Source organism: Phyllostomus discolor, chromosome 9, assembly GCF_004126475.2.
Source record: "Phyllostomus discolor isolate MPI-MPIP mPhyDis1 chromosome 9, mPhyDis1.pri.v3, whole genome shotgun sequence".
NCBI lineage: Eukaryota > Metazoa > Chordata > Mammalia > Chiroptera > Phyllostomidae > Phyllostomus > Phyllostomus discolor.
Window position 1 is genome coordinate 49,238,857 of NC_040911.2, and position 144,179 is coordinate 49,383,035.

At 38.2% G+C, this 144,179-nt stretch overlaps 1 protein-coding gene and 3 long non-coding RNA genes across 5 annotated transcripts; 3 read left to right on the forward strand and 1 right to left on the reverse strand.

Annotated features, from left to right (window-relative positions):
• Nucleotides 1-12,425: 12,425 nt before the first annotated feature.
• Nucleotides 12,426-28,458, reverse strand: LOC118496729. The gene is made up of 3 exons (XR_004899286.1): nt 28,449-28,458; nt 26,753-26,759; nt 12,426-13,466 (listed from the first exon to the last, which is right to left on the reverse strand). It is a non-coding gene; the product is annotated as an uncharacterized LOC118496729 (long non-coding RNA).
• On the forward strand, nt 13,543-61,320 carry VAPA (VAMP associated protein A). 2 transcript variants are annotated; one of them, XM_028525022.2, is made up of 7 exons: nt 13,543-14,114; nt 36,195-36,347; nt 39,473-39,576; nt 40,036-40,116; nt 52,728-52,862; nt 57,088-57,261; nt 60,558-61,320. In XM_028525022.2, exons 1-7 carry the CDS (start codon nt 14,036-14,038, stop codon nt 60,714-60,716), a joined length of 885 nt encoding a protein of 294 aa, XP_028380823.1. In that variant the 5' UTR covers nt 13,543-14,035; the 3' UTR covers nt 60,717-61,320. The 2 variants fall into 2 exon arrangements, with proteins under 2 accessions (XP_028380823.1, XP_028380824.1); XM_028525023.2 differs by lacking the exon at nt 52,728-52,862 and having other exon boundaries at nt 13,797-14,114.
• On the forward strand, nt 52,903-55,472 carry LOC118496728. The gene is made up of 2 exons (XR_004899285.1): nt 52,903-54,778; nt 54,809-55,472. It is a non-coding gene; the product is annotated as an uncharacterized LOC118496728 (long non-coding RNA).
• A 21,067-nt stretch (nt 61,321-82,387) lies between the features above and the next one.
• On the forward strand, nt 82,388-105,843 carry LOC118496730. The gene is made up of 3 exons (XR_004899287.1): nt 82,388-84,452; nt 94,878-94,880; nt 105,771-105,843. It is a non-coding gene; the product is annotated as an uncharacterized LOC118496730 (long non-coding RNA).
• Nucleotides 105,844-144,179: the final 38,336 nt, after the last annotated feature.

Sequence of the window (144,179 nt, forward strand, 5' to 3'; positions counted from 1 at the left end):
TATGTGGTGCAAGGTGAAAATGGGTGGGTGGTTGTATTACAACCACATTTACCCCACTGCAAGGCTTTGTGGTGAGCAAAGACAGATAAGAAAAATTGCAGGGAAAGGAGATGAAGGGAGCTAGTAATGTGGTCAAATGTTGATCTAAAGCCACTGCCAAAAAGACTAAGTCCTTTCTAAGTCTGAAACTAATAAAATAGTATGTGGAGTTTAGAATATGGACAAGAAATCTAAAATATGCTTGTTTTGATGGGGTAGTCTTTGAAACACATAGCTCTGTTGGAGAAAAAACAAATCAAAATGGAAGAGAATTTATCAATAATTAAAACTACCTATATAGTTACCTTTTGGCCTAAAAATCCCACTGTTAAGAATCTATCCTGTACATACACCTCCAACAATGTGAAAATACATATGTACAAAGTTATTCATTGAAGCATTAGTTAGTTCTTGCAAAATATTGGAAACGACCTAAATGCTCACACATAGGAAAGTACAGTTGACCCTTGAACAACAGGAGTTTGCACTGAGAAGGTCCACTTATATGCATATTTTAAAATATATTTGTAAAGGTACTGTCTGTTCTTTTCATCATGATTTTCTTAATAAAACTTTCTTTTCTCTAGCTTACTTTATTATAAGAATACAGTGTATAATACATATACCATATAAAATGTGCGTTAATCGACTGTTATTGGTTAGGCTTCCAGTCAACAGTGGGCGACTGGTAGTTAAGTTTTGGGGGAGTCAAAAGCTATACATGGATTTTTGGCTGTGCAAGGGGCTGGTACCCTTAACTCTTGCATTATTCAAGGGTCAACTGTAGTTAAATAACATCACATGGTGTAGTACTATACAACTGTAAAAAAGAATGAGGAAATGGTCTGTGAACTGATATAAAGTGATTTCCAGCATATACCAAGTGAAAAAAAGCAGAAAGAAAAAAATTACATCCTACCCTTCAAGTAAAAATGAGGTTTGATAGAAATATATATCTGCTCATTTGAGCCAAAGGAAACAATGTGTATTTTTAATGATTAAAATCATGTTAATGCTTCCCATACTGCTCAAATAATTAATTAAAACAAAGGAGAAGGGCAAAATAATTTTACAGACGATAAAAATGATTTGAATTGTATTACAAGTGAATAATATACCTGCAGTGAAGGGGCTGGAGAACAAAAACACTAACCTAAGTAACTTTGGAAACCAGTATTTTGATTGTATACTATAAAGTTAAAGACAAAATGAACTGTTCACAAATGTTGTATTCTAGTCACTAAATCTGTTTTTCAAGGATGTGGGTTAGAAATTTTGAGATTACTTTATATGCATTATATGTATTTCCCAGCTTTGTCCACTGAAAGGGCCTAGAGGTGATAACACTCCAGCAGCATGAGCACATCTAGTGGCCAATCTTGGATTATAAATACCATTATTATATTAAAGAACCAGGGCTGTCTTTAACCTGGCAAATAAAATGTAGATGGTCCTGAAACATCTTGTGATACCTAAAGTAAGGATGTACTCAAAAAATTATGTGGAGGTACTTTGAAAGAACGCAGGAGCCAACATGAAGGAGCTCCCAATGGTCAAGTGAAATACAAAGTGAGCAACAATAAAGCTAATGATACTGGAATATAATAAAATAAATTTCCATGAGTCCATACTTAGGTGAAAAATAAATGGGGGAGAAGTAACAACTGTCTTTTTTAAACCATAGATTCCAATGAATAAATGTAAGGAAATGATGGAAATAGACAATCACTGTTAGGCAAACACCTCTGTAATTGTTACAGGCAAGAATCATTGATGGATGATAAAATGAGTGAGTGAAAGTCTGATTAGAAATAGTATTTTCACAGTCTTGAAGTATCTTGTCACAAGGTACTTATTACAAAGATAAAAATGTTAACTTTACATTGGAGAAAACTGGCAGACACCACTTAACCACATGAGCAGTTATCATGGTCAGTAATAAATTAACCTCACATATTAACACATCTCATAGGATGCACTGAGGAAGGCCAGACATCACTCCTACAGTGTCCTTGCTAAAAATGTGTAATGCCAATCAAGTCAGGAGAAAACATCAGATAAACTCCAAATGAGAGGCATTGTACAAAATAACTGGCTAATATCCTTTAAAAATATCAAGGTCATGAAAACCAAAACAGACTGAGGAGCTGTCACAGGTTGGAGGAGACTAAGGAGACATGGCAACTAATGCAAGGTGGGATCCTGGATTGTATTCTGGGCAAATCAAAGGACATTAGCGGAAAAACTGGAGAAATTCTAAGAAGGTGTATGGGTTAGTTAATAATGTTGAATCAGCATTATTTTCCTGTTTTTCAATAAAAGTTATATGGCTTATAAAAAATAAAAAGGGGGACTATCAGGGCAACTGTAATAGCATAATCAATAAAATATAATTTTAAAAAATTGTATGGTTATGTAAGATGTTAAATTACAGCAAGGGAAGCAGGGGTGCCCAAACTTTTGGCATCCCCAGGCCACACTAGGAGAAGAAGAGTTGTCTTGGGCCACACATTAAATACACAACACTAACAAAAACTGATGAGCAAAAAAAAAAGGTTTTAAGCAAATTTACAATTTTGTATTGCACCACATTCATAGCCATCCTGTGGCCCATGGGCTGCGGGTTGGACACCCCTGGAACTCAACTTCTTTTGCAACTTTTTTGTAAGTCTAAAAATTATTTAAAAATAAAAATTAGAAAACAATAAATATATATTAAAGACCTACTGTATCCCAGGGCCTGTTCTAGACCCTGGAGATATAGCAGTGAAAAACATGAGGTCCCTACTGTCAAGGGTTTATATTATAGCCTCATGTTAATCACTGAACATTTGTAATAAAGATAATAAAAATGTGATTCTTTAGGTACTTCAGTGACACTCGGCTTCCATCTCAATGGTTTCATAAAAGAGAATATACCAATCAGGGACCAAGCATTGTTTACTACATTGCCAAACAGTTCTGTAATTTATATACTCATTTCCAAAACTGCATAGTTACTAAGTCTTCTTGATAAGCACAGTCTAATTTCAGTTTATGCATTTTTTCTGATAGTGAACTTTATTGGCAAGATTGATTCTTGTTAAAGCACACATTATCTGGATTGCACTTTTTATGTAACTATAGAAACTTAACAATTAATACATATTAAATCTATGGCTTGCATCTGAATTGTGATTTCATTTCCATTTTTTTAATTTTTAAAAATATTTTATTTATTTTAGACAGAAGGGAAAGGGAGAAAGTGAGGGATAGAAGCATCAATGTGTGGTTGCTTCTCACGTGCCCCCTACTAGGGACCTAGCTTGCAACCCAGGCATGTGACCTGGATGCAAATTGAACTGGCAACCCTTTGGTTCGCATGCCGGTACTCAATCCACTGAGCCACACCAGCCAGGGCTCATTTCCATTCTTTAGCTTTACAATGATTCGAAATCTATGATCTCATTGCTCTCCAGCAAGATTTAAAATGGGAATGATTATATCTTGGTTGCCAAGTGCTCAATTTATTTGTCTGAGTTGTGTCAAATCACCCTCTCTTAATGAGGAAACAGTCCTAATGCTGACTTTTGTCCCTGACCAGAGTGCAATTACAGGTGTATTAGAAGAAAACTAGAAGGTGGAACCAGCCAGAGGAGGGGATTTATGCTATAACTCTGGAGTTGGACCTTGATGTTTGCGTGACTTTTCTTTGCTAGCATGCTACAGCGTTGGTGGATGAGTCTTTTAAAGTGAGATGAGGGGAGATAAATAGAATATTAAAAAAAGGCAATGCGTCTGTATTTTCAAGGGTTCAAGTATTTTCATCCTATCTATAAGGAAGTAAAAACTTGCATCTGGCTTATTTTATGCAGCATAAGACCTTCAAGATTCATTCATATTGTAGCCGGTGTCTGAATTTTCTTTTTAAAGATGAATAATATTCTGTTGTATGTATAAACCACATTTTTCTTTCTATGCATCTGTAAATGGACACCTGGGTTGTTTCCAGCTTTTGGCTATTGTGAATAATGTTGCTGGGAACATCAAATATTTTTGTACTTAACCAAACCAAACCAAACAAAAATTCCTCTAGGGAAATAACAAAATGTTCCAGTAGTAAATCTTTGAGAGGCAAATGGATGTGTGTGTGTGTGTGTGTGTGTGTGCACGCGCATGCATGTGCACACACACCTGGCCATAAAAAAATGCCATGATCTTGAAATGGTCAGATATCTACAGAGCATTTCCCAGCTCCCTTGAAATTAATCACTCTTGTTTCTGCAAGTCTTCCATAAGTCTTCAGCTGCTTCTTTTAAGCACATCATGCTTTGAAATATGCTTGTTTAAATCCATTTAGACCATTAGCTTCTTCAGGACTGAAATTAGGTGTTAGACTTCTTTGTGTCTGCCCTAGCCTGTACCATAGGATTTGGGTCAAAAAAGTTATCAACCAACAACTGGAAAAAAAACAAACACAAAAAACCCAATCCTTATTTTAAGGAAACCTTAGAAAATTATCTTCTGTTTACAAAGAATCTCATTAAGATATTTAAGTGTCTATAAATTTACACATAAATGGCTTGTATTTAAAGATATGAAATTTTGTGATATCATTTTTAAAAGCTTACTATTTGTCAAAAAGTATGCTAAGTACTTTATTCACACTATATCATTTAGTACTTGTATAGCAATATCAAATACACGCTGTATTGTTGTCATTTTATAGGTAAAGCTGTATAGAGTTTAACTGCACAACAGGGCAAAAAGTGATGGAGCCTGGAGTTCAGCCTGTATTGGAGGTGTGTTAGAGAAAAACTAGAAGGTGAAACCAGCCAGAACAGGGGATTGATGCTATAATTCTGGAGGTAGACCTTGATATTTGGGTGACTTTTCTTTGCCAGCATGCTACAACATTGGCGGATAAGTCTTTTAAAGTGAGATAAAGGGAGATAAAATCTGTGCTTTTCACCCTCATCTACTCTAGGTTTTCTTAGGGCTATACAAAGAAGCCTGTGTGTTCAGAAACTATGAGAAGTCAGTTAAGGTGTCAAAAGTGGATTTAGTGTCCATAGACATCTTTAGATCTCTTCTTGTTTTGTTTCCTTTAAGAATAACTGTATTTGTGAGAAAAACACATTATTAAGCACAGAGAACCTGGTTGCTTAGTGCTCTAATCTTGTCAATCAAGGGAAGGAAAATGGAATGATTAAAAGAGATGGATTCAATAAAAATGTACAGTTTTGGAGGCCAAGTTTATTGACCCAAACAATTTAAGGATACTTCTATATGGCCCTTCTGCTGTTGGTATGGGGTGGGATCTACACTTGGTGAGAACAGGGGAGATGGACACCCTTACACATTCCTGATAGAAGTGTGAACTGCAACACTCCTTTGGATAAACGCAATATGTCTTGAAATGGGAAATAACTTTTAAAAATATGTTTATTGATTTTAGACAGAGAAGAAGGAAGAGAGAGAGAAACATCTGTGTGAAGAGAAGCATCAATTGGTTACCTCCCATACATGCCCGGACCAGGGATTGAACTTGCAACCTAGGTATGTGCCCAGGATGATACTCCAACCAACTGAGCCATACCAACCAGGGTGATAGGGGAAATATCTTTGATTTACTGGCTCTACCACTGGGAATATCCATGTGGAAATAAACGCATCCTATGATAAGGAAAAGGTAAGAATGTTTGTTGCAGTGCTGTTAGTTGCGATAAAAGCCTAGATCAATTTACACATTCATCAATATAAAACAAATGGTACCATAGAAGGATTCAGCTATTAGAAGACTGAGTTAGATCTATGCCAATTGACCTGGTCAGTTATCCACAATATACAGTTGGTGAATAAAGCAATTGCATAGTAATATGAGAGTTCTTGGGAAAAAAAGCCCAAAACAAACTAGCTATAGTTTTATAAGAATGGATAAAGTTAGGGAGTGATGCAAAACCCAGGCAGTTAACATTGGTTACCCTCATTGGGAAGTATAGAAGGAAACTTATTACTTTGCTTTTGGAATGTGTCATTTGTTACAATAACCACATGTTCTTTTTACAATATAAAAGATTGAGAAAGCACATTCAAATTATTTTTCATATACGAAGACAATTAGTTTATAGTCTTAACTACTTTAAGTGGCCATAAAAACAAACCACCCCAGGGTGTATTTTTCTGACTCTTCTTATTCCAGACTTGATTTTATCTGGTGAAGCTTCCATCTGCCTTCTCTTGGAATCTATATTTCTCACAGAAGTCTGACAACTGTGCTAGAATAAGCACAACGAACATAACCACATTGATATAAGCATTGCATTCTTGTGATACTTGCTGACCTTGTACATATTTCAGTTGGTTATCACCCTCTAACATGTTTAAATCTTTTAGAAAGAGCTCTGTGTGATTGTTTCTATTACCATATGTTTTGTCCCAGCATCCAATTACTGTGTCAGGTGAAAGGTTTCCTTCCAGTCCTCATCTTACAGTATAATTCAACAGATTTCTACACCATTGACCTCCTTCTTGATCCACTCCCTCTTGGCTTCCCTGACACCTGACTCTTGGTAGCACCCTAATATCAGAAGCAGGAAGCAACACAATAAAGGAAATTAAGTGCTTATAAAATTTTGGGGAGGGGTGGAATAGCAGGCTCTAAATGAGGTTTTCCAGGAATGACTCCTAGGACAAGTCTGAACTGTGCCATCAGGGCAGCTGCTACCTTTGAGGCTGCACCTTTTACTTCTGACCCAGGGAACAGGAAACTAGAATCAAAAAAGAGCCAGCCACTGCTTCTGCTGATTTTGTAATAACTGTCTCTTGATACCCAGGAAGCTAGTACACAGATACTAGAATACTGGGCAGAAAACCTCAAGACTCTGTGCTCCTGCCTCTGCAGAAAAACAGCCAGAAGGCACAGAAAACTGGCCTCTTCCATCTCATTTATAACTTTCCAATATTACATGAATGTAACTGACTAGTTGAACTTATTTCAAGAAGGGATGGAATCCTAGCTGCACAGGAACATTCATATTTGTCTTTCCTGCTTGAATGTAAGCTTGTAAGGGCTGAAACCATGTCTACTGGCTCACCACTATATCACCTGCCATTGTGCTGGGCACATTGTAGTAATTTAACATTTAATGTTTGTTAATAAGATAACAGTCATGGAACTAGGCACTATTGTAAGCTCTTCCTGTGTGTTAACTCATTTAATTCTCATAACAAATCTTGGATGTAGATATTATCCTGCCCAGTTGACAGGCATAGAACGGGTATAGAGCAGTGAAGTCAGTTCCCTGTAGTAGAGAACAAGATTTGAACCCAGCAGTTTAGAACCAAAGCTCGTACTCCTTTACTGCATCAATATTTACGGAAAATATGCTTCTTTAAATATTTACTAAATTGAATTATGCAGAGAATTGATCATAAACACATTCATAATTATAGAGAACCTCAACAACAAAGTTTAAAATGTGTAACTATGGAGAAGAAGACGGTATACTTTGTTACCAAGTATACTGGAAACTAATGGTGTTTTTCTTTTTTTATCCTTGCCAAACACGTAACAGATAACATGTCCAGAGTTGAATATTATTAGTAATTCAAGTAGGTCAAAGTAATATTCAAGGCATTCCTACCTTTTAGACTTAGGAAAACTTGGAAGCTGGAGAAATATGCTTGAGTATATATGTATTTTTGCTAATACCTCAAGAGACCTCTGTATGCTGCAATAATCAATGTAAAAAGAGCAATGGACATTAGCCCTCATATTTCTATAGTCTTAGCCTAACTGTTAAACAATGTAGAGAAGTCAATTACATTGTAAATTGTTGCCTTAATCATGTTTGGTTGTCATTGTATTGTGGCTTAGGGAAGAGCAAAATGCACAGAATGAAAAATTGGATAACTTTCTCCCCATAGATTAGCTCTACTACTGACATGAGATGCTCTCACCAATGTTTTCATTTTCATACTTAACAATAAAAGTAACATGGACTTCAAGTCAAGATGGTGGTATAGGTAAATCTGGCTTACCTCCTCATACAATCATGTCAAAATTACAACTAAAATATAGAACAACCATCACCCAGAACTGTCAGAAATCAAGTTAAATGGAAGTTTGACAACAAGGTAATTGAAGAAACCACATCCATCCAGATTGGTGGGAGGCACAGAGACATGGAATGGGCTGGTCCCACAACCATGTGTGGTAGACAAAAATTCAGGAGGGGTATGTCAGGAGTTAGGAGTCCCAGCCCTACACTAGAACCCCTAGCCCAGGTTTCCAGTGCCAGGAAGATAAGTCCTCATAATATCTGGCTGCAAAACCAGTGGGGATTGAGTTTGGTGGTAGAAACTTCAGGAGTCCCAAGCGGTTCCCCTTAAAGAACCCACACATGCCCATCAGTAAATGAATGGATCAAAAAACTATGGTACAGTTACACAATGGAATTCTATGCAGCAGCAAGAAAGAAGGAGCTCCTACCCTTTGCAATAGCATGGATGGAGCTGGAAAGCATTATGCTAAGCTGGAAAGCATTATGCTGGGTTTCACAAGCCAGGCAGTGAAAGACAAATACCATATGATCTCACCTTTAACAGGAACCTAAACAACAAAACAAAGAAACAAGCAAAATATAACCAAAGACACTGAAATAGGGGACAGACTGACAGTGACCAGAGGGGAGAGAAGAGGGAATTTCAGGGGAGAATGGGAAGGGTTTACAGGAACAAATTTAAAGGACACATGGTCAAAAGCTAGGGGGAGGGTGGTAATGGGAGGGAAGTGGGAAGGGATGGGTGGGTGGGCTGGAATGGGAGTAAAAGGGAGAAAACTGTACTTGAACAAAGATTAAAATAAAAAAAAGAACAAACAAAAAAGAACCCGTACATGGACTTACTCAGATTCACTCCCTCTGTGTTCCAGCACCCAGCTTTCAGCTTGAAAGGCACTATGTATAGGAGGAATTGAAGGAGGAACTGAAAGGTCTGGCAAGCTGGGACTGGGAGACAACCTTTTCCCAGACAGAATGGTGGGCAGAGGCCATTGTCCCCTTTCTAACTCACCCACAGAGCCACAGAGCTAGCAGGAGGATGCCATATCTGAGACTCCAACCTGGCTAACACTGTTTGTCCCACACTGGATATCCCCTGAGACTCCTCCCACCCAGTTTACAGGCCCATCTGTAAACCATGTTAACCATGACTTTTCCATATGAATGGCTGGTCTTGGTTCATGCTTCACAACTTCCTAAATCCTATCAAACAAGCAACAGCTGGCCTCAGTGAGCCCCCAACCCCCAGCCCCCAAACCCCTTAAGTGGCCCCAGGCCTGACACTAGCAGCAGCCTTCCTAGATTCACAGTTTGGTGTTGCCAGGCAATCTCCAAGCCCAGCACAAGTAGCAGCCATCTCAGGATGCTCTACAGCTCATGCAGGGTGCCCCTGGGCAGAACACCAGTAGGGGCTGACCTTGGCCTGCACCACCGAGGAAACCCCAGACCATGTGCACCCAGTGGACAGCTACAGATCATGTTGGAGCTCCACCACTCTGCCCCTACACAGCCAATCCTCTACAGAGGGTGGAGGTTGGTAGTCTGTGATCAGAGCCACTCTTTGCAGCTGACTGGCCTGGATAAATCCCTCCGATTGACCTGCCAACAGCAACCTAGTCTCAACAACAAGAGGAGGATATACTCAGCCCACATGAAGGATGAACCTTGAGTACCCAGCTTGGGTGGTAGGGAAGGCTGTGCCACTGAACCCTACAGGACACCTACTATATTAGGCGACACTACCAAGACACGGAGTCAAAGCAGTTCTATCTAACACATAGAAACAAACACAGGGAGGCTGCCAAAATGACAAAACAAAGAAACATGGCCCAAATGAAAGAACAGATCAAAACTCCACAAAAAGAACTAAACAATGGAGATAAGCAATCTATCAGATGCAGAGTTCAAAACACTTGCTCAAGGAACTTAGTGAGTACCTCAATAGCATAAAAAAGATCCAGTCAGAAATGAAGGATACACTAATTGAAATAAAGAACAATTTACAAGGAAACAACAGTATAGGACATGATGCCAAGAATCAAATCAATGATTTGGAATACAAGCAAGCAAAAAACAATGAACCAGAACAACGAGAAGAAAGAATCCAAAACAATAATGACAGTATAAGCAGCCTCTGGAACAACTTCAAGTGTGCCAACATTCACATCACAGTGATGCCACAAGAAGAGAAAGAGCAAGAAATTGGAAATCTATGTGGAAAAATGGTGAAAGAAAACTTCCCTAATTTGGTGAAGGAAATAGGCATGGAGGTCCAGGAAGCACAGAGAGTCCCACAATTATGATGGATGCAAAGAGGCCCACTCCAAGACACATCATAATTAAAATGCTGAAGGTTAAAGACAGAGAGAATCTTAAAGTAGCAAGAGAAAAAAAGTTAGTTACCTACAGGGGAGTTCCAATAAGACTTATCAGCTGATTTCTCAAAAGAAACTTTGCAGGCTAGAAAGGATTGGCAAGAAATGTCCAAAGTCATGAAGAGCAAGGACCTACAGCCAAAGACTGCTCTACCCAGCAAAGTGCTCATTTACAGTGGAAGGGCAGATAAAGAGCTTCCCAGACAAGAAAAAGCTAATGGAGTTCCTTATCAGCAAACCATTATTACATGAACTGTTACAGGGATTTCTTTAAGAAAAAGATTACAACTATTAACAATAAAATGGCAGAAAATATATTTATCAACAACGGAATCTAAAAAACAAACTAAGCAAACAAGAAGAACAGAGATAGAAACATGGATAAAGAGAACTTTGTGATGATTGCCAGATGGGAGGCGGGGGGTGAGGGAAATGGATGAAGAGGTTAGGGGATTAAGAAGTACAAACAGGTAATTGCAGAGTAGCCATGGGGATGTAAAGTACAGTATAGGAAATGGAGTAGCCAAAGAACTTATATGCATGACCCATGGACATGAACAAAGGTGTGAGGATTGCTTGAAGGAACGGGGGCTACTGGGTGGAGGGGGGCAAAGAGGGAAAATTGGGACAACTGTATAGCATAATCAATAAAACATAATTACAAAAACAAAAGTAACACTTGCTGTTACAATGTTATTTTGAGTAGCACATGATGATGTTTATAAAGTTCTTTGAACTGTTATTCGGAAAGTCTTAATAAATACTGAAGCACAAACCACTGAAATAGAGCACTATTTAATGATGGGTAGATGATTCAGGAGGGCTCTGAGTCATTATAAATTCAATGCTCTAAAACTGATTAGGAGAATTATTCCAAAGACATTTCATGTATTCTTAGACTACTACGTATTTAAATTTATATAGATATTAGGATTCTATCTATATGATTTTTTTAAGATTTTATTTATTTATTTTTAGAGAGGGAAGGGAGAGAGAGAGAGAGAGAGAGAGAGCGAGAAACATTAATGTGCGGTTGCTGGGGGTTATGGCCTGCAACCCAGGAATGTACCCTGGCTGGGAATCAAACCTGGGACACTTTGGTTCCCAGCCCGTGCTCAATCCACTGAGCTACGCCAGCCAGGGGGAGATTCTATCTATATGATTTTTGAAGCAATATTGAGAAGAGAAAAAGTTGATTCCAAAGATGATGACGTACATGAGCAGAGGTTTCTTCATGATAGACTGGGAAACTCGAATACATCCAATTTCACCTTCATATTGAACTCAGGGTGAATGGGCAGCCATTGTCCCCTAGAGTGACTGGTGACTTTCTGAGAATGCTGTACCTGCTAATTGGCTGTTTGCAGACTGGGGATTCCTTTATGCTTCTGGTAAGAGAAGTGTCCATTTAGCTGTGGAGGAGCCAGTTCAGCCAAGGCTAACTTGCCCATGGATAAGATTTGTTAGGCAAGGGGAAAAAAGGGAGTTTGTGTCAGTTTTAGGCTTGTCAGTTTACAAATAAGTATATGTGGGACACCATCCTGTGGCATGAATGTCAACCTCAACTTGATTGAGCAAAAAGGAAAAAGTCCTCATGGACATGGACCACAGTGTGGTAGTTGCAGGAGGGAGAGGGCATAAAGGGGATAAATTGTAATGTAAAAAATACAACTAACACAATAGTGGTAACCAAATTTGAGATTATTGTATTTTGGCCATGTATAATGCTCATCCACATTTTTGTGCGCATCATACATGGGATTATTATACCCATGGCATGTAATCATTACACACATGAATAATGCGCATCCTTATTTTTCCCTAAAATATTTGGGCAAAAGTATGAATTATACGTGGTGAATAACAGTAACTCTAAACATGAAAAATCTTGTTCCTTTTTTATAAATATGCAATTTTTATTGATTTTAATAATTGAAATTTCAAAAGAAATTTTGTGAATAAAAAGAAATCAAAGTAAAAGTAAATTTGGAATATGCTTTTCACGTTATTTAAGCACTCTTGTCCTCTGAGGTTTTTCATGGCTGAAGATACATTCATCAGTCTTGTATAGCAAGCACAATCTTCTGTGGATGCTAGGCTAGCTATTCCCAGATGGGTTCTAACACCTGGATTGCATATGAAATCCTGGACTTTGTGTCCACGCCTAGGTTACTGTTTCATTTGTCTCATCTATTTTCTGGACAAAGCGGGCTGCTCCTCAATGGCAGCAGCACCAACTTGTGCTTTGTTTCGTGCCGCTTCTAGGGATTTAAATTCAGATAGTACTATAAAGGTTTATCTACAGCACATTCCTTTATTTCATTTAATGTTCCTGTGTCCGAGAATCTTGGCAATTGGTTAAAGACTTGTCAGCAACTTCGCTGCTGCGATTTTTCTCATTTGACATTTTTCTCATTTGACTTAGTTTGAGTTTGACTACATGCTACTGTAAGTGATGCAGATGGAATTAATTTGGAATATGTGAACCTGGCAACTGTTTTGGTTTGGGTCTTTCACTAACCAGAACTCAGAATAGACTACAACTGAACGCTGTAGATTTTGACTTTTATTTCTAGGTTGATACGAATGTTTTGTCAGATGTCCCCAACGACACGTTTGCTTCTCAAACAAGGTGTGTTTCCTCATCAGCTTTTGTATCACTAGAGAAAATTCAGGAAGCAGGGCAGGTAAGATTGGAATACGCTAGAGAATTTATCTCTACCAGTAGAGGAACAGATAGAATTAGAGAGCAAATAGAAAAATCCCGGCATGTTTTCTACATTTTCTATTTTTTTTTTTTTTTTTTTAGCGCAAACGAGACGCTCAGAGAGTCTGCAAGCCTCACCCGAAATACCACCAAGAGACCTCATTCTCATCCCCCTCCCACAAACACTACTACAATTCCCAGCAATCATCGCGCAGTGCCGCAAATAGACCAAGCCCTGGGCGGAGCCTCCGCCCTGTACGGAGCACGCCGGGAATTGTTGTGAATGAGTGGGACTACTCCTTCCTTTTATTCGGCATTCCCCTTTGGAAGATGGCGATGCACGGCCATAACTTGTTCTCCAGTTTCGTACTATTAGCCTCTAAGACGTGATCGGTGATTGTGCCCTTTTGCCCTGCGGTGCGCGCGCAAGGGTCCCAAGGGGCTTAACTTCGCCCCCACGTCCACGCTCATCCACTTGACAGCTAGCTGTACTCCCAGGGGCGGTGAGGCCAAAGAGCGCGCAGGCGCACTAGCCGGCTTCGCGTAGAGCGGAATTCTAGGGCGGGAGGAGCGCTGGGGGCTCCCGGCTGTAGGGGCGCGCACGTAGGCACGCAGAAGTCATCACGTGGGGCGCCGTGGATCGCAGTGCGCGTGGCCGCGGTGGTTGGTGTGGGGTTGAGTCAGTTGAGACCCGGAGCTGCTGACCTAGCAGGCGTCTCACCAGCCCCGCGCCTTAACTGCAGGCATTTGTGTGCTGGAGCCTTGAAGTGTCCGGGTCACAGAGTTTGCGGGGGCCGTCGCTGCTGTCTTCCCTCGTCCCCAGCCAGCAAACCGCCGCAGCGGGCGCGCCCCCGCTCTGCGCTGTCTCTCCGATGGCGTCCACCTCTGGGGCCATGGCGAAGCACGAGCAGATCCTGGTCCTCGACCCTCCCACAGACCTCAAATTCAAAGGTAGGCCGGAAGAAGGCAGTGCCTGATTGGGATGGGACGGGCGGAGGGCTCGATTTAGAGTGGATGACGGGTGTGGAGGGAATGTCTGCACCTGGGGCCTGAGTGAGTGTCCCCTCCCCCACACCCCAGCACTTTCCTTCTTGGGCGGCCGCCTGCTCTTCGGCCCTTGGAAGGCCTGCCCAGCGCCGGGCCTTTTTTCTTCTTCTGCCGGCCTGCGCCTTGGTGAGCGCACTGGCCTGGCCGCGGCGGCGGCAGGGCCGGGGCCCTCCGCCGCCGCCGCCGCCATCTTGCGGTCTCGCGGGGGCGCCTCCTGGTGCTGTCCGCGTTATTGCCGGTTCTACTGCCTGCTCCTGGCGCTTGTCCTTGGTCCCCGAAGGCCGACGGGCGTTGTCTGGGAGGGCGTGGGTGCAACGTAACCTTAGAGAGTGTGCTCTGGTCTGTGTTAGAAATGGGGGCTCTGAGACTTGGCGCTAGTGCGTCCAGCGCCCTCGCCGGCTGTCAGAAGCGGTGGGATGCGAGAAGAGGCGAGCAGCGTCGCGAAGGTCCTTGGACGCGGTTCGGCGAGACGTCTACTCTCCCAGCCTGCACCCTCCGGCCTCCGAGGAAGGAGTGGGTGGAGCCCGCCCCCGGTCCTCTCCCTGGGTGTTGCTACCTATCTTTTTGTCCGGTTTGTTGGTCGCTGTCAGTACTTCAAGAGGTAGGGAGGCGGAGAAGTCCATGAAGTCTCCTAGTTGTGACTTACCCGGTTGTGTTTGCTGAGACCCCAGCGCGCGGGCAGGAAAGCTCTGCGTCAGTTCCAGAATTGATAGTGGTAGGTTAATAGGAGACGTCTCCCTGGCCCTCCGATACATTTCAGCTTACCTTCCGGGAAGGGCAGAACTAGTGTTTCTTAGCTCTTGTTTAGCCCTTGAATTTAGCTGTTTTGCCGCGAAATCTTCAGTGTTTATGGCTTCTGCCTTTACTTCTGTGGTTTCCCAACAAATCTCGGGAAAAGCTGGTGAGATGTCACTCAGCTCTGGAGCAGCGTTAATGTATTTTGCAACAATACCTGTGATAACTTACCTGACTGGTGATCCTGAGGCATCCCAGGGTTCTTCGGTTCATTTGCATTGCAATATGTAGGGTTCTTTAGGGAAGAGAATTAACTGGACAGGTTTCTTTTTAGGAGTAATGAAGGCGTATGGAGATTCTAAATACAAAGTAAATTTCTTATAATCAGTTAAGTGTAAAGCGAATCCCTATTTGGAGGATTCGGTATTGCGTATTTCAGTTTCAGTGTCTATGATGAGAATAATTTTTGTGAAACGTGTAACTATTCCAGTGCTTAAAAAAATTAAAATTTTTATTGTTGAACAAGAGCGAGTCCAAAAGAAAAAGTATTAATTTGTTTTACATAGGAAAAGTTTTAAATAGCTTTAAGCATTTAAATATTGTGTTCTGGTATTATGAGAGAGTAATATATAACTCCTTTATTTTGTAAGCTTTTTAGCGCATTTACATATCTCTGGAAATGTATGTGAGTGAGCTGCTGGTTAGGTGAGGATTTGGTTTGAAGACTAGGAAATGTTTTGAGGGATACTAAGTGCATTTTATTGTATTAAGTTTATGTATGGCATGATTTTACACAGTTTTAGCTGAAAGAAAAAAAAGTCTTTGGGAAATCATTAAATTCTTCCCAGAGTTTAATTATTTTGCTTTTACTTTTTGACCTGCTGAATTCACAGAGGAAATTTCCTCTACTGGGTAACCATGTGTGTATTGCTATTAGGGACTTAAAAGCCTTTAAATCTAGTTTTAGGCCAGGAAATTTCCAGTTTGAAGCTTTCTCCCTAGAGAAGTTGTAATATTGCTATAGTAAGAGACTAGTAATAGCAGAGAGGCATGTTAAACAACCCAAAGCCCTCCGCAATGACTTATTCCATGTATTTCACTTATTTCAGGTATTGAAGAATTACTAGCTATGATTATAGGACTGGTCGTTCTAGTGTTATAGATGAAAGTAATTCACAAGGGGCATTTTTAAAAGTTTGGACATCAACCACTACCATTCAAAATTGACTTAGAAAAGTGATTGAAAAGTTCAGTTGGGTCATTTATTTAGTGAACAGTTACTGAAAGCTTTGTGCTGTCCCTGTATTGTAAGAGTATTAAACAATGAGCAATTCATTCAACAGGTATCAGCTTATTTTTGGGATTCAGTGCTAAGCAAGTTGGAGAAAAGATTCATAGTTTGTTGTTTAATGGAGAAAGCATACAGTTAAACAACAGTAAAATGCAATAGGTTGTATCTTTGCCCTTGAAAAACCCTGAGGCCAGTGAGGGAGACAGAAGCCATATAGATGGAGGCAAAACGAGTAGGAGGAAAGGAGGCCCTTTCTCTCCCCCCTTCATTTAGGAAGTTTTCTGGGAAGAAGCTAGTTTTCAGTTGAGGGGTGGTGTAGGGGGTTGGTCAAGGGGTGATGGTTTGCTTTCCCACTGATATGAGAAAATGTATGGCTTATACTTAGATACCCAGTGGTTTACTGTGTGCTTCTGTTTAAAGATGTGGTAGTGGGAGGATTGGGGACCTGGAGGGGTAGGATGAATTAGGAGGTGACATTTGGTTTCATTTGATTTCTTCCTCCTCAATGTTATTCTTTTAGTCAAAGGTACAATAGTTTGCTTTGGTGGATTTCTCAGTATTCTAATGCACAGTTCAACAAGTGAGGAGATTCCTTTAGAACCAACAATCTCCTTATGCTTAGTATGATGATATAAAAAGTAATTTCACTCAGACTTGGCCTAAGTCACCTATAATTTTTAATTAAGTAAAAGTCTGTTTTAAAGGATAGTTTTGCAGAATGTCATCTCCATTTTGAATTATTTTGACTCTACATTTCAGTGATAGAGTATCTCCAGCAGTGACTTATTTAATCATTCTGACATTGGGAAGCGAATTTTTTTTCCTGTTATATGCATAACATAATAATGATGATGTGAATTATCAGCACTTAGTACAATTGTGGAGAAGCAGATACTGGTTTAATTCATTTTCTGCATACCTCAATATTGTGTTACTCAAACAAATTTATTGATTTATATAATTTATCATTAATATGTGAAAGTGCTTTTATAACAAGGTAATGAATTGTGAAGTATCTTTTTGTTACATTAGTAAAGAAACAGTAGATATTTTCAAATTCTATTATTTAAATCCTGACAGTCATTTGACCTTGAATTCAGATTGGAAATTTATTATTACACATGAGAGACTATTTTTGTCCCTAAAATTTTTACTGTTGTAAAATTTCTTTTGTATTACATAATGTTTTATTTTTCCTACCAATTCATAGTTTTGGAGGAAAGTGTGAAGAATGGAAAATGCTAGAATAAATTGCTAATATATTCTTTTCCTTAATGATCAGAGGAAGAGGAATATAGACCAAAACCATTGTTTTGAGGGTGGCCCATAACAATAACAAATCAGTAAAGAAAAGTAATCTGTGTGAGGAACCAGGGGACCTGTGATGTGTCAGCCAGATCATCTTTGAATAGCTGCGTATCACTGAGAGAAAGGACAAGTGAAGATGCAGAGTACTTCTACTCTTGGATACCTGGCACGTTTTTAGGTGTTTCAGGTTAGCTTCTTTTTCACAATGGCTACTTCAACCCTCTGGTGATTGCCCCTGTTCTCCTAATAGACATCATCTTATTACTCTGTTCCTTTAAAGCTTTCAAATACAGTACCATATTTTGCTGTGTATAATGTGCTTCTGTGTATACGGCACACCCATGTTTTTGGCTGAAACTTTCAGGAAAAAAATCTTTCATTTTAATTTTTTAATTCACTTTTTCATTCATTTATATTTAGATACATGTTTTTTTGTATTATAAAATAATTTTGGCATTTATTTTGAAAAATATCATGGTACAAGAAATTTTATGTAACAAATAATTACAAAAGGCAAGAACTGATTCAAGGTATCTCATATACTACCCATGTAGAATGTGCATCTTTATTTTTTCTCAAAAATTTAGGCAAAAATTATGCATTATACATGGCAAAATAGAGTAGTTCTAGATTGCCCACTGAATAAAAGCCTAATTTTTTTACTATGCCATATAAGGCCTTCCATGATGTGCTGTTGCCATTTGTAACACCTGTTTATTTGTACATCTGTATTTTCTTCCCTGAGAAAGAAAAACCCTTCTCATATTCAAGTTTGTTAATTTACTATTTTTTTGCTGATTAGGGTAAGAACCTTTATGATTTATATTTAGATGATGTTCAATCAGATATTTTCTCACTCTTCAACCATTGGCTTCTTCCTTTAAACATGTGAATACACCTAAGTCTTTTGCTTTACAGGCAAACAAAATACTTCTTTGACCCCCAACTCCTCCTGGTACAATACATGTTCTTCCCTGATCTTCATTTTCTTTGCAGTCAGGCTTCTTGGAAAAATAGTCCACATTCACTGTGTCTCCAGATCCTCTCACTTCCTGTTCACTCTAGTACTGTCTCCATACTACTTACTGATTGTTAACTGCACGGATCATTTCCAATTTTTATCTCACTTGCCTGTCTTTGGCACTTGACATTATTGGTAGTCCTTTTTAAAATTTCAATTCTTTTGACTTCTAAGATAAAGTTGTCTTCTAATTTTCTTCTTTGTTTCCTGTATTGTCTCATTTTGGCCTTTTAAAAAAATGCTAATGTTTCTGAGGTTCTGATTTGGTTTAAATTCTATCTCTGTGAGCTTTGCTTTAGTCTCATTGTTTTGAAGGCTACTCTTTTTCTTCCTGTGGTAGGAAGAAACATGTTATTACACACTCTAATCAGTATCTTAATTCAGACTTTACACCCAGTTTTGGAATACATACTAATTATTCATCGACTATTTGGACTGAATGTTATTTAGACATCTCACACTCATCGTGTACCAGGCTGGTTTTTTATTGCCCAAGCCTACCCGACCCCCTTCCTTTTTTATTTTTTAGGGGCATCATAATACTCAGACCAAAAATTCTCCACACGTCTAATAATTAAAATCTTTATTTCTGCACCCCAGAGATAACTCTTAAACCTGTCTCCAGTTTTAAATTTGTTTTTAATTCACTTGTACAATAAAGATTTGAATTTTTGCTGTATGTAATGTGTGGTGAAGATATGTTGGAACCACAGTTTTGAGTAAAATAAAATATTTTTTCATGAGCTAGTTCTAATGGGAGAGGTAGACACTAATCAGATAATTAGAAAAAGGAAATGTAGCCATGAAGAGATATGTAGTGAGCCATGAAGAGATATGTAGTGCTATGAGAACATAAAATAGTGGACTTTGATCTGGTCGGGGAAGACTGTCACAACTGGACTAAGATTTCCTGAGAATGACTAGAAGTCATCTGGGTGAGGTAAAAAGGAAAGTGTTGTAGAAAGAGCCCATGGCAGGAGGGAGCATTACACTATTACATGTTATTTAACATAAAATTTAACATGTTAAATAACATCTCATGTTATTGGTGTTTACAAGGTTGAAAGCGTCAGTGTGAAGGAGCGGAAAAATCAAGCTGAGTGTGGTGTTGGTTTAGTAGGTTAAGTAAGAAGTTCTGTTTTTATCCTAACCTAGGAAAGATTTTAAGTGGGCTGAATGGTAGAGGTAAAGGGGATGGAGTGATATCACTTTTGTATTTAAACACACATATGATTCTGGTAGCAATATGAAGTAATTTTAGAGGGGGAAATAGAGATGAATTAGGCATTGCTGCAGTCCAGGCAGGAGGTGGCAGCCTGGACTGAGAGAATGGTGTTGGAGATAATGAAAAGTTAAAAAGGTACAAACCAGTGAGACTTGGCAGTCTATTAGATTTGTGCACTGAGAGTAGAAAGTCTCTTAGATCTGACTTACTAAGATTTTGGAGACTGAGCTTTCTGAGGTAACTGGACGAATGGTGGTGGTATGCACTGAGTGAAGAAACGTTATGTCTGGATGAGGACCAAATTCATTCCTTTTATTTGGGGGTGTGTTGGAGAGTGTGTATTAGGAGGAAGATCATGATCTCATTAGATATGTTTAGGTCCTTTCAAAATATTAGTGGATTGGCTAGTAGGCATTTGGTTATAGGAAGAGATCTGGGCTTTGGATAATTTATGTCAAATGATTATCTTTTTTCTTTTCTCTACTAGTCACCGAACTGGTCTCTTTTGTCTCTAGTGTTCCTCTCTTCCACGCTGTTGCTAGACTACCTGTTGAAAAATGAAAACCTGTTAATGTTGTTCCCTTGGGTAAAGAACCTGCAATAATTTCCCACTATGTGGTTGACTTTTTTTTTTACATTTTTTAATTTTAATTGTTCAAGTACAGTTTTCTGCCTTTTACTCCCATCCCAGCCCACCCCAGCCCTTCCCACCTCCCTCCCATTTCCACCCCCCCTTTGTTTTTGTTCATGTGTCCTTTATACTTGTTCCTGCAAACCCTTCCCCTGAAATTCCCTCCCCTCTCCCTGTGCTTGACATTTTTAAGTCCAAAATCCACTCCTTACCTCTCCATTTCTCTTCTGTCCATAGCTTTGGTTATATGAAACTATTTTCCCCAAAATTTAAGCTATTGGAATACTTTGCGCATGTTCTGTTCAGAATATTGTTCTTCCTCACATCTGTCAGGCAGTTTCCAGTTTAAGCCTCATTTGTGAAATGTTTGATTTTCCCAGTCTGAGTTGGTCACTGCCTTCTTTCATGCCACTGTGGAAGCTTGTTTACCTGTAATGACAGCACTTAACCACATTACATAGTACTTATGCTTACATATTTTTATCTTCCCAAACTACTGTAAACTATTTGAGGATATACTCATTTATTTTAAGTCTGTAGTAACAAGATCTGGCATGGGATTATTGCCCAATGAACATTGATTGCATCAGATGATTTCTCTTGTAATTCCCATTTTTAGTCTTGGATGTCTTCTAGTAGAGTTTTTCATGTGCTTTTGTAGGTAGAAAGGGATAGATAGTAGGGCATTTTGTTAAGAGCTGACTAGCCGTAGAAGAACTGTTTTTTTGTGCTTCACTTTTTTCATTGTTCATTTTTAAAGTGAGCAGGTAATACTAGGTGATATGTTGGGTGTTGTTTTGGTCCTAAAGGTCTATGAATATATACGACAGGTGAGTATAAAAAGAAAACAATTTTTCTTTGAAGTGGAAAAATATCATGAAGAATTGGGGAACCTTGATTAAGTTCTTTAAAGTTTGATATTTTGTTATTGTTATGTGTTTATAATTTTGTTGTTGGTTTACTGTATTGAGGTATCTTTTAAATTTCCTTTAGGGAAGGCCTTCCTTAACCATGCAGAGATGGTCTTTGAAGAAAGTCTAGTCTGTTTGACCCCTTATTTTCTCAGAGGCACTTCCCGACCTCTCTTTTTCTTGTTGCTTTTGTATCTTATCTTGACTGACCATTCAGTGAAGTCTTATCTGACTTTCAGAGGTGATAGTAGTTAATCTAGGATATATCTTGATTTCCTTCAGAGAAAGTTGTTTTAAAATAAAATTAAATGTTTTCTGGTTTATTGTAGTATACAGACAGCAAAATGTAGTATTATTTTGTGTAACTATTAAAGAAAAATCCTTGTAAAACATTAAATGTAAGAGGGGGCTTTTATTTGCAAATGCTCGTTTTATTGGGTGTATTTTAACTGAAATGACTCAAATTACCAGATAAAAAATTTAAAACTTCTTATGAAAACTTTAAAACATTCATAAAAACATTGTAATGAACCTCTATACACTTAATGTAACAACTTTATATATGTAATGTTAACATTAGCATTTTAGCATATTTGCTTTTTTCTTTTTTAAGGAGAAGGGAGGGAAACATCAGTGTGTCCTTGCCTCTCACATGGCCCCCCGCTGGGGACCTGGCCTGAAACCCAGGCATGTGTCCTGACTGGAAATCAACCAGTGACCTTTCAGTTTGCAGCCCGTGCTCAATCCACTGAGCTATACCACCCAGGGCCATATTTGCTTTTTTTTGCTACAGTATTTTAAGACGAATTCTGGCTATCATAATATTACAAGCCCAAATACTTGAGCTTGCATTTCTGATAAAAAAGGGACGTTAAAAAATATAATCAAGAGACCATTATCACTTAATAAAACCAAAAACAATTCTTTAATATCTAACATTTACTCTATTGAAAATGTTCTATTGTACTCCTTCCTGTTCTTTTGTTGGCTTGTTCAATCGGTGCATTATATCCAAGGCTTCTTAATCTTAAGCAGTGCCTTGCTCTATCTCTTTTTTTTTTTATCATATCATTTACTTAGTGAAAAGAGATGAGGTTATAGTCCAGGAGAATGTCCCGTATTACTGATATTTCTGATAATGTGAATGTATTTCTTGTAAATTTGGAGTTATATTTAAGGGCTTGATTTCATTCAGGTTTCAAGCTTTTTTTTTTTTTTTTTTTTTTGCAAAAATGCTTTATAGGTAGGATTATGTTACATCAGGTATGGATAATGTCAGGTCTCACTTTTAGTGATATTAAGTTGATTGGTGGTGATAGCCTTGTTCCTCCATTGAAAAATTGCATAAGTATGAGCCCATTTATGATAATATGTGCAAGGAAAAATTGAAAAGAAAATAATATTAGCAACATTACCTCCATTTAGGATTTGGGTATCTTTTGTTTTTATATTTTTACTTTTATGTGTTTTCCAAGATTTTTACAACAAACATAAACATTCAGTGTTTTTTGTAATAAGAAAAAAAATATTTTGCTATTACACTTGATGCCTTTGATTTCATTTGTCATTCCTGTACTAATTTGTTTTTCGTTAATAACTTAGCCCCTTACACAGTCTGAAGTCTTTCTTAATAATGGAAAATATAAGCCCTGGCTGGCATAGCTCAGTGGATTGAGCGCGGGCTGGGAACCAAAGTGTCCCAGGTTCGATTCCCAGCCAGGGTACATTCCTGGGTTGCAGGCTAGAACCCCCAGCAACCGCACGTTGATGTTTCTTTCTTTCTCTCTCTCTCTCTCCCTCTCCCTCTCTCTCTCTCCCTCCCTCCCTCCCTCCCTTTCCTCTCCACAAATAAATAAATAAATAAAATTTAAAAAAGGTTTAAAAAATATAAAAAAAAAGAAAATATATAAATGTAAATAGAAAACAAGTCTAATGTTCAGAACCACATATTAACAGTTCACAAATCAAGGCCTATGAAGGTAGAAACATGGTAGAAAACTATGTTTATCTGAAAGTAAATCTAATTTATAATTTTTCTGTAACAGTTCACAAATCCTAACTACATACACATTATGTTTCATTGAGCTCTTATTGTTGGCCACTTGTGAGAAGTATGGTAGATTTATTTGGGAGTGTTTTTCTGAGAATGGACCCTGCCCATAGACTTTTAAAGGGGTCAGTAGGTCTAAGCAGCAGACATTTATAGGACCCTTACTCTCCCAGACATTGTTGATTGGCTCAGTGTTAGGCATGTAACCCAGGGCCAGCCAATATATATGTTGATAACTGACCAGTCAACATTCTGATGTCACCCCTTCAAGCACAACTATAGTTGGATATGATAGGCTTTAGACTTTTAAGGTTACATAGACTTGGAGACAGTGATTGATTTGTGCAAACAGAAGCAAATTAGTTGAGAGAGAAGAGGGAGAGAAAATCAGGCAAGAGATCTTGTGGTCCTAGGAATTGGTTTCCCTCCATGCAGTTTCTTCTAGTGAGGCCATACTTCATTTCCTGTGTCATTGAGAGTGCTTATGTCTTTGCACTCTCTTAAGTATGATTTTATTCTTCCTTGCTTCAACAAGGTTGGACTTCATGGCTTGTGAAGCAGTGTTCATGACTGTAGCACATAATTTCACTTAATGAAAATAATCTAGACCATGTCTTAAATTTTTATAGAAGAAATACCCACACCATCTTTTGATGACTAATGTGCTTTTCTCTGGCATTTGGAATGTTCTCTATAGCCAGAGTGATTATGAAAATTTGATACTATTTTCAAAATTTATATTTAAATGAATGAGAAGTTTAAGCTATGTGTATTACAGTTTTTTAAGGACATGATTTGATTCAGTTACTGTTTTTAAAAACAGAGACATCAGTTTAAAAAGAATCATTAGAGATGGCTTTAAAATATAAGTTTGCAATATAATAAGAGTTTGGACTTACATTTTTCACTGACTTTTATTTTGTAGCTATATATGCCCATATATCCCTCCATATGTATTTATACCATGCATATTTATATTTACATGTATATTTTTATTCTAGTACTTGGGTAATATGACATGAATTGCAGTGAATGCTGTACCTTTAAAGGTATAGAGTACCTTGACATCATAGAGTATTTTTTGTTTATTTTCTCTATGACAAAATTTTACTAATTCTTATAACTTACAGGGGAAGATGAGTTGTTTGGTCTTGTTCTGAATTCTGTTCCCACTGCTAGAAACCTGTTGAACAACATCCTTGGAAGATACTGGGTTGGCCAAAATTCTGTATGGGTTTTTCTGTAAAATAAAAGACATAGTTTTCATTTTCACCAATAACTTTATTGATTTGGATATTTTGAATATATTGACTATCTCCCACTATTGGCTTCTAGTGGGTAGTGGCCAGGGGTGTTGCTAAACATCTTGCATAATGCATACAACAGCCCCATAGCAAAGAATTACTTGGGCAAAATGTCAGTAGAACCAAGCAAATCATTTTTGACACATTTGATCAGTCACAGCACCTTCTCCATATACTGCACAAATCTGTTTTTCGAGCTTCAGTTGCATTTTTACCTTTCTCGAAGCAATAAAGATAATATGTTAAAAATGTATATTTTCTTTCATCTTAAGTATTACAATGGCTGTACAAAAATTCACCAATTCTGATGTTTTTAAAATAGTGACAATTGTGACAGTACAGTCTAACAAAATTGTTTTGAATGAAATTAAAGACAACTAAGCACTACTAGGACCCTTGTATGGAAAAAACTGAATGAACTCTTTGGCCAACCCAGTACATTTTTCCAAATCTTTTCTGTTTTTTCCCCCTAGGACTTCACCACTAAAAGATTTTATGAACAGATTAAGCTAGTATGTATATACATTTAAAAGTCCCTCCTGATTATAAAAATAATACTTAATGTTTACCTACCACTGACCTATCACTGTTAACATTCACTATAGTTTTTAGATATTTTCTGTGTATAATAACTCTGAATACTTATATCCTGTAATTTCTTACATTTTTTCACATTATAAATATTGCTTCTAATCTAACAAGAGTTTTAGATCTTCAAGTGGTGCTAAAATGTTTATTTCAAGTTCTCCCAATTTCTCTTTTAATCTCTTTCATCGTATCTATCTAGATTTTAAAAAGTAATCTAGAGTCTGAGATTTCAGTGTCTTTGAAAATATCATAGAAAAGGTAAGTAAATTAAGGTGACTTCATTTTTAAAATTTGTATTGAAAATGTTTTAGGGCTTTCTTCAATGTAAACATACACAGTATGTTCATAGTTTTTGATACTCGTTTTGGGAAAAATTAATTGTTGACCTTTGGGACCAAGGGAAATACACTATTTAAAAATCCTTTTTCTGTTGCTAATTTGTCTGCAGTTTCATGCTTTAATGTAGCAGCAATCTATCTGGACTGCTTGTGAATTAGGAACTAAGTATACCTAGGTATTTGGGTAAAATACACACAGAACTTTTTTTTTTTAAAGATTTTATTTATTTAGTTTTAGAGAGGGAAGGGAGGGAGAAAGAGAGAGAAACAATCAATGAGAAACAATCGATGTGCGGTTGCTGGGGACCGTGGCCTGCAACCCAGGCATGTGCCCTGACTGGGAATCGAACCTGCAACACTTTGGTTCGAAGCCGTGCTCAATCCACTGAGCTACGCCAGCCAGGCGCACAGAATTTTTGAGAGTTCAGGCTCAGGAGTCAGGCCTAGTTGACTTCCTATTTTCATTGTTTTGTGGTTTATGACCTTGAACAAGTGTTTTAACTTCTGTGATGAGTTTGACTTATCTGTAAAATAGGGATAATACATAACACAAATCTCCATTTATAGGCTTGTTATGAGGGAGTTAAATGTCTTAATTCATGCAGTTATTTGTACATGGTGAGTACCCAATAAAAACTAGCTATTGTAAAACCTTGTTATCACTATTTTTAAATATTACTGCTGCTGTCATGGTACTATTACTGTGGAAATTCTTAGTAGATATTCTGTATATTTCATATGCAGAATTTTAAGTTAACATGATACCATTTAGCAACATAACTTTATGTAACTGGAAAACTTTTAATCAGTGATTCAGCTGTTGATTTACTAAAACTTGTGGAAACAATGAAGTAGTCATCATCTGCATTGCTATAGCTATGTTATTTGTATATTTGAGTTGAGCATCTAGCTTTCCTCATTAGGATTTTTATATATTGCATTTCAGTTATGGTAGGGTAAAGGAGTAAACACATTATGTTGGAATAAATGATTTATGAAAACCTAGGGCCTTTGAGTTTGAGCAAAATACGTGTGCTTCTGATATTTCTTGTTGTTGTTGATTGGTTAAAAAGAATTCATATGACTATTCAACTGTTTTTCCAGTGTGTATTCTCACTCAACAAATGTGTTAGCAGTTACTTTAGGCCTGTGTTAATTACTCCAGTTCATTCAGGGATGAATTGAACATTTCTTCACAAGGGGCTTATAGTTTAGTTGGGTGAGGTAAGACTTGTACATAAATAGTAAAAGCAAGAAGTACCATGAAAGAGGTGTAGATTATGTACTATGTGAACTGTATAGGCGGCCATGTTTCTCTTCAAAGATTTGATGCTTTGCTGCATTGTACCTGTTGGTATTAATTATCCAGAGGTCACTAACTCAGTCTGTATCTCATAACCAAGAACTCAGAAAGACCTTGTCAAGAACTGAAGGATTTGCCCTGATGATCATTGTGGTTCAGTTGGTTGGGCATTGTTCTGCCAAAGCAAAAGTTTGCCACTTCGATTCTGATCAGGGTGCTGTGTTGCAGGCTTGGTTGCAACCGATCAATGTTTCTCTCTCACATTGATGTTTCTCTCCTTATCTCTCCCTCCCTTCCCCTCTCTCTAAAAATAAATACATAAAATTAAAAAAAGAATTGAAGGATCTGAAAATTTAACCTGCTACAATTTTATGGGTGTTTGTAGAACACATGAGACTCCTCCTGGGTTTAGAGACAAAGGAAGTTATTATTCATGGCCCTGCAAGTAGCATGAGCTTCATAGTTGTGTTGGTTTCCTTTGTGCCCATGGTTTGGGTGGATTCTATCCATGGGGTTGGGTTTTCATCCTAGGTGAGAAACTTTGAGTGTAAGGAATCAGAATCTTTCATAATGGGCTGCATGGAAACCTGCCTGACCTTCCTCCCTACCCATCCAGGAAGCTTATCTTTGATACTGGACAGTAAACAAACTTACCCTTTCAGGAGAAAGACGACCTCTTCCAAGACTGTTCACTATTTAATACACCCTTGAAAAAGATAGTCTGGATAAAAGCTCCCAGTGCCTCCTTTTAAAAAACATTCAGAAATGCTACAGACCCGTGGAGACTTCTCTCCCAACAGGTCTCTGAGTAGCTAGCCTAAATGGGTGTCATAGAGTTCATGAATTAAATGTTCATGTGGCATTGCCTGTTTATTCTTAAACTGCATCTCAGACAACTTTTCTGTTTCTGAAATGCTGCATGCATGCTATGTACCACTTTTTATCCTGAATTAAAATTTGATTCTCTTCACAGTAAGCAAATACTGAGCTCAAGTTGATGTGTCTGCTGAGATTTTTAGGAGTGAGTGTCCTGATGTCTTCATCTTAGTTTAGAATGCATCAAATATAAGATGGAAAGATGAACAGACAGATGGATATGTTATGTCTCAAAGTAATTAGATAAAAATATTTTAGAATTTGGGTAAGTGGATGTGTGATTATTCACTGTACAATTATTTCAGTTTCTCTATATGAGATTTTTCAAAATATTGGGAGAAAAGCCAACTGGTCTCTTTCCTTCTGTGTCTCAGGTCAGTTTTCTTTGCAGCTAAACTCAGCTTGGCTTTTCAGGAAAACTTTAATGGTAATTCACATCAAAATAGGGATGGATGATAACCATTTACAAATTATTTATTCACAGCGGTTCTATTTAGTTGAATGTGATTCCTTTACGATGGGAACTTTGGACAATAAATGTCCCACCATTAGTAGGAAGTCACTGCTCTAAATGCTTGAATTTTTGGTATACAGACAGCTTGCATATAAAGGGCACTTTATGCCAGAAATATGTTTTCAGGCAAAGGAGGCAAGTACAGTCCCACTTAGGACATCCCTTCTAGGTGAGTTACACTTACTAACCTTTTGTTACCTTTTTGAAATTTCTGGTGCCAAGTTTTTTCAAACCTATGTCCAAACCTTTTTATACAGAAGGCATCTTTGTGTACGTTAACATTGTTGTCTGATTGTTAGAATTTGGGACCAGGAGTAGGATTTTGACTTATTGTCAGTGACAACTGTAGTGAAGTTAGGACAGAGCACTTGGTGACAGGAAATGTTATGACCCTTTAAAAGGTAGACTAAAGGAGGACACCCATCTAATTAAAAGGCAGAATTATTTGGAGTGTAGAGTTTTTTTCTCCCAGTGAAGGAGTGCAAATAGATGTAACTTTAATTATGTGGAATTTTCTTGTGTTTTATGGACTAATATATATAAACAATAAAATTTCATCTATAACATAGGAAGTATATGTATTAGGTGGTACTTGTGATTGGTGACTATTATACTAGCAAGTAATCTTAAAATGAATTATTGCATTTATTGTTTAATGTTAAGCTAAACATTTATATTGGACAAATGACAGGATCTTCTTTATAGGGATTGAGTTTTAGAAATCCTGAAAACATGAGTATTTATTGTCTATGTAAGTTGCTTCAAATGCTCACATTCTCATCAAAGCTACTTTTTTTTTCTTTTATGTTTTTTATTGTTTATGTTAGTACAGTTGTCTCAGTTTTCCCCTCTATGCCTATATCCAACCAGACCCCTTCCTCTCCTTCAGGCAATCCCCACACTACTTTCAATGGGTCATGTGTGTATGTTTTTTGGGTACAGTATCCCCTATGATGCACTTTACATCCTCACGACTATCTTGTAACTACCAATTTGTACTTCTTAATCCCCTCACCTTTTTTGCCCATCTCCCAAACTCCCCTGTCATCTGGAAACCATCAAAAATGTTCTCTTATCAATGATTCTATTTCTGTTCTGCTTGTTTATTTTGTTTGTTACATCAGGGGTCCCCAATCTCCAGCCTGCAGACTGGTACTGGTCTGTGGCTAGGTGCCAGGTCTGTGGTCTGTTAGGAACTGGGGGCACAGCAGAAGGTGAGCAGTGGGCAAGCCAGTGAAACTTCCCTTGCATTGCCACCTGAGCTGATCTCCAGCCTCCAATCTCACCCCTCCATCTGTGGAAAAAATGTCTTCCATGAAATCTGTCCCTGGTGCCAAAAAGGTTGGGAACTGCTATTTTAGATCCAGTTGTTGATACTTATTTATTGCCATTTTATTGTTCATATTTTTTATCTTTTTCCTTCAGAAGACCCAACATTTTATGTAATATTGAATTGATGGTGATGAACACCTTTAGCTTTTCTTGTCTGGGAAGATCCTCATATGTCCTTTGATTGTTAATGATACCTTTGCTGGGTAGAGTATTTGTTGTAGGTTCTTGCTTTTCATGACTTTGAATATTTCTGCCAATCCCTTCTAGCCTGCAAAGCTTCTTTTGAGAAATCAGCTGACAGTCTTAGGGGAGCTCCCTTGTAGGTAATTGCTTTTCTCTTGCTGCTTTTAAGATTCTTTCTTTGTCTTTCACCTTTGGCATTTTAATTATGATTGTTTTGGTTTGGGCCTGTATGGGTTGATCTTGATTGAGACTCCGCGCTTCCTGGACTTGCATGTCTACTTCCTTCACCAAGTCAGGGAAGTTTTCTTTCATTATTTTTTCAAATAGATTTCCATTTCTTGCTCTCTTCTCTTCTCTCCTCTCCTCTCTCCCCTCTCTTCCTCTTCCTCTTTCAGCAACCCTATGATGTGAGTGTTGGTATGCTTGAAGTTGTCCCAGAGGCTCCTTACACTATCCTCATTTTTTTTGATTCTTTGTCCTTCTTGCTCTTCTGATTGGTTGTTTTCTTTTTGCTTCCTTATATTCCAAATTGTTGATGTGATTCTTGGCTTCATCCACTCTACTGTTGATTCCCCATAAATTGTTCTTTATTTCAATTAGTGTATCCTTCATTTCTGACTGGATCTTTTTCATGCTGTTGAAGTTGTCACCCAGTTCATTGAGTATCCTTATAACCAGTGTTTTAAACTCTGTATTTAGTAAATTGCTTGTCTCCATTTTGTTTAGTTCTTTTCTTGAAGTTTTGTTCTCTTCTTTCATTTAGGCCATATATCTTTGTCTCCTCATTTTGGCAGTCTCCCTGTGTTTATTTCTATGTATTAGGTGGGGCTGCTACATTTCCCAGGCTTGGTAGTGTGGCCTACTCTAGTAGGTGTCCTGTAGGTCCAGTGACACAGCCTGCCCTATCACCCAAGCTGGGTGGGGTCTGTACAGGCTCCTGTTGTAGTTGAGTCTTGACTGCTGATGGCACATCCAAGGTCAGCCATTGCCTGCATTGTGTGTGTGTGTGTGTGTGTGTGTGTGTGTGTGTGTGTTAGGGTCACACAGCATAAACTACAGAGCATAAGCTACAAAGTGATCTGCAGATGGTTGCTCCTTATACTGGGCTTGGAGGTGCCCAGGAGAGGCCAAGCTGAACGAAGGCTGGCTGATGCTAGTGCCTGGACTAGGGCAATTTAGTGAGAGGTACAGGGCTCACTGAAGCCTGATGCTGCTGCTTTGAGTGAATTTAGGTAAATCTAAAACATGGGCCAAAACAAGTCATTGTTATGGAAAAGCCACTGGAAACAGCTTGTTTGGGCTCAAAAGCTGGGTGGGGCAGAGTCTGAGGGAATCATCAGGGTGGAGCAAACAGAGATAGCCAGGTTGATGGAGTCTCAGTTATGATGCCCGCCTGTCATCTCTGTGGCTGGTGAGGGGAGGGCTCAGAAAAGGAACATTTGCTTCTGCCAGCATATCTGTTTGGAAGAAAGCTGCCCCTTAGCTCTGGCCCTGATGCTGGACAATTCAGTTCCTCCCTGTTTGTCTATGATGCCCTGATGCCTTTCAATATGTGCCCCTGTGCTGGAACTCAAAGGGAGTAAGTCCAAGTAAGTCTGTGTGTGAGCCCTTTAAGAAGAACTGCCTGGGACTCCAGAAGTTCCTGTCTCCCACAGCCTCAATCCCCACTGACTTTTTATAGCCAGAAGTTAGGGAAACTTATTCTTGGCACTGGAACCCTGGGTTGGGGGCACCTGGTATGGGGCTGGGAACCCCTCATGCCTGAGAGATCCCTCCCAATTTTTGTACACCACCAGTCTGTTCCACATCTCTGGCCCTCCTACCAGTCTTGATGTGGTTTCTTCTTTAATTCAATAGTGGGTTTTCCATTCAGCTTGATTTCTGATGGTTATGAATGATGATTGTTCTATAGTTGTAATTTTGATATGGTTGTATGAGGAGGTGAGCTGTGTTTGCCTATGCTTCCATCTTTTTTTTTTAAGATTTTTATTTATTTATTTTTAGAGAGGGGTGGGGAGAGAGAGAGAGAAACAGAAACAATGTGCGGTTGCTGGGGGCTCTGGCCTGCAACCCAGGAATGTACCCTGGCTGGGAATCGAACCTGGGACACTTTGGTTCCCAGCCCGCGCGCTCAATCCACTGAGCTACGCCAGCCAGGGCCCTATGCTTCCATCTTGACTAGAAGTTCCAAACTGCATTTTATTTCAGTAAAACTGGGAAAAAAATTTTCTGCTTTGCACTGTTTTACTTTTAAAATGTTACATTAGGATTACTGTTTCTAGAAAAAAACCCCTTTGTATTAAAAATATGTACAGTTTAAGGAAATATCAAAAGTAATGTTCATGTAATCACTATTCAGGACAAGAAATAGAACTTGGACAGCATTCCAGAACCCTCCTGTACCCTCTCCCAGTTATTCTCTCCTTCTTTCCCTGCTAAGTTAACACTTAATCCTGGTTTTTCATAACTATTAACTTGTTTTTTTTTTAATGGTTTAACCACCTATGCATTGGAGAGGATAAGTATTCAATTAGTAAAGCAAGAGAGTAGTAATATAATGCAGCATTTTTAAACACTATGTGACTCAATATGCCATTTTAATATTTTATATTTTGTAATGTTCTCTTCACCATTCCAAAATGAAATTTCCATGTAAAATTACCTGCTAACATACATAATTCAATTTTTAATATAATTTCCTAACTATAACATAAATGAATAAGTAAATTTGTAATTAAATGTGTTTTTTATTGTGTAAATGTTTGGGCACATACACTAGAAGGTAAAGTAGTCAGATGCTTGTAACCCACTTATACAAAAAGCTTTGCACTTCAGTAAGGCAAGAAAAAGTTAAATCTAAATAGAGGGCTGACAGGTTTTCTTTTACATTTTATTATAAGGGGAAGATACAAATATTTATGTATATAAGTAGCATCATGTGAATGTGTCACCTACAAATGTCTGTTGAGTGATATAGATACGTTGTAGTTACATGATTCAAGTAACATGAGTAATAATTACTGTTGGTAGAATAACTTTTTGTGATGGTAAACTCACCTTTCAAAGTTTTGGAGGAAAGAGAACATTTTTTCTCCCACTTTATACAGTAGATGAATTTTTGAAAAAAGATTTTTCATCAGTATGAATTTTTAGACAAGAATTTAAAAATTTGGTGGGATAAGGACATAATACTTTAGTGAATGGATCTGCCTTGGCATTGCAGAATGCCTAACATCTTGTTCCTCTTTTCCACTGAGTCATAAATGGCAGGCAGAAATACCTGACAGGGACAGTATTACCCTGGGGTTTAGGATCTTTTCATAGCAAGTAAACTACATATTTTTTCTTCTTCTCTGTTTTTGAAGGTTTGTAAAGGTAGATGTTATTAGGTCTTTTTAATCTGCAGGCTTTAAGGGTCCAGGTCTCCCTCCCACCCCCATCTAGTTTCCCTGTCTCACCCTACCCCCAAAAGATTTTGTGTAAAATTGTGAATATTTGTCTAGGTATGTTTTTTCTGGGGCACTGTATAACTTTTGTTAGATTCTCCAAGGGTTCTGTGACCCATAAGAATGGACCAGATAATTTCTTTATTTCCAAGACCTCTTAATAGCTATTAAATCTGGTTATTCTTACATTGATGGTTATCAGTACTTGCTAATTTTCCATTTTAACCCAGAAAATGGCTGAGACTCTGAACTGTCTGCTGTTAGCAACCCTTATTGAGAGGTGTGGTTAGAGAGACACAAAGAAGAAAAAATATCATTCATTTGTTAGATGGGTTTATTATAATTTTACGTTTTACTGATAAGGCTAACATATGCAATTAAGAATTTTGTTTGAAATTGGTGGAGTTTTTTTCTTTGAAGTACTGTCTTCATCCTTAATGTAGTTTGCATTTTTATGACTTGAAGGACAGCAATCTATTACTGAAGATTTATTTATAAGCCCTGCTAGGCAATATGAAGTTTAACCCTCAGGTGGTCGCGTGGATGACAATACTCATCCATGCAAAATAATCATCAGTTTTCGTCCAAAGTCCAACTTTGTCACAGAAGTTACTTAGATTATTACCAATAAAAAATGTTTAAAAAATTTGTTCATTTAAATAGCCACATTTAAGTGGATGACCAATGTTGTCCACATGACCTCTCACACTCCATTTGGAAGCTCGACCACTGCAGGGTTAAGTACTATTCCAGAATTCATATGTTCGATGGAAATTAACACATGTTTATTTCTAAATTAGTTTAAAAAATCAGTTATTTTACCTTATTTTGGATAATTGGTGTTTTTCTTTAAAATTGAGAATTATAAAAATTGAATTTAAAATTTAAAAATTCTTCACATAATTGTTACGAAATAGAGTATTGTTCAAAATTAAAATTTTGTGAAATGTTTGTTCTGTCATGTTAAAGTCTTAGTTGAGATAGTCCTATAAAAATTTACACATTCTTAGTTATCTGTAGTAATTTTTGGACTTGGAGAATGTTAAGAAATGGAATCTATGCCTTTAAGACTCCTCGTTTTATCAGCAATTTAAAGTGCATCAACAGCCAACCATTTTATGAATGTGGCAAAATGGACAGATTGGCATTTTCTCCTTTATTCACATGTGCCTGTTAATCAAATGCTGATTAAAAAAAACGCAAGCATTTGGGATTAAAGAAGAAGCAAAGGGTATAAAATAATATACAAATTGAATGATTAACTTGACTGTATAATTAATTAAAGCAAACTGTTCAAAACATTGTACTTCATTTGTATAGGGCAGGGCAAAAGTAGGCTTACTGTTGTGAATACAGGAAACCCAGTTTTTCTTCTATTTATTAATCGTTGTATTATTTTCCATACAAACAACTTCAAACCTACTTTTCCTCATGTATATTGTATATTTCCCCATGTGTATTTCCCCTGTGTATTGTATATATACTTTTTCCCCCCACAAAAGACATACATACCTGTTGATTTAATTGGCTATTTTCACATTAAATTATTTTCTGTAACTGGTCCTCTGCCTTTATATATTTTCTTCTAATGTTCTCTCATTTCTATCTTCATTTTCTCATCCAGGTTCCAGATCTTTATTTTTTGGAAAATAATTTATAACTCAAACTTCAAATACAGGATATTCATAATTTTGCTTCATAGGATATGAAATAAGTACCTTTTAAAGGGCTTGCATTTGAAATTCCTTTCTTTTCCTCTCATTGCATTAGGCAGATCTGCTTGTTTTATAGTTTTAAAAGATAGGCTTAGTCTTGTTTATTTAAATTAAAAAAGCCTTTATAATTAGTTGTCTTTGATTTCAGTCTTCTGGCTTTTTAAAATGTAACTTAAGATCGATTGTTTAAAAACCATTTAAAATTGTTTTTGGGTTAGTTAGAGGTGTGTGGTTATTGCTCCTCATTGGCACATACTTTTAAGTTTATGCTCTTTCAGTTAAGAGGTATTTGTTTTATTGTCTAATCTGTAAATCTCTTTAGGCTTTTCATTAGCCAAGAGCAAAAATGGCTGTAATCTTTCTTTTCCCCTCCTTTAAAAAAAAAGGTTTAGGATTTATTTAATTCAGGCAGGACTGGATCACCTGTTTGGATGGATTCTTTTGTGTTGCTAGGCTGTAGAACCAAAACTTTAAAACTTTGTATCTAGCTCTGACTGGTGTGTCTCAGAGAGGTGGGTGTCTTTTGAGGAAGCACAATTCCTTGTCAGGACACAGGCCTGTGTTGTGGGCTAGATGTCTGGGTGGGGGAATGGGAGAGGCAGAAACCCATAGATGTTTCTGTCCCTCTCTTCCTCTCTGTCTAAAAGAATAAATAGAATCTTAAAAAAAAATCCCCAACGAACTTTGTATCTAGAGTATTTGGCATAGTGGTCATAAGAAGTACTTAACATATGTGAGTGAAAGAATGAAACAAATCTGAGAGAAGCAAGAGCATTGCTGTCAGATGTAGAGATATTTTACATTTGGCTCATTAAAGTGAATTTGAAGATTGGCACTGGTTTGTACACCATTAGAAAATCCTGTTTTTTTTTTTTTTTTTTTCAGTAATGTGGTACCAGTCTACTATAAGAATATAATTGTAGATTTATATCATAAATTGAAACTTTCAAAATACTTTTATTTGATAGAAATAATACATGCTCATGTAGAAATTTTTAAAAATATGGTAAGGAATGAACAAGAAAATAAAACTCATTTATAACTCTACTACTTGGAGAAAAGTACTTAGTCATTTGGTATATTTATGTACAAAGACTTTAATATATACTTCAAATAAAATTGAGGTTATATACATTTAATTTTGAATTCTGTTCTGTGTGTGAAACAATCCAATTAAAATTTTTTTCCTGTTTTGGGTTTTTGAACTTTACAGGCCCCTTCACAGATGTAGTCACTACAAATCTTAAGTTGCGAAATCCATCGGATAGAAAAGTATGTTTCAAAGTGAAGACTACAGCACCTCGTCGGTACTGTGTGAGACCCAACAGTGGAATTATTGACCCAGGGTCAACTGTGACTGTTTCAGGTAGCATATCTTATCCAGAATTTACACAGTTTTGAGTTTTGACATTTTATGATTATTTTTTATTTGGTTTTAATGAATAGGGTTTTATCTGGTGGGAGAGGAAAGTTTTTGTTATTCTGGCTTTGCCTTTAATGATGTTCTTTTCTCTTACTATATATATATATATATATATATATATATATATATATATATACACACACACACACACACACACACATATATGATATATGCTCAAATTGTTGCACAAAATTTCTCACCCTTATGTGTGATGGGGTGTTATGTGGTCAATTTATAAGCGATTGTCAATTTAAAATTTTGTGTCTTTATTTCTACAGCTCACTACCACATTCCCTGCCCTTACTGTTTTATCTTTGAAATATTACACTATTTTTGTAATTGCTTATTCTTAATTCAGATTGCTAGCTATTGTTACATGTTATGTGCAACTATAGAAGTATTTTAAATCTTTTGCTTAAAATATATAATGCCTCTTTCTGCTGATTATATCAAATTAGATGAGTATTTCTGCTTTTCATTGTAAACAGTGCCCTGCATTTGAAAACGTTATTTTCTATTACTCCCTTTTGTGTTTACTTGTAGTGCAGGGAGTATACTTGGTTCCTTCCATGCATGGATTGCTTATTCTTGCTGTGAAATCTGTGTTGATGCCATAATTAATGCCTTCTATTAAATGTTCCTTTCTTTCCTCAGACTTCCCAAGACAGTAGTTTCTAATGATATCATCCAACATCTGAGAAATAGGAACCCAGTGTGAGACTATTTCTTTCTTATGGGAGAACCTCTTAGGCCTCACAAGAGACCATTTACTCTTATTTTGTAGCAGTAGTTCTTAACTCTTACCATGTGTCATAATAACATAGAGAGCAGGAACACATGCGGACCCTCCTAGATCAGAATCTGTGGGGACATGGCTTGGACATGTGTACTTTAAAAACAAAACAAAACATGGTGTTTTTGATAAGCATACAATAATTCTATATCCGTTTTCTGGTTTTCAAGGCCACAGAGGTTAAAAATAGCAAATTATATATAAAGAGTGAGAACCTAGAGGAGACCCATTGAGAGTATTCAGAAGTAGGACCTGACTCAAAGGCAGTAGAGGACAGACCATAGTCAAAGCTCTTGATGACCCTAAATCCTCCCTCTGTGCTATAGTCAAAAACTCAGAGCAAGGAGGACCTAGAAAAGATGCTTTTAGTGAGTCTTGTGGTATGGTGGCCTAGGAGGAATGCCTTCTTACTTGTTTGTTCAGGCCATCAGTTCCTGGGGAAAATGAATAGGAAATAATATAAAACAATGCATACATACATTCTGGAAGTAGCTCTCTAAATCTTTAAGCTATGTTGGAAGAAAATAGAATTACTTCTATTCATGTGGTTAAAAATAGTTTTTGGCCCTGGCTGGTGTAGCTCAGTGCATTGAGCACGGGCTGCGGACCAAAGCATCACAGGTTCGATTCTCAGTCAGGGCACATGCCTAGGTTGCAGGCCACGGCCCCCAGCAACTGCACATTGATGTTTCTCTCTCTCTCTCTCTTTTTCCCTCCCTTCCCTCTCTAAAAATAAATAAATAATAATAAAAAATAGTTTTTGTTGCAAGCATTTATATCACTAGGAATCTGTAAAACTATTTAGAATGACTTTTTCTTTGAGGGTTCTAGATTGCTGAAATTTTACTATATTAATGTTTTTTAATGTATACTTTTCAAAGTACTTTCTGCCATATAAACCCCTTATACTGAGCACCTGACTTCAGATACACTATTATTTGCATAACATGCCCTCAGATCCCTCTTCTCCAGCTAGAACTTAGCTCTTCCAATTTTTAGTGTAGTGCTTTTCCATGTGAGGAATCACTCAAACTATACTTCCTCCAGCTGCTTTCCCTGATTGACTTTCTGTACTTACATACTCATTTTTTCCCCTCTGCTTTTAGTGTAAGCGTGGACGCTCTCTCTCTATTTTATATATATACATATATATATATATATTTATAATATAAAGATTGTCTTCTTGTTATTTACAGCCTTGTATAACTGCCATATTTGAAAATTTTCTTTTTGCCTAGTTCATAGTGACTAGCCTGTAATGATTGCTTAGTGAACAGTATTAATAGAAACTTATTGTCCTTTTTTTTTTCATTTCGGGTGTTTATCCTGTGCATTTTCTGCTGCTATATATTTGGCCCTTTAAAAAATTTTTTAACGGTTGATAGTAGTTGATGGACTTCTCAAACATAGCTTGGAAATAATACTTTCTTAAATAATTGATGTTTCTCACATTTACTTAATTGCATTTCTCTTTCTGAAAGTGTTGACGTGCAAAGTATATCTTAGAAATAACCTAAATATTAGCATGTAATTGTTGGTTTATTCATTATTAGATTTATATTACATAATTTAACATAACCACATGGAGTCTCTACAAACCCTCTTTTATAGGCTAATGCTTAGAAAAATTTGAATGTAATTATTTGGATGCTAGAAAAGTTCTAGGAATCATGGAGCCATGTGGTTTCCTTGTATATTTTGTTTTCTTAGAGTCATGTTTAAACAAATTGATAAGCTCTTCTAATGGGTGTTTCTTTAAAATCTATTTTTTAAAAATTAGTTATATTAGAACACTAATACATGTAGTTTTTAAGTTACTTAGCATTTCTCCTTTAGATAACCCAGTTGTCTAATTTTAAGAGGGATTATCTCTACTAAAAGAAAGCCTAAATTTATAACTGGTTTTAATAGAAAATTTATTAGTTTTAATCCAAACTTGCAGGCATGAAAATAGTTAATGTTGGCAAAGTTTTGAAAACTTTCCTAAACATAAGTCTAGAAGGGAAAATCGGATTGATACTTACCTTTTTTTAAATACTCATTTGTTTATTTTGTATCTTGTTAAAGAGTTAGCATTTCAGAAAGGTGGAAATATTTAAGATAATTGGAAAATATAAAGTTGTTTCTGAGTCCTTAATGTGAATAAGCCAGTGTTTGGTTTCTTGAACCCTTCCTGGTTTTCTTTGGACTTGCATACTAGTGAATCAGATGATAGAAATAAGAAGAAAACAAATGCAGAATACAGTGTAATGTGTCCTTTTTTTTTCTTATTTAGTAATGCTACAGCCCTTTGACTATGATCCCAATGAAAAGAGTAAACACAAGTTTATGGTACAGACAATTTTTGCCCCACCAAACATTTCAGATATGGAAGCTGTGGTAAGTACAGAAATTGAACAGAATTTGTTTTGAGAAATATTGTTTAAACTGTGGGTTTTGTTTAGTTCTCAACTGAGAAAACTAATTTTTAAAAAATCCATAAATCTATTTATTACAGATAATCTAGAGTGCAAGAATGAAAGAAGTTTGAAATAGTACTTCTTAGAAACAATTTAGAAATGCTATTAAGACAAAAGTCCTGTGATCTCTATAGAGATGTCAGTGTCATTTTAATGGATAGCAATAGTAGCTCTTTTTAGGAGGATTATATAGAAAGTTCTGTGGCATGGCCACATACCTGTGGCAGGGTGATCAAGACAGTGCAATGCAGTGTTGCATCTTGGCTGAGACAAAGACGGCAGCTTTTCTGCTCCTAGCAGCTGTACCAGTTCTTTAGTTGTCCCTTCATGTGAAACTTGTTATATCTTCTGTCTCAAGTTTGGTTTTGTTTGTTTTTAGTGGAAAGAGGCAAAACCCGATGAATTAATGGATTCTAAATTGAGATGTGTTTTTGAAATGCCCAATGAAAATGATAAATTGGTAAGTAGGAAATATAAAAAAAATGGAAGTTGTTAAGAACCTCTCAGTTACTTTGAGATTAATTTTCCTTTTGTTTTGAACTTTGTAGGGTGTGTAATAATGGTATTCCACTTTATAATACTCAGTGCTTAGTTTAAAACAAGACTTAATGTGCACTTTTCATTTTAATAGCATTAGTTCAAGAAAAAAATACAGTGGTATGTTGGTACTCGTTAATTCGTTCTGGAACTCGTGATGTGTGCCAAAACTGATGAGTACTGAACAATGAAGCATTTTCTCTTGCAGGGTGGCACCGTGACTCATACAGTTTCTAGCAAGTATCGATGAGTCGTGAGCAAATGCTGAGTGCTGAAACGTTCGTTCTTGTCAAAAGTGATGAGTACAGGGTTTAAGGAGTTCTGAAGCTGATGAGTGCTGGGGTGTGACTGTACTTTTAGATAGAAGCTATATGGTGGAGAAGAATTATTTAATTCTACCAAATTATTGCCACTTAAGCGATTTCAGGTTCTTTTTTAGAATGATACATTTGTATATATAAATAAAATGAAATTAACAGACGTAAACCATTTTGGTTAATGCCATTTTTTGGCAATTGTATATCAACAGTCTGAGGATAAAAGGTTTAATTTACATGGATAAGCAGTTTATTTCAAATTTGGCTATTCCTGAGTATTTTGCTCGGTATTGATTTTGGTCAAAATCTGATTTCATTCTTTATCTCCTTATTGTAAGTGTTTATTATAAATATCTTGCTGTCTTAATCTGACTTTATTCTTTAGTGAATAGTTTTTGTTTGTTATACTTTTTATTTTTTTAATGTTTTAAAATATATTTTCTTGGTATGCTATTACAGTTGTCCCATTTTCACCCCCTTCACTCCCTGCTGCCCTGCACACCCCCTCCCACCCAAAGTCCCCCCCTTTAGTTCATGTCCATGGGTCATACATGTAAGTTCCCTGGCTTCTACATTTCCTATACTATTCTTACCGTCCCCCTTTTTATTTTCCACCTACCATCTATGCTACTTATTATCTGTACCTTTTCCTCCTCTCTCTCCTCCCACTCCCCTGTTGATAACTCTCCTTGTGATTTTCATTTCTGTGTTTCTGTTCCTGTTCTAGCTGTTTGCTTAGTTTGCTTTTGTTTTTGTTTTAGGTGTGGTTGTTAATGATTGTGAGTTTGCTGTCATTTTACTGCTCATATTTTTTATCTTCTTTTTCTCAGATAAGTCCCTTTAACATTTCATATAATAAGGGCTTGATGATGATGAACTCCTTTAACTTGACCTTTTCTGGAAAACACTTTATCTGCCCTTCCATTCTAAATGAAGGCTTTACTGGATAGAGCAATCTTGGATGTAGGTCCTTGCCTTTCATGACTTTGAATACTTCTTTCCAGCCCCTTCTTGCCTGTAAGGTCTCTTTTGAGAAATCAGCTGACAGTCTGATGGGAACTCCTTTGTAGGCAACTGTCTCCTTATCTCTTGCTGCTTCTAGGATTCTCTCCTTCAGTTTAATCTTGGGTAATGTAATTATGATGTGCCTTGGTGTTATCCTCCTTGTGTCCAACTTCTTTGGGACTCTCTGAGCTTCCTGGACCTCCTGGAAATGTATTTCCTTTGCCAGATTGGGGAAGTTCTCCTTTATTATTTGTTCACATAACTTTTCCACTTGTTGCTCTTCCTCTTCTCCTTCTAGGACCTCTATAATTTGGATGTGGAACATTTAAAGATGTCCTGGATGTTCCTAAGCCTCTCTTCATTTTTTTGAATTCTTGTTTCTTCATTCTTTTCTGGTTGGATGTTTCTTTCTTCCTTCTGGTCCACACCATTGATTTGAGTCCCAGTTTCCTTCCCATCACTATTGGTTCCCTGTACATGTTCCTTTGTTTCATTTAGCGTAGCCTTCATTTCTTCATCTAATTTGCAACCAAATTCAACCAATTCTGTAAGCATCCTGATTACCAGTGTTTTGAACTGTGTACTTGATAGGTTGGCTATCTCTTCATTGCTTAGTTGTATTTTTTCTGGTGTGTGATCTGTTGTTTTGTTTGGGCCATTTTTTTTTTTGTCTTGATGTGTCTGTTATGTAGTGAGGGGTGGAGCCTTCGGTATTCACCCAGGCGGGGTAACCCATATTACTGGGTTGTGACACTATGTAGAGAAGGGGTCTGAGAGGGAACAGTGGTGCTTGCTCCACTCTCTGCCAGATTTCAGTCACTTCCCTTGCTTCCCACAAGCAACTTAGGCCCTTCTGGTGCTGATTCCCGAGTGGGTGGGTTCGTGTGTGTTCTAGGACCCTGTGTGTGTCTCCAGAGAAGTCTCCTGTGAGGTTGGCAGTTTCTCCTGCTGCATCAACCCCAACAGGTGTTTTCAATCAGAGGTTTGAGGCTTTATTTGCCTGCATTGGGGCCCTGGCTTATGCAGTCTGTCTGGCTCCGCAGTTGTTCTCCCGGTTTACCTGTGCACAAATGTGGGACTGCCTGCTCCACCAGCCGCTGCCTCGCCGGTCCGCCCACTGCTGCCTTGCTGGCCAGCTGCAGCCTTGCACGCCCTGCCCTGCTCCCCAGTCTGCCGCCTCACTGGGTCTGCCAGCTACCACCTTGCTGCTAGTCCTCTCTGCCTGTCTCCACCCCTCCTACCGGACTGGATGGATGTGTCTTCTTTAACTCCTTGGTTGTTGGACTTCCATACAGTTCGATTTTCCATCAGTTCTGCTTGATTTTTGTTTTTAAATTGTTGCCTCCTTTTGGTTGTGCGAGGAGGCACAGTGTGTCTACCTATGTCTCCATCTTGGTGGGAAGTCCTAGTAAACAGTTGTTATGTTGCTTCTTGATTAGTGTGAGGTAAACAATTTGGAGGACTGAGGCATATATGTGTGTAATTTAAAAAGTGGTCTTTGAATGTATAGAATGGGTTATGGTCACTTTTGTGTTCTCTTCTGAAATGCAAATTTGAATCTTTAGTTATAGGTGAGGCTTGAAAGGTAAATAGGGTTTTTGGGGGTGACTTAATATATAAAATAATACCAATTAATAGAATTATTTGTCACTATCAGGCTACAAATTGACAGGAATCTCACCTTGATCTGGAGGCTCTTTGCCCTGTTGAAAAGTAAACTTGCAGATTATGTACATGAGCTTAATTATTGTGTTACTCTTTCAGGATAAGCTGAAACAAAAAAAGTCCCGAATGGTAATTAGGTGTTGACCAAATCATTATCATTATTATTTTTTAAGATTTTACTTTATTTATTTATTTTCAGAGAGAGGAGAGGGAAGGGAGAAAGAGTGGAAGATAAACTTCAGTGCACGAGAGAAACATCCATACACTGCCTTTCTCATGCAACTCAGGCATGTGCCTTGACTGGGAATCTAACCAGCAACCGACATTGTCCTGTCGGTGTGCAGGACAATGCCCATACCACTGATCCACACCAGTTAGGGCTTGACCAAATTATTTACTGTGTTTTTAAGTGCATTTTAAAAGGGATTTTGAGAGATTTGCTCAAAACAAAAAAATGTGAATGTATAGGTTCTTACTGGAAAATGAGGGTTAGCATGTGTATGCTTTCCTTTTGGAATTTACTTTTTCTTTGCCTAGGCTGTTAGGAAGCCAAGAGCTTTCAAAGCTGTTACTATTAAAACTGAGAAACGTGACAGCACTTGTCTGGGTTGACTAATTTTATTTTATTTTTCCAGTTTTGAGATACAGTTGACATACAGCACAGGATAAATGTAAGCATAATGATTTGCCTTTGCACAGTGATATTGTGAAGTTATTGCCATAGTAAGCTTAGTTACCATCATCTGATACAAATACAGAAAGGGAAAGAGATTTTTTTCCTTATGATGAGAACTCTTAGAATTTACTTTCTTAACAATTTTCAGGTACCACCATAGTGTTAACTGCAATCATTGTACATTATAGCTCCAATTTTTACTTATAACTGGAAGTTTGTATATCTTTTGACCACTGTCATCCAGTTCCTCTTCCCTGTCTCCCACCTATGGTAACACAAATCTGAACTCTTTTTCTTTGAGTTTTAAGAGTTCACATTAGTGAGATCAGAGAGTATGTCTTTCTGTCTTGACTTGTTTCACTTGGCAAAATGTCCTCATGGTCATCCATATTGTTGCAAATGTGAGATTTACTTCTATTTCTTTGTATGGTTGAATAATATTCTGTTATATATATATGTATGTATCTCACATTTTTTATCCATTCATCTGTCAGCGACTGCTTAGTTTATTTCTGTGTCTTTGCTATTGCAGATAATGCTGTTATTTAAGTATGGGGGTACAGATATCTCTTTGACATAGTATTTTTGTTATCTTCAGCTATATTCAGAAAAGTGGACTTCAGTGGAATAAGGGTTGACTTATTTTAAAAACACGTTTGGATATTTTTTCAGTACTTACATAATTTTTTAACAGTCATTTATCAAACTTAGTTATAGACCTATCTTTCATCTGAGCTTATGTTATGTTCTGGATAGGAGACAATTTGACATTATAGTCTGCAAGGGGCTAGAAGCCAAATATTTAATATTGCTGATCAAGAGTAGTTCTCACTGCTTTGGAAACCAAACCAGAAGTTGATGGAAATGATATATCTATGATAGCTGAGCCTAGCCATTTTACCTTATCATAGAGGAGAGTAGCAGGTATATCTACATGTAGGTGTAGCCGATAGTAATCCAAGAAAGTGGTTTTGGATCTGAAGGGCTTGAACAAATACCAAATGTAGTCCCCAGAGTCCCACACCATGGAACATGAGCAGAAGTAGTTTGGCCCTGGAAAATTTTTAGACCAGGTATTATTAGTAACCTGAAGACTGTTCAGTAATTTCAGAGTACTCCAGAGATTCTCTGATTTTGAGCCTGGATGAACTAGCTGCAGAATGTATTTGTATTAACTGAACTATTTGGATTTGAGGTATAGTATTGACTAGTTGTAGGGAATATGTGCTGAAGATAGTGCTTTTTTCTTAACATTTTATTTTGAAAAACTTCAAGCTCTTAAAAAAGTAGTACCCTGAACCTGACCAGCTTTAACAATTACCAGTTTATGATTAATGAATTTACTAATCTTATTTCACCTAAACCATACTACTTTCCATCTCACATTAAGGCAAATCCACAGTGTGATACAGTTGCTATTTCAGTATGTATCATTCAAATATAAGGACTTTAAGCTTAATATATTGTTGATATCAAACAATCCAGGCAGCATTCAAGTTAATCTTACACATGCATTTAAATTTTTTTTTTGCTATTTGTTGGAATTAAAGTAAAAATAGTCTACATACTGCTATTGGATGATGTTTCTTAAATCTCTCAATCTCTAGACTTCCTGTTTTTCTTTTACAATTTAAAGAAAGTGGGTTTATCCTATGAATTGTTCCAAACCAACTAGATTTTGCTGATTGCATCATTGTGGTGTCATTTAACTTCTGTTTCTATATTTCCCATATTTGGATCTAGAGGCTTGATTTAATTGAGATTTATTTTTGCTGGTAGGAAGAGGCAAGACTGCTTTGTAAGTAGGATATATTCTCTTGAGAAGGCTCATACTGTCTTCTTGTTTTTGTGAAGTTAGCAGCCATTGGTGTGCAGTGTGTAGATAGATGAATGGTTCTTAACGAGGGGTGATTTGCTGCTGTCCACCCCAGGGACATTGTTAATGTCTGGAGACAGTTTTGGTTGTCACAACTAGAGAGGAGGGCTGCAGTAGGCATCTAGTGGGAAGAGGCCAGGGATGCTGCTTAATGTCCTAACAGTACATAGGATAGCTCCTACAACAAAGAATTATCAAGCCAAAATGTTGGGTCAAAATTAATTTAAGGTTGCATAATGGTGACATTCTATCAACCTTGCTTTTTTTATATATATTAATAGAGTACTTGGGAAGAGAGAAACTTGAGCCCATCTAATATTTTATTATTAATTTAGTGGCAAAGTTTATAAAGGCAAGATAAATGCCTAAGTCTTTCTCTTTAGTTATAAGCTTTAAAAAGCGAGTTGGTAATAAATGTCCCTCTGAAATGATGTTCAGTGAGTCAGTCTCCCTCCTTCAAGGCCTTTCTCCCTCTCTCTGTCTTTTCTTCTGTATTATTATAAACTCAATGGCCAAAACATATCAATGTTTCAGTTCCTTGCAGTTATTGTCATTATTGCTCATATTGGCTAGTAGGAACCTCATCAAATTGGTTCCTGAGTCTGTTGACCTTAGTTGTCTCTGTTAATTTTTTAAATTATATTTTATTGATTATGCTATTATAGTTGTCTTGAGTTTTCCCCCTTTTCTCTCTCTCTACCCAGCATCTCCCACTCCTTTAGGCAATGTTCATGTCCACCATTGTTCATGTCCATGGGTCATGCATATAAGTTCTTTGGCTACTCCATTTCCTATACTGTACTTTACATCCCCATGGCTACTCTGCAATTACCTGTTTGTACTTCTTAATCCCCTAACCTCTTCATCCATTTCCCTCACCCCCCGCCTCCCATCTGGCAATCATCACGAAGTTCTCTTTATCCATGTTTCTATCTCTGTTCTTCTTGTTTGCTTAGTTTGTTTTTTAGATTCCGTTGTTGATAAATATATTTTCTGCCATTTTATTGTTAATAGTTGTAATCTTTTTCTTAAAGAAATCCCTGTAACAGTTCATATAATAATGGTTTGCTGATAAGGAACTCCATTAGCTTTTTCTTGTCTGGGAAGCTCTTTACCTGCCCTTCCACTGTAAATGAGCACTTTGCTGGGTAGAGCAGTCTTTGGCTGTAGGTCCTTGCTCTTCATGACTTTGGACATTTCTTGCCAATCCTTTCTAGCCTGCAAAGTTTCTTTTGAGAAATCAGCTGATAAGTCTTATTGGAACTCCCCTGTAGGTAACTAACTTTTTTTCTCTTGCTACTTTAAGATTCTCTCTGTCTTTAACCTTCAGCATTTTAATTATGATGTGTCTTGGAGTGGGCCTCTTTGCATCCATCATAATTGTGGGACTCTCTGTGCTTCCTGGACCTCCATGCCTATTTCCTTCACCAAATTAGGGAAGTTTTCTTTCACCATTTTTCCACATAGATTTCCAATTTCTTGCTCTTTCTCTTCTTGTGGCATCACTGTGATGTGAATGTTGGCACACTTGAAGTTGTTCCAGAGGCTGCTTATACTGTCATTATTGTTTTGGATTCTTTCTTCTCGTTGTTCTGGTTCATTGTTTTTTGCTTGCTTGTATTCAAATCATTGATTTGATTCTTGGCATCATGTCCTATACTGTTGTTTCCTTGTAAATTGTTCTTTATTTCAATTAGTGTATCCTTCATTTCTGACTGGATCTTTTTTATGCTATTGAGGTACTCACTAAGTTCCTTGAGCAAGTGTTTTGAACTCTGCATCTGATAGATTGCTTATCTCCATTGTTTAGTTCTTTTTGTGGAGTTTTGATCTGTTCTTTCATTTGGGCCATGTTTCTTTGTTTTGTCATTTTGGCAGCCTCCCTGTGTTTGTTTCTATGTGTTAGATAGAACTGCTTTGACTCCGTGTCTTGGTAGTGTCGCCTAATATAGTAGGTGTCCTGTAGGGTTCAGTGGCACAGCCTTCCCTACCACCCAAGCTGGGTACTCAAGGTTCATCCTTCATGTGGGCTGAGTATATCCTCCTCTTGTTGTTGAGACTAGGTTGCTGTTGGCAGGTCAATCGGAGGGATTTATCCAGGCCAGTCAGCTGCAAAGAGTGGCTCTGATCACAGACTACCAACCTCCACCCTCTGTAGAGGATTGGCTGTGTAGGGGCAGAGTGGTGGAGCTCCAACATGATCTGTAGCTGTCCACTGGGTGCACATGGTCTGGGGTTTCCTCGGTGGTGCAGGCCAAGGTCAGCCCCTACTGGTGTTCTGCCCAGGGGCACCCTGCATGAGCTGTAGAGCATCCTGAGATGGCTGCTACTTGTGCTGGGCTTGGAGATTGCCTGGCAACGCCAAATTGTGAATCTAGGAAGGCTGCTGCTAGTGTCAGGCCTGGGGCCACTTAAGGGGTTTGGGGGCTGGGGGTTGGGGGCTCACTGAGGCCAGCTGTTGCTTGTTTGATAGGATTTAGGAAGTTGTGAAGCATGAACCAAGACCAGCCATTCATATGGAAAAGTCATGGTTAACAGTTTGGATGGGCCTGTAAGCTGGGTGGGGCAGAGTCTCTGGGGATCTAGGTAGGTCATCCAGTGTTAGCCAGATCAGTGGAGCCTCAGATACAGCACCAGCCTGCTGGATCTGTGTGAGTAGGGTTTAGAAAAGGGACAAGGGCATTTCCTTATCTTGATGTGAGACCCTTTAGTTTCTCCCTGTATACCACTGGTGCTTTTCAAGGTGCTACCCTGGTGCTGAAGCTCAGAGGGTGTTTGCCTGTGTAGGTGAGTCCTTGTGTGGGTTCTTAAGAGGAACTGTTTGGGGCTCCAACAGTTTCTTCCATCAAAACAATCCCCACTGGTTTTTACAGCCAGAAGTTGTGGGAACTTTTCTTCCTGGCCTTGGAACCTTGGGCTAGGGGGCCTGATATATCCCTCCCAAACTTTTATCCACCACACGTGTATGAGGGACCAACCCCTTCAGCATTTGCATCCCTCCTACCAGTCTGGATGGATGTGGTTTCTTTAATTCTGTAGTTGTCAGACTTTCATTTAACTCAATTTGTGCTGGTTCTGAGTGATGGTTGTTCTGTATTTTAGTTGTAATTTTGATGTGGTTGTGTGAAAAGGTGAGCCATCTTGATGGAAGTCTCATACCCTTGGTAGTAGTTTTTTTATGTCTAATATGAGAAGATGTTTCCAAACCTAGACTTGGAATCAGCAATTTCTTCAAGAATCTCTGGCTCCTTTCAGTGGAGATGGTATATCAAGAACCTAATTTGGGCACTGTAATAAGACAATGATTTTTCAGAATTTTTTTCAAACCATTTTATTGGCCATAATTAGATGAAGGCCTTGATTATCATTGGAAGGCACTTCTTCAAATGGTAAAGTTTTAATGGTTAAATCATGTCATGGTCACATAGGAAGATGTATATACTTTTGTTTCTTGTGGTAGTGATGCATTTTGTGGTTGAAATATATTCTTAAAGGTCTTGGATAACTGAAAATGTCTAAAATTCATCACTGGCCCTGAAAAGAATGCACAGGTACTATGTGAACCAGCTGCAGTGCTGTTTGGCTCTATCAGCTCATGTGGCATATTAGCTTTGCTGTTATGATTCTTTATGGATATTTTAAAGTGTGTAGACTTTGCATTTCAAGTTTTTCACATAAGACTTAGTATTTCAGTATATTAGTATTTGAGATTTACATAATTCAAATGTACAAAAAATGGGTCTATATTATATACAGCTAGAAATGGCCTTAATTAATTCATGTTACATATTAAAAAGAAGGGCTGAACCACAGCTGTGTTTCTGTAAGGCAGCATTTCCCTAAGTGTGTTGGGTTGGAAGGGTTCTGTGGTCAAATGAGTTTGGAAAAACACTCCAAATACTAGGTCTTCCAGTAAATAAGCATATTGCATTTATAGGCCCTGAATGAAGAAAGTATTGTTTAACCCAGCATTTCTTTTTTATTTAATATAATGTAAAATCACTTTTGGAAACATTGGTACTGGTTAAGCTCATTCTTTTGTTGCTTGCTACTAACCTGCAGGTTCCATAAGAGATCTTAATTACTGAGAAATGTATTTAAATTGAGTGCACCCTGGCACAGACCCAGTTCTGAGTTGTTCATTATGTGACTTTGTCGAGTCATCAGTTTAATGTTGCAACTCATCCCTTTTAGGAAATATGAAACCTTAACATTGCCAAATCTGGAGTTTACACTAGTAAGAAATACATGATAAGGTTTTTATTTGTTTATTATAATTAAGGATGAAACCTTTTATATATAAAAATGCATATAAACATCTTTTATAATTCATTCATATGGTAATTAGACCCTGTTGATAATTGTGTCTTGCCATTTCCATTCAGTGTTTACGGTTGAAATTGATAAAACTGCTTAAAAACTGTAATATCTTTGACCTACTGGTTTCTTTGTAGTATACAGCTAGAATTTTGTTAGAAATCACCTAGCATTTATCTAGCATAGATCAAATTCCAAAATTACTTAATACCCTTTTTCTGTATATTTATCTTCAGTTTAGTTAAAATTGTCAGTTAAGAAATTAGGGCATTACAGAATAGTCTTTTGTCTAGATAAAGTTTGTTAGTTTCCTGCATATAAATTGATAAAATGTTTTTGATAAAAGCTGAATTCTGATCTGCATAAATTGATTAAAGGTGATACTCCCTTATTCAAGGAAAATGCATTTCTGAATATGCAATATTAACAAAAATGTTAAAAATAGTTTTTTTAGTTTATAGTATGATTGCTGTATTGTGAATTAGTTGAGATCCTTTGATCTTTACTTTTTGTTTTTTTTTCTTAGTACGTTTTAAGAAGTATGTTAATTGAAATAAAATTCAGTTTAGTTTTTGACAACTTCAGGTTTAATATACAAAAAAACTCTCTCAGGATGGTATATTTAAAGAGGCCATTAGAATTCATGATCTTTAGTAGTCAACTTAGAATAATTTAGTATCCAAAGTAGATTGAGAGTAGCAGTCATAGTTGTTGATACTTTCTTCTCAAAGTTGGTGTAGTAGTGAGCAGGTCTTGTACTTTACAGTGTTGTTGTTTATGTTCAGCACCTCAGCCCACTCTGAAACCCCTGCCTATAGCTCCTTGCCCACCCTACTGTGTACTGCTTGCCCCTGTCCCCCCGCCCCACCCCTTCCAACAAGTAGATAAGCATTGAATTTAAATAGAATATGTAAGTATACCTGTTTGAAGGTCTGGATCTAATTAGGTATGCTATTAATTATTGGGCATTTGCATGTTCTAAAAACAGTGGGAAAGGGCATGTTATTTTATTGGTTTCATGAGTTGTTTTAGGACCTTTGATAATACACTGTATATATTAAAAAAAGATTGAAGTTTTGTGGTCAATCTTGTAGGATAAGAAAGTTGACAGCTTTAGAAGTATAGTGGTTGAGTCCATGTTTTTATTGATATTTTTATAGTTTAAAGAAGTCATTTTTTGTGACAAACCAATTTGCCCCACCATTAGAATGTGGGCTTTTTGGGGGGGGAATAGCTGTCTAATTTGGATCATAGAGTGACCCAAGAATCCAGGGACCCTTCTGTTTTAGAATAAAAGGAGGTACTATTAATAATTATTCATAGATAACAGGTATTAACTAATACTGCTGTTAAACACAATAAAATGTGTGGTCTCCCTAGTCCTAGGGAATAGCAGGTCTTTGAGTAGATATACTTCAGTAAATTATGGATATGTTTCATTAAATTAATGGCCCATAAAGTTCAGTTGAATTGTGTCAGTGCTAATACTGAGAGCCATTCTTTATGGTTCTTGGGTTGTTGGACTAAAGCATTGACTATTTTATATTTTACCAAGTGGGGTTTTCTAAATTATTAGTTCTTTTAGTTACTGTCAGCTCTATTAAATCTAATGTCCAGTTAGTAGTAGTGTTTTTTTTTTCTTCCAGGATTGAATGTATTTATAGTTAACTCATTTATCATGTTTATCACTTACTCAATTCTTTGTGTTCAATTACACACCAATTTTTTTTGAGGCCTACAGCTTTACTTGACATTTTCCAAATTTTAAAAATGTATTGGATTTCATTTATGCCCTACATATAATATCTGTTAATAATATATTTTCTAGGAAAAAATAATTTGTCTTAATAAAGGAAGATAGGCTATCAAGAACAGCATTTCAGGGGTCTTAAGTATAAAGACTTTTTATGAGTAAATATACATTTTCTATTGAGACAAAGAACAGATTGGGGACAGTACGTTATTAGTAAGATAGAGTTCTCTTAGTTTTTATATATAATGTATATCAATAAGTATTACTTCAGAGTCAGTTCTAAACTTTTATTGTAATATTTTTATCTATATTAGAGAAATTTGAAAAGATAGGAGAACTATGGAGATAATGGTATATACTAGAATGTTATGTGCATCTGAAATTTGTTCATTGGTCCTGGAAGAGGAGGTATGTGTATATTTCAGGAGGGGGGGTGTTGAGTACTGGAGAAGTTTATACATCACTGTAGTTTCTGAACCTCAAGGGGGGAAAATGTCATTTAAAAATTGTTCAGATTATTATCAAAGGTAAGAAAATATGAAGTGCTGTTTTTCAGATATTGACAAGTATTGATTAATAACAAAAATTTAGCACCACAAAATTAGAAGGTATTCATTTTAAGATAACATAAGGCTAGCATAAATTTAATAAGGTTTATACATTTAAGCTTGTGAACATAATGCAAATTGATCATAGCTAATTTTGTTTGGGAAATGTAAAAAAATTTCAGAAATTTCATACTTTTGGCTTTAACTAACATAGCTATTATTTATTACTGTTATTTCTTATGTATAACACCTTTTTGTAGAATAAAATGGTAATGTTTTAGAGCCTAATGATTTCTGTGTTAGTCATTCCTGATACCATGCAGGGAGAACTCAGAGTTTGGTATGAATCTGAGAATGTGTTTCCCATACCACCTCAGGGTATAACTCCACCAGGGACTGCTCCAGCTGTCACTTCAGTAAGCAACATGAACAACACAGTTGCAACTCCTGCCAGTTATAACATGAAGAATGACCCCAGGGGACTCAATGTGTACAAACAGGAGAAGCAGAAGGTTTGTTTTAGGGAGTTAACAGACATAGGAGTCTACTAGTGTTACTGGTTATGTTAATGTAGTTATCTACCACATGGGTGGTATTGTGAGTATGTTATGTGAAGTAAATAGAATTGAAATTTTCAGTTATGTTTAAAATTACAGAACCACAATTCACTTAAAAATCACGCACACAGACTATTTACTGTCCTAAAACAAAACAAAACAAAACAAATTTAACACTTAAAATCTCAATAGTGGGCAGGACAAATGTAAGTTTGAACATTATTATGAAATTGCTGTAATTTTTCCTGTCACTGAAATTTTGTGAGCATATTCTAAAAAGGGAGTTAGGAGCATATCTAAGTATCCAAATAGACTAGCAGACATAGGGTTCCTGTAGCAGCTGGCACACATTGCTTTCCAGGGAAGTGTGTGTGTGTGTATGATAAGTGAGATTACTATTTTATATTTTATTATCAAATACAAATAATAGTAACCCCTCTTTAACTGTCATTGTTAGTTATTTACAATGCCCCAGGGTAGGAGAATTTGTGGTATAAAGCCTAAAGATCTTAGGTTATATTTGAATTTATTAATGTCTTCGTTTGTGTGTGTGTGTGTATGTGTCGACTTTTAGGTGATATAATGGTTGCTGTATGATTCCCTTTTCCATTTCTTGCTTACTGAAAACTTCAGGAACCCCACAGTGTGAACAATTTTCTTATACTTTGATTTGCCTTTACAGAGACAATGTATACTAAGGCTTAAAAAAACCTGATGCTTTATGTAAATGTCTAGTTAGCTATTGATGATCCTAGAGTAACAGAATAAATTGGTTGTTTAGAGTGAAAATAAATCTTCAGTAATTTTATTATTCAAATACTATCAATATGTTTTCCCAGGATAAGGCCTTAATTATGCCTCCAAACAATTTCATGCCATAGCTCTTGGCTTTAACCTTTATATATTTATACCCCTTACTCATAATAATCACAAGAGTGTAGTCCCATATTTATATCCTTTTGCTTCTCTTTCTTAAGACTTCATTGCAAAAATCTACTTTGCCTTGTATTTTACCTTTCCCTAGTTCCAATTGCTTGCTCTGTCTTTGTCTAATTACCCCCAATAAGAATTAGTTAGAATATTGGAATTAAAATTCTGAAGGATATTAAAAAAGAATACAGAAGTAAATTCAACTCAGATGGAGAGGGATTACTGTAGGTGGACTAGTTAATATAAGACAGTAGAGTAAGTGCAGCATAGGGTATATTTTCTTTATTAATATCATGGCCTTGACCTTATGGTTTATCTAAATTCATCAGTTTCCAAAGACTTGCAGCATGTTGTTGAATCCCTTTAGTTTCCTTTTTTCATGGTTCTCAGAACAACCAGTCTCCACTTTCTGGACCAGTCTGTAGCAACTGTCAAGGAACAAGCTGTTTTCCTGGAGCCAAACCTCACTAATGGAGCTCCTGAATGGAAGTTTATACTTAAAAGTCACGGCAGCCTTAGTGTTTCTCATCAGGCCCTTCAGATTGTTACTAAATGAATGACTTACTCCCTCCACTTCCCTTAACCCCCAACCAAGTTAGGGATATATGATTATAATTTAAATATGCATAAATAAATTAGATTTCTTTGCATCTTCTATGTATGTTGACTGGTTTGTAGGGGGCCTAAAAAGTACATGATATAATTACACTACATGTAACTTGTTTCATGACTTAATTTGGCTCACTTTTGAAATATGTTTAAGCTTCACTTTATCTTTTTGCATTCCTAGTCTTGTGTTTATGCTCCACAAATTGGTTAAAACATTTCCTTTCCTTTTGGTTATAAAAGTGATATAAACACATTAAGGAAAATGTCAATAAAAAAGAAAAATCTAATTCTGCCACTGTAAGAAGATATTCATTGACATGTTAAATCCCAGAGTGGAAATCTACCCATCAAATGTCTAACAGGAATGAAATGCTTTAAGTAATTGTAGTAAGGCATGGAATACAATATCTAATGGCATATTGTGTTATTTAAAATGAAAATAAAAAGATATGCATATAATTGAAGAAAGATTAAAATGTACATGTATGTGTGGAGTTTACAAAATGGGCTTATGAAAAAAATATTGGAAGATAACAAATAATAGTTGTGTTGGATTGATGAAATAATGGGAGATGAATTCCTCATAATTCTAAATTTTCTGGAATTTCAAGAATTTATTTAAAAATAAAAATCCAATTGTGAAGAGTTTGATAATTCCTCATTTTATTTTTTTCTCTCTACTTGTTGGCCTCACCTATTTCCTTCTAATTTTTTAGTCAACTTTTTGGTGTGAGCATGATATTTTTTTTCCCCAATTCTTAACCAAAACCTAAAGATTCCTCAGTTGCCGTATTGTTGACTATTGCCTTCTTTTTTACAGAGGAAGGCAACATGGCACCCTCATTTTCAGAAGTTGGACTTGTTCTAGGTTGGAATTTGAACACACTTGAAAAATCATTTTGAAATATAGTTACTATTAAGTATTAAGGGAAAGAATATTGGTGGAAAGCAAAATGTATCAGGAACTGATTTTTAATAATGGAGATGGGATGGATTGCAGATAGGGAAGGATAGGGTAAAGAATAAGAGAGCAAGAGAAAAAACTCAGATAAGAAAATTAAAGTAGCCATTTTTTAAAGATTTTATTTATTTTTAGAGAGAGGAAGGGAGAAATCGAGAGAGAGATCAACGTGTGGTTGTCTCTCATGGGTCCCCTACTAGGGACCTGGCCCGAAACCCATGCATGTGTCCTGACTGGGAATTGAATCAGTGACCCTTTGGTTCTCAGGCTGGCACTCAGTCCACTGAGCCATTCCAGCCAGGGCTGAAGTAGCCTTCTTAAAACCTTTCACAACTCTGAAGCTTCTAAAGAAAATTAGAAAAATCCAGGTCAAATACTATAAAGTGTTGTACATTAGAATCTCATAACATTAATTTTTAGATGGATTTAGGCATAATAGTAAAATTACCTCCCTTTCATAAGAAAATACTGACTTTGAACAAACAATTTATTTACTCTTAATATAAATTCAGGAGGTAGGATGGTGTGATCGGTATATAATTGGTTTAAAATGTCATCAATGAGTACTGTGAAATGCCATAAAGTTGATTTGGAAGTATTTGTGTTAGAAGTTTATATCTGAATAAAGCAATTTATATCTTTTTATCTAAAATTAAATTTTTAGCAAGTAAAAATTTAATTAAAAAGATGAGTTGTTGCACTAATACTGTTACGTTGTATGTGATGGGATAAATGATGTCAGGACTGAAGGATGTGGAGGCACTTTAGATCAGAGGCTCAGAAGTACTTAAGTGTACTGCCTTAGGTATTTATCTTATGCCTTTGCCACTAGTGTTAAACGGGTGAATGTTGGTGAGAATTAAGATTTTGGGGGCTCATAGATTTAAAACTGGGTACTTTGACTCCATATTGAATTTCATAAATCAAACGGTAATTTGAAGGAATCATTTATGTTTGAGTTTGAGATCATGGAAATAACTCCCTTCCATTCCCTTCTCTCTCTCTTTTTTTTTTTTTTTTTTTTTTTTTTTTTGGTTTATGTTCATTATTTCCCTTTCAAGGTTTATATCCTTTAGTTATTTTTTTCCCCATTAATAGAAGTTAGGTTTTCTTTTAAATGTTTTTCTTAGATAGTCTAATTTTATTGGAATGATTACAATAATATCCCCCCTACCCTCCCAGAACCTCATCTGAATTGCAGAATCAGAGCACTGAAAATCACCTTCGTATTTGGATTTTGGTTGTCGTCAGTTATTCAGCATACTTTCATTAAATAACTACTGTTCGTCAAAGTGCTGGGTTAAGGGGTCAGTACAAAGAGAAATGACTCTTGCTCTCCCAGCCTCTGAAGTATTGTAGGAAAGAACATCAAAAATACATTATTATGATATATGATAAGTGCTTTGGTAGAGGTAAGTGCAAAGGGTTATGGGAGTAGAGGAGGGAGTGGGCCTATTTGCTTTATCTAAACTACTGACATTTACTGATTTAGTCCCTCTAAAATTGTTCACAGGTGACTGTAACATTCACTATCAAAAAAATTCTTACTGAAATTGAAAATTGTCAAACTTTTAAAGTAATTATTTTGAAAAGAAGGATGTGGAGTTTAAATTTTTTCTTGTTTAAAACCTGTAAGGAGATTTAGTCAGTTAAAAAATTTCCTCTGTCTTTGTAACACAGAATGATATGGAACCTAGCAAAGCTGTTCCGCTGAATGCATCTAAACAAGATGGACCCATGCCAAAACCACATAGTGTTTCACTTAATGACACTGAAACAAGGAAACTCATGGAAGAGTGTAAAAGACTTCAGGGAGAAATAATGAAGCTGTCAGAAGAAAATCGACACCTGAGAGTAAGTTATATTTTGAAAATAAGTTGATTTAAATGAAGGTATAGGACATGTGACCATTGTTAGGCCACTTTATCTATCAGTTTTGGGGCAGTTCTTTCTCCTTTTCTTCAGTTTGATTATGTCCTGTCCTTTGCTCTGAATTCCCAGCCTCTTTGAACAGTTTTACCATAGCTTCTCATTGCCTGCAAGTTCTTTTCCTAGGTATTGCTTGCTTGAACTTATTTGAACCCTTCACATTCTGTGCCCTAGTCATACGAATTGCCTAGAATGGTGCTGCTTATAGAGTAGCCAACTGCTAGTCACCTGGGGCTGTTGAGCACTTGAAATGAGGTTACAGTCATTAATTTGTGTAGATTGCTGAAAATGACACATTGACCTCTGTTTCCTCGTGAGAAATGGGTGCCAAGTGGGAAGCAAGCACCAAGTCCTGAAACATTTTTTTCTTGTTAAAATGTGAAGTGTATAGGGTTTGACGAGTTCTGAAAGTAATGATTACTGAGATATGACTGTAGTTTGGATTGAGATGTGCTGTGAGTGTAAAATATACACTGGTTTCTTAGGCATAGTACCAAAAAAACGGTTAAGTATATATTTTTTGTATTATTTGGGATTATATGGGACTGAATACATTATTAAGGCTAATTTTGCCAGTTTCTTTTCACTTTTTTAATATGCCATTAGAAAATTTAAAATTACATATGTGGCTCACATTTGTAAAGTTCATACTATGTTTGTATTGGACAGTGTTGGGCTATAGTTTCCTGAAGAAGCGTCTCTATTTTTACCATCCCTCCTCCCCCTTTTTGCTTTGGCTTAAGTTCTTCCCTTTGACTGGAATGCTTTTGAATTCTTGTCCCTACCCTCACAACACATACGTACATGCACTTTTGTTTCTTGGTACTTGTTTATTGTAATCTTTTCAGTATAACCTTTTATAGGGTGCTCTCCCTCCAAAACCAAAAGAAAAATTCTTTAGGAATGCTGTCTCCTTTGTTTCCACCACGTCTGTTACTTGTTGGATGTGGATGTAGGGTACTCCCTCTAGTGGACAGTATTTTCCTGGGGCAAGGACTGTGTGGAGTCATTTTTGCATTCATAGACATATGTATCATAGTCATTAGTGTATATTCAAATGAATAAATGAATGGATTGGTGAATTGAGTAATTTGAATATGTATGGAGGTTATTATTAATTAGCCTTTGACAAGTAATTATTTCAAGATCTGAGTACCTTTAAAATTTTTTAAGGCTTTGTTTTAGGTTTTTGTATTAAAATATTGCTAGATGATACAAAAATGAGCTAAGTTAGGGAACTTAATCTACATTTTGTTATTCTGTCTGTTAAGTGTACATAAGAACCACCCTGAATCAAAAAGCACTATATTTTGAATTGATCAGTGCTGAAATAATTTTTCTGGTTATCTTCATATTCCTTAGTGCCCCCCAGGGACCCTCTGCCTCCAGCACCTATCTGAATAGTGGAAAAATTATCTCCATTTCACACTCCACATTGTGTAGTTTTGTTAATTTATCTTCTAGGACTTGCACAAGTTGTGTTCTTTGTTGAAAGATGTGTTCCTTAGTATACACAGTGTATTTGTTCCAGAAACCACTGTTTATCTCTTGGCAGAGAGGGGAAAAGTGGAAATGATAGGAATGGTTGGTACAGGCAGGGCAGGGCTGGAAAATAGGAAGAGTGAACCAGGAGATAGGTGAGTGAGACTTAATTTCTGGTTGTAACTCTTAATAGGCTGATGTTCTTCTAGGAGATGTTATTTGAAAAAAACATTCTGCTGTTTAAAAGATAAAAGACCATTGGCTTACAGAATCCATTTCAGGCTTTTTAATATTTTATGCATAAGACCCATCATACTTTGTTGCCATACTAACTTTCTTGAGCATGTCTGATCACTAACCTTTTATATTTCTCTGCCTCTATGGTTCTTAATCCAGACCATATCCTAATCTCCCAGAGAACCATTTAAAAATGTACTTGGCTAGGCCTTGCCCAGACCTAGTGAATCAGAATCACCAGGACCATATTTTAAAGTTCTTGCTGTGATTGAGAATCATTGTTCTCACCACACGGGATTAATTAGCATAAGACCAAAAAGACCCACAAGCCCTCAGAAAATCTAGTAATGGAAATAAAACAGTGTTTTGTCAGGTAGACTCCTGGTACACAGGAGTCAGTATGAGAATGTAAAAATTAGCTTGTAGTGAGGAGATAAAAATGTGCCCTGCCATTCATCTGGTTGAGATGATGGACACAAACAGATAAAGCCAAATGCCTAAGTAACAAATACAGATATTGGTATTTTCCCTAGGGTCATACTGCCACTGATAAAGTGTCATAACAACCTCCCATCTTCAGTGACTACTATTTTTTTTTACTGAGAAACATTGTCCCCTAAAATCATAGATTGCCAGAAACTTTGCTGTGTGAAACCATCATATCAGTAAGAATGAAGCAACCCACTCTTGTCTGGAGCATCAAAGTCAGCTTGGTATAGAAAAGCAGCCTCCCTGTTGAGTCTAGGTACAGAGCTTTGGATGGGTGTGTTGATGTATATAACACTCCACATCTATTGTAATTTCAACTTTCCAAAGAAACTATTCAGTGTTTACAGTTCAGATCCAGTGCTGACCCTTTTACACACAGCTTTCCTGCTTTACTTTGAGCATATCAAAAAACTACATTATTTAAATTTCACCCTGAACTTCCCCTTTCTTTCAAATCCTATAAAGTTCTTCTACCCTTGGTGAGTTACCTGTGCCTCTGCTGTGCTGGTACCCTGGTTGCAGGGAGTAAGTGAACCTGTCAGACTGCAGGTTTGTTTCTGGTCTTTGGCTAATTGGGCTAGGGTAGGTATAAAAAAAACCTATGGGCCACCTTGGAAATACATACATGCACAGAACTCTTTAGTTGTATTAATTTTAATAATGGAATTTTTCATCTATTTAAATACAGCCATATGTGATTTTTCAGATTTTTAGGAGTATATTTCTGAGCTCTAGTTTCTAAAATCCTCATTATTGTGGCATAATTTACACTGTCAGGTCACTCATTGTAAGGGTACAATTTAATGATTTTTAGTAAATTTACAGAATTGTGCAGCCATCACTGGAATCCAGTCTTAGAATGTTTGCATTGCCCTAGAAAGTTTTCTTATTCCAGTTAGCAGTAAATCCTGTTCACACCCCCAGCCTGTTTTTTCTCTGTTGATTTTTACCTTGGTAGTCTTATATGCATATTTGTTTTTAAAACTTTTTTTGTGCGTATATATTTTTTCTAGGATGAAGGCTTAAGGCTCAGAAAGGTAGCACACTCGGATAAACCTGGATCAACCTCAACTGCGTCCTTCAGAGATAATGTCACCAGTCCTCTTCCTTCACTTCTTGTTGTAATTGCAGCCATTTTCATTGGATTCTTTCTAGGGAAATTCATCTTGTAGAGTGAAGCATGCAGAGTGCTATTTCTTTTATTTTCTCTTGACCAGAAAAAGATGTGTTTACCTACCATTTCATTGGTAGTATGGCCTACGGTGACCATTTTTGTGTGTGTGTACAGCGTCATATAGGCTTTGCCTTTAATGATCTCTTACGGTTAGAAAACAGAATAAAAACAAACTGTTTGGCTACTGGACAAATTGTATATTACCAGATCATCACTAGCAGATGTCAGTTGCACATTCAGTCCTTTATGAAATTCATAAATAAAGAGTTGTTCTTTCTTTGTTGTTTTAATAAGAGTTCAAGAATTGTTCAGAGTCTTGTAAATGTTATTTTAATAATCCCTTTAAATTTTATCTGTTGCTGTTACCTCTTGAAATGATTTATTTAGATTGCTAATCCCACTCATTCAGGAAATGCCAAGAGGTATTCTGTGGGGAAATGGTGCCTCTTACAGTGTAAATTTTCTCCTTTACCTTTGCTAATATGGCAGAACTTTTCTTATCCCTTGTGAGGCAGTTGTTGACTGAGTTTTTCATCCTTACAATTCTGTCCCATGGTATTTAACATTAAAACAAATAAAACTATTAACAGATTCTTGCTCAACAGCTTGTGTCTGTCGTGTCATTAGACGGGGATAACAGAAAGTCCACTCCATGATAATTTGAAACTTAAAATGCATAATTTTATTTCACATTGAAAAACCCTTTCAGATTTACAGTATTTGTAAGTAAAAGTTCTCATTCTATTAATGAAAGGAACTGATCAGTTTCACTGTACTTTTCATATTTTGAAAGATAATCAGTTTGTCTTCAAGATAATATAAATTAAGCAAATTTGATGAGAATAAAAGTGCTGTAATTTTTGTCAGTTTATGTGTATGCCTTGTGGCTGTATTGCGTTTACCCCATTCTAAACAGGTCCTTTTAGTATTGTTCCAAGAAAGATTCATTCTTCTTGGTTGTTCTAGTCAAGTGCTTTTTAATGAGCTTATTAATAATTCCTTTTTATAATATTTCATAATAATAGTTAAAAGTAGGTGTTTTTCCTGCCCAATTTGACACTCAAAGTAAATTCCCATTCTGGAAATTTCTTATCACTGAGCAAGCCTTGGGAATCTTTGTGAGAAATGACTTTATTCCTTGCAGTTCTGTTAACCATGTGAAACACATTTTCATTGTAAATGTGCATTATAGGGTTTGAATTTATTTCACGTGTATCAGCATAGAAAATTTTGGAACCATAGAAAATACGTTCTTTTTTTTTTTTTTTTTTTTTTTTTTTTTTTTTTTTTTAACTGAGTACAAGTGAATTTTGATCCTGAAAATAGGTGTTGGTTTTGTAAAAGATACATTTCTATCTGAAAGGGAGATTGGACTTTGGGACTTGATGTGATCAGTGAAGTATGTTAGGCCCATGTCTGTGTATACATTTTATAAATGAGTGAAATGCTCTAAGTATTTTGTTTGACCTTTCATTTTAAGTATATTTTGATTTGTCTAATCACATTTATTGTGTGATTGGCTCTATATGGTATTTTCTACAAAACTTCTTGCTGTTGTGCAAAAGTTACTAAAAACAAGCACAAGTAACACCCATCTCATTACTAGCATGCTACTGCAGGTAATGTTTCCATTGCTGCTGTATGAATTACAGTCATTGTAAAATTTCCTTCCCTTTCTGATAACTGGAAAAGCATGCTAGAAAGAGTCTTGCATTTTTACCCCATAAATGCAGAATCAGTAATTCCTTGGCTTAAAGCTCTGTATAATCTACATTATTGGTGATAAGTATCAAGCTTGATATTTCATGGCTGTCATTTTTTTAAACATTTAAGTTCTCAAAAATTTACCAAAATCCCATTTCATGGGAATGTTCCTTAGATATCATTTTGTTCAACCCCTTTGTTCATAGTTGAGGAAACTAAGGCCTTTATGAGAGAGAGTTAAAGAGAACTTTCCTTGCATCTCATAGATAGGTGAGGCAGGGCTAGACCTAGTAATCTGCTCTCCTGACTTTGGTTTGGTGTATTTTCTGGTCACTTTGTAGGGAAAAAAATGTATTGATTTAGTTCATGACTTGAAATAATGAACCTAAGATGCCATTTAATAAGAGTATGTGGTTTTCTATCGTAGACTTGTATTATACGCCACTACTGTTGAATAGTCTCATGTATATGTTTTCTTTTAGTGTTTAGGCTAGAAATGCTCCCATCCCCTAACATTGGTAATAAACACTATGAAATACAGTGTATTTTTAGATAGGCATTTTGCAAAATGCATTATGCAATGGTTGGATTTTAGATATAGTCTGGGCAGCACCTGCAAAGAAAAGGGTGTGTGGGCTTAACTGCTTTACATATCAGGAAATGCTCTAATTGTATAGGAGATTTTTAATTTGTTCTTTTTAATGAGTGTATGAAGTGTGATCAGATTATTTTATTACCAGTGGTTACTTTAAGAGTTCAGCTGTATTGACTGATAACATAGATTAAATTGTCTTCATTTCTTACATGTTTAGAAAATTTTGTCTGCCTGCTTACTTTTGTATGTAAGCATGAGGGAAATACACTGTTGCTAATACTGAAATCACAATCCAGTAACTAAGGCCTTAAGTTCGTATGTGATGTTAAATGCACTACCTTCCTTCATTCTTTCTATAATTAATGTACCTTAACTCTGCCCATTCTTTTATTTACAAGAAACAAATTTAAGAATTGTACTCTTGAGTGTGTTACCTTTTAAAAAATGGCACTTGGAAAAATGTACTTAATTCAGAAATTCTGGTCAAAGAAAAAATAATATTTCTCCTTCAAGTATCTTGCTCAGAACTTTTGCTAAAATTGATATTATCTGCTGTGGGAATTACTTTTGAATTGTAATCATTCAAAACATGCCACTTCAAAACGAAGTTTTATCAATATGGTAAAAAAGAAGAGTTCTTGTACAGTATGACCCCGAATTGTGATCTTTTGCCACTTTAAAAGCAATCAAGTAATAGTTTTCCTAGAGCTTTGCACATTCCTATTCAGTGATTTGGTGTGTGCATAGATTTTTAAAAATTGACCTTTCTGGGAGTTAGGGAAAGATCAGTGTTTACCGTATGGAAAAACAATAAAAATAAGGTAAATGATCTTTATTTTCTAGCTTTCAGAGGAAATTAAACTGTTACGTGAATAAATAAACTGATTAAAAATCTGGTGAAGTGTCATTTTCCTTTCCAAAAACAAACCAAAAAAAAGTAATGTGATTTCAACAGATTATAATGGTTTATATGTTTGTGTTGTGTCTAGTAATACTAGTCAGTTATTGACTGGGACTTGAGTTCTGATGGCAGGTAAGTCTTTTGCTTAACGACCTAGAAATTAAATGTTTTTTTGTGGGAAATTGGGATCAGCTAGTTTTTTGGTTCCTCATTTGATAGCACACAATGTTGGTAGAAGCCATGCTTCTGAAGAGTGCGGTGCAGGAGCAGTGGCCTCTTGTCAATGCCCAGCCTGTTGGGATTGATGCAAAGGAGTTTGAGCGTTCCTCCTTAAAGAAAATTTTATCTTTCTACATTTCTGATTATAGAAATAATAATGTTTGCATTTTAGAGAATTGGAAAATACATTTTAAAAAACAATGTCAAATCTTGACATCCAGCAGTATCAATTTCTATGGACATTTATTTCCTTACAGTGCTTTTAAAGCATAATCATAAATTACATACAACTTTGTGTCCTGTTTGTTTCATTTCATCATTTCTCTGGTTTATTGAAAACCAAGCATAAGTGACTGCAAAATACTTGGCTTTGTTTTTATGATCACTTTCTTCACTATAAAATTATGGACATTTTATTTATAATATAAAGCTTGATTGGCCAGATAAGTCTATATCTAGTTGTGCATACCCACATTTCTTTTGTTTTAAAACTCAGTTTCTTATTTTTTAGTTGTTCCTGTCTGTATATAACACCCATCTTTAAAGAAGGTGTAGGGAACTGTGAAGATAACTTTTTATTGGTATTCAAATGTAGCATTACATTAACTCATGTAATGAGCTGAAATGATTCTTGAACAGTACCTGTATTGATAATGACAGTTCATCTGGAAAGGAGACCTGGCATGGTCATTCAGTTTTAAGTTCCACCCATTTTATCTGCAGCCATACAATTGCATTTGTGGGCTTTTAAATGTCAAACCGGATAAAAAATAGGTTTAAGCAAGGCAAGTTCTCCAGTATAGGGAAGCAGTGTTTTCTGAATTCCTTGTATATTAATCTTTACAAATAAGTTGCAGGAATCACCTTGAGGTATTGCTTAATGCAAGTGCCATCTTTGTAAAGTTAGGATTGTTTCAAAACTGGCAGGTTTTTAACCTGTGGTTTACAGTGTAAACAAAGCTGAGCTGTTTGTATGCAAATAAATGATTTGAGAAATTTTATGGGACTCAACTTTACCAGTTGGCTAACACCCAAAGTGATTATCTTCATCCACCTGAGAAGTTTATTTTACCCATTATGTATTTCTCAAAGTATTAGATGGACTTAAAGATGCTTATTAACTATGTGCTAGGTAATAGTTTTGTCAGCTCAGTCTTTTGGATTGTATGAAATAGGTACTGTTTTTTATCTCCATTGTATGGGGTGCAAGTTGGCAGACAGCTTTAGAGAGGTTAAACATGCTCAGATTTGCATAGCTTTATGTAACCAGACAGGAGTTAAAGTTGGATCCTGGTGGTCTGATCCTGGAACTCATGCTCTTAACCATTGTAATCTACCTTGCAAAGGAAATGACTGGTACCAATTCAAACACTGACTCCAAAAAACTGGTAGGTGGTTTTGTGATGCTTTTGAGTTCAATTTAAAGGCAGTACTTACTGGTATTTCTTTGTGAAAACTTTTGGTCTTAAATTTTCAGATTTTTTCTTGCCATTATCTCAAAGAAGTGAAAAGAAATAAAATGCCCATTAGCAATTACAGCTCTTGAACAAAATCAACATAAACATTACTAAGCAAATTTATTAGTATATTATATGAAGGAGGTCCTGGAAGTGGTTTGTGTACACCTTAAAGATGGGAATTTTGATCATTTATGGTCAAAATTCTTGATACTGTTTATGGTTCTGCAAAGAACAAAGGATGTCAAATAATATACTTAAGAACCTTGAAGGAAAAAAATTTTTAGAAGTTACACCGAAGCTCTAAAGAAAATGTTACGGACTGTTGAAATTGTGAGTACTGTTACACATTACTGAGCAATAGGAATTCCTAGTTCAGTTCATTCTTTGTCTCAAGAAGTAGAGGTTTGTGAGGAATTACATAAAGAGTTACAGTGTTGGAGGGCAAACTTGCTTTTTCTTTGTGTGCTATTTTAATCCAAAGTGTAAGTCCTTAAATGTGTAGTATGTAGATAAATATGTGAGGTGTGCCAAGCTACTTTGAATTAAATTCATACAAATATGTCACTTTAAAAATTCAACTAAAGTTACACTGTTGAGGCTCAAAGTTATGCTGCAAAGTATTTCTTAGGATGCTTTTCTGTACTTGCCATCAAGTTTTATGAAATTGAAGTAAAATTCAGATTTTCTTTGAAAAGTTTAGAGATTATGTTTAATTTATTAAATAAGAATTCCCTCCCTGAGGGAAAAATTCTCTTGCACTTTGAGAACCACCACTCTCTTCCCCGTTGAATTTGTTGACTGGGGGATTTACTCACATGTGTTTTATGAAGTCGTGGTTTCTTACCAAGGTCCTACATTATGCGATGAGGAAATGCCTTAATAGGAATCTTAGTTTTTAATTGGATAAAGTGGTTCCTTTGTAAGATAAGTGTTGGGTGGAATGAGAATTGAGGGACAAGTATTTGAACGTGTGCTGAAAGCTTTTCAGCATGACCTTTAAAGTGCGAAAAATTGTGTGTTCATCCTTACAATATTTGTATCAATATGCAACATGAGGGGAACAGCTACCACTACAGAGTACATCTGTGCATTTGGTTGAGGTAGTAAATGGTGTAAGTGTTCCCAACAAATAGTGTTTAAACTACTTAAATATGTAAACATTCTTTCCACCCAATAATGCTTAAGTCTCCTAACTCCAGAAAACTGCACTGCATGTCTCGATAGAAAATGAGGTTGTATGTTTAAATGTTCAACATCCCTCAACTGTGTGAGCTGAGATGGACTGTAGTGCTCACAGATGGCATTTTTGTCTAGTTCATTGTGAAGGTTTCTCCAGTTTTCACAAATTTTATTTTTCTATATTTGTTTTGAGTATTTTTGTTTCTTTTAAGAAGCATTCATCAAAGATAATGATAACTAAAGTCCCCTTAATTCTCTCCCACAATCACATTTTCCTTTGTGAAACTGCAACCTGAAACTTAGGTGTACCTTTCTTGTTCTACATTGTTTTACTACACATGTATGAAATAGTATATAGTGAATTGTGCGTGTTTTAAAATGTCCTTTACACAGAATTTTATTTCTGTAGCTCTACTCTCATCTAAAATTCTATTTTGGAAGCCCCCATACTTCCAGGTATATATCCTTTGGGGTGTCTTCATCTTTGTTTCATGAACTAATAGACCATTTTCTCTGCATTACCAGCTTGCACCCACTGTAGTAGTGATGTTTTCAGATGCTTCCAGCTAGAATTGAAATGACACCAGTACCTAACAAGGGCCCTTGCCACTGCTGCTGAAGCCGAATCTGGTGGTGGTTTGTTCTAGGACTGGGATATGAAGGCTGCTGGCTGAAGGGTAATTGGTCTGACAAATACTAAAAACCACTTGCTGTGTGTGACTGTATATGTGTGTATATACATATGCACACAATACTTGTAGAAATAAAAGAAATCTAAGAGACAAGGTGTGTGAGTACACTTGAGATCTTCATGTTAGTGTGCACCCTTTGTGTTTCTGCATGTGCTGTGGACTGTGAGTGTCGGTGTGAAGGTGGTTTTTCTTGAGTGTTTTGAAGATGTAGAATGTCATAAAAATTTGGAGTTCCTACTTTTGAAAAATTCAAGATTTGGAACACGAGACTTGCACTCTTACAGGCAACAGAAACTACTCAGTTTTTTACCTACAATTCTCATCAATTCTTGTTTTAGCCTTCTTGGTTACCTGCATATTCCCTGTATTCATCTGAATTTGTCACCCTTATGTAGATACTCATCACATGTTACTAATATTGAGTACTTGTCCTGTACTGGACACGTGTGAATGGAGGTGGAGTAAGATTATACCAGAGACTAAGTGGTCATTTCATTAACAGTAAGAGCTTTGGACTCCGTCACTCTGAGCACTGAGAATTTAAATTGTTTCTGCTTTTCAAAATTTTGGCATTAAGAATAATATATTGAGCCCTGGCTGGGTGGCAGAGTTGGAGCATTTCCCCCTACACCCAAAAATTGGGGGTTTCATTCCCTGTCCAGGCACATAGGCTGCTTGTTCAGTCTCTGGTCAGGGTGCATGTGGGAGGCAACCTATCGATGTTTCTCCCTTTAAAATCTATAAATACTTTAAAAATACTGAAAAACTAGTATATCTAAAGCTTAACTACATACTACACTGGCTGGAAGTTGGGGTGTAGCTGCAATATGGCTCCAGATTTTAAGGTATTTTGAAATTCAGGCTCTTTATAGCTGGACTTGAAACAACTTAGAGTAATAGCTATATAAAGAGTATTTAACATCAGTTTCAAATATTAAGCACGAGTAGCTTGGGAAGGAAGCATATGGAGTGGTTATGAGCCTGGGGTCTGGAGTGACACTAGGTGGTGATTTTGCTTCAATCACTTTATTAGGACCTTGGCACATTTTATTTTACTTCACTCCAGCTTTCTCTTCCAAGACTGCCTACTTCGCTAGTTGTGAAGAGGATTGAAGAATTCAGCACTTAGAGCAGAGGTTGGCATAAAGCAGATGCTCTGCAAATGTTAGTAATTATTGTTTATGTACAAATGAGGTGGAAAATGGGGCAGTTGTCTGATGACTTGGGTTAAAAATTAAAACAAGGTATCCAGACAGTTTGCAGCTGAAGGCATAATCTGACTACAAAAATAGGACCTGTAGAGAGGTAGCAGGATGTATATACAGGGTAAGTTTCAGAGGATGGACGAACTTGGATTTGGATTCCAGCTCTGCCCTTGACAAGTTGTGTGCCCTTGAACAAATGATGGAACCTCTCCAAAGCGCAGCTTCCTCATCAGTGATGCTGAATTTCACACTCCTCTTTTGTAGCCTTCTAGGGTGGTGGTAAAGACTGTTAAGACCTATTTTAAAGAACTTTGCATAGTTCCTGGTACATAATAAACACTCAAATTGCAATTTTACTGTCCTTTAATCATACTAAAAATATGACAAGAATTTAATTTTAATAGCTGTTTAATGGTAATGGATGATACTGAGTTAGAAAATGTAAAAATACTTTTTAAGATTTAAAGAAGGGATATTCTTCAAGATGAGCAGCCTGTGTTAAGTGTGATATGCTTAATTTTTTTAAAAAAATTTCTGAATATGAAGATAACGATTACAGAGGCTTGGAAATTATAGAAAAAAATCCCAATATTCCACTCACCAGAGAAACAACTTATTAACAGCTTACTAAAAACCTAGGTGAGTGTCAAATATGTATAATATTTAGTATACATACATAATAGTATCAAAATCAGCATGCATGTTATTGTAAACCAAATAAATGGGTTCGAATGCTGACTTTGCCATGCAACCTTGGACAAACTTTAGTGTTGTGTTTTAGCTTCCTCATCTCTAAAAAGGGGATTTCAAAAAAAATTCACTGCTCCCCACCTCATAAGGTTGAGTAAGTGAGTTCATATACATAGAGTGCTGAACACTGGCTCATGATTGATACCATCTGAGTACTAAACATCATTGATTTTGATTCTTCCAGTGATATTACCATTATTTTGAAGAGGTAAGGAAATAGTCTTTGAAATGCTGAAATTCTATGTGCATTGTTTTGGCTTGTAAAGGTAGAATCCTGTCTCATGAATTTAACTACTAAGCTCTCTTTATTCATGACATCTCTAGTTGGTTTTCACAAAACCTGTTTGCAAGCACAATGCATTTCTCCAGAATAGATTTGAAAGACATCAGGAGAGTATTTTCTTGAGTCACATAGTAGTTGAGCATCTAGGAGGGAAGGTTAGTCACTCCCATCTTCAGTGTGCCTAGGGAAGCACAGGCTGCTGCTGTGCCTTTGAGAAACGGAGCAGAGCTTGTTTATTTGCAATCTAGTGATAACTGTTCAAGTATCTCTCACTAGATAAAACATTAATTTTATTCTGACAAATCTTTGAAGGTTTGTGGAATATATTTGGAGCTTTTTAGTGAAAAGTGGTGCTTATCTCCAAATTGGCTCCAGGCATTGTGATAAAAATTTGTATGTGACTTTACAAGTATATTTGCATAGAACTGTGCTAATTTGGGACTTACATAACTTTTTTCTTTTGTCATTTGCACTAAGCTTCCTTTCTGCATTAGAACAGGTAGGGGGAGTATGTCAAAAGCAACCTAGTCTCTTTCCTTATTTGCTTAGATATCAAAACTCATCTAGCTCTAGCAAAGTCAGTCTTCTTACTTCGGGGAAGGACTTGATTCCATTGATTTTTGTAGGGAAAAAAACAGCAATCTGGAAACTATTCTAAAAGGTGAAGTAGGTATCAATATATAAGCAGAACTAAGCCTCTCAGGTGAGAGTCCTCGTAATGGAATGTATGGAGTTAGGGAGAGGCTGCCTTCTCATGAATATTTTCCTCACCAGGTTGTAAGACTCCTCTCTCCAGTCAGTCAGGACAGTGAGGGTGGAGAGAAGGGAAAGGTGCACAACAGACTTTGCTTATCAAGCAGAAGAACTGAACAAGGAAGGATGGATATAGATAATTTATTGCCTTTGCAACCAGGCTTCATTCCCTCTTTTTTTTTTTTGTAGTTGAACCCCAATTTCCTTCCAGGGGACTGTATTAGTTTCCTATTGCTGCTGTAACAAATTTAGTGTCTAAAACAACACGAATTTATTCTAGTTAGGGAGGATGTCAGAAGTCCAAAATCACTACCAGGCTCAACTTATGAGCAAGGCTGCCTTCCTCCTGGAGGCTCCAGGGGAAGTTGTTTCTTCCCTTTTTCAGCATCTAGAGGCCACCTGTATTCCAGGACTGGTGGCCCCAGTCAGCAGCTACACCACTCTGCCCTCTGCTTTCAGCATCACATCTTCCCTCACTCTGAGCCTCCTGTCTTCCTCTTCTAATAACCCTGTGATTACATTGGGCCCTCCTGGGTAATCCAGCATACTCTCCCTATTTCAAGGCCCTTCACTCAATCACATCAACAACGTCCCTTTTGTGTAAGGTAACATATTCATGAGTTTCAGGGATTAGGATGTGAACCTCCAGCATGGTTATGCTGCTGACCATAGGCACCATCATTTTCTCCCTCAGTCTTCAGGTTGGGCTTTACTTCCAGCACAGGGAAAAGTAGATGACCTGCATCTAAGATAGTTAGTACATCCCACTGGTTCAGAGAGAAATGTGACCCAGTCAGAGCCAGAGAAAAAACATTTTACCCCTTAAATGCATCTCATTTCCTTCTGGTTTAGTCTATTTCAGATTAGTTAAGTCTCTCATATTAACCTCAAGTTTCAAGTCATTGTCTACTCTCATCTCAAAGATTCAGATTTCACAGTGCTGCTGGTCCTCAATCTCAGCAACATTCTGCATCGTGTGCCTGCTCCAGCATCTCCTCACCCTCCACTTTTGTCCACCGTCTCCCCCCCCCCCCCCCCCCCCACTGCCCCCAGCAGGGCTGCTGGCTCTCAAGTCAGGGCCAATATCTGAGTCCCCAGTGGGAACTTTTAGATCCTTGTATATCACAGATTGGTGAAGGGAGATGCTTCACCCTTTCTGGCTTTCTTTCTTCCTAAGGGAATACCACACTTTCTTTTTTCATCCCTTGAGGCTGCCACCTCTTGGGAAGGGACAAATTGTGAAGGTCTCTCAAGTCTCCTATGGGAAGCAGGGATTTGGCTTTCTTCATGTAGCTGAAAGATTTAATCTCTTTGCTCCCCTACCCTCTCCAGTTCAGATACTTCCAGCTCAGGTATCTCCCCTGAATTCCAGACATATGCTCAACCATCCTGGACATCCATGCAACATGTCAAACTAGATATGTCCTGACTCTCATGCTTGCTTCATCCAAGTCTTCCCCATTGACATCATTCCAGTTGATCGGGCCACAAACCTTGGAGTGGTCCTTGATTCTTTTCTTTTTCATATGCCACAGCCAATCTTATTAAATACTTCTGTTGGCCCTGCTTTCAAAATATCCCCAGAATCCAGTTCCTTTGCACCACCTCCATTCCTACCACCCTGGTCTGAGTCCCCTTCATTTCCCTTTTATTCTCCACAGTCTTTTAACAGATCTCCCCGACTCCACCCTTGTCCTCCTTCAGTCTGTTTTTAGACTGGGAATCAGAGTGTACCTGTAAAGTCAGATAATCTCTTTTCTACACTCCAGATACTCTAGCAGCAGTGCCCAACCTGCGGCTTTTGGGCTGCTTGTGGCCCAGGCTGACTATGAATGTGGTCCAACACAAAAATAAAGTTACTTAAAACCTTTTTCTTTGTTCATCAGTTTTCACTACTGTTTGTGTATTTAAAGATATTATTTATTTGCTTTTAGAGAGAAGGGAAGGGAAGGAAAGAAAGGTGATATGAACACTGGCAAGCAGTGTCTGTGGTGTTGCAGATGAGATGCGAGACAAATTCACATGGACTACTGAGTCCTGTGAAGGAAAAGGGACGGCATGGCCACTCTCTCAAGGGGAGAGCACACCGACCCTTGCCTCAACAAGCTTTTATTGCTTTTCTGGGCACATTACATTGAGGACAGTTCTCATTTACTGTGCACAGGTTCGCTTTAGGTGGTTACCTTTTACAGAAAACAAAGGAGAGGATACCGCTAATCACACCACAGAAGGAGATTTGCGAATGCAAAGGGAAAAGGTTGAACTGGTTACACTCATCCTTGGAAGGTTTAACATTGATTTTAGGAAGTCACTTTAAAGATATGCAGTAAACGTTTGCTGCCCCAATTCAGGGTGAGGGAGTTTTAGCAAAAAGCACAATGCAGGCCTGATTCCCCACGGGAGAACCCATACATGGTTATGGGTCCTATGTAGCACACCTCGTTTTCCACTGGCCTTTCCGAGTGGGAGCTGGGCCCACGTTGCTCAGAATGGTCTATAGAGGGAGAGAAACATCAATGTGTGGTTGCCCCTCATGTGTCCCCAACTGGTGACCTGCATGTGCCCTGCCTGGGACCCAAACTGGTGACCTTTGGTTTGCAGAACCATGCTCAATCCACTGAGTTACACCAGCCAGTGCAGTGTTTGTGTATTCAATATGTGGTCCAAGGCAACTCTTCTTCCAATGTGGCTCAGGGATGCCAAAAGTTTTGACACTCTTGCAAGCCTTCCTATATCATTGTGAATAAAAGTTGAGAACTTGTTACAATGTTCTACAAGGCTCCACAGCCTTTCCCACCCCCACTGACCTTTCTATACTCATTTCCTGCTCCTCTCTTTACTCCTTACCTATCTTTGGATATTTTTGAAATGCTTCATCATATCCTACTCTTAAAGACTATACTTGGCCTGTGTTGCCTGTCCAAATGCTCTTTCTTCTGTGTCCATATGGCTTACCCCTCATCTCTCTCCATGAGGGCTTTCAGGGCCTCTACAACTAAACCTGTCCCACCCTCCCCTCTAATCTCTTCCCATGCCTGTTCCCCCTACGTCTCTCAATTCCATTGAATTTGTGATATACTCTATTGTCTGCTCCTCCATCAGCATGGAAATTCCACAAGAGCAGGATTTTATGCGTTGTTCACTGCCTAGAACAATGCCAAATCTTTTTTGGGTGCGAGAGAGAGCGCATACAATCATGCATGCACATGGGTTAACAATATAAAATGCATTCTTACTATGGGTTTTAGTTAAGAGAAAACTCTGACTGCCTCAGTTTGACTCCATCTCTCACCCTTGTCCTTCTCCTAATCTTCACACAGAGATCTGGAATTCACAACATGTGATCAACAAACTTACTCTATCTTCACCTTCTAGGGATAGCCTTTGGCCAGAATGTCCTGACAGAAGCTAAGACATCAAATGGAGAAAGAACTGCAGAGTCAGGAGGAGGAGCTGGTTTCCTTCCTCATTTTCATGTCTATTCTGAATTAGTATTTCCTCTTCTCTTGCAGAAACTACTGCTCATTTCTAACGCACTTCACCCATAGTTCACTTGACTTCTTGCTGCACCGCTGCTCTTTAGTCATGAAATTGTTTCTTCCCATTCATGTAACGTGGCAGCTCCTGGCTCCCAGGACCCCTTGCCACCTGGGTTTCCTGATTGCCTGTGACTTCAGTGGGTGGGTTTCTAGCTCTTCATTTCCCTTCTTCACTGGCTTTGTCCTCCTCACCACCTCCACCACCCACTCTACCAGTCTCTTCCTGATGATTGTCACTGCCAGGATAGGAGTAGCTCGGGAGTCTTGCCTGCAGATTTACTACTTTGCAGTCATGGCTTTATAGTCTTTCATCTTAGTTGCAGAAATATTCCCAACTGCCATAATTTTTTGACCCTAATTCTTCCACAGACAAAGTTGACCATTTTTTCATCATTGAGATTTGGTTCCACTGCCCCGATCATGATTCCTGCTTAGACAATACTTTTAACTCTATTGCTTCCATTCACCATCCCCATCTAGGAAGTGCCAATCTTCTCTGGCTTCACAGGGAATGTTTTAGCCCCAGGAAAGTTCCTTGAAAATGCAGAGGCCATTAGGTACTTGGGCATTCCTCTTCATTTTAGTTTTTCATTCAAGGTGAGCATGCAGGTATAAGACCTAATAACCTTAAGTTTAGGAAATGCTGGCCTCTTAGTAATTGTTGAGACTTTGGGGACTGGGTTGAGACTTTTCTGGAAAGATATTGATGCTCCCAATATTAGTCATTGTAGGAAGTAGTTATTTGGAAAAGAGGCAAGTCTTGGGCTTTGTGTAGGGAGGGACTTCTCTTTACTCTCTGGGCCCTGATTCAAGAACAGAAGGGCAGGGACAAGTTGGGTGGTGGGGGATCTGCCTATGCTTTTGTGGAACTTGGTTTCTTCCCACAAGGGGAGACGATGGTGGCAGACCCCTAGAGGGTCCTTCCAGCCTAAGGGGACATGTCTGTGTTTTGGTTCGACCCCACTCTCAAGCAGTGAGAGAAACATGGGGAGTTTCCCCTTCCCTGCCTCAAGAGTGTGTGGCTCAGATGAGAACCTCTCAACTCAGCCACCAGACTTCATGGGCAAATTCATGGGGAAATGGCTGCCAGTATGCAAATTTGAAGAGTAGATCATGAAAAGCTGGTGGTTTTCCTGAGGCAAACTCTCATACTTCTTCCTTTATACTTTGAGGAGTCTGTGGGTGAATCTCAGGTTTCTGTTTGGAAAGGGCAGTGGAACAGAGCTGGGGTTCAGAGACCAGCAAGCAGGGACTGGTTTCCTAGGGAAGAACTGGCAGGACTCCAAGTGTGCCTTGTTCTTCCAGAACATGGCAACAGGTGAAGTCAAGGGGAGCTGGGCACTGACCGGCTAGCCCCTCGCTGTGATTCTTGTGAGAATTTAGGGAGTGAGCCCCAGGGAAAGCCTTGGGGCTTGGTGTTTGGTCCCGTAATCCAATTATGAGGAATATATGTGGCCTTAATTTAGATAATTGGGTCAAATTTATGCAACACAACTATAGTTAGCTATAAATTGTATTGGTTTAAAATAGAAATCATTTTATTGAGTTTTTCAAGTTCAAAAAGCTTCTGTCCTCCTGAGGAATGGCCAAATTACTCACTAACTCCCAAGAATGCCCCTCACGGTAGACCTTTCAGGGGACTCCCAGGCAGCCTTCCATTCCACCATCACACTGAAGATGTAGCTTGGTGCTGTTCTGTCTTTGGCCATAGAATGTGGCTCTTGTGCTAAACTAGCTTATCTTATGAAATTCTCCTTAATATTTCAACCCCAATATTTTAACTACCATGATGTGTTTGAAAAGGGAATCACAAGCATTTACTGGATTGAAGTAACACTTACTCTTGGAACTCTTTATGCTTTCTAAAACTAGGTTAATAATGGTACTTGATTTTCTAACCTCCAAAGCCTCACTGATTTTATTTTGGCTAAATGGCACTGCTGAATTTTAAGGTAAACAAATGAGGGTTCTTTGAAGTGCTGGCAGTTGCCTGCATTTAGGGACACGTGGAGTTAGCTCACTTGGAATTCCAGGTTGTCACTGGGGGAGGGGCTTTGTTCCACAGAAGAAATTGGGTTATTTTCTAAAAGGATTTGGCACTCAAAGAACGTTTTGTTCTAATTTGGCACCACCAACACCCTGTTCCTCATACCCTTTCATTTTTATTGAACTTAAATGATAACCACTCAAAAAACATACTTTTCATTTTTTCTATTCGCAGGCTGGTGCTCAATCCGCTGAGCCACAGCAGCCAGGGCACTTTTCACTTTTCAAACAGTAAATCAAAGGCTGGTGAGTTCTCCAAGTGAATTCATTGCAAAATCTGATTCTGCCACCAGATGGCAATGTGGTCTTATGTCTTGAAGTTTTCGGGACTGGGAAAACCCAGGTTGGCTTATCCCAGTCATACTGACATGTGAATTCCTTTAAAAAATCCGCGTGTCAAACAAAATCAAACTATTATGTTTTTAAATTCAAACTGTAATCACCAACTGATGGAAGTGTGTATCTTGATTCTAAAGATAGACGTAAAATTTCCCTCCCTCCCTTAGAAGATATTAGTTAATATAAAGTTTGTTTCTTCATTGTAAAATTAGGGTAATTATAGGAAGAATGTAAGTTAATCCTTATAGTATCTTTGGTGAAAAGATACTATAGAAAGATACATTTTGTTTTATTACCCTTTTATGTGTGACTTTTGTTGTAGGCATTAATTTCTATTATAATGCCTTATATTTGCATAAAGTATTATGTGTTTGTTTGTATATGGTCCTTCACTCAAATGTTGAATAACTTTTAGATTAATGATTTAAATGCTTAAATTCTGGGTTCTGTATTCCTCCACTCTCCCTCCCCTTTAACATGTAAATGGTCTGTCCTATCTGTCAGTTGTCAATGGAAACTCTGGCCAAGGGAGGAGAGCAAAACTTGAATAAGGGCTGAAAAATAACAGTAACTTATAAAGCAAAAACTCCTAAATTTTTATCATTAAACATGTTAATACATAATTGTCTTTGAGTTTTCTGTTTTTGAACTCTAATGAGAGTAATCTCATTAACTTTATTACTTTTGAAATTCAATTGATTTCTGGCTTTGCTCTCAGGCAGGTATTGTGTACGCATTATGTTTTGTGCACACTGCTTTGGAATTAATCTCACTTAATATACACCATACCTGTGCTTCAACATCCTATCCTAGCTGAGAGCCAAGGACTAAGATGATGGTTAGCTTTGATGAGAATCCTGACTCTTGAGTGGCTGAATTGTACCTGATAAAAAGGCCATCCAGTCTGGGCCAAGAAACAGCCATGGGGGTGGAGGAAAGGGTGAGTGCACAGGTGAGTGCACAGGTTAGCAATAATGTGGGGGAAATGAGGGCAGAATCACCCAAGTTCTTAGTGAATGTCTGCTCTGTTACTGTCAACTTACATTATTAGCTCACACAATCCTTCCAAAAAGCCCACACAGGAGGAAACTGTTTATCAGGTGAGGTGGGCAGAATATTGGTCCTCAAAGATGTCCACTTCCTGATCTCTGGAAGCTGTGAGTATGTTATGGTGCCTGGCAAAAGGGGGTTAAGGTGGTGGATGCAATTTAGGTTACTAACCAGCTGACTTTAAGATAGGGAGACTGTCTAGGTGGGCCTAATGTCTTCACAAGGTCCTTATAACCAGAATATGGAGGACTAGCCAGACAGCAGCATGAGAAGGTCATAGCCCAATGCTGCTGACTTTGAAGGTGGAGAAATGTGGCAATGTCTAGGACACAGGTGGCAAACACAAGGTCTGTGGGCCAAATCCAGCCCTCCACATTGAGGAGTTTCTGGGTGAATCTCAGGTCTCTGTTTGGAAAGGGCAGTGGAGCAGAGTTGCCCACTCTGACTCAGCTAGTCAGTCACCTTGTTTCTACCTGGTGGCAGTGCCCAGTTCCTTGCCCTTAGTTAAGGAGTAGTTACATTTATATAGTCCTAAAATTACATTGGGCCCTTTGAAGGCAACTACGAGGCTGATGTGGCCCTGGTGAAAATGAGTTTGACACCCCTGGTCCAGGGTCTGGAAAAGGCAAAGAAGCAGATTCTCTGTAGACCCTCCAGAAGGGACACAGTTACGGGCACGTTCACTTTAATCCAGCGTGATCCATTTGGACTTCTGATCTCTAGACTTGTGAGATAATACGTGTGTGTTGTTTTAAGCTACTAAATTTGTGGTAGCTTATTATAGCAGCCACAGAAAACTAATAGCATCGTGTTACACAGTACAGGTTACAAACATTATGTAGGGTCAGTCCAACAGTATCATGGCTCAGAGGACTGAGAAAATATAATTTCTTTGTTATGAATAAAGTGATAGTTCTCACCATCCTCCACTTGGTAGACACAAAATGAAGGGAAATTTGCTTTTAGTTCTGTTCCATTTTAAATTTATTCTTAATCTAATAATTTAAAAAAATGCTTCAGGTAATGCTGTGTTTTGTTTCTAATGCTGTTTTGTTTCTTTTTATGTCTTTGGTCACCTACTGTACTCTGATGGAGTGTGTGTGTTTGTGGGTGTGACTCAGTGGTATTGGGGTGAAGGCCTCCCACAGGGGCCCTGGGGCTTCAGTGTGGCGGCTGCCCAGTCCTCCTTCTATTTCCTGTGGTCAGGCTCAGTTGGTGCCCACAGGGAGAACCTGCCCTCTTGGCTTCTCCCAAGCTCTGCAGATTCTTCCTCTGGAGGATCAGCTCCCTCTTCACAGGTGCCACATCAGCCAGGTCCATAGCACCCATGATCTGGAAAGGTCCTGCTATCTGATTGCTGGGTCGTTCCAAGTGGCCCTGTGCTCTCAGGTGGCCTTTCAGAGGGCCCTAGGGCCCTCTGGCGTTGTGTTCCCTCACTGCCCAGCCCCCCTCTCTGATACAGACTGTAGTCTGACCCTCCATCCTTTCCTCCAACCCCAACTCCCTGTCTAGTCATGATGAAGGGCAGAGAGTAGAACTGACTTGAGTTCATAAGCTCTGGTCCTTTGTAAACTAAGGAAAATTCTAATATGCTTCTCAATGGGTAAGCCTGTTTTTCAGGCCTCTTGTCCTACTAAGGGGCCAAGTACTTGTCTTCTTTCACCCAAGAGCAATAAATCTGGAGAATACAGGGGATGTGCTTTAAAAGGGGATGGTTAAATGCATGCTTTAGGATTTGCTATAAATATCTTTGTAGCAGAGTGTTTTGTGTGGTCTCAGCCTATCCATATTGGTGCTCTCAGGTAGGAATGCCTGGGGCACTCACCTGGGCTGTCTTACTTGTGGCAGCCCCCAGGCATTTCCCCAGCCAGACCCTGTGTTGTGGCAAGATGCATTCAGCAACAACCATGAGGGAACTTTGGAAAAGAAGGTTTATTACTCACCACTCAGAGAGTACATGGCAGGCCTGGGGCCACATAGCCAGATTGAAGGTAGAGAAAGAGGGTGTGCAGACTTAGGCTTCTGCTTTTATTGGGGTCAAGGGTGGGGTGACTAGGGTTTCTTGGGTTCACTCTTTATTGATGAATTTAAAACACAAGAGTGGGAATTGAAGCATGGGAAGGGACAAGCTGGGTCACTCAGGTGGTCAGTTATCGAGGTCAGCCAGGGCTTTCTGAAAGGGAAACTTCATGGGTGGGGTGGCCTGGCTTTTTATCTAGTTGTGTAGCTGGCAGTGTGTTTATTTGAGATGATGGATGTCTTTGTAGTGGGTGTCTTGATAATCAAAAGCTAATTGTCAGGGATCGAAACCTGGTCTCTGTCCTGAAAGAACAGGCTTGTCACACCTTATAGTTCCTGGGCAGGTGGAAGAGCCTGCAAAGTCTTTGGGTAAGGAAATCTGATCCCATGGCCCCCATCTGGAGGGGAAGGACAGTGTTTCCCTCTTGTAATTGAAGGGGCATATTTCTCCTTTGCCTGGCACGGTTTACCAGGAAGAAGGGAATTACTAGCCTTCTCCAGAAGTGGTTCATTCTGCTGAAAGCTGCCTGCCTTAGAAGGGAGAGCAAAGGCGGGAGTGCCACTGGGAATGCCTGCTTCTCATTAGGCTATGGTGGAGAACGAGAAGGGCTAGGTGGAGTTCATTAGCATTATTGGGTAGTTTATGCTAAGAATGAATAAATACATTTCCATGACCTACCTCAATAGAAAGGAATGAAGCCTCAGGACATTTTAAATTAAAAACTCTGATTTTAACTTTTTGGGGAATAGTTTTATTCCTTACTTTTTACCATACCATATCTAATGATGTTCTTTGACTTCTAAGAGAACATTTTTTATTGATCATAAAAATAAAACAGTCTTTCTGTTCTACGTTCCACAAATTCAGCCTGTAACAAGCAAACAAACAAACCAAAAAAACAATATACAGACTTTTAGAGAATAAAACATAACTTTTGAGAAGACATTTACTGCTCCAAATAAAGGTATTTTGGAAATCCATGCAGCCATCACAATCAATATTTACAAAGTTAGGATTATGGATTTCATGTATAATTGGTATGGCTGGAGAAGCAGATTACTGCATGCCCACCCAATACACATTCTCCTTTTTTCCCTTACTTACAGAACTCTGCTTTTGTTTGGGGTAGTGTTACACCTTACTAAAAATAAGACATTTCTTCGTTTCCTTTGTATTTGGGTGGAGGGTCATGTGATACTCTCCCGAACAATCAGAAGTAAATGGAACTGAGAATGGAAATTGCTAAGGAAGAGTCATTAAGTCAAGGGAACTAAAATGGAGCCAGGAAGCCATAAAGCTTTCTTACACATGTTCCACCAAACATATTTCTCCATGAACTTTTGAACTTCTCAGCTTTGCCTGGACCTTAATCTCTTCCTCACGATGGAACCAGACCATCTACACTCCTTACTATGAAAGACCCAATCCATTTTGCCAACCAGCATCCTCATTTACATATTAAAACTAACTAATCTCAATTAACCTACCCGGAATCCTTCATTTACCTGAAACAACCAGATTGAGAATTGACTGCCCATGTAACGTGAGCCCTTAAAGTCCTGTTTTCCTTTGTTCTTCTGGAGCACACTTTAGCTTGCTACCCGAGTCTTTGTTTCGGGATGTAACCTCTGTATTCATATGGATGCTTTTTATTTCTCTTTCAGCTTAGTCCTCTTTCTTGCTGTATAGGACACTGCTAAAAATTTCTGGGATGTTTTATTTAGTACTTTCTTATTTTGGCCTCTGCTACTTTTTCCTTGTGTTCTCCTCCCCTCCCCTCCCCTCCCCTCCCCTCCGCTCCCCTCCCTCCCCTCCCCTCCCCTCTCCTCTCCTCTCCTCTCCTCTCCTCTCCTCTTTCTTTTTCTTTTCTTCCAGATTGGAATGTGAGTTTGGTTGGGTTTACCTCTGTTACACATCTTGAGACCAGGAAGTAAAGACTAAGAGAATCACAGCAGTCTCAGTCTTGACAGAGTTGAGCTGCTGAACTAATGTCAATTGGTCTACTGCTGGATTTCATGTGGCATGAAAAAAAAATAACAACCCTAATTTAAGTATATTGTGGTTAAATTTTTTACATTTCTAATTTACATACATTTCCCCGATGTAAATGTAATTACACTTCTTTTCTTTTCTTATAAAAACACTTCCGTTGCCATGTGCCCATATTTGCAGGAAGTCTAGTCTCTTCCTCATTCAGTCTGCTCTCCTGTTACCTTTCCTATGTTTCACAATTGACTAAAAGTATCCATTCTGTTTCCAAAACCAGGCAGAACTAGAGAAAGGAAAAGATGACTATCCACTATCAGAGTTTATTGTTTGTCATGTGATGGTGTTGAAAAGTGTTTCTAAGAAATCTGATGCTTCATAACCTGCCTTTGCTGCAGCCTTTTCTTCTAAAACCTTTGTCTGAAAATGTCATTATTTTACCCACATTCTTTTTTTAAAAAAGATTTTATTTATTTATTTTTTAGACAGAAGTGAAGGAAGGGGTAAAAGAGAGGGAGAGAAACAGCAATGTGTGGTTGCCTCTTGCTCACTGCTTACTGGGGACCTTCCTGCAACCCACATTCTGCTCACCTACATTCTGGAAAGATATTTTTTGCTAGTATACAATTCTCAGTTTGCAGCAATTTTTTTTTCAGTCCTTTAAACATATCATTCCATTGTCTTTGGCTTTCACCATTTTAGTAAGAAGTCAGCCATTGGTTTACTTATCATTCCTTTACAGGAGTTTGTATATTTTCTTCAGGATTCTTTAAAACATTTCCATCATCTTTGGTTTTACCAGTTTCACAATGATGCAGTGAGGTGTGGGTTGGTTTGTTTGTCTATTCTTTTGGGGTTTTGAAAGATTTTTTGAATTGGTTATTTGATATTTTTCACCAGTTTTGGATAATTTTCCTTTATTATCTCTTCTAATATAGCTTATCTCCAAATTTTTGTTCTCCCCTAATGAGTTTCCAGTTATTTCTACATTAAACTTCTTTATTGCATCCACTATATATCTCATCCTGTCTTTAGTGATTTGCTTCCTTTGTCTTTCTGTGCTTTGTTCCTGAATATTTTCTACCTTCCTCATTGTTTCTTTCTTCAGCTATATCTAATCTGTAGTTAGACCCTTATACACAGTTCTTAACTTTGTTGCATTTTTTAGTTTTAAAATTTCCTTTTAAAATAGCTTTGAGTTATTTGAAACAAATTGAAAGTTTTATCCTGGCACATATGAAGAATAGCTATTTTATATGCCATGCCTTATAGCTCAGTTTTTTGGACTCCAAATAAATTGTTCTTTTGTTGGTTTTCTTGTTTTCTAATATGCTTGGTGGTTTTAATATTAAAGCCAGACACTGTATATGAGAAACATTAAATAATTTGAACTCTAGAACACAAAGAATATACAAATCAACGTAACATTAGTACATTCTGTACAGATGGAGTCACCAGAGAGTTTTAAAAATTACTGCTGCTTGAACTCCATACTCAAAGATTATGACTCAGTTGTTCTGGAGTTGGACCTGGGCATTAGTATTTTGCAAAACATTCTTCAGTGATTCTACTGAGTAACAGGATTGAATCCAACCCGACATAAACTATGATAAAAATAGTACAGAAAGGGAAAATAAATCACTTAATCTCACTTGTGAATATAGCTGCAAAATAATATATATAATTCAACTGTTATAAAAATTAGGCTTTAACTAAATAGGCTTTATTGCAGTAACACTTGAATGATTTCCTCACAGAAAGTTTGTGGGTATAATTTACTACATTTCCTATGGAGAAAACTCATAGGAACATATCATTAGATGTTGAAAATATAACAACAGGATAAAAATATTTTAATAGGAATGGAAAGAAATTACTGAAATGTAATAAAGTTTGTTTGGTATATATTAATAATGCTTACCAATATCTGGTTCCTGGCATACAGATGGTTATATTTCCCAGACCCTTTGCAGGGAACATGGTGGAGTCACTTGAGTAGTTTGTTAATGGGCTGTGCTGCAGCATGGGTGAGTGGGTCTGAGAACATTGTGTGCTTGTCTTGCACCGGGGCTGTCCAGAAGGCTTTGTGTTGTGATGACAGAGAGAGGATTGAAACAGCATACTTTATGTCACTTCGTGGAGAACAGCATGACTAGAGGTTGGCCAGACACACAGCTGGCTTGTGGGAGTTAGAAATAAATGTGTTAAGTCCTTGAGATTTTGGAGTTGTTTGTTACTACAGCACCACCTCCTTTGACCTGAGGTTTTTGGAAAGCTTTTACAGCAAAGGTCCAGACAGTAAATGTTTTAGACAACATGGGTCATATGGTCTCTGTCACAATTACTTCATACTTCCATTGTTGCAGAAAGTAACCATAGGAAATACATATGTGAAGCATGGATATGTTCCAGTAAAACTTTATTTACAAAAGCAGGTGACAAATTTAGTCCACAGAGCATGGTTTGCTGACCTGAGTTCTTGGCTTATACTTTTGCTTACTCATATCTCATTATAAGTATAATTCTAAGTAATAAAATCCTAGAGCATTTCAATTGCAAATAGAAACAAGCAGAGTTGTACCCACTATTGACACTTAATAACACTACTTTAGAGGGTATAGGTAATGCAATAGGATGTAAATTTGAAATAATTGGTATAAATATTGGACAAACATTTTTGCTGATAAAATAATCACATACCCAGAAAATACAGGAAACACTAGTAAAAATGGGATTTATAGGATAATTTGGTAAAATGACTGAATAAGATAGATATACCAGATCTGTCTGGGAAAAGTCCAACTATTGTTAATATAATAAGAATGGTTTGCATGACATCAATGTAACCTGGCAGCCAAGAAGAGGGGACTGGAATGCACATGTGTGAACAATGATGACTTCACTATTCTAGTCAGTTGGAGCAGTAGTCACTATTGAGTGAGCATGTGTACTTGTGTGGCTGTCACATTCAAAATGAGTGAGCGAGTAGAGCACCAAATCTGCATCTAATTTTGTGTTAAGCTTGAACATTACTTGGTGGAAACTACTCAGATGATTTAGAAAAATATGTTGGGGCAGGTGATTAGGAAAAACATGTGAGGTCCCAAGTTGTCTACTTTAAAGGGGATTAAGGCATCATTGTCCTACGTACAATGTTTCTTGTTTCTTGTATCATCTTCAATAAATGTCTCTATTGTTCATATTACATGGCTGGATATCTTCTGGACAGACCTTGCATGTGTGTGTATGTCTACTTAATAGCAAAACCTTCCAAAATAATAAAATGGGAAGTAGTCACAATAGTAGTAAAAATTACACAATGAAATGATTATGAGTACATTTAACATGAAAGATATAGTACCTATATAAAGAACAACAGAATCTGAGCAAATGGAAAGATATCCCATGATGGGAAGATTTAATGTCATGAAAATGTCAGTTTTTCCATAATTGTATTTAGAAAACAAAATGAGAACAGCCAAAATTTTAAAAAAAATAAAATGAGGATGTATGTGACTTGACTTGACAAATATTAGAATGCATTATAAAATCAACAAAATAAAAAATTATAGTATTGGCATATGAAAGAGGGAGAAGGGAGAAAGAGGCAAACAAAACAAAACCCAGTAAATAAATAAGACCCATATGTGTTTAACTAATTAATTAACTAATTTCTAGAGAGAAAGGGAGGGAGGAGAATATCGATGTGTGAAAGAAACATCAATTGGTTGCCTCTCATACACCCTCAACCAGGAACCTGGCCCACAACCCAAGCACATGCCCTGACCAAGAATCAAACTGGCAACCTTTTGGTCTATGGGATGACACCCAACCCACTGAACCATACCAGTCAGGGCACCCAGAGATATATTTTAAAATGTTTCCTTCATATACCATTATGTATGATATGATTAAATTAGGTAACATTACTTGTGTGTGGTTATATGTGTGCATATGGGTATGCATAAAGTTTTGTATGAAACAATGATTGCCAAATTATTTATGGTATTTATTTATCTCAGGATAGTGGACTTTCAGTTGAAGTTTTAATTTTTCCTTGTATTTTTAGGTGTTATTAATGTATTGATGATATGTACTTCATCTAATCAGGAAATGTATAAAGCTTTTAAAATTACAAACAAAAAAACCCCAAGAAAACAATGAAAGGAGATGAAGCCATAAAGGTGTTACATTTATGGCAGTAGTGCCTTAATCTCCCTTTATGTACTGATGGCATAAATCATTAGTGACCTTTGTGCTTTCCTATAAAGCTCTGATAGAAGGAATACTACTCATCAATCAGTAGAGCTGTCTGTCCTTCTGGATTAGGTAATTTTAGTAGTGAAACAAGGTAAGGAATTCCATGAAGTAGTTGGAAAAATATGGTCTAGTCTAGCATGCCTAAGAAAGTAGTAGTTAATGCAAGTGGCTCTGGTACTGTAGCTCACTAGGACCACAGACTGGCTAATTCTTTGTGAGAACTGAGCAGGCAAAGACCTAGCCCTAGTAAGACTTTCAGAGGAAAAATTGTTGAGCTCTTACCTAGGAGAAGCTGTTTCTTTAAAAATTGTTTTTATCTTTTATTTTCTATTTATAGTTGATATACAACATTATATTAGTTTTGGGTATACAACATAGTGATTAGACATTTATATAACTTATAAAGTGTTCACCCTGATAAGTCTAGTACCCATCTGACACCATAAATAGCTATTATAATATTATTGACTATATTCCATATTCTGTACTTTTCATTCCTGTGACTGTTTTTATAACTGGCAATCTGTGCAGCTTAATCCTTTGCCTTTTTTCGCCTATCTCCAAACCTCCTTCCTGTCTGGCAATGATCAAATTGTTCTCTGTATGTATGAGTTTGTTTCTGTTTTGCTCATTTATTTTGCTTTTTAGATTCTACATATAAGTGAAGTCATATGGTATTTGTCTTAACCTTATTTCATATTTCACTTAGAATAATATCTTCTAGGTCCATCCATGTTGTGGCAAATGGCAAGATTTCACTCTTTTTTATGGCTCAGTAATATTCCATTGTATATATGTACCACTTCTTCATCCATTCATCTATTGATGGGCACTTAGGTTGCTTGCATATCTTGGCTATATTGTAAATAACATTGCAATAACAAAGGGGTGCATATGTCTTTTTAAATTAGTGTCTTGGATAAACACCTAGAAGTGGAATTGCTGGGTCATATGGTAGTTCTATTTTTAATTTTTTTAGGAAACTTTACTGTTTTCCATAGTGGCTGCACTAATTTTCATTCCTACCAACAGTGCACAAGGGTTCCCTTTCCTCCACATACTCACCAACACTTATTGTTTGTTGATGTATTGATGATAGCCATTCAGACAGGTGTGAGGTGATATCTCATTGTGGTTTTAATTTGTATTTCCCTGGTTATTAGTGATGTTGAGCACCTTTTCAGGTGCAGTAAGTCCTGACTTAACATTATCAATAGGTTCTCAGAAATGAATTAAAGTGAAGCAACATATAACAAAACCAATTTTACCAAAGGCTAATAATTCACAGAAACAAGAATTAAGTTCCTACAGGATATTTCTGGTAACAAAACATCACTGAAGTTCTAAATAATGACTCCAAACACTTCTAATATTAAAATTAATATTAATTTTTAATTTTTAGTATTTATTAATATTGAAATAAATGTCAGCCATACACACATTTGAGAAAGATGAAACAAACAAGTAAGAGAATTCTTTTCTAACCCACCGATTCCAGTTCAGGGTTGTGGGTGTCTGGAGTCTATCTGGCAGCTGAGAGCACAAGATAGAAACTCATCCTGGGCAGGACACCCTCCCACTGCGGGCACACACACACCCCCCGACACTCAGACTGGGCAATGTAGATAAGCCAATTTATCTCACATGCACATCTTTGGGTGTGGAAGGAAACTGGAGTTCCTGGAGAAAACTCATGCAGACATGGGGAGAACATTCAAACTCCACTCAGACAGCGGCCCCTACCAGAAATTGATATTTTTCCTATCAACATTATAATACAATTACATTGAACAAAATTACATTATTTGAGGACCTGCTGTACCTGTTGGCCATTTGTATGTTTTCTTTGAGAAAATGTCTATTTTGTCCCTCTGCCCATTTTTTAAATTGGATTATTATTACTATTACTATTTTAGATTTTCTTTATTTATGTTTAGAGGATAAAGGAGGGAGAAAGAGAGAAAAACATTGACATGTGAGAGAAACATAGGTGGGTTGCCTCTCATGAGTGCCCCAACCAGGGACCAGGCTTGCAATCTGGGAATGTGCCCTGTCCTAAGTCAAAATGGTGACCCTTCACTTTGTGAGATGATAGTTAACCAACTGAGCCACACTGGTCAGGGCTAAATTGTTGTTATTATTATTATTATTTGGCTTTGGAGTTGTATGAGTTCTTGAATATTTTGAATATTAACTCCTTATCATTTATATGATTTGCAAGAACTTTCTCATTTCTTAGGTTGCCTTTTCATTTTATGGATGGTTGGATGGTTCCTTTTACTGTGCAGAAGCTTATTACAATGGTTGGTTGTTGTTCCACTCATTTATTTTTTTATTTTGTTGCTCTAATATTTTAAATGAGAACAAAGAAATCTTTTTAGTTAGTTAACTGAGAGAGCAAGAAAAATGGAGAATTTAATTTACTCTCTATGGCATGGCTTGTTAGGCCATGACAGGTTGTATATACTTAGGAGCTCAAGTGTTATAAATGATAGGAACGCAAATAAGAAAGCACTTTCTTCCAACTTTGTTCTGACTGCAGGAGTGCAGGGCAATGAGGCTGGTGCAGTGTGTGTGCCTTCTGCCTGGTGGTTCAGGTCACTGCTGTCACTGGCTAATGATGGTGGTAAATGAACTCACCTCTTATTAAGTCTGTCACTGCTTCCCTGATAAGTGCCCAGAATATACACCAGATGCTTTCATGAGAAAACAAATTAAGTTGTTCCATGCAAAAAAAGCATATGCTAAAATTTTATGAAACTTCTGACAAATAACCAGCCTTCCTGGTGTCATTATCAAATGCAATTAGTTGTTTCTCTTTCTTTTTTTTTCTGGTGGTGTTACTGCTTAATTAAAACCTATCAATCAGTTCATCAGAACCTGCTGAACTTTGACTGTGTGCTCCACACAAGCATTAGAGCCTGAGACAATAGAAATTGTGTGACACAGTCACTATACTCAAGGAACTGAAAGTCTGTTTGAGAGCAATGGCATGCTAGTGGGAAGAATTAAGGTTTGCAGAGCTGCAGTGAGGACAGCAGGGGTTCTGACAAGGTGTGTCAGCTGGAGTAGTGCTGTAAGGCTTTAGAGAAGGGTGAGATTGAGCTTGGCCTGAAAGAATAGTAGGAATTGGATTGGTTGAAGGAAGGGGGATGTTGTTCCAGGGGTACATGTGCATAGGGTGGAAAAGGGTGAGGAGGTAGGATTCAGCTTGGTGTAAGCTGGGAACAATGAAGATCCCAGGCCCATCAGAGGGCATGCTTTGGTGAGTATGAAAAACCAACTCCTGTCTGCACAGTCAGCAGAGGTCAACAACCCCACCCACTGTGGGAGGACTAAGGTAGAGTGTCACAGGACCTCTGGATGCAACAAAAGCTTGTGGTTTGGGGCCTCTGCCCAGACCTGCTGTCCATAGGGGCAGCTCCTCAGTTGGGAGGAGCAAGAGCTGACACCAAGGCCTCCCTCTCCACAGTTCTCATTGCAAGGCATTCAGGCAGAGTCTGGATGATCTGGGAAATCATCCCTGAACTTCCTGCCCTAGTTTCTTTATACAATGGGGATAATAACGAGTTGTTGGGAGTGTAAACACTTAGCACATTGTCTGACAAGAATTTGTGCAGTGTGTGTGTGTATGTGTGTGTGTACTGTGGTCTGTCCTGAAGGTATCCAGCCATATAATATGTAAAATAGAGACATTTATTGAAGAAAATACAAGATACAAGAAACATTATAAATAGGACAATGACACCTCAGTCCCCTTCAAAGTAGACACCTTGAGACCTCACACAGTTCTCTCAATCTCCATCAGCTGCCCCATTGTATTTTAACTGAATCTCATCAATGGTTTGAAATCTCTTCCCTTTCAAAGGTGATTTGAGTTTGGGTAAAAGCCAGAAGTCATAGGGTACCCAATCTGGGCTGTAGGAGGGCTGAGTCACCAGGGTGATTTGATGTTTCACCAAAAAACTCTGCATGAGATGTGATGCATGAGCAGGTGCATTGTTGTGATGAAGATGCCAATCACCAGTTTTCTATAGCTGTGGCCTTCAGAATCATCTGAAGAGTTTTCACAGAGGAATGTTCAAGCTTAATGCAAAATTTGCTGCATATTCATTGCTCTGCTCACTCAGTCATTTTGAATGAGACAGCCACACAGTACACATGCTTACTTAATGGCATCTACCACCCCCACTGACTAGTAGAGTGAAGTCATCATTGTTCATGCACTCACATTCCAGTCCACTCTCCTTGGCTGCTACATTACATCAATGTGGTGCAAACTGTTCTCATTATATTAAAAATGGTTGGGCATTTTTCATACAAACTATATATAAAAAATAATAATGTATTAAATGTATGTTTATAACATACTTAATATGAATTATATAATAAAATATAACTTCATATATTATTTAAGATGTAATTATATATTTACAGATGTATAAGATATATTTATATATTATATATGTATGAATTTATATAACTTATAATTATATTTACATATAAATACATGCTTTATGAATTGTATAACTTATAATGTACTTTATGTTTATAAAATTCTATTTACATATAACATTAAGTATATTTATAATTATTGGTATGATATAGAATTCATTTATAAGGACTCCAAAACTCATGACTTGTTTCTAGTTCTTTTTTCTTTCTTTCTTTAATTTTTTTATTGTTTATGCTGTTATAGTTGTGGCTGCTTTTTCTCCCTTTGCCCACCTGCATCCAGTCCAGTGCCCTCACCCATCTTAGTCAATCTCCATATTCTTGTTCACGTCCATGGGTCATGCATAAATGTTCTTTGGTTAATCCTCATGCCATTTTTCATCCAGTCATAAGTCACTTTGTATCAAGGCTTACTATTTTTCAATCCACTATTCCATGTAGCAATATTTTCACTGATATGTCCCCTAGAGCAAGGGACATAAAGAAAAGAATAAGCAAATGGGACTTCATCAAAATAAAAAGCTTCTGCATAGCTAAAGGGAACATCAGCAAAATGAAAAGGGAACCAACCATGTGGGAAAATATATTTGCAAAAGATATCTTGGACAAGCGATTGATTTCCAAAATTCATAAAGAACTCACATGACTCCACTCCAGGAAGACAACTCAGTTAAAAAATGGGCAAAGGACCTGAATGGACACTTCTCCAAGGAAGACATACAGAGGGCTCAGAGACACATGAAAAGATGCTCAGCATCACTAGCCATCAGAGAGATGCAAATTAAAACCACAATGAGATACCACTTCACACCTGTCAGAATGGACATCATAACCAACTCAACAAACAACAAGTGCTGGCAAGGCTGTGGAGAAAAGGGAACCCTAGTACACTCGGTGGGAATGCAGGCTGATGCAGCCACTGTGGAAAACAGTATGGAATTTCCTCATAAAACTAAAAATGGAACTGCCCCTTGACCTGGCAGTTCCATTGCTGGGATTATACCCCAAGAATCCTGAAATACCAATTCTAAAGAACGTGTGCACACCAATTTCATAGCAGCACAAGTTAAAATAGCCAAAAGTACTGGAAGCAACTTACGTGCCCATCAGTAAATGAGTGGGCCAGAAATCTAGGTACATTTACACAATGGAATACTACGCAGCAGAAAGAAAGAAGGAACTCTACCCTTTGGGTCAGCATGGATGGAACTGGAGAACATTATGCTAAGTGAAATAAGCCAGGGTGAAAGAAAAATACCATATGATCTCACCTATAAGTGGAACCTAGTCAATAAAACAAACAAGAAGCAAAATATAACCAGAGGCATTGAAATAACAAACTGACAGTAACAAGAGGGGAGGGTAGAAGGGATAACAGGGGAAAAGGGGAAAGGTCAAGTCAAGGAACATGTATAAAGGACATGTGGACAAAGCCAAAGGTGGGGTAGGATGGAAGGTGGGAAGTAGGGTTGGGCTGGGGTGGGGGGAGTAGTTGGGTGAAAATGGAGACAACTGTATTTGAACAACAATAAAAATAAATAAATAAAAATGCATATGTCATCAAGTCACTCCTCTGTTTTAAAATTTCAGTGGATTCCATACTTTTGGGAAGAAGTTGAAACTTCTTATGTGTATTTTCATGTCTTGGCCCCACCACCTTCTACTCCCATCTCCTGCCCTTGCTTATCTGTGACAGATTTTTCACTTTCTTCAAGAAATAAAATGTGGGGAAGTCTAACTTTCCTTTTGTTCATGGCGTTTGGCCAACTGCACCTTATGCTGTAGTCCCAAGGGTTTTGACAGTGGCAGACTCAGAATGTCAACTTACTTTTGGAAAGCCTGTAGTGAGTTTCTTAGAGCCAACAAGACCTCTGGAATCTTACTCTGAGGGTTACCAGTTTTCTTCTCACCTTCACTTCTCAACTAAGAAAGCAGGAGAGAAGAGGGTAGTGGATCTTCAACATTTAAAAAAAACAACAACTAGGAAAATGTATATGGATGTAATTATTACTATACTGAATTAATGAACTCTATCCTCTCCATTTGAGCTGGAAGAACATAAAAACCCCAATGAAAGGAAACAGATGTTGTTGCTTTGAGCATTTCCAAAGGAAACTGCAGTAAAATATGAAACATCACCATATAAAAGTCTGCTGTGTAACAGAGATGTTCTGATATTGTTTTGATTTGCCAGCTGTATGTAAGTGGAGTTGGTGCCTCTGGCCAATGCAGACCCCACATCAGAGTAGTAACAACAAGTAATGGGAAGGTTCAGGAATTAGAGCCCTAACTGTGCTTCTAACTGTGCTTGATTTTCCTTTTAACCAAAAGAAGTGAGTTCAAAGGAGGACTTGTTCAAAGAAGGGTTGGTAATTAAAAGCGATTTATGAATCAAGGAGGAGAAAGGAGGATCATCAGGAAGAACAATCTCTGGTGATCAATTAATTTATAAGCCCTAGTTAGCAGGCAAGAACTCTGGTTCACCCTGACCGAGATTGAGAACCATGTTTGCTCTAGAAAGGGCTACAGCTCAGGTTTACATTAGTTAGGGTGTTCTCAGATAATTCTCCTACCTGCCTCTCTGTGTTCAGGGCATCTGACCCCCTGACTGGGGGCCTGCATGTCCTATGGGTAGCTCCTTCTGCCAGTACATGCTGGAAGAGGAGACTTTATTCCCTTACCCAAGCTGGGCAGGTCAGTGGATATTATCCCTCTTACAAGTTTGCTTTCCTACAAAGTGTCAGAGCATTTAGAGTTTTGTCCATGTTTTGAGAAGTGCAGGATTTATATTTGTGATTAGCCTCTTCTTTTCCTTCCTTGTCTTCCCCTTACTACCTTCCCTCTCCTTCTATCATTGCAATTTAGAGACTGAAAATCAGGCAGGGGGCAGGTGGGAAAGAGGAAGTTTGCACATCTTAACACTTACAGTGGGAAACCCAGTGATAGTGTTGGTGTACTCGGGTGGTGGAATTTGGTGGGAGCCCATTCACAGCATATGAGCCTGCAGGCAAGTTGGTCTGTGTGGGAGATCAGTGACATACTTGGCTCTCTGTCAACCTCACTGAGACCAGGAGGCCTGTGGGTGGCAGTGGTGTGTGCCTGGCCCCTCTGCTTTTGGCCTCCCTGGTTGTTCTCCAGGGCAAGGGAAAAGGATGGCCCCGCTGTCATTGCATCCAAACAGTTGCTTTGATAGATGACTTCATTTTTTTTCAGGCTGCTCAGATATCAAGGGGCTTGAATTAATAATTGACTAAAATTAATAGGGCAGTCATTGTCTAAATGAAATGTGGTCTGGGCTTCATTTCAACTTGACAGTTCTTGTTCTCCTGTTGGATTTTTTTTGTGGTATGTTCTGAAGCAACTTTAAATGGACATAAATGATTGTGCCTTAAGTGTGATTTGTGGTTTAGCTCTCTACTTTTAAATTAAAATACCCAGCAAACAAAGGGCTCAGCTCTTGGGTCCAGGAAACAAATTGCAGAAGTATAGGGTGGGGCAGTGGGATTTAGGGGAAACAGGAGTAAAACAGGCTAAAGGTTGGTTAAGAACAAAGTTAATATTTAGTACTGGTATACTGTGCCTGCCAAGAATATGAGCCACCACCATATTAATAAAAGTATAGTATTTAGAAGGAGAGGAGTGAACATCTTAGTGGGATCACCCATGGAGCATGGGAGGGGGGTGGTGCTCCAAGGGGCCACCTCTTTTTGAAGGGGGCATAATGGAATGAGAGCACTCTGAAAGGAGAGCAGCCTTTTGGCACTGTTTGGGCACCTCAAACTATGTTGCATGCAAAATAGGTGAGAGATGTGGGTGCACATATCTTTGCAAAGAGAATTGAAGGGGTACTGGATATGAGAAAGGCCGCTGGACTGAGTGGGTACTGTTCCCACCTGGCTGGGCCAGGATACTGAGGGTATGCCTTGGTGTAGGGAAACCTCCCACAGAGTTCTTCAAGGGGGTCTGGGTTTTGGGTGGTAGTGAGGAACCCATTACGGGAATACTGCATAACCACCCTATTTATCAGCATCAGAAAACTGAAATAGGTGACTTTAAAGTTTTGTCTGACCATGAGATTTTATGATTTTGAAATGGATAAATCTGTATTTTTAATAGATTAAGTGAAATTTGATAAGTAGATCAGGAGCAACCATGCTCCTGGGTAATTTCGAAAGAGTTGCTTCAACCAACTCACGGAGGGAACACAATCTTCCCTATTCCTCAGAGACTACATCCCAATTTGGCACTTTACTCACCCAGGCAATCTTTTGGTGAGCATGAGGCCTGCCTACCAAAAGCTTGTGCCTCCTTCAACATGTCCAATTTATTCTTAAGGAGGCATTTACTTGCTGGCGGCAGATGATTAACTATTTGTAACATTTGTTGGACATCAAAAAATTGGTAGGGAACATGTAGCCAAAATTCAATACATTTCTGTCCTTTCCTTTAAACCTGTAAAGCCAGAGGCAGGCATTGACAAATCATCATCTGAACTAACAAATGATTTGGGAAACCAGCATGCCAGCATTTCCTTTCCGGCTGACACCTAAGAGAGAAATCCAAGCAGTCTTCAAGAAGTCTAACAAACAATAGAATTGAGAACCCAGTCACTCCAAGATTCTGATCTAGGGCCAGAACTCAAGCTGTTTCAACTCTGTGGGCAATGCTCCTGCTTTGGCTTCTTGCAGAGAGACCAAGATTCAGTGCTGGGACATCTCTGAAGGCAGTGTAAATGCCATCGTGAGCTACAAGAAAAGAAGGGACAGGAAGAAAATTGCCTTGGCAATAACCATTTACCTCTTCCCCTGTTTAAAACAGGTAGGCAGTGTTGTATGTTGGGAAGAACTGTCAGACCAAATCAGATAACCAGTCCTCACACCAAGCCATCAGTGTCCTCCTGTTAAAGAGACAGACACACTTCCTAAGAAGGACTTCACTGTGTATAGTGCCGTAGCTCCTGGCAGTTGTTGGGATGCCTGTGAGATACCCGGCTCTGCTTCTGCCATGTGAATGTAACACACAGGATTTGCTTATTACCTACGTTTCTTTGGGATTATTTACAAAACCATGTGGACAGTAAGGGACTTCCAGAGAGGCTCTGCTGACTTCAGTCAGTTTGGCCAATAATACATGGACAACATCCATTTGAAGACTTTTGCTGTGGAGTCCCTCTGAGGCTGACATTTCAGGCCTAGGTTTCCAGCTGGGTCACAGGACCTGCATTTGGCTAGCCGGTGAGTGGGGTCACAGAAGTAGGAATGCAGCCCCAGGGGCAATCCTACCACAGTCTTGCGACATAGGAATGAAGCAGAAGGGTATGGGCCTTGTGTGTGCTGTGTGTGCATGTGTGTGTGTTAGGGTGGATTGGACAAGGAAGGGAGAGGGATAAAGGAGAGGTAAATGATGAAGAACTTGGCAAAACACTGAGTTAGATTTATTCTGACAGTATGCGGGCCCACAACTGCAACATTATAAATCACTTTCTTAGAGAGGAATTTACTTCCTAAGCTTTGCACAACTTCATAAGCCTGGCATGTGTATGAGAACAGAACCTAGAAAACTGAGAAAGGACAATGATGGCTGTACAAATGTGGCTTGAAACCACAACTGGTGATTTTGTCAGCTCAGGGGCTCCTAGGACTGGGGCCCAACATTGTGGGGAGTGGAAACTGCTCAGGCCATCACACCCAGTATTTCCAAATGGAATTTTAAACAGCAGAAGTTAAAAAAAAAGTATGGCTTTGAAGTCTGGACTAAAAAGGAAATTAAAGGAAATTTTGGATCAGGGGATGAGTCTGAGAGTGGAGCATCAATAGAAGATTTTTGTTCAGGTGATCTTCCTCCAGAAATGGCGTGTCCACATGAGCAGTGCAGACCTAGGTCCTCTCTATCCCTGACCCCATGTGCATGAATATCCAGTGCCCTAACACATTAGTGGGCACACACCATGTGCTTGGGTATCATTGCTGATTTAATGAATGAAAAATCAAATCCTGGTAGAACTGGAATTACTCTGGTCTTCTGAGTCAACGTGAAATGCCCCTTCCCGTATGAACTCTTTCTCAGTGTTTTTTTTTTTTGTATTTTTCTTATGACACTTACCTGGTATTGTAGTTATTTTACATTACATGTAGCTTTCCCTGAGCCACAGCAATTGTGACCCTTTAGCCAGTGGAACAGTTAGCCCAGTACCTCTTCTGGGTTAGGCCCAGGTCAATGTTAAATATACTTGTTTATACACAAGTGACCATTTGTTAGGCAGTGATGTTTCTTTATCTAGGAAGAGGCTTTGAAACTCTTGCCTCTGTGATGTTCTAAGATCTATAGTTGTGTCTGACTAATTAACTGGAAGCCAAATTGCTAGGGAGGTTAAAATGAGTTTCAGCTACATAATGAGAATGGCTCACTAACCCCAATGAGAATGACAGGCCTATGGGTCACAGGTGGCCATTTTGTGCCACTCACCAGCTCAGCTCAGGCAACATCTTCCTGTTACCTGGCATGCCACTTCTTGGATGGCCAGGTGCATTGTGGGGACTCTCACCTTCCACACAGCATTGGGACAGCAGACGCAGAGCTGACTTGGTCAGTCCCTCCATGTGGGTCCTGTGCAGATGCTGAGTGTCCTTCAGGAGATCTACATAGCTTTGCTGCCTTGGGTCTCCCTGTGTGCAATGCCCTTTCCCCAAGGTGTACATAGGAAGGAGGCTGCACAAGGACCAAGAAAACAGTGGGTCTAGTTTGTGACATTCTCAAGGGCAAGGCTGCGCCTTAGCCACTTCCAGTTGTTGAGAACCAAGTACTTTATATTCACCAACTCTTATCCTTTTCAACTATGCAAGGTTAAGCATTGATTTCCATATCACCTTTCATATTATCTTTGTATATTCACTACCTAGCACAATGCATGTTGTATTGTAGGGAATTATTCATTGAGCATTGATTTTAATTCAATTTTATATATCTTTATGTTCTCAAATCTTTCAGCTTTTTATTTTTATGGGCATAAGGAAACACTCTGTTCTCTTGTGGGGCAGAGATAAATCTAATGCTGATCATAATATTGAAAATGATAATTAATTACAAGAATGTGGATGGTAACACATTTTCTTTGTGTTATTTGCTCATAACATAAAGGAAAATGCAAATATCAAGGAGGGACAGGCCTCCAGATGTCACATTTGGAGCTTTTTGCTTTCGCTCTTCCATTTCTTTACTATCTCCTGAAATGCTCCAAGAAAGAGTTGTTTCATATGTGGCTGGCGATGACCAGTTTCACTCAGCTGGTCATGGACTCCATCTAACAAGAGGCCACACGTGCCCCAGAGTCCCCTCCACATCTTCAAGCAGAGCTTAATTTGTAGAGGTCTTGAGGGAAAGTAAATCTACCAGTATTGTGTTTCAGTTTAAGGTGAAATTTGTTTTCTACTTCATTAACTTGGGTTTGGAAGTTATGCCCGAGACGGTTGTCCCAGGGCTTTGTTGGCACTTCAGAGTGTGTACTAAATACACTGAAATAATCGGAGGTAACTTAGGATAGGGGTGGGATAGAGAGAAGGCCTTAATGAGAGGGCTTTTGAGAGGCTCATAACTTCTTTGTCCTTGAGTAAAAATTGTATTTTAATCTTTCTCCAGCCACATCCTGCCATCTGGCCTTGTAGCAAAATCAAAAGAGAATTGTGCCTGAAGACTAAAGGCAGAACATGACCTATGTGTTAGAGTAAATGGATAACTTCCCCCAAAGTCCTCATTAGTCAAGAGACACTGTTGTGTTGCCATGGGCAGCAGCACTTGATAAACAGCCCTCTTGCATTTTCTTCCCATCTGCAGCTTCAAAAGAATTCATAAATTAGAATTTCATGCACATTCTTACTTCTTTATTGCCAAATGCACTGCCTACTTTGCAATCCCTAGGGCCAACAGAATGTGAGTATTCAATAAATCATATCAGTTTTTCAGCACCAGTTTTCTCATTTCTATAATAACAGTGTTGAACTATGTTACCTTCAATGTTCCTTTCAGGACAAAATCTAGACTATTTTAGGGAATCCTGAGATCCACTGCACACCTTCCAAAGCTCAAAATGTCTGTACCGAGGTAGGTAACACAGAGTCTCCCATATTCTACCCAGATAGGCAAAGGCACCACAAACACATTGAAAGCCAGTGGTGTTTGTATCTGGAATTTCCATTTTACAAAGCACCAGCATGAGGCTGCACATGTCTCCCATGTGTTCTTTAAAGGTCCTTGCTAGCTGCCTCCTGCCATGTGGACCCCAGCAAGCATCAGCAGAGTCTGATAGCCAGGAGGTGACCAGCTCTGCATGGCTTTATCTGGCACCAACACATGGAGTAACTCAGTTGGATGCCTTGTGTCTCAGTTTCATCTGGAAATGGGGAAGGAGGATGCTTTTTGTGACACTCTCTCTTGCCCAAGTAATCACTGCATATAGGTTCTCCAGTTCCTGCTCCTTACACTTGTCTGTCCCTTGTCTCTCAATTACATTCCTCCCTTACATGGTGATTACAGTTTCTGATAATTACAATTTTATGCATTTTGTTACATCTGACTTTCCAAGGAATGTTAAATAGATAAACAGTTTTGGAAAAGTGTCAAGAGGAGTGAACAAAGCTTTTTTTTGATGCCTACAAAGACTGTCTTTTGCCCATGTTGTTCTCATGTCTATCCCTCCTATACATTTATGTATCCACCCAAGCAGGCATGTATTCTTCCATCTACCCATTTATCAATCCATTCACCTATTTGTCCATCCATCCATCCATCCATCCACCCACCCACCCACTTATATTTTGGGAGTTGTCTTATTCTACCTTACATATTTAGTTATTCTTTTATGTACAATATCTATCTATCTATCTATCTATCTATCTATCTATCTATCTATCATCTATCTATCCATCCATCCTTTGTACTATAGCTTGATTGACTTGGAATTGCAATCTTGACTATTTGCAGGTTAATGATGTAGTGATCTGTCTGAACACATCACTATGAGAATGTGCATGGTGCCTTTGTGTTTAGCTAAAGAAAGTGTGATGTTTGTTTTGTTTTGATGCTGGGGCCGAGAGTGAGGATAAGAGATGACAGTAAAGGAGGGCATAATTTCTGTTGCATCTGTTCCCTGGGATAGGCTGGGCTGCCTTATTTATGGAGGGTAAATTTGGGGCTAGAAGAGAAGGGGAAAAGAGCTAAAGAAGCTCTTTTCAGGGAGGATTTTTTGAGATGAGGGGCACAGGGCTGTTGTGACAATGGGTCTCCCATATCTATCTGATCTCTATACTCCTCCAGCACCCTAAGGATTGGTGACTTTGAGTATTAGGGGACAGCATTTGGACAAGGATATCTATGTGCTCTCATAGGCACAGTAAGCAGAGCTGTCCCCTGTTTTCAGGGTCAGGGGCACAGACATGAAGGACGTGAGAGGAGAGGAAGAAAACAGTGGGTGCAGCTGAAAGTCTGGCTTGTGAGCAGGATGTTTTCTTAGGACAGTCTCAGGAACATTAGTGTGGGCACACACTGACCCTCCCTAGCCAGGTGATGATGCTGCTGAAGGCTGTGTACACAGAGGATGGGTAGTGGGCTGGAGGGGCCTTTTCTTCACATACTGCAGATGTTGGCCCTGCTTCCTTAGCTAGAACCTAGGGCTCAGGAAGTCAGAGGCCATCCCTGAGGTGCCTCTGTCCTTTGTAGACTTCTCAATGCTGCATATACATGTCAGGCTCTCAAAAATGATGTGTCAGTTGATTTCTGTCTGGTTTAAGGAAGTGCTACAGAGAACTGGGCTTGAAACTTGTTTTTTATTGCTTATCATTGCTCATTACCACACTTAAATCCAGCCTCATATTTTTAGCTGCCACACCCTTGTATACACTTTCCTCTCAGCTGAAATTCCTTCCCCCAACCCCCACAATCTCAACATATCCTACCAACCCATAGGGCTCTGCTCACGGAGGCAACGCCCATCTCAGTCTTCTCCTTTGTCACATTCTTTGAAATGTCTAGAAAACTGTGTCTCGGCCTCTCCTATGACACTTCATTTTTCTACCTTTGATTAAAGCCCTTTTTGCACAGGGCTCCTCTCTCTCCAGTCTGTGTTCTGCTGGTCAGCAGGAACTGTGACAGGAATTTTGCATCATGTGTGGTACTCTGCACACACTGGACACCAAACCAAAGAGGGCAGTGCCTCTCCAGCAAGTCTTTCCTATGCAGGAATGACTTAAGGAGGCAAGGATGGCTTATTTCTGTCCACTCAAGGTAGCCCTTCACTTAAGATTTAAAATTCTTCTCTATGCTGTGCAACAGAAACCCCTGGGACAAGCATGTTCCTTTTGACATGATATTTTGAAGTCCTTCAGCTGGTTTTAAGCTAGCTTTAGGCCCACCCTGAACTCTCACCTCAAGCCCTTTCTTTTAAAAGAACAAACCTAGCATTCTGGGTACATGTGTCATGAATGGAAAGAGCCACAAAGGAAAACCAAAAAAGCAACAGGCTCAATTATCAGCATCAAAACTGCTGAGCATCTTAAAAAAGCATCTCAATGAAGGTAATTATATCTCTAGCATCATACTGCCCATGTCTGGTGCTTTAGGTTGTAAAGCTCATGCTGACATTATTTCCTTCTCTTGTTTATATAGTTGGTCTCTGAGGGAAGGGAGAATTTATCCCAACTAATTTGTATGCTATAAATCTAGCTCTTGAAGCCTGTAGCCTTGCCTGCATGGAGTGGGCACACACTGACCCTCCCTGGCCAGGTACACAGTGTTCTCATCCTGAAGGGAGTCTCCTTGGCACAATGTTTCCCAAATTCCACTTTACCAACATGACAGAAATTTCACAGTACCCAGGACTTGTGTTGCCCAGTGTGCACACACTGAGAGTTTGACTCTACATTGTACCAAGGCCAAAATCCAATACAGAGCTTTATGGTTAGTAAAATGTTTTCACACCCACAGTCTATTTGGTTCTCAGAATAATCTATGAATTTTCCAGGGCAATTATCAAATGCAATATAATTAGAAGTCTTTGGTGGCAAGCAACAGGAACCAATTTTGGCTAATTTCAGCATGAAGTAAATTTATGGGGAGCATAGAAAAGTATCACATATTTGAAGGAACAGCTAAAGAACCAGGCAGAGATGAATTGGTTCACAGTGTCCATTTTTGGGGCCCTTATGCTTAGGACCTGAGGGGCTGGGAGAGGGTCTAACAGGCCCAGCCCGGGTCAGCAACCCACCCTGCTTTCCCTAACAGAGTCCTGCCAATATGGTCACTGGAGAGGGCTCAGTGGGGCCAGAGTGGAGGGAGGCTATTCCCCAAAATGAATTTGGGATGCTCTTACTAAAGAAGAGTTATGGAGGTTGGTGGGTCAAAAACAATAGTGTGTACCACTATCTCTATTTCACAGATGAGGAAATCCGGTGCCAAGAAGTTCAGTGATTTATCCTAAAAACCACAGAAGTGAAGCCAGGGCTATAATGCAAGCTGTCCAGCTGAAGTGCAATGAGCTCCTCCCACCCCATTTTTGATTTTATTGTGGAAACGATATGAGAACAGCAAAGACCACTTTGAGAATAATCACCTCTCATTCCATCAGGAAAACTGTCACCTGTTTCCTCTCAGATTTGTCCTCTGTGCGTTTTCTTTGCCACACAGCTTCAATTCCCATTCCCTTGTACCTTTCCTGCTCAATCGTCTGTGAGGCTCCTTGGACTGGTGCATTCTGCTGACTTTGGTTTTCATGGTGCAAATAGCAAACCACTGACAGGATATGGCAGTTTTGTTTGGGGTCAGTGGGTCCCTGGTAAGTTATAAAACTGGAAATTTACAAGAACAAAGGCAGCCTTTTCTCAAGATCTAGAATTCCTTTTGATGATGCACAACAGAAGCCAATGGGACAAGCACTTCTGAAACTATGACTTGAAGTCAACTCTAGGCTTTTGCTGAGGTAGATGGATAGGATGCTGTGTGATGGAAGCTTTAGAGTACCCTCTTGGTTAACAGGCTTTTCTTTGATGGATGTGAAAATGCCATAGCTCAATATTGAGTGCCTTTCAGGTTTCCCTTTAATTTTAAGGTTCCAGAGTAGGAGGAGCAGATGGATATAGTGAGACACAGACTTGAAGTCATGTAATAAACCAGTCAAGAGCCCAGAGAATCAAATCCACTTTTTCCTGGTTCTAAAGGCACTGGCTTAGATCAGAACCATTGCATTGCAGGTGCTGTGTCCTAGATGAGTTTAGTCAGTGTGGGCCCCTCAATGAGCACATTCCTCTCCTGGGTGGTGAACAAGAGAGTAGCAGTGACTGACAACTAGCAGGTGGACCTGTGAGGGGCTGTGAGTGTGTGGGGCTATGGAAGTCTTGATGGCTGGAATCTGGGGCACACAGAAACTAGTATGTTTAAACTTCCAGCAGTTTTTCTGTTTTTCTAGATGGAAGACTGAATTAATTTTTGCAATTGCATCTTTGAGGGAAAAAGACTTCAAAAGTTCTTTTGGTTCTGTCCTAGAGTTCCTCAGAAGGTACCCTGCTGCCATATGGAGGCAAAGAACACTTTCCTGGTGTTCTATTCATCTCTTGTCTGTGACCAAGCTAAGCCTTGTCAGATCTGGGCCAAAACCAGGTGCATTACTGCCCTACATGCAGACAACTTTGTCTCTCACACACAGTGGGTAAGGGTCTGTGCCCTTGAGTTAAATGTGGTAACAGGGCACATAGAGTTGTGTGATACTCTGCCAGCTGGCATCTCAGTGGTATTGGCCCTGAGGGAGGTCTTGGCTGACCCCCTTCTTTCTTTCTTGCCCAGTGTGGGGCAGGGGGGAAGATAGATCTGGTGAGAGTGGCTTTGTTGGCTCTTGGCTTGGGACTTCAAGTGAACAGCTTGGATTTTTCCCAATAGTTGGTAAGTGGTTATTCTGATTTGTCAATAATCAGATATTATTAGAGCCTTATTAAGGGAAGAAAAATGTGCATTTATGACCCAGTTCTCTAAAAAGACCTTTTGAACTTACCAGTCTTGTAGCATAGACGGACAGCATTGCATTTTACATGTTATTACATTGACCGTAAAGCTGGTTTAGGACAGGGTACATCTTTCCCCTCTTCTTGATCTTTGGGGAAGTGGAGACCTGGTGCTCTGGGGAGAGTCACTATGATAAAAGCACTTCTGAATGGGTTAGTGATTGGATTAACCATGTAGTTCATCTCTGTCTTTGAAACACTCAAAGAAAGAAAAGAACAAGTTGATAATGATCAGTTCAGGACACATCTAGTGATAACTGGACAGTCCGTCCCAGGTAAGCTGACATGTCTGGAAGACATGGACTCTGGGCCCGTGGACTCTATATGTGGTTGTATGTGGATTTTACTTTCAAGATTTTTCTTTTCCATTTTGTAATTCTTCCTTGTTATTACCAAGTGTTCATTACATTTTTGTAGAAGTTACAGCCGGATCTTAGAGTAGGGGAAACTGAAAGAGGACCTTGCATCTGTGCTGAGGGGAGGGGTACGGAAAGTGTGGTGTAGCTGGAAGAGTTCTGTGATATGTCAGGAGTTGGCCTGCAAATCTTCCTAGAGACAAGATAGCTGGCTCATGACAGAAGCCTGGGTTGGTGGACTGTGTAAACCTTCCCTGGGACTTCCCAAAGCTATTTGGGAGGAAATTTGGTGAAAGATGGCATTTCCTGCAGTTGGGTGCAGGGGTAGCTGGACTATTGTTTTGCACTTTAAGGGATGTGTGGGTAGCACAGAATCAAAGGGACAAGCTTAATTCTCATGACCCCTGTGCCCTGTGCTGTTCTCCTTGCTCTGCCTCACCCCTGGATCCTGGTACAGTTCCTTAGCCCACCTTGTTTGTGTCCCTGAGGAGCCCAGGCCTCACTTCCTATCCATGATGACAGGTTACAACAAACACAAGTGGTGTATGTGAAGGAAAATGTGGCCATCCCTCTCCTATCACTCTGGCTAAAATTCCTGCTTATGTAGCTCACCTCCTGGACAATCTTCATCAACAACGTTCCAGAAATTTGGATGAAGAAGACAATAGCTCCACAGAGAAGAGTTTTGTGCCTTGGGATTGGCTGCTATGTTTTCAGATGGCCTGAGATCCAACTTTTGTTGGAAAAGATGCTGTTATGTTGTAAATAAATGCTTAAGTTCCAAAAACACTGAAATACTTATTCATTTAGAAATAGAAGTTTTCTTCTTTAGTAAAAAAATAATTTAGACACGCCATCAAGTAATATTTTGGATCTTTATTTCTGTTTATAAGCTTTCTCATTCTACAAGTTATTTTGAGTTCATTTATAAAGATCTTACAATGTAAAAGAAAAAGCAGTTGAGGGAGTTAGAGTGAACATAAAATAAAAGATAAAATTCAGGATATGGAAAGCAGGAAAGGGTCACTTCTCTTTCTAAATGGAAAAGCAATGAAGCAGCAGTCCCTTGGTGGCATGGGAGAGGAAGAAATTTTGTTCTTTGATCTGTTGAAGAGACTTCTTGAATATCTCTCTACTTTTACCTATAGAGTTTCTTCAGAAGGAGCAATGCCCCCACTTCTATAATTACTGCCCTGAGTTGCCTCCATTTCTCCTGTCTGCTCCTCTGTCCTTGGCCTTTTCTCTTCTATCACACACACTCCTAGACTGAGTTCAAACTGTGGCTTCCATCATGGAGTCTTAATGCTTGTTTTGCCATTTTTTCCTGAGCTCTGGACTCCAATTTAAACTTCTTGCTAGATGTTTCCACCTCCAGGCCCTGCAGACATTTCATACTTAACATGTCCAAAATGAAACTGACTTGTGTGTCTACATCTATATTTTGTAACTCGGCAGAGAATTTCTATAGACAATTCTGCTGGAGAGAGCTTTCTGGAAGGACTGCTAGATTCTTTCTTTCTCTTTTTCCTTCCTTCCTTCCTTCCTTCCTTCCTTCCTTCCTTCCTTCCTTCCTTCCTTCCTTCCTTCCTTCCTTCCTTCCTTCCTTCCTTCCTCTCTTTCTCTCTTTCTTTCTTTTCTTTCTTCTTTCTTTTTGGTGGGGCTCTACAGAGACTGTTGGGTGATATTGAAATACAGAGCACTTGCTGGTAATTATCTGTCTAAATCAGTGAATGACACTTTTTGTCAGAATGTCCCATGCCTTTTTTTTCTGTCTGGGGAGTTACTATTGGTCTTTGAGGTCCTTCTCAGAGGTCACCATCTCTTTGCAGTTCTCCCTAATGTTGTTAGGACAGAGTAGTTGCTGTCTGTTTTGTGTCCCTGCTGTGAGGCACTTGGCCCCTTCTTTGGTCATTGCACCCATGTACTACCATAATCATTTGTTTGTATGTCTTATTCTAGCACTTGCTTTGATTAAACACATACGAGATCTGTCTGGAAAAAGTCTAGCCACTGTTAATATAACAAGAACAGTTTGTACCACATTGATGTAATGTGGCAGCCAAGGAGAGAGGACTGGAATGCACGTGCGTGAACAATGATAACTTCACTGTACAAGTCAGTGGGGGTGGTAGATGCCATTGAATGACCACATGTACTGTGTGGCCACTGCATTCAAAATGACTGAGCAAGAAGAGCAATGATTCTGAGGGAAATTTCGAGTTAAGCTTGAACATTCCTCTGCAGAAACTATTTGGATGATTCAGAAGGCGGCAGTTATGCACAACTGGTGATTGGCAGCTTCATGATGACAATATGTTCACTTATGAATCATGTCTTGTGCAGAGTTTTTTGGTGAAACATCAAATCACCCAGGTGACTCAGTCCCCCTATAGCTCAGATTGGGTGCCCTGTGACTTCTGGATTTTCCCAAAACTGAAGTCACCTTTGAAAGGGAAGAAATTTCAGACCATCGATGAAATTCAGTAAAATACAATGGGGCAGCTGATGGCGATTGGGAGAACTGTGTGAGGTGCCAAAGGTGTCTACTTTGAAGGGGACTGAGATGTCATTGCCCTATTTATAATGTTTCTTATATATTGTATCTTCTTCAATAAATGTCTCTATTTTTCACATTACATGGCTGGATGCCTTCTGCACAGATCTCATATACCAGGATTTGGCAATGTTTAACATATAGAAAGTATTCCATAAATGTTTGTTGTTGAATGCTGGGGTAGTTAAGAGAAATTCTCTTCCTTTTCTCCCTCTTCTTCTCCCTCCCTCCCTTCCTTCTTTCCTTACTTCCTTCCAAGGTAATATTGGTTACTAACACTATGTGAGTCTCAGGTTTACAACAATTACAATTTAATATCTGTATACATTATAGTGTACTCACCACCAAACTTCCAGTTTCCACCCATCACCATATAATTGATCTGCTTTACCCATTTTGCCCTCCCCCACATCCCCTTCCAATCTTTTTTCCTTAAAAAAAAATGATATGTACTGTATGGTTTCTGTTTTTTTTTTAATAAATTTATTGGGATAACTTTGGTTAGAAACATTATATAAATTTCAGGTGTACAACATTATAATACAACATCTGTATACTCGATTGTGGGTTCATTCCCAGAATGGTTGTTACCAGAAGAGAAGGGAGGTAAAGGAGAGGACAAAGAGAATATAGGGGGTCAAATACACTGCAATGGCATTTTGTTGTATCTATGAGTTTGCTTATTTGTTTATTTCTTGCTTTTTGTTTTATATCCCATATATGAGTGAACTCGAATGGTTCTTGTCCTTTTGCATCTGACTTATCTCACTTAGCATGACACTTTCATGATCCATCCACATTGTCACAAATGACATTATTCATTTTTTAAAAAATTATTTTTCAATTATAGTTGACATATATTAGTTTCAGGTATACAACATAGTGATTAGGCATTTAAATAACTTACAGTGATCACCTCAATAAGTCTAGTACTCATGTGACACCATATTTCATCTTTTTATGGCTCAACTGTATTCCATTGTATATATGTACCACATCTTTTTTAGCCAACCATTGTCGAATGACAGGTTGTTTCCATATCTTGTATATTATGAATAATTCTGCAATGAACATAGTGGTATGTATATCTTATGAATAAGTGTTTTAAAATTTTTTGGATAGATACTCAGAGAGGGATTCCTAGGTCATACTGTAGCTGTATTCTTAATTTTTTTTGGCAAAACCTTCATACTGTTTCCTATACTAGCTGCACCAATTCTCATTTCCACCAGTGCTGTGCAAGGGGTCACTTTTCTCCACATCTTCTCCAATGCACATTATTTCCTGTAATAATGATAATAGCCATTCTAACAGGTGTGAGGTGATATCTCATTGTGGTTTTTGCATTTCCCTTATAACTGGTGATCTTTTCATGTACTTGTTGGCAATGTGTCTATTTAAGTCCTTTGCCCATTTTTACTGGATTGTTTATATTATTGTTATTTTATTGGTGATCTTTTCATGTACTTGTTGGCAATATGTCTATTTAAGTCCTTTGCCCATTTTTATTGGATTGCTTATTTTATTGTTTATTTTACTTTAAGTTCTTGATATCTTTTGGATATTAGCACCTAATATCCATTCAATTGGTTGCTTTTTTTGTTTTGTCGGTGATTTCTTTTGCTGTGCAGAAGCTTTTTAGTTTGATGTAGTGCTATTCATTTAACATTTATTTTATTTACTTTTTCTTTGTGGTCATGTTCTCAAAAACCTCTCTGAGATGAACGTCCACAGGTTTAGTGCCCATGTTTACTTCTACATGTGTGTGTTTTTTTTATTGGAAAACACTTTCTTAATTGGCAGGAAAATGGTCACTGTTACTAAAGTGTGAAGATGCATGTGCTCAGCCTAGGGAAGCAGAGTACCACTATGATTTCTCACTTTGGTGGGATAGGGATATCTACAGAAGCAAAGCAAAGAATTCTTACAAATGTGACAGTAATAAAAGGCAAAGCATGGTGATTTTTTTGGTTTCTAATCTCAGGGAAGAGCTGAAACTGATCAATCAAAATAATTTGCCTGGACTATGATAAAGAGTTTGCCTGCAGCTGATGTAATGCACAGCTGTCCTTACCTCAGAAGCATTCCAGAAGCTTTTGAAACTGTTGTGTTCAGGGAGATTACTCAAAGCAAGATCTCTTTAAGCCTGGAAACACTAGGGCTTAATCAAGTTAAGCATCAATAGATAAGTATATAAAAAAACCAACTAGGAACTTTCCAGGAATGATTATTTCTGTTTCTTATAAGCCTGCTCCATATTATGCAAATGCACTGAAGTTAAATGTTTGCTACACTAACATGGCGAAAGGATGTGGTCAATGGTGAAACAATCCCTGAAGTGAAAAGAAAAGTCAAAAGCTGATTCATCTTAAAAATATTAAAAATGCTTTAACATATTCAAGAGGTCAAATATTTAGGATGTATTTTGGACTTTTTGATGGGCAAAGACCCAGATATGAGCAAATAATAAATACCATTAAGACTTTTAAAAATATGTATTTTATTGATTATGATATTACAGTTGTCTCATTTTTTTCTCCCTTTTATTCCCCTCCATCTGGTACCAGAATTTCCCTCCTCACACTTAGTTCATGTCCATGGGTTGTGCATATAAGTTCCTTGGCTTCTTCATTTCCCATACTCTTCCTAACCTCCTGCTTCTATTTGTACCTACCTTCTTGTATGCTTCTTAGTCCCTGTACCTTTTACCCCATTCTCCTCTTCCCCCACTCCACTGATAACCCTCCATGTGATGTCCATTTCTGTGATTCTGTTCCTGTTCTAGTTGTTTGCTTAGTTTGTGTTTCTGTGCTAGGTTCAGTTTTTGATAGTTTTGAGTTTGTTGTCATTTTACTGTTCATATTTTTTTATCATCTTCTTTTTCTTAGATTAAGTCCCTTTAACATTTCATATAATAAGGGCTTGGTGATGATGAATTCCTTTAACTTGACCTTATCTGGGAAGCACTTTATCTGCCCTTCCATTTTAAATGATAGCTTTGCTGAACAGAGGAATCTTGGATGTAGTAGGTACTTGCCTTTCATGACTTTGAATACCTCTTTCCAGTCCCTTATCACCTGCAAGGTTTCTTTTGAGAAATCAGCTGATAGTTTCATGGGAACTCCTTTGTAGGTAACTCTCTCCTTTTCTCTTGCTGCTTTTAAGATCCTCTCCTTCTCTTTAATCTTGGGTAATGTAATGATGATGTGCCTTGGTGTGTGCTTCCTTGGGTGCAACTTCTTTGGGACTCTCTGAGCTTCCTGACTTCCTGGAATTCTATTTCCTTTGCCAGATTAGGGAAGTTCTTCTTCATTATTTTGTAAAATATGTTTTCAATTTCTTTCTGTTTCTCTCCTTTTTCTGGCACCCCTATGATTCGGATGCTGGAATGTTTGAAGTTGTTCCAGAGGTTCCTAAGCCTGTCCTCATTTTTTTAAATTCTTTTTCTTCATTCTGTTCTGGCTCAATGTTTCTTCCTTCTGCTCCACATCATTGATTTGAGTCCTGGTTTCTTTCCCTTCACTGTTGGTTCCCTGTATATTTCCTTTATTTCAATTTGCATAGCCTTCACCTTTTCTTCTATTTTGTGACCATACTCAACCATTTCTGTGAGCATCCTGATTACCAGTGTTTGAACTCTGCATCTGATACTTTGGCTATCTCTTTGTCACTTACTTCTATTTTTTGGAGCTTTGATCTGTTTTTTCATTTGGGCCATACATTTTTTTTTTGTCTCAGCTCACCTGTTACATAAGGGGTGGAGCCTTAGGTATTTACCAAGGCAGGGCCACCCACTTTGCTGCATTGCGGTGCTGTATGTGGGGGAAGGGTCTGAGGGAGAACAATGCCTTTTTCTCAGCCCTTGGCTGGCTTTCAGTCACTCTCTCTGTTACCCACAAGCAAATTGGGCCCTTCTGGTGCTGATTCCCAGGTAGGTGGGTTTGTGTACATTCTAGGACCTGTGGGTCTCTCCAACAATCTCTCCTGTGAGGCTGAGAGTTTCTCTAGCTGCCTCAATTGCCTCAGGTTGTTTCAGTCAGAGTGTTTGAGGCTTTATTTCCCCATTCTGGAACCCTGGGTTGTGTGGTCTCTCTTGGTCTCTAGTTGTTCCTCCTGGCTTATCTGCATGCCTATATAGGACTGCTGGCTCCGCCAGCTGCCACCTTGCTGTGAGTCCTCTTCACCTGGCTGCCCATCTCTACCCATCCTACCAGTCCGGATAAATTCTTCTTTAACTCCTTGGTTGCTGGACTACCATACAGTTTGATTTTCTGGCAGTCTGGTTATTTTTTGTATGCTAAAATAATTAGTTGTTGTCCTTTTTTTGGTTGTGTGAGGAGGCAAAGTGTATCTACATATGCCTCTACCTTGGCCCACCATTAAGACTTTTTCAGTGTGAAATGACAAAAGTGGAAGAGGGTAATATTATCAAATTCATAAAATCCTGAAAAGATTAAATTTGACTAATGCTCAATCTAGAGGCCTGAAAGTGTTTTCTGTGCTAAGAAAAATGTTTAAATATACTTAATAAAATAATATTTTATAACGTGTATTACTATAAATACATTCAAGAAGGCTAAATAAAGGATGACATTGCTGAATTTTGTGACTGGTAACAGCATACTGTGCTGCATGAACCACTAGTTCTATAGCTGTGTGGTTTTCTCAAGAGTGAATTCAGTTTACTCACATTCTTATATTGCCCCAGAGAGCATATGTTTTAAATGTATTTTTTAAAGTTTTTTAAAAAGATTTTATTTATTTTTATTTTTAGAGAGGGAAAGGAGGAAGAAGAGAGAGAGACAGAGAGACAGAGAGAGAGAGAGAGAAACATCAATGTGTGGTTGCTAGGGGCCATGGCCTGCAACCCAGGCATGTGCCCTGACTGGGAATCGAACCTGCGATGCTTTGGTTCTCAGCCCACACTCAATCCACTGAGCTACACCAACCAGGGCTAAATGTATTATTAGGAGATTAAAGAAGCACTTTATTATTGGCCTTCTTTATCAGCAGAGACCTTCATTTTATTTTTGATTTATTTGTTTAGTTTCACTTTTTGAAAATTTAATTTATTGGAGTGTCATTGTTTAATAAAATTAAATAGGCTTAAAATGTACAATTCTATAATACATTATCAGTATATTGTATTGTGTGTTCACCACCCAAAGTCAAATCTCATTCTGTCACTATATATGAGATCTGTGCAGAAGGTATCCAGCCATGTAATGTGAAAAATAGAGCCATTTATTGAAGAAGAAACATTGTACAATGACACATCAGTCCCTTTAAAGTAGGTACCTTGGGACCTCATGCAGTTCTCCCATTCACCACCAGTTGCCCCATCATATTTTACTGAATCTCATTGGTGGTCTGAAATCTCTTCCCTTTCAAAGGTGACTTCAATTTTGGGAAAATCCAGAAGTCACAGGGTGCCAAATCTGGGCTGTAGGAGGACTGAGTCACTTGGCTGATTTTGTATTTCACCAAAAAACTGCACAAGATGTGATGCATAAGTGGGCATGTTGTTATGATGAAGCTGCCAATCACCAGTTGCCCATAGCTGTGGCCTTCTGAATCATCTGAATAGTTCACACAGGAATGTTCAAGCTTAGCACAAAATTTGATGCAGATTCATTGCTCTTCTTGTTCAGTCATTGTGAATGCAATGGCCGCACAATACACATGCTCACTCAACAGGAACTACCATCCCCACTGACTAGTATGGTGAAGTGGTCATTGTTCACACATGCACATTCAAATCCACTGTCTTTGGCTGCCAGGTTACACTGATGTGGTGCAAACTGTTCTCACTATATTAACAATGGGTGGAATTTTTTAGGACAGTCCTTGTATTTGACTACTTTTACCCTTTACTACCTTCCCCAACCCTTTTTCCCTCTGGTAAACATCATACTGCTATGCATTTGAGTTCTTGTTTGTTTGTTTTTCTTGTTTGTTTATTTGTTGCTTTCAGTTTTATATCCCACATATTAGTGATATTATATAGTTCTTGTTTTTTTCCATCTGACTTATTTTGCTTAGCATAACATTCTCAAGATTTAAGCATGATGTGGAAAATGGCAGTATTTCATCTTTTTTGAGGCTGAGCAGTACTTCCAGTAATACATAGAATGTATGTACCATGTCTTATTTATTTAACCATCTACTGAAGGACACTTATGTTGTTTCCATGTCTTGGCCACTGTGAATAATGCTGCAATGAACATAAGGGTGCACATATTTTTATGAGGAAATGTTTTCAATTTTTTTGGTAGATCCCCAGAAGAGGTTTGCTGGGTCATATGGTAGCTCTATTCTTAATTTTTTGAAGAGCACCCATACTGTTTTTAATGTGGCTGTATCAGTTTACTTTCCAACTAGCAATGAATGAGGGTTGCTTTTCTCCACAACCTCTCTAATACTTGTTATTGCTTGTCTTGTTGATAAGAGCCATTGCAACAGATGTGACATGGTGTTTCATTGTAGTTTTGAGTTGCATTTCCCTAATAGCTGATGCAGTTGAACATGTTTTCATGTATCTGATGGCTGTTTGTATGTCTTCTTGGAAAAAGTCTGTTCAGGTTCTCTGTGCCATTTTTTTAATTGGATTGTTTGTATTTTGTTGTGGAGTTGCATGAGTTCTTTATGTATTTTGAATGTTAACTCCTTATCAGAGGCATTGTTCTCCCATTAGGTTGGTTGCCTCTTTGTTTTGTTGATGGTTTCTTTTACTGTGCAGAAGATTTTTAGTTTGATATAGTCCCATTTATTTATTTTTTGCTTTTACTTCCCTTGCCTTTGAAGTCAAATTCATAAAATTTTCTCTAAGACCAAGGTCCATAAGCTTAATACCTATGTTTTCTTTTACATAATTTATTATTTTAGGTCTTATATTTAGGCCTTTGATCTATTTTGAGGTATTATTTTATGTATGGTGACAAATAGCAGTCTAGGGTCATTCTTTTCCAAGTAGCTTTCCAATTTTCCCAGCACCATTTATTGAAGAGGCTTTAAAAACCTCTACCAAAACATGCCATGTTGTTTTGATTATTGTTGCTCCATAGTATAATTTGATATCAGGGAGTGTTATACCCCCAGCTTTGTTCTTTTTTGTCAGGATTGCTTTGGCTATTTGGGAACTTTTGTGATTCCATAAAAATCTGATGACTTTTTTTGGCTGTATTTCTTTACAAAATGCCTTTAGGATGTTGATGGGGATTGCATTAAATTTATATATTGCTTTGGGTAACATGACCATTTTAACTATCTTGATTCTTCCAGTACATGAACACAGAATATCTCTCCATTTCTTTGTGTCTTCTTCAATGTCTTCTATAATGTCTTGAAGTTTTCAGTGCATAGGCCCTTTACCTCCTTTGTTGCCTAGGTATTTTATTCTTTTTGTTGCAATCGCAAAATAAATTTTTCTTTCATTTATTTTTCTGAAATTTCATTGTTTGTGTATAGGAATACAATGGATTTTTGTACATTGATCTTGTATTCTGTAACTTTAATGTATTTATTTATTGTTTCTAAAAGTTTTTGGTTTTAGGGTTTTTTACATAAAGAATAATGTCATCTGCAAAAAAATGACAATTTTACTTTTCATGTTGAATTTGGATGCCTTTTATTAATTAACTAACTAACTAATTAATTAATTACTTTGGGTAGGACTTCCAGTACTATGTTCAATAACAGTGGTAAGAGTGGGCATCCTTGTCGTGTTCCTGATCTTAAAGGAAAAGCTTTTAGTTTTCACCATTGAGATAGGTATATTAGCTGAGAATTTGTCATATATGGACTTTATTATGTTGAGGTACTTTCCTTTTATACCCACTTTATTGAGTGTTTTAATCACAAATGGATATTATAGCTTGTGAAATGCTTTTGCTCATCTATTGATATGACTATTTTATTTTTATCATTAATTTTGTTAATGTGGTGTATCACATCAATTGATTTATATATGTTAAACCATGCTTGTGTGCCTGAAATGACCCCTACTTGATTGTGATGTATTATCTTTTTAATATATTGTTGTATGCAATTTGCTAGTATTTTGTTTACAATTTTTGCATCTGTATTCATCAGAGATATAGATCTGTAGTTTTCTTTTTTTGTGTTATCCTTGCCACATTTTGGTATCCAGATAATGTGGGCCTCATAAAATGTGTTAGGAAGTATTGCCTCTTCTTCGCTTTTTTTTTGGAAGAGTTTGAGAAGGATAGGTATTAAATCTTCTTTAAATATTTGACAGAATTCACCAGTGAAGCCAGCTTGTCCTGGACTTCTATTTTTTGGGAGGTTTTTGATGATTGTTTCAATTTTCTTACTGTTGATCAGTGTATTTAGATATACTAGTTTTCATGATTCAGTCTAGGAAGGTTACATGTCTAAGAACTTGTCCATTTTTTCTAGGTTATTGAATTTTGTGGCATAGTCTTCCATAAGAAGACTATGATCCTTTGTATGATCCTTTGTATTTCTGTGGTGTCTGTTGTAACTTTTCCTCTTTTGTTTCTGATTTATTTGAGTTTTTTCTCTTTTTTTCTTTAGGGAGTATAGCCAGAGGTTTGTCAATTTTACTCAACTTTTCAAAGAACTAGCTCTGTGTTGCATTAATTTTTTTAACTCTCCTTGTTCTCTGTTTCATTTAATTTGGCTCTAATTTTTATTATTTCCTTCCTTTTGCTGACTTTGGGCTGCTTTTGTTCTTCTTTTTCTACTTCTTTAAGATCTAATATTAGGTTGTTTAGTTGGGATTTTTCTTGTTCATTGAGATAGGCACTGCAAACATTTTAATATGTCTTATTGTCATTCTTATTTCTATCTGTATTTTGATCTTTGCTTTTATCTCCTTTTTGACTCTGTGATTTTTTGGTAGCATGTTCTTTAATCTCCACATATTTGTGGTTTTCCCCACTTAACTTTTGCAGTTGATTTTCAATTTCAAAGACCTGTGCTTTGAAAAGAGCATAAGAGAAGAGCACATATTTGAAGAATATGCTTGGTATGATTTTAATCTTCTTAAATTTGTTGAGGTTAGTTTTGTGTCCCAACATATGGTATATTTTTGAGAATGTTCCATGTGCACTAGAGAAAAATGTATATTCTTATGCTTTGGGATGAAAAGCTATATAAATATCAATTGTGTCCATTTAGTCTAATGTGTCATTTAAGACTGATATTTTTTAATTGATTATTTGTTTGGATGATCTATCTATAGCTGTCAATGGGTGTACTTAGGTTTCCTACTCTATTCGTGTTTTGGTCAGTTTCTCTCTTTAGCTCTGTTATTAGTTGCTTTATATATTTTGATGCTCCTTGATTTGCTGCTTGTATGTTAATGTGTTATGTTTTCTTCATAGGTGTACCCTTTATCATTAAAAATTTCCTTTGTCTCTCCTTACCTTTTTTTCTCTTAAAATGTATTTTGTCAGATATAAATATCACTATACCTGTTTCTCTCTGGATGCCATTTGTTTGGGCCATTTTCCAACCTCTCACTTTGAGTCTATATTTGGTCCTTGTAGCTGAAAATCTGTCTCCCGAAGGCAGCATATGGTTGGGTTTTGTTTTTTGATCTGATCTGCTATTCTGTTTCTTTTTATTGGTGAGGTAAGTTGTTTTATTTTCTACTTTTAAAGATTTTACTTATTTATTCTTAGAGAGGGGGAGGGAGAAAGAGAGGGAGATAAATATCAATGTGTGGTTGCCTCTCACATGGCTCCTACTGGGGACCTGGCCTGCAACCCAGGCATGTGCCCTGACTGGGAATCGAACCAGTGGCCCTTTGGTTCACTGGCTGGCCATCAATCTACTGAGACACACCAGCCAGGGCTGTCCCTTTAGATTAAAGGTAATTATTGATGCATGAAGATTTCCTATAGCCATTGTATCTTTTAGTTTTTGGTAGCTCTGTGTCTCCATTGTTTCTTTTCCCTTATGTTTTTGTCTTTTGTTTTAGTTTCATGATATTCTATGATTATTTTCCCTCTGTTTCATCCTTTTGTATGTTATGTGTCTCAGTTCTGAATGATTTTTTGTGGTTACCATTACATTTATGCAAGAGAAGTTTTCATATATACAGTAGTCCTTTTTCTTCTGAATACATTATTCCTCCATCTCCCTTTGCAAATTCAGACCTTTAGTTTATGCTTTTGTTGTCACAAATTATCCCTATTTGTGCTGTGAGTTCATTCCCAAATTGCAGTAGCTAATGTCTACTTCCTTTTTAAAAATGTTTTTACTTTCTTTAACCTTTATGCTATATTTCAGTGTGTAAGACCCTTTTCTGAAAAAGGATTGAAATTTCCTGCTTCTGTTGGTCTTTTTATACTTTTGCATTTTTATTTCAAGCAGAACAATCCCCTTCAGTATTTCCTATAATGGAGGGCTTGTGATAGTAAATTCCCTTAGCTTTTGTATGTCTGGAAAAGACTTTATTTCTCTTTTATGTCTAAAGGATAATTTTGCTGGATATATTGTTCTTAGCTGATAATTACTCTCTTTTAATAGTTTGAATATTTTATTCCAATCTCTCATAACTTGTAGGATTTCTGCTGAAAAAATTTGATGATAATTCAGTGGGGTTTCCTTTATATGTTATTGTCTTTTTTCCTAAGTTGCCTTGAAATTCTTTCTTTGTCATTAACTTTTGACATATAATGTGCCTTAGAGAAGGTTTTTTGGATTTAGATAATTAGATGTTCTGTTTACTTCTTAGATTTGAGGATCCAGTTCTTTCAATGAGTTTGGAAAGTTCTCATCAATGACTTGTTTGAATAGGCTCTTTGTTCCTTTCTCCTTCTCTTCTTCTGGTATACCCATTATTCTTATATTGCTTTTTCTAATGGAGTCAAATAGTTCTTGTAGAGTTCTTTCATTTTCTTTACTCCCAAATCTCTCTCTTCTTCTATTTGCATCATTTGTAGATTTCTATTTTCTATATCATTAATTCTTTCCTTTATCTGGTCATCTCTATTTCCTAAGCTTGCTAGTTCATTCTTCTTCTCTTTTATTGAGTTCTCCAGCTCCAGAATTTCTATTTGGTTCTTTTTTTAATGTTTCAAATTCTTTGGTAAAATGCTCCTTTTGTTTATTAATTTTATTTCTTAGTACATTAAACTGCCTATCTGTGTCTTCTTGTATCGCGCTGAGTTTTTTCAGAACTGCAATCTTAAATTCTGACATTTAAATCACATATTTCCATGTCTTTGCATTTATTTTCTGGAAATTTAAAAATGTTGTTTCTGAACTACCTTGTTACCTTGGTTCTGTATAATATTTGATAGATTTTTTTTTAAGAATGAGATTTCTCTATTTAGTAGATTGAAAAGTCTTTTTTAAAAAAATTTTCCAGTAGGTGGCACTAAAGTGTAAGGTTTTGGGATTTTTGTTTGGTGGTTGTTTTTCAGGTTTTTCTTGCACTGCACTGGTTTCTAGGTTCTCTGCCCAGCATTGGAAAATGACCTTTATTCCCTGGGGCGACAGGCATCTCTTCTGTGAACAGGTTGCCTTGATCTGGCACCACCATTCTTGGGTGAATGTGGTGGATGATAGGGTTCCAAGCCCAGGGAATCCCAGTGTAGTCCCCTGCAACCAGATGCTGTTGGCAGTGCAGCCACCGATGGGTGGGGGCGGGTGAGGGAGAGGCAGACTGGTGCATTTGTGGCTTTGTTCTCCTCTCAGTAATGGTGACTGCCAGACCTCAGCTGCCTCTCCTCTGTATCCCCAACCCTGTCACTGGGATTAGCTGTAGCAGGCACCTGCCACAAAGGGAAAAATGCTTCTGCCTCTCCAGTTCTCAGGGCTGCAGATAATGTGGTCTGCAGCTTGATACTCATTAGTATAGCTTCTTCTGGGGTCTGGTGCTTGTTATGGGAGGGTGAGGGAAGATATACTTGGGAAGGGTGAGGAGAGGTGGTCAGGCTCCATGGCTTTGTTCTTCTGCCTGGTAATGGCAGCTGTCAGACAACTGGGGCCACACATCTGTGCTCTGTCTCTGCCCTGGTCACTAGGACCAGCTGCAGCATGTATGGACCCCTTAGGCAGGAAACCTACAATTCCTCCCCTCTCCAAAGACTCTCAATGAGCTTTGGGCTGTGTCCAGTGAGACCTTCATTTTAAGTCTGAAATTCTCCTAGTATGGAATTAAGTAGGGACTCATGTTCTCATATTTGCAGTATTAAATTTAACCCTATTAGGTGCTTTATCCTTATAAGCATCATTATCAGTTTAGCCAAGGTTTTTGGGAATGCTGTGGGGAGAGGCTAGTGCTATAGGGAAGAAAAGAACAGAAGTGAGACAAGTTAGTGGGGGGAGCCCAGACACTGCTAAGGCGAGATGGTGGAAAATTTGAAGATGAGCTAACAACAACAGATTGCCACTGCTCACTGTGGGTTGCTCCAGGCCAGGTTTCTCCTCAGTCAGTAGACTGTTGGTTGCCAGGGGCTGATTTCGCTTTAGACTCAGGTTATTTTTTCTTCTTTTGATTGGTGGATTAAAGTTCATAATTTATCGTTAAAAAGGTAACAGTTCCTTTAAAAAAGACAGAGAGAGCATGATGAGGAACTTCAGGCAGACTCTGTGCCAGGGAAGGGGGAGGGAAAAGACTACATTTGCTAGCACCTTCTGTGAGCCAGCTTCGGGTGACCAGCTATTAATGCCGGGCATGCCCCATGAAGTGAAGAGCCAAGTGTGCTTATATACAATGATCCCTCAAATTCTGAAAGAATTTTGTCAGTTATTTTGTTGTATAGATGAAAAAAACACAGACCAGAAGAAGTTGAACAATTTGCTCAAGGCCACAAAACTGAAAAAAGGCTGAGCTGGCTTTCATGCTTGCATGTATTTGCTGCCACAGGACAAGGAACATCATTTTAACCCTTTGGGCCTTGAAGGATAATCTCAAATATCTAATCATAGTGAAATTTCTTGATGAAATTAAAGAGAATGGAGTTTGGACATAAGCTCAGAAAAGTACATTGGCTCAGCTGCCTTTGGGAGAGTCAAGTCCATGGATTCAAATTAAGGAATATATTATGAACAGCAAACCTGTCCAGCAGAGGCTGCGATGTGATGGATGTGCAGTCTGAGTTCATCAGCTCATCTTGGGCTTGATTTTGTGAATGAGTGAGTCCTTGTGTTTAGGCAGTTGGGCAGTGAGGTAATCTGTGGGACTTTCTATATAGAGAAGAATCTTTATAGACCAGTGGGGCACTGGCTTTACCATATGCTAAATATTTACTTCTATTGCTTTCACTGGTAGCATAGGGCTTGTCATATTTTATCTTGGTTGTTCTAATAATATTGGGAATGATCAATCAATCAATAAATAAATAAATTAAACAAATATTTATTGAGTGCCTACCAAGTGCCAAATACTGGCCTAGATTCATAGATGGGCAGTGCATGCTCTAGATCAATGCTGTCCAATAGACCTTTCTATGATGATGGAAATGTTCTGTATTTGTGCTATTCAGTATGGCAGTTACTAGCTTCATATAGCTAGTGTGACCAAGGAACTATATTTTTAATTAATTTTAATTAATTTAAATAGTCACATGTGTACAGGAGCTACCAGATTAAATAGCACAAATCATAATTAGGCTTGGGTTGCATTTTGAAAAATTGCAAATCAGAAAACCTTTCATATACTGGAAATATATGTTTGTTAAATTTGTAGTAAAATAATATATACTAATATGATTACAACAAATGTTGTAAGTAAAATTTCTAAACATTGATTTATTCAAAGACATTTAGATGGTGTCTTCTATGTTCCAGATACAATGCTAGATCCTGTGGGATGAAAAAAGTGATGTGTAAGACCTAGTGCATGTTCTTAAGAAGCTCATAGCTTTATAGATAAGTACCCATGCCCACATATATAAATACCAGGTAATCAATTGCCTAATGCCATTAGGCAAGTATATCTCACGATCACAAGATGGCTGACAGTTCCAGGTCATCAAACCCAAAGGAAAAGAGGCATTTCTTTTTAAGAATTAGGAAGCCTTTCCTAGATTTCCTCCCACCTACTGCCTCTCAAATCTCCTTGGCCAGAATTTCAGCACATTTCCTTGCCTAAACCAATCCTGGCAAGAGAAATGGAATTACCATGACAGGTTTAAACTAGTCAGCATTTGTTCCTGTAAGTCCTTCTCTTATGATGGATACGTGAACAAAATCAGAATTCTGTCAGTAAGCAACTGGGGTGGTGGAATGGATGTTAAGTAGGTAATCACTGTCTCTCTGAAAAATCACCTATCCAAATAAAAACTCTCTAGTCACCTACTCCATCCATTCATCTATTATAACACACACAGCACAGAGTGTGATAATGTGTTTGTTCAATGGTTGGATTTCCTGTTAAGGATTCTGTACCAACAACACACACTTCTCTCTTAAATTTCGAGCTCATTGTGGGGGTAGAACATGCTTTATTCACTTGAAAACTTGACACCCAGCACAGTTTCTTGCCTACATAGAGCTCAATAAACCTTTGTTGGACTCAATATACATTTATTCAAGCACAAGTCAATTCATATCTTCTTTCCTCATTAATTCTTTTAGTGACTACACCCATGGGTCTGGATTTCAGCTGGAATTGAAAAGCAAATTTATTTCCACTAAGTGAAGAAATGTCAGAGTGAGCAGGCAGGTGGCAGCTGAAGCATGGAAATAAGCTCAAGAGAATAACCTTGAATAGACAATAACTGTTAGACACCTTGGAAGATAAACCAACTAAACAGAGACACAGAAGTTAAATGTGCTATTAATGCAAAAACTTCCAAATGGATACAAGAATCAAAGTCTTTAAGAAGTTGATATAATTGGTACTTGGAAAATGTTTATATTAATTCACAAGGACTATAAAAACATAGTCTTATCTAGAATCTTCAATTTCCAGCCCTTGTTATTTTCTCCCTTTATTTTCACCTGTTTTTCTGCCTTGCTCTGTAACTCCTCGGTATCTGACGTTAGTACATCTGAAGTTTTTCAGCTGGGATGTTTATGGGGTGTCAGATACCTACGTACTGAGAGCTCTTCCTGTCTGTGGGAATTAGATGTTAAGAGACAGAAAACAGGGCACAAGACCATGTACACCTTAGCTCTGAGTTAGATCATCTGAAAGCTATGTACCTGGACCTCATTATCTTAGCTCCCCACAGGACAGCATCCAACAAATCAAGATTTAATGTCATGTCCTCAGCTTTTATAGAGGGCAGCTGACACAGAAATGTTATTTTGAAGAACAAACCTGGATATTTTACAGTACAGTGGAAGACTTTATCATGTTACCTAAAGTCCTTTTTCTAAGAACGTGTAAAGCAGGGAATGGTTTGTTTTCTCCAAATGAACATCCTACTGACCTAACAGTGACAAGTATATCCCCTACTGTTTCAGGGGACTCAGGACTAAATTTTGCTCCTAATGGCAAAATCTGTCACATCCTGGTGACTGGTGGCATCCACTTATTTTCTCCTTTCAACTGATTTTGATTCTGATTTTATTCTTGATTTTCCCTTTGTGTATTGTGGTTGGTTATCTGTCTCAAATGTTTATGAATATATGTACATGTGTTTTTTCCTACTTACTTACCCATTTACTCACCTAGCTATGTATATTGTGCTTATCTCCACCAGCCTGAACTTTTAAAAAGAGTACCTGTTTTTTTCTTTTCCTTCTTTGAACAGGTTTTACAGGAATTTTCTATGAAAATACAAACGAGCCAGAGACAGATGTGTAATCGAGTTTGACAATGAAGCGGAAGGCCTAGGTCTGATTCCAGTTTTGCCTCCTGCTAACTGTCTAGTCTTGGGCAAGTCATTTGGCCCCTAGGTGTTTCAGTTTGGTCATCTTTAAAATGGTAATAGTTATATCCACTCCACCTACCTCACAGAGTCAGAGGTCATATATGTTTTTGTGTGGTAGTATAATTTATGTGTGGTTGTAGGTAAAGTGTTTATGAGAATAAAGTCTTTGGCCAGTGGCCTGGGCAAATCAATTGGCATCCTCAGCATTTAATTAGGACTTGGAAGTCTTAAGTGTTTTCTTCCGATAATCCTTACATTTTCACCTTTAGATTCCTTCTTCAGGATCCTGTAGGAAACTTGTATATTTCATTGATCATTGACCCAATAAAGTCAGATTTCTATTTCAATGTATCCCTTTCATAGTTTTGTTAAAACTTTGAAGAAAATGAATTACTTTTTATTAAGTTTAAACTACAACTAGTTTAGATTGAATTTGTAAGTTAGAATGCCTCTTTGAAATAGAACATTATGTGTAAAACTTTTCAGATGAGTCTATCTTTGATTGTACCATGTAGGCCACAGTTCATTCATATACAGCAGCACAGGTCCAGTCTCCTTTCAGTACTTCAGGATATGTGGCCGTGTAGTAGAGAACAAAGATCTGAAGCGTAGGGTAAATAAGTTGTAGTGGGGAATGGGTAGGAAAACAGTGGGGGAGGGAGGTTTTTGCAGCACTTAGTATTTAGTATCAGGTTCCAGGTAAGCTTTCTTCATAGAGAATGAGGCAAGCTGGTAAGTACTGGAGCTTCCAGCACAAGCATAGGCTGAACCTGACCTTGTGAAACTTGGGCCTCAAAATTTGCAAAATATTACTCTTTTTACATGGCATGGAGGATACTCAAGAGTGACTTATGGTTTTTATGTATCCCTGATATTTGCCAGTGAAAATTCCCAAGCAGAAAACCAGTAATTGGCTTTCTCAAAATTCTATTAACCTCCCACCTCCAGCCTGGGTACTTTGACTCTGTGAAATAAATAGAGTACATATTACCTTTACCACATTGTTGATAAGGAAAACAAGGAGCCAGAAAGGTTTTGTGACTTGTTGAAAGTCACATCATCATTTTATTTTTATTATTTTTTTAAATTTTATTTTAATCATTGTTCAAGTACAGTTTTCTCCCTTTTACTCCCATTCCAGCCCACCCACCCAATCCTCCCCACTTCCCTCCCATTACCACCCTCCCCCTAGCTTTTGACCATGTGTCCTTTAAATTTGTTCCTGTAAACCCTTCCCATTCTCCCCTGAAATTCCCTCTTCTCTCCCCTCTGGTCACTGTCAGTCTGTCCCCTATTTCAGTGTCTTTGGTTATATTTTGCTTGTTTCTTTGTTTTGTTGTTTAGGTTCCTGTTAAAGGTGAGATCATACGATATTTGTCTTTCACTGCCTGGCTTGTGAAACCCAGCATAATGCTTTCCAGCTTAGCATAATGCTTTCCAGCTCCATCCATGCTGTTGCAAAGGGTAGGAGCTCCTTCTTTCTTGCTGCTGCATAGAATTCCATTGTGTAAATGTACCATAGTTTTTTGATCCATTCATTTACTGATGGGCATCTAGGTTGTGTCCAGCACCTAGCTATTGTAAATTGTGCTGCTACGAACATCGGGGTGCAAAGGTTCTTTTGTATTGGTGTTTCAGTGTTCTTAGGATAGAGTCCCAGCAGTGGAATTGCAGGGTCAGAAGGCAGATCCATTTTTAGTTTTCTGAGGAAGTTCCATACTGCTTTCCATAGTGATTGTACCAGTCTGCAGTCCCACCAGCAGTGCACTAGGGTCCCCTTTTCTCCACAACCTCTCCAACACTTGTTGTTTGTTGCTTTGTTTATGATGGCCATTCTGACTGGTGTGAAGTGGTATCTCATTGTGGTTTTAATTTGCATCTCTCTGATAGCTAGCGATATTGAACATCGTTTCATGTGTCTTTGGATTTTCTGTATGTCCTCCTTGGAGAAGTGTCTGTTCAAGTCCTTTGCCCATTTTTTAATTGGGTTACTTGTCTTCTTAGAGTGGAGTCGTGTAAGTTCTTTATACATTTTGGAGATTAAACCCTTGTCCGAGGTATCATTGGTAAATATGTTTTCCCATACAGTTGGTTCTCTTTTTATTTTGATACTGTTTTCTTTAGCTGTGCAAAAGCTTTTTATTTTGATGAGGTCCCATTTGTCACATCATCATTTAATAGCAGAGCCAGACCTGGGAGCTAATGTTGGGAGAGAAAGTGCTCAGACCTTGAGTGTTCCTATGGGGTGTGCAACTGATTGCTCTTTTCCCCTGGCCATCTTCACAGTTGTTGTCATGATTAATGGGTGTGGGGGAGAGGGGATGGGAAATTATTGTTTAATGAGTATAGAGTTTCAGGTTTGCAAGGTGAAAAGAATTCTGGAACTGGATGGTGGTGATGATTGCACAAAAGTATAAATGTACTTATGTACTTAATACCACTGAACTGCACCTTTAAAAATGATTAATATGCTAAATTTTACTACAGTTAAAAAAATTAGAAATGCTGTTAAAAAAAGATCAAACTAGTTAAGGAAGAAACTCAACAAACTCATCTGGGTCATTCATTTCAGGTATCCACTGGCCCAAGGTCACAAAACACTCCTCCTAATATTCCATATCCCAACCAACAAGGTTGATTGAATATATGATTGAAATCTGTAAGTCTTGTCTCTTTCTTGCTCCCTTTTTTTTTTTTTTTGACAATGAGGTTCTCTTGTGTGGGGAACTGGAAGGTGAAAATATACAGGACCTGATTCCTCCCCATTGGTATTCTTTTCATGTTGTGAAGCATTTGCAGTTTTCTACTGTATATATGTGTGAGGAAGATTTTTCTAACATCAAAAATATTTTTGTCTTTCACCATAAAAGAAATCCTTTATTCAGCCATAATCATCTGTGAATGATGTAATTTCTCTAAATGCTTCACTTGTAACAATTGATGATTCTTAAGTGAGGTCATTGCTATATTGACTGAAATGTCCATTTGGTACCACCCTCTGAGACTCGCCAGGGGAACATGAAAACTGGATGTTGCCTACTCCCACCCAAGTAAACGTCACCTGCACCACCAACCCATGATGGCAGATGAATGCGTGATGGGATGTTTCTGGGTGTCAGTGGCACTCTTTGTCTCTGCATTGGGTTGCTTGATTACTGTAGATTTTTGACTTTTATCCTGAGTTATCCCATTTTTTCTTGGTTGTTTGGAGGTCCCACAGTGACATAGGGCTTTTCTTCCTCTTGCTGAAAGAGCATATCAGTGCAATCCAAACAGGAAGCTTCTAGAATGATTGTCATCATCCCCATGTTACAGATAAGAAAGTAGGAACTTAAACAATTTGCTTAAAGTCACATGCTGAGGAAGAGATAGATCTGGAATTGACCTGGGGAGAGGGAGTCAGCAGCCCTTGGTTTTCCCATTGTCTGCTGAGTTGCCCTTTGTCACAGGAAGCTGGCTCCTTCTTCTTCCAGCCTCACTCTATGGTGGCCTTGCACAGTTGGGCCCCAGGGTAGGTAGGTTTAGACATCCCATGCTACCCCCAGGGACTCATGGGCACAGTGAGTAGTGTCTCCTGCCAGGCCATGAGGGGAGTGCAGAGAGCTGTGGCCTTTTGTATTCTAGGATAAGATTCTGGGAGGGTTTTCTAGTCTGACCTTCCTGGGGTACTGACAGTTCCTGCTGGTACACTCCTTTTGTTAACATGCAGTCTCTCCCTAGGATGCAAGCTGGTTATGGAATGTTGAACTCGGTGGTCTCAGGCTTCTCCCACCATTAGGATCTTACATCCTAACACCCCATCTTTCCTTGTGGGTTGAAAAGTTTGCTCTTTTGAATCCTAAATATGAATAGGTAAGAGAATTCTGTGCCCACATTAGGAGCAAGGGAAGTTTGTTATCAAGGTATCATGAACCCTCCCAGAAGTCACTTCCCTCACAAAAGAAGAACATCTCCTGTCACCCCATTTAGCACTTAGCAGGTGCCCTGCACTTAAGCCTGGATGAAAACAGTAATGGTTGGAGCGTGGGGCTGGCGATGAGGCTTGAATGCTAGATCATAGCAAATCCTTGCTAAAATGTCTCTGCTTCATTCTAGACCTTCAAAATTACTTTCTTAAACTTCTCTTTTCTCATCATCTTCTATTTGTAAGCTCACTAACCATGTATTCCTTGGAGTCCATTTTTCTGACCACTTTCAGAGGGCATTGTTTGCTGTGGTGTTTAAGTTTTTCAGATCTGTTTTTTAAAAATATGGTCTCTAGGTTATGTTGTCTACTCCACTCTTTTCTCTGAAACATACAATTATTATTAAAAAAGTGTTAAATGACAATCTACATAGAGCATGGTGTGGTGTACTACAATATTCCTTAGTTATTGTTTCAGGTTTTAAGTTGATGACATCCAGAATTTTTTTCTCCCTTTTTTTTTCTTGTTCCCTGGGAGGTTTTAACTATCTATTCATGTGTGGATACTAAAATCTGAACAGATGCATATCCTTCACAAATAGCCCATTTGTTCCCAACTTGATTGTCATCAATCTTGGCATTTGACTCAGGTCTTACCTTCCTAACTAGAGAGTCTTGGACTTATCTCCATCCAAGTCAGCATGGAAATCATCTGGAGCTCTTGGGAAACACTGATGCCAGAGTCCCCACACCGAGAGCTGCTGATGTCTTTGGTCTGGGGTAAGGTGTGGGCCAGGACTGAGGTCCCTTACTCTGTACTACACTGACTCCCAATGTATAAAAGTGAAATGAAGTAGTGGGTGTCAGATGGCTTTGGAAGCAAATGTAGGCATTATCTCTCTTATCTAGAGAAAAATACCAACTCCAAAATGCCATTGCCTTAGAACCCAAATCAGATAGTCAAATGTGTGCCTGAGCTCTTATACAAGATTAAAACAAAATCAAGACCAAAGAAAATGAATAACAGATGTCTGGGAGATGTTGTGGCCTTAAAAGTATTTTTCATCTCTGACTTTGAGAAAAATATTAGCTGGGATCAGGTAAGAGGCAACTCCCATGGCCAGCTGGTGCCCTTGTCCTGAGGTGCCTTATCACAAGCAGAAGGAGGTGTGGGGCTGGCAGATCTCCCATGTGTAGGAATCCTCCAGCAGGAAGTTCCAAGTTCACTTCTATTCCTTCCCGTCAGAAACTGTCAGCTTTGTGTCACCCTGTGTGACAGTGTTGCTGGGAGGCAGACTGTGAAGAAGGTGTTTAACAAGTTCTACTCCTGCAAAAGTAGGAATGCCTGACATTTGGGATAATGTTGCCAGATTTAGGGGAAAAAAACCCTGAAAAAACAAAACAAATGAACAAACCAAACATTGCAAAACCAAATGCACAGTTGCATTTGAACTTCAGATAAATGATGAAAAAGTTTCTATTATAAATGTATCCCATGAAACATTTGAGATGTGCTTATTATACTAAAAAATTATTTGTTGTTTATCTAAATTCCAGCTTAAGTGGGCATCTTGTATTTTATCTGGTAATCCTATTTGGGGAAAGCACTTTTCTCATGTCACCCCTCTGAATAGGTAGAAAACGTGTTTTCATTTCTGTTCTTTTCATGAAAAAATGTTCTAGGGAGCTAAGTCACCTGGCCCAGGCTGTTAGCAAGATGAGAGACCAGGATGAGAACTTGGTTCCCTTGCTTTGCAGTTTTGTGTTTTCTTCATCAGGAAAAACCCACAGGAGCTGAACACATGCATGCAGGTGTGTGACCTAGCCAACATCCACTGGGATTATGGTTCTCCTAAAGGGAATGCAAATAGTTTGAATCAGATTTACCATGCTGCTGAGGGGACAGGTTGGGGGAAAGCAGGACAACACCTGCACTTGGAAGCCTCCCCTACCACCCTAGGCCTCTGTCCTTGGCCACTTGGGGGCAGCAGAAGGTAGCAAATTCCCCCCTAACTCCCCTCCCCAGCCTCAGAGAAAAGAAGGGGCAAGGGGAGGGGGCCTGCAGGAGGGCCTGGCTTGAGCACTGTGAGGCTTGGCCTTCACTAGCTCAGTGAGTCACTGTTGTAAACCAAGAGTTACTTGAAGGTAGGCAGAACCCTTAGGTTATGGGGGAGTGGGGTGGTCTTTGTTCTAGCTACACTGGCTCAGAGCAAAGTAGCTATGGGCAGTGCTCTCCTGCTGTATCAGGAGCACTGGATGTTGAGTTAATGCTCAGGGGAGAGGTGGAGCAACCTGGTGGGTCTCTCTGAGGAAATATGAATGGCCCTTGGTCCTGGTCTGTGTGAAGGGTGTGGGTGGTGGGCAGGGCCACTGTTTGTGGGGTGGGGAGAGGCTTTGGGCTCTGGTTATATTTGGTAAGGGTTAGGAAGGCAGAGTTATTTTTATAGCTCAACAAAAGAGAAAGGCACATAGTTTCCTTGCTTTTTGTTAGGCTCCAATTCTACACTTGACTTATTTTATACACAAAGTTGTTCAACACATACCGAGGCTATATTTTGTTCCAAGGGCTTGAAATGGATTATCAGTTTAATGAGGGTGAGAAAAGTGCTCTTTGCAAAATTCATTTCCATTGTAGTAAATCTGTGAGTGGGACTTCAGACTCCTGGAGCTGGCTGCCTAGATGGCCTTTAGTTTTTGGGCCTGTTTACAGGCCTGCTGATACATTTAATGCTGGAAAACCCTGGCTGGGGGGTGGGGCATGACAGACAGTGAAATAGCCTTATGGGTAAGTTGCTGAATGAAGAGCATATTGTGTATGTTCTGGAATGTGTGTATGTGTGTTTCTAGATAGCAAGAATTTTGACTTGCATACTATCCAACAAATATTTTTATAAAACTAAAATCATTCTGCACATACCATTTTATACTCCATTTTTTCCTTTAGTGATATATAATGAACATTTTTGTCTGTCATGAAATGTTGTTATAAATGTAATTTTCAATGGTCATATGCTATTCTACTGTAACCACGCAGATTTACCTAACACCCCTATGGTCAGATATTTCATATCTTGGTTATCTAAAACAGAAAATAATTAACCCAGTATAGGAAGGTGCCTGATCTCGTGTTCTGAGGAGATGATGGACCCAAAGTTCCATGGGCTGGCATAATGGGGACTTCCCACATGATGGGATCTGTGGAGCAAGAAGTTTCGATGCTGAGAGGATTCTGCAGCCAAACCTGCTCCCTCAGGAGCCCTGGGTGTCAGCTTTCTCCCAGTGTCTGAGATGTTTAGCTTGGTGGAACATGTTCACCTGAGTGTGACCTACAAGCTTAAGGTATTAATTCATGTTCCCCCCATTCAGATTAATATCTGCTGTGAAATTAGTAGGGGGAAAAACATGTGCTACTAACCATCCAACCAGGCCCTGCACAGCCCAAGCCAGCACAGCAGTGGGAGGATGTTGAAGTCAGAGGAAGAGATAAAGTTACATCCCTAAGGCATGAGCCGCTTGTTGTTTGGAGCACATGCCTTTGATAATCAGCATCAGTATCTCTTTCATGTCACTGAACACAAATGAAGCTGCATCAAAGAGACTATTTCAGAAAGAAATTGTTGAACAGGCTTAACTGGGCTGAGCCACGCTGGAAGGGGCAGGGTTGGAGGATGGGTCAGCACCCTGGGCAGAGCAGGCCTCCATGCTGCCTCTGCAGCCTTGGGGTCTCTCCTGGTCCTAGAGTACATGTGTCTCCCCTTCTGCTCTGTGACTGTTAATGCTGTTAGGGAGCAGAAGTCACTTGGTGGCCCAAAGTTTGTTAGGCTGAGCTTTGGAACGACTGCAGAACTGTAGTTACACAGCCTCTTTGATATTTTTCCTCTCCCTAATCCTGATTTTTTCTTAATGTTAATCTACTAGTAGATACTCGTCCTTTTTCAAAGACACTTGGGCATCCAACAAAAACATGAGAAAGAACAGCTCAGCTCTTTGTTCCCTTGCCTTCAGGAATCTGGCCCAGTGAGTGCCCCAGAAACTGAAGGCCTTTACAATGATTCACAGTTGTCTTGGCTGGAGGTTCAGTTAGTGCATGTGCAACACGATTTTACCCTTAGATTTCACAGGCAGACCTTGAATCTCACAACCCCCTCCCCCCAACCATTCTCTTCTTGATCTCTCAGCATTGCTAGCACTACTCGGTCTTCAATGAACTGTCCTTTTTCTTTCAGTGTTTAAATTTTGACATGATATAAAGTGAAGAAAATTATACTGTGAATTCCTGTATAAGACTGAACACACATGATGTGTTTTAAACACTTGAAACCCAGGAGGAAGAAACCAGACAGTAATTTCAATGATTTCCACTGGCAGGGGGTTAAACAGAATAGATTGTCCTAAAAACTCCTGGCCATTGCTTAGAAATGAGAAAAATGTGACACGAAGCATCTGTGGTCTCTCAAGGAATGCTTCAAAGCCATTTGCTGGTTTTATGAAGGTTGCTTATTGTACCTTCTCTCCCTCCAGTGCTTTTTGTTGTCCTTGGTTATCTTCTCTCATATCTCACTGGTCTCTTTCATTCTTTCAATTTCAATTGAATTCCAACACCCACGCAGAAAACTGTCATAAAAAGAATCAAAGCTGCATTTTAAATGTGGAATATGAGTAGCTACTAAGAGTTAGGACAGCATACTGCGAGACTTTAGGGCATGAACTGGCCTTAACAAATTGTGTTGCCTGTCTTGGTCTGGGTAATAAGACAAATTACCTGTGTAAGTAACGTGTACTGGTCAAGTTAGATATATAGTTTTTATTTGGATGGTAAAGCTGATCTGGTGTTTGGATATGTGGTGTTGGAGACAAATATAGGGACAATGTGGGGAGTATTTTGGGGGTATGGGATCCTGAGAATTTTGACAGTTTTGATCCATAACATAGAGTCATGGTAACAAATTGGATACCTGTTGGACACAGCCTGGACTTCAGCTAATGTAGAGTAACCTAGTCAAATTGTTTATAAGCAATCTCCAGGTAAGATAGCATAAGCCACCATATACTGGGCTAATTTTGCTATTTTCTGCAAGACATTGGCCCTTGGTTAGTTCAAATGATGAGCTGGTCCTGGGCAGCTAGTTCCTACCTGGCTTTCAGCACTTTCTCACAATGACTTTTGAGCTCCTTGTGGGCACTGGCTCTTGGAGTCACAGCCCTGCTTCATTTCCCTGTGTTCTTTAAAAAAAATTTTATTGTTGTTCAGTTGGAGTTGTCCCCATTTTCCCCCATTACTCTTCCCTGTCCTACCCACTCCTACCTCCCACATTCTATCCTTCCCCTACCCCTATTGTCTTTGTCCATGGGTCCTTTATACATGTGCCTTGACTTGACCCTTCCTCTTATTTCCCACATTATCCCCATCCCTCCTCACCTCTGGTCACTGTCAGTTTGTTGTTTATTTCAATGTCTCTGGTTCTGTTTTTTTTTCACTTATTTGTTTTGTTGATTAGGTTCCACTCATAGGTGAGATCATATGGTATTTGTCTTTCACTGTCTAGTTTATTTTACTTAGCATAATACTCTCCAGTTCCATCCATGCTGTCATGAAGGGTAGGAGTTCCTTCTTTCTTTCTACTGTATAATAGTCCATTGTGTAACTGTACCACAGTTTTTTTGATCCACTCATTTACTGATGGGCAGTTGGGCTGTTTCCAGCACTTGCTATTGTAAATAATGCTGCTATGAACATTGGAGTGCATAAGTTCTTTTGAATTGGTGTTTCAGGATTCTTAAGGTAAAACTCAGCAGTAGAATTTCCGGGTCAAAAGGCAGTTCCATTTTTAGTTTTTTGAGGAAATTCCATACTATTTTCCACAATGTCTGCACCAGTCTATATTCCCACCAACAATGCACTAGGGTTCCCTTTTCTCCAGAGCCACACACATTTGTTGTTTATTGATTTGTTTATGATGGCTATTCTGACTGGTGTGAGGTGGTATCTTATTGTGGTTTTAATTTGCATCTCTCTGATGGCTAGTTCTGCTGAGCATCCTTTCATATGTGTCTGGGCCCTCTGTATGTCCTCCTTAGAGAAGTGTCTGTTCACATCCTTCGCCCATTTTTAAATTGAATTGTTTTTGTTCCTGGTGTGGAGTTGTGTGAGTTCTTTATAGATTTTGGAGATGAAACCCTGTCTGAGGTATCATTTGCAAATATGTTTTCCATATGGTTGGTTCCCTTTTCATTTTGCTGGTGTTTTCTTTAGCCATGAAGAAGCTTTTTAATTTGATGTAGTCCCGTTTTTTAATTCTTTATATCCCTTGCTCTAGAGGACATAGTGGTGAAAATATTGCTTCATGGAATGTCTGAAATTTTCCTGCCTATGTTCTCCTCTAGGACTTTCATGGTATCATGATTCATATTTAAGTCTTTTATTCATCTTGAATTTATTTTTGTGTATGGTGTAAGTTGGTGTTTGATTTTCATTTTTTTTTTTTGCATGTAGTTGTCCAGATACCATTTGTTGGAGAAGCTATTTTTACTCCATTTTATGCTCCTGCCCCCTTTGTTGAATATTAATTGACCATAGAGACGTGGGTTTATTTTTGGGCTCTCTATTCTGTTCCACTGATTTATGTGTCTATTCTTTTGCCAACATCAGACTCTTTTGATTACAGCGGCCTTGTGATATAGTTTGATATCAGGTATTGTGATCCCTCCTACTTTGTTCTTCTTTCTTAAAATTGCTGAGGCTATTCAGGGTGGTTTATGGTTCCATACACATTTTAAAAATGTTTGTTCTATATCTGTGAAATATGTCATTGGTATTTTAATAGGGATTGTGTTGAATTTATAAATTGTTTTGGGTAGTGTGGGCATTTTGATGATGTTAATTCTTCCAATCCATGAACATGGTATATGCATCCATTTATTTGTGTCTTCCTTAATTTCTTTCTTGAGTGTTGTGTAGTTTTATGAGTACAGGTCTTTTACCTCCTTGGTTAGGTTCATTCCTAGGTCCTTTATTTTTCTTGTTGCTATATTAAATGGGATTTCCCCCCTGATTTCTGTTTCTGATATTTTGTTGCTGGCATACAAAAACACCTTTGATTTCTGAATATTGACTTCATATCCTGATGTTTTACCATATTACACTTATTAGGTCAAGTGTTTTTTTTGTGGAGACTATAGGGGTTTCTATGTGTACTATCATGTCATCTGCAAACAATGAGAGTTTTACTTCCTCCCTTCCAATTTGGATGCCTTTTATTTCTTTTTCTTTTCTGATTGTTGTGGCTAGAACTTTCAATACTGTGTTGAATAGAAGTAGAATAGGTGAAAGTGGACACCCTTGTCTTATTCCTGATCTTAGTTTTTGCCCATTGAGTATGATGTTGGCTGTAGGTTTCTCATATATAGCCTTTATTATGTTAGGTATGCTTCTTCTACTTCCACTTTGCTGAGGGATTTTATCATAAATGGATAAATGGGTCCTGTATCTTTTCAAATGCTTTTCCAGCATCTATTGATATGATCATGTCATTTTTGTCTTTTTTTGTTTATGTGATGTATTACATTTATTGATTTGTGAATATCGTACCATCCTTGCATCCCTGTGATGAATCTCACTTGATCATGGTTTAAGATCTTTTTAATGTATTGCTGGATGTGGTTTGCCAATATTTTGTTGAGGATTTTAGTATGTATGCTCATCAGCAATATTGGCCTGTAGTTTTCTTTCTTTGTTGTGTCTTTATCTGGTTTTGGGATTAGGATTATGCTGGTCTTATAAAAAGAGTTTGAGAGTCTTCTCTCTTCCTGGATTTTTTGGAATAGTTTGAGATGGATAGGGGTTAGCTCTTCCTTAAATGTTTTGTAAAATTCTGCTGTGAAGCTCTTTGATTCAGGACTTTTGTGTGCCAGAAATTTTTTGATTTGTGCTTCAGTTTCACCAGTTGTTATCAGTCTATTCAGGCTTTCTGCTTCTTTCTTGTTTGATTTTGGGAGATTATATGTTTCTAGAAATTTGTTCATTTCACCCAAATTTCAAATTTCTTGGCATATTTTTGTTCATAGTAATTTCTTACAATCCTTTGTATTTCTGTGGTATTAGTTGTAATTCCTCCTCTTTCATTTCTGATTTTATTTATTTGGGTCCTCTCTCTTTTTTTCTTGACGAGTCTGCCTAAAAGCTTGTTGATTTTATTTGTCTTTTCAAAGAATCAGTTCTTGAACTTACTGATCCTTTGATTTCTTCTTTTAGTCTCTATGACATTTAATATTGCTCTGATCTTGATTATTTCTTTCCTTCTACTCATTCTGGACTTTGTTTTTATTTCTCCTGTTCTTGTACATATAGTGTTAGGTTGTTTATTTGAAATGTTTCTATATTTTTTAGGTAGGCCTGTATTGCTATGAACTTCCTTCTCAGGACTGCCTTTGCTGTGTCCCATAGGTTTTAGACTGTTGTAAGTTCATTTTTATTTGTTCCCAGAAACTATTTTATTTCTTCCTTGATCTCATTATTAACCCATGCATCGTTTAATAGTATGCTATTCAGTCTCCATGAATTTGACCATTATTGAGTTTTTCCCTTGAGGTTGTTTTCTAGTTTCAAGCCCTTGTGGTCCAAGAACAAGCTTGATATGATTTTAATTTTCTTGGTTTTTTTTTTGAGGGTTGTTTTGTGTCCTATCATGTTATCTATCTTTGAAAATGTTCCATGTGCATTTGAAAAGAATATGTATTTTGCTTCTTTGAGAATAAAAGATTATCTATATATCAGTATGTCCATTTGATCTAGTGCATCATTCAATGCCACAATATCCTTCTTGATATTTTGTTTGGAAGATCTAGCCATTGTTGTCAGTGAGGTGTTAAAATTCCCTCGTATAGGTGTGTTGCTGTTTATCTCTTCCTTGAAGTCCTCCAAGATTTTCCTTATGTATTTGGGTGCTCCTGTGTTTGGTGCAGACATGTTTACAATGTTTATGTCTTCTTGATGAATTCTTCCCTTGAGTATTATGAAGTGTCCTTCTGTGTCTCTTTTTATGGCCATTGTTTTGAAGTCTATTTCGTCTGATATAAGTATGGCTACCCCAGCTTTTTTTCCTGTCCATTTGCTTAGAATATTTTTTCCAACCCTTCACTTTTATTAGTCTGTGTAGGTCTTTTGTTCTGAGGTGCTTCTCTTGTGGCTGCATATATATGCGTGCAGGTCATGTTTTCTTATCCATTCAGCTATGCTATGTCTTTTGATTGGAACATTTAATCCAATTACATTTAAGGTTATTATTGATAGGTTCTTATTCATTGCCATTTTCACCCTTTCTACCTGTGTTCCTCTCTTTCTCTCTTTTTTTTTTCATGTTCTTAAAGCAATCCCTTTAGCATCTCTTGTAATGTTGGTTTGGGGGACATATAATCTTTTAGCTTTATTTTGTCTGGGAAACTCCTTATTTGAACATCCAGTTTAAATGAGAGCCGTGCTGGGTAGAATTGTCTTGGTTGTAGGGTCTTAGCTTTTCATTACTTGCAATATTTCTTGCCATTCCCTTCTGTCCTGCAGTGCTTTTGTTGAGAATCAACTGTCAGCCTTATCAGAGCTTCCTTGTACGTCACTTTCTGTTTCTCCCTTTAAGATTCTCTCTTTGCCTTTGAATTTTGCCATTTTAATCATGATGTGTCTTCAAGGGGGCCTCTTTGGGTTCATCTTGATTGGCACCCTCTCTGCTTCCTGGACTTGTGTGAATTTTTCTTTCATCAAATTAGGGAAGTTTTCATTATTAATTTTTAAAAGAGGTTTTCTATCCCTTGCTCCTTTTCTTCTACTTCTGGTATCCCTATTATATAGATATTATTATATTTCATGTCCTGCATTTCTCTTAACCCCTCTTTATCCTTTTTGAATGTTTTTTCCTTTTCTTGCTCTTTTGGGATTTTTTTTCTGTTTTGTCCTCCAGCTCACTGATTTGATCTTCTGCTTCATCTAGCCTGTTTTTGATTCTCTCTACTGTGTTTTTCAATTCAGAAATTATATTCTTCATTTTCTCCTGGCTCTTGTTGATAGTTTCTGTGTCCCTTTTCATGCTGATGTATAGCTCACAGTAAGTTCCTTGTAGCTTCCTTTTAGCTTCCCTGTAGTTTTTTTTGTAATTCTCACTGAGCTCATTGAGATTCCTTATAACCATTGTTTTGAACTCACTGCCTGATAGTTTACTTGGCTCTATGTCATTTAGCACTCTTTCTGGGGATTCCTCCTTTCCTTTCAATTGGGGATTGTTTCTTTGTCTTTCCATTTTTTTGATGACTCTTCTTGTTTGCTCCTGCTTCTTAAATTGATCTGGTTTGACTCCCTGTCTTTGTGATGTGAACTTCTATGGTAGAAGACTCATGTGATTCAGTGATGTTGACTCCTTGATCTCCTAAATTTGATGTTTTTGGGATATCCTTTATGCCATTTATGTTAGCTCTTTGTATGTAATTGAGTTTTGATTATTGTTGGGTCATTCTTTGGTGGGTCCTTCCCTCCAGCTGATTGACTGAACATCACTCCACCCACCTAGTCTTGTATGCTGTTGCAGGTGTTGCCAGAACAAAACCACAAAGCACAGGAAACAAACCCACACCTGTAAAAATAACTCTATCAATAGCAAATGAACCAGTATTAACAAGGGTATAAAGAGAGTAAGAATTGGGTGGCATTGGCAATCTTGTTACTCTGCAGACTGGGGCCTATTCATGTGAGACTTTGGTGTATGGCCCAACAATTAATGTTGGTAGAAACAGTTCTTTATTTATAACATTCCAGCCTTGAGAGCTTAGAGCACCTCAGCTCAGAGCCTTCCTTTCTCATGAGACCTAGCATTTCCCAAGCTCCACACCAGGTTGCAAACCAAAACACAGCCCCCAAATTCCCCCATGTCTTTATCTGTGCAGGATCTGGACTACATTTTCTTCAGCCTCCATGTATAGTCCAAAAAATCATGTGCCGTGTTACTCTGAATCATAGTGAAACTCAGGAAAACACAGGTCTTAAAAGTCCAGGTAAAATCCAGGTGTAGCATGTCAGAATCTTGCAAGAAAGTCCTTTGCAGCTCCAGAGTCAGCTAGAGCAGACATGATCACAGCAGCAGCAGCATCTCCTTTCTTATTAGTCCAGGCCGCATGGCCTCCTTCCTCACTATAAACTACATAGTTGCTTGCTTACTTCTCCCTTCTCACTGCTGTCTTGAAAACCTCATGGCCAACTCCCCTTAATCCTTCCCAAGATGCATGGCAGAGACAAGCTCATGGTTGCTGTGCCTAGTTTAAATCCTGGCCCAGTGCTTCTGGCTCGTTTCCGACTGCTCCCACTGTAACAGGGTGCAGCCAAGAGGGGGAACCCCAAATAGGGATTTGGAATGGGGTCCAGAACTCAAGGTGTTCAGGAAATACTAGGGTGTCCTCACTCCTTCCCCCACAGGTGAGGGTTGGGGGAAGGGACAAATGGAGTAGGGCCATTGAGAGCTGTTTTGTATAGCAACAGCTTTGCAGCTAACCTTTGGTGTGGTCGTTTGACATATCTATAACCTTTAACTGGTTACATAGATATGTTAAATAGCTGTGGCCATGCTCTGAGCCAGGGGAATGGAAATAACTTCCCCACCAAGACGTAACTGGGGGGCAGGTCCCCCAAGTTACAGCACCTGCGTGGGAGCTTGGAGAAGATGGGCTCCATAACATGGGGCCACACCTGCCCAGACTTAGGATGGCATCGCAGTAAAGCTGGAAGGATATGAGAGTGCTGGCAAGTGTAGCCAATTGTGGGAGGAGTAGGAAACGGGTCTCCAGAGGAAGATTGGCTCGGGATTTAAACTGAGATGCAGCAGCCAGTGAAGGAGGAGAGAACCACTTGGTCTTTAGCAGGTTGGGGACTCCCACGGCCCTGTAGCAGAGAATCACCATGTGGCTTTAGCAGAGAACTGCCACTCAGCTTTGGCAGAGTGGCGACCCCCCTCCTTGCAGCCATTGCAGAGGGAGAACCATGTGGCTTTGCCAGAGTGGGGATTCCTGCAGCATTAGTAGGGGGAACCACCACCCGCCTTTAGCAGAGATCCCGGTGACACAGCTGATGGTGCCGGGAACCGAGGGAGGCCTACCAGCTGAGATGGATTACTGGGAAGAAATGGGGGCTGCCTGAGCCACAGACTTCTATTTCTTTTCCTGAGATACGGTACCCCAGACTGGGCAAAGGGGTAAGGAAGGACTGTGTGTGTTTGTGGGTGTTTTAAGGGGTTTGGGGATTTTGATGAAGACATTATTTTAAGTCTGAACAGCATTAAATAAACATTTCCTTTCCTTTTCACAAATCTCTGGCATTGAGAGATGCCTTTCCTATAAGGCAGTGGACATAATGAGCCTGGGGGGTTCCTTTCAGTAATAGTATATTGCTCTTAGCCTCCCTAGGCGCACCCTGCTGTTCTGTAACACTGCTTCATTATCTCCAGCTGACTTTAGGGCATTGTCTGCTCTTTCCTCACACACCTACAGATGGGGAGAGAAACAGTTATGTTTGCCTGGGGTGTGGGACTTTCAGTGCCCAAACTGGGAAAGTTCTGTTAAATCCACCCACAGAGTTATTGGAGCAGGAGAATCGCTCTTTCCAGATTAGGAAAACACAAAATATGTGAGTAGTCCTGCTGTTCCCCCATTCTGTCCAAGTTTCCATGAAATAAATGTCAGTGCATTTAGAGACAATATGCTACTTTTTGGTCCATCAACTCCCTGGTCCTTAGGTGTGATATTAGAGGGAAAAATGGAAATGTGCTTCAAATAAGCAAAATGACTTTAAAATGAACCTGAATGAAACAAAAACTTGAGAATCACAAATGTAAAATATGGCATATCTCTTTACAAGTTAAGAGGATGGGTATAACCATGCCTTGGGTGTCAGCCCTCACTCTGTATGTACTTTGTGTGGCTTTAGGCTAGCTGCCTTACTTCTTCAAATTTCCTCATCTGCAAAATGGGGATAATGACCCTGGATCCCTTGGGAATTATATATAAAGGCCAAAGCTGCAAAACACAGGGCAAGTAGTTCCTCAATAACTGAAGTTATCATCATTTTATTTATTCTACATTTAGTTTAGAAAGATGTAAGTTGGCTAAATAACTTAATATGCAACATGATCTAGCCTTTATTTAAAAAATAATCTCTATAAATTAATGGACATCTGTGCTATTTTAGAACATGGAGCCCTTAGGCCTGCCTTCCTTCGGAGGCCTCATTTCACATCTTAAATATTTATGGAAAGATACCTACTTTCCTCATTACATTTCTAAATATTTATGGAAAGATACCTACTTTCCTCATTACATTTCCTCATTACATTTCCTTACATTTCTGGAAAGGTTTTCTCTAAGGTATAAAATTTTGAGTTTTATTGAAAACAACTTGTTCATTGTTTTTGTGATTTTAAGTTTGCTAGATTTGCATTGAGGACTGAATATAAATAAATCAGGAACCTTTAGTAGAATTAATGACAAGGTTTTATTCAAGGGTCTTAGTGGTTTGCAAATACTACCTGGAAATACTACCAGGAGTTATTCAGAGTGTTCCGAAGGAAAAGAAAAAGTTGAGAGATTTTATGGCCTCAATAAGAATCAGGCCTACATGTTAGTTTTAGGATTGGACCAAGATGGTGATCTTTCAGATTTTAGGTAGTCTGGGCACATGAACATTCTTTGCTAAGTTCTTTAGAGGTTATCTCTAGGATTTACACCTCTCTGAGCATTGATGAGCAGCTGAAAGTTTCAAAAGTTTAAGTCCTCAGTCAAGTTAAAGTAAAAGAAAAAAACTTATTCCTCATATTTTAGCCCATTCTGAATTGATTTCAGCTAATTGACTTCATAATGTATTTTATAGACTTATGCTATCCAATATAGTAGCCACTAAACCCTGGTGTCTATTTAAATTTAAATTAATTAAAAGTAATAAAATAGAGTGATATCAGTAAAAATGGTGGAGTAAGGACCTCCAAAATTTCTTTTCTCCATAAACAAACAAACAAACAAACAAGCCCCCGCCCCCAAACCTGGGACTATTGGCAAAAGTGGTCAGAATTAACTTTTTAAGAACTCTGAAAATGAACCAAAGGCTTGCAGCATCCCAAGGAGTGTTTTCTCAAGAAAAAAGCAGCTGAATCTCCATAAGAGCAGTGAGCTATGATGTTTTAACTTGCACTGCTTTTACTACCACCCCTCACCCATAGTAGTCTTAAAAACAAATAATCTGTGATCATGGTAAAAACCAAGATCCTGGCAGCCTCTGTAGGGGGCAGAACAGGGTTGGAGCTCTTTTCAAAGCCCATTTTGAGAGAATTGTCATTATTTGACCCATCTGCTGGTTTGCTGGAAGACCTCAGGGAGCTTGTCAATTATAAACAGCCTTTTCCCCAGGGGTGTTTGTTAAAAACCATGAGAGAGAATTGTTGAACATCTCAGCTACCTGAGGCACTGGATAACAGTTGGGGCAAACAAAAGGCTACCCCAAAAGCTTAAAAGACAAATCTATAGAATAAAATGTCCATATGGGGATTTTAAAAATGCCAGCATATTCCTGTGATTCTAGAATGTTATGTTCATGTATAGGGCTGTGTGCATGCCCAGGGCTCTGTACATTCTCAGGAAAGATTTGACAAGACCATAAGCTCTCATCTTTGACTAACTTTGAAAATCAGTACAAATGGGAAGTGAGGGTAAGACAGAGTTTTAAAGTTCCTGAATGAGGCATACAGCGCCCTTGGCTAAGACTTGGGAGACTTATTGGTGCCAGGCACAGAAGAAATCTCTTTCTAATTATTAGCTGCTACATGCAGTTGCTACATGCAACAAAACATATAGAATTAGTTCAGAAAAGTCACTAAACAAACAGATAACAACAACAGCAGTGAATAGCAACAACAAAAATTCTGGGAAGGGGCAGAATCTAATTTTCTGAGTTGCCACACTATATTATTTAAAATATAATATAAGCATTATAACATAAAACATAATTTCAACACAGATTATGAGACATGAAAAAATAATAAAAGACAAATATGGCCCATAGGAAGAGAAAAAAAGAACCAATTAATAGAAGCTATCTCTAAGGAAGGCCAGGTTTTAAACTTACCAAAGACTTAAAAAAATTAACCTTTATTGTATTTTGTTCCATTACCATTTAGTCTCCTTATACCCCCTACCCTCAGCAATCACTATACTGTTGTCCATGTCCATGGATCCTTTTTCCTTTTTGCTCAATCCCTCCATGCCCCATCTCCCCCTGCTCCAGCTGTCATCCTGCTCTAGCTGTCATCCTGCTCTCCATCTATGAGTCTGTCTGCATTTTCCTTGTTAGTTCAGTTTGTTCATTAGATTCCACATATGAGTCAAATCATAGGGTATTTGTCTTTCTCTGACTGGCTTATTTCACTTAGCATAATATTCTCCAGGTCTATCTATACTGTCACAAAAGCTAAAATTTTCTTCTTTTTAATTGTCAAGTAGTATTCCATTGTGTAAATGTCTCATAGTTGTTTTATCCACTCATCTACTGATAGACACTTGGGCTACTTCCATATCTTGTTGATTGTAAATAATACTTCAATGGACATAGGGGTGCTTATATTCTTTCATATTAGTATTTTGGGTTCCTTTGGATATATTCCCAGAAGTGGGATAGCTGCGTCAAAAGCAGACACGTTTTTAATTTTTTGAGGTACCTCCATACTGCTTTCCTTAGTGGCTGTACCAATCTACATTTCCCACCAACAGTGCATGAGGGTTCCCTTTCTCCACATCCTTGCCAGCACTTATATGTTGATTTATTGATAATAGCCATTCTGACAGGTGTGAGATTATATCTCATGTGGTTTTAATTTGCATTTCTCTGATTAGTGTCATTGAACATCTTTGCATATACCTACTGGCTATCTGTATGTACTTTTTGGATAAGTATCTATTCAGGTCCTTTGCCCATATTTAAATTGGGTTGTTTGGGTTTTTTTGGTGTTGAGTTTTGTAAGTTCTTTATAAATTTTGGGTATTAACACCCTATCAGATGTATTGGCAAATATGTTCTCCCATTCTGTGGGCTTTTTAATTTTGTTGATGATCTCCTTTGCTGTGCAAAAAACTTTTAGTTTGATATAGTCCCATTTACTTATTTTTTGCTTTGTTTTCCTCATCTGAGAAAGTATATCCAATAAAAAATTTCTATAAGCAATGTACAAGATTGTGCTCCTTATGTTTTCTTCTATGATTTTTATGGTTTTGGGTCTAACATTTAAGTCTTTGATCTGTTTTGAATTTATTTTTGTGGGTGGTATAAGAAGGCAGTCTAGTTTCACTATTCTGTGTGTATTTGTCTGATTTTCCCAACACCATTTATTGCATGAACTGTCTTTAGCTCATAGTATATACTTGCTTTCTCTGTCAATATTAATCGACTGTAAAGGTGTGGGTTTATTTCTGGGCTCTCTATTCTGTTCCACTGATCTATGTGTGTGTTTTTATGCCAGTACCATGCTGTTTTGATTACTATGGCCTTATAGTATAGTTTGATATTAGGTAGTGTGATTCCTCTAACTTTGTTCTTCTTACTCAGGATTGCTGTTGCTATGGGGGGCCTTTTGTGGTCCCATATAAATTTTTGATTTATTTGTTCTAGTTCTGTGAAATACATCACAGGAATTGCACTGAATCTATAGACTGGTTTGGGTAGTATGGATATTTTAATGATGTTAATTCTTCTTATCCTGAATGTGATATGTGCTCCCACTTATTTGTATCTTTCAATTTCTTTTTTCAGTGTCTTATAATTTTCTTAGTACAGGCCTTTTATATTCTTGGTAAAGTTTATTCCTAAGTATTTTATTCTTTTTGTAGAAATAGTGAATGGGATTGTTTTCTTAATTTCCCTTTCTGTTAGTTCATTATTGACATATAAAAATACAACTGATTTTTGGATATTAATTTTGTATTCTGCCACTTTGCTGAATTCATTTATCAGTTTTAGTAGTTTCTTGGTGGGATATTTGGGGTTCTGTATGTACAGTATCATGTCATCTGCAGATAGAGATAGTTTTACTCTTTTTTTCTAATTTGGATGCCTTTTATTTCTTCTTCTTGTGTGATCACTGTGACTAGGATGTCCAGTATTATGCTGAATAAGAGAGGTGTCTTGGAAACAAAACACCCCTGTCTTGTTCCCAGTCTTAAGGGGAATGTTTGTAGTTTTTGCCCATTGAGTGTGATATAGGCAGTGGGTTAGTCATAATGGCCTTTATTATATTTAGATATGTTCCCTGTAGCCCAACTTGCTGAGATTTTTTATTGTAAATGGCTGCTGGATTTTATCAAAAGCTTTATCTTCATCTATTGTTATGATCATATGGTTTTCATGTTTCATTTTGTTTATGTGGTGAATCTTATTTATTGATTTGCAAATATTTTACCAACCTTGCATTCCCAGAATAAATTCCACTTGATCATAACATATGATCTTTGAGATGCATTGCTATATTCAGTGTTCTAATACTTTATTGAGGATTTTAGCATCTGTTTTCATCAGGGATACTGACCTACAATTTTCTTTCTTTGTAGTGTCTTTATCTGGTTTTGGAATTAGGATAATTCTGGCCTCATTAGAGTGAGTTTGGGGGCCTTCCCTCCTCTTGAATTTTATGAAATAGTTTGAGAAAGAGAGGTGTTAGTTCTTTCCAGAATGTTTGCTAAAATTCACCTGTGAAGCCATCCAGTCCGGGACTTTTGTTTGTTGGGAGTTTTGTGATTACTGCTTCAGTTTCATTAGATGGAGGCTGTCTATTCACACTCTCTGATTCTTCCTGATTCAGTTTTGGAAGGTTCTATGTTTCTAGTAATTTATCCATTTTGTCCAGGTTGTCCAACTTTTTGTTTGGATTGTTTTACAATCTTTTGTATTTCTTTTGTGTCAGTTGTTATTTCTCCTCTTTCATTTCTGATTTTATTTATTTGGGTCAGCTCTTTTTTTTTCCTTGATGAGTCTGGTAAAAGGTTTGTCAACCTTGTTTATCTCTTCAAAGAACCGTCTCTTGGATTCATTGATCTTTTTTAGTGCTTTTTTAAGTCTCTATTTCATGTATTTCTGCTCTGATCTTTATTATTTTCTTCTGTCTACTCACTTTGGGCTTTGTTTGTTGTTCTTTTTCAAGTTCCTTTAAGAGTAAAGTTAGATTGTTAATTTTGAGCTTTTTCCTTCCTGCCTCCCTCCCTTCCTTCCTCCCTTCCTTCCTTTCTTTCCTCTTTTTTGGAGACAGGTATGTAATGCTATGAATTTCCCTTTAGGATTGCTTTTCCAG

What these genes read in the sequence shown, in the direction of transcription:
- VAPA (XM_028525022.2), top strand. Translation starts at nt 14,036, where the DNA reads ATGGCGTCCACCTCTGGGGCCATGGCGAAGCACGAGCAGATCCTGGTC. An exon ending in GTCAACTGTGACTGTTTCAG is followed by an intron (nt 36,348 to 39,472) that starts GTAGCATATCTT and finishes TTTCTTATTTAG; the next exon opens with TAATGCTACAGCCCTTTGAC. An exon ending in CCAATGAAAATGATAAATTG is followed by an intron (nt 40,117 to 52,727) that starts GTAAGTAGGAAA and finishes ATACCACCTCAG; the next exon opens with GGTATAACTCCACCAGGGAC.